Source organism: Chelonia mydas, chromosome 5 (assembly GCF_015237465.2).
Source record: "Chelonia mydas isolate rCheMyd1 chromosome 5, rCheMyd1.pri.v2, whole genome shotgun sequence".
Lineage (NCBI taxonomy): Eukaryota > Metazoa > Chordata > Testudines > Cheloniidae > Chelonia > Chelonia mydas.
This window is the reverse complement of record NC_051245.2, coordinates 13,309,030-13,453,208: the sequence shown is the minus strand read 5'-3', so window position 1 is coordinate 13,453,208 and position 144,179 is coordinate 13,309,030. Positions and strand designations below refer to the sequence as shown.

Sequence of the window (144,179 nt, the reverse complement as noted above, 5' to 3'; positions counted from 1 at the left end):
AGCTGCGGACCCACTAGTAGTCCACAGCGCCCTGCTTCCCGGTCCCTTTACCCTCCCTCAAAATGGCCCTCACAGCCTGGAGGACATGCTGGAAATCAACCCTGTGCTGCAGAGCAAGCTGCACTTTATTCCTGGAACCACGAGTGGCCGGAGAAAGAGGTGCAGCTCTTCTCGCAGCACATCAGGGGCTGGGGTCACAGGAGAACCTGGGCATCCTCCAGTTGGGTCCCCACGACAGCCCCATGGCCTACTGAGACAGGCAAGCAGGGGACAGACCCCCAGCGCAGCGCCCGTTCTGCCAGCACCACACAGCCCGTCTCAGACCCCGGTGCGTGAGGTGGTGGCGGTGGGAAAACAGCAGCCCTTAAGCGATCGGGACTGGGGTACACAAAAGCCGCCTCCTGAGGATCATCTGGTGAGAAGGGAAACGAGATGACCCCGGGGGGACAATGACATGGGAGGTAGAGGGAGAGGAGATGGGGGTGGTATCGGGGATAGGAATGGGACTGGGATCAGGGGCAGAACCGGGGTCGGGGCAGGGTCAAGGTCGGGACCAGGAGCCCCAGCAGCCAAGCCACTGGGGTGCGGCACCTCTCAACTGGGCACAGGGGTCGAGGGAACAGGAAGGGGGCCCTCGGTGATGCCAGGCTCAGGTGCCATAGCAGACTGAGTGCCTGCAGCCACATCATCAGGGAATGAGATGTCAACAGTAGGGCCCCCAACCGGACAGGGAGACAGCTGCCCCGCATCAATAGGGGAAGCTCCCAGTGGCTCAAGGCCCAGCCACTCGGTACCGGCCATCATCGCACTGGGCTCAGCGGCCGTGAGCAAGGTGCCGTCCATGGCCGGGCAGGCGGTTGAGCCCGGGGGCACCCTGGGAGTAAAAGCAGAGGCAGCTGTCAAGGGAAGGGGAGAGAGGGGTGGAGGGGGCAGCGTGAAGGAACCCGCGGCCCAGATCGAGGCTCGCTGGTAGGGGGTCGTCCTCCCCCTGGGTAACCAGGGTCAGACCCAGGGCCTCGATCTCCTCAAAGATGGAGCAAAAATCCCCACCCGCCACCCCGGGATCCTCCCCGCCAGCGACCAAGGCAACACTCGCCTCAGTACCAACAGGGGGTGCAGATGACAAGGGGGTGCGAGGGGCTCCATCCAAGGCTCCAGAGGGAGGGTGGTTCTGCTCCCAATAGCTGCCACACCTTCCCCAGCTGGCTTTGGTGGCTGGGCCTCATCGGGGGCACAGCGGAAGGCTCAGCAACAGCGACCCCGCTCCTGGTCTTACAGGTGGCCTCCTCCCCCACCACATCGAGGGGGGGTTGCTGAGTCAGCACTTTCCCTGCTTTCCCCGCATCACTGGGAAACTCTGTATTAGACTGCATCTTGACAGATAAAGAGGAATTGATCACAGAACTAAAAATTGGTGTTTGTATAGGTACATGTGATCATAACTGGATTACGTTTATGTGCAGACAGAATGAAGTCCAAACCAGTAGTATAGATACTTGGTGCTTTTAAAAGGCCCAATTTCAGAAAGCTGAAAATGATTCTGAATCAAATCAGTTGAGAGAAAGAATTTAAACAGAAAAATCTGAATGATTATTGGGAATTGTTTAGTAACATTTTACTAGATGCCTAGAACACCACAAACTTACAATCAAGAAAGAAGGCTGCATGGTGAAAGAGGGAAAGTAAAAGCAGCGATAAAAATAAAATAACCACATATATAATAAGTGGGGGGGAAAGGGAAAGTTGATAGTAATGAATATAAATCAGAAGCGAGGAATTGTAGAAAATAGATAAGGGAAGCAAAAGGGCACAAGGAAAAACTTATTGTGCTTGATTCTGTTGGCCCAAGAAGGAGTTTTTAAAGTATATTAGAAACAAAAGGAATCCTAACAATGGTACTGGTCCATTACTAGATGGAAATGGTAGAATTATTAATAATAATGCAGAACGGCAAATGTGTTAAAAAATATTTCTGTTCTGTATTTGGGAAAAAGCCAGATGTAGTCATATCAGACGATGATGATGAAATACTTTCCATTGCAACAGTAATTAAGAGGAGCTCTCTAGCTGTTAATGTTGATTTTAAATGTCTTGCAATACTCAGGAACTTTCAGAAGACTGGAAGGAAACCAATGTTGTGCTAGTATTTAAAAAGAGTAAACAGGACAACCCAGGTAATTATAGGCCTGTTAGCTTGATATAGATTTGGGCAAAATAATGGAATGGCTGATATAGGACTCAATTAATAAACAATTAAAAGAGGGTAATATGCCAATCAACACGGGGTTATGGAACTACAGCTTGCCAAACTAACTTGATATCTTTTTTTGAGGCGACAAGAAGTTTGGTTGACAAAGGTAATAGTATAGAAGTAATATACTTAGAACTTCTGTAAGTATTTGACTTGATAATGCATGACATTTTGACTAAGAGACTAGAACAATACAAAATTAACATGAAACATTACATTGATTAAAAAATTAGTTAAACGGTTTCGCTCAAAATGTACTTGTAAATAAGGAACCATCATACAGCACATGTGTTTCTAGTGGGGTCCCACCAGCATCAATTCTTGGCCATATACAATATAACATTTTTATCAATGACTTGGAAGAAAACATAAAACCATCACTGATAAAGTTTTCAGATGACACAAAGATTGTGGGAGTGATAAATAATGAAGATGGCAGGTCATTGATAGAGTAATCTGTGCAAGCAAACAATATGCATTTTAATATAGCTAATTCAAAGTTATACAACTAGAAGCAAAAAATGTGTGCCATACTCCCAAGATAGGGGACATTAACCTGGGAGGCAGTGGCTCTGAAAAGGACTTGGGGGTTGTAACAGATGTTGCAAGCCCATGCAGTATATTTGGAGACCATTGTATTACATTTATAAATGGTTTATGTATGATTGTGTTCTCTTCTATGGGGGAGGGTTACCACAGCTCCTGTGGAAACTAGAAACAGTAGGTGGTGATTACCCCTGGGACTGTAAACAACTGCGGAGAAGCACCACCCCGTGGGGTGTTTGCTTATACTGGTTCAACCTGGGTATTTCAGAGACGAAGAGATAAAGAATTTGGGAGGGTAAATAGGCTCTGGGCCTTCATTCTGGGTGAGCAAATGGACAGGCCATTCTGTCTAAGGGGAAGCTCCAGTCCTGTTGAAGGGTTAGAATGACTTTAGCCTACTAGGGCCCATAAGACTGGTGGGCAATTTCTGGTACGTTTATTAGTCAGTGTGTAGGACCAGTTATTGTTTTTATATGTTTTCTCTATAATGCTTTTGCCCTAAGAATAAATGTACTCTGCTGAGACAGAGCTGCATGGTGACTTGTAACTCGGACAGAAAGCAAAGCACAGGTATTGCCCTTCAGGTAGTCTGGATTGCTAGGGATATCACAGTGTAAGGCAAGGACCCGTGCAACCGTAACACCCCGGATCAGAAAGGAGGGAGACACGGGTCTCTGCCCAAGAGAGTTGATGGCTGGGAGCCTAAAACCTTAAGCAGGTGCTCTTGAGGGATAATGGAGGAGGAAGACAGGTGAAGTTACTCTATAAACTGTGACAGGAGGCCTGGTAGATAATCAGTTGAACATGAGCTTCCAGTGCAACGCTGTGGCTAAAAGGGCTAATGCCATCCTTGGATGTATAAATAGAAAGGAGCATACACTCTGGCAAGTGGAGATTAAAGGTATAATTAGGCAGGCCAAAAAAGAATTTGAAGAATAACTAACAGAAGACAAAAAGTAATTGGAAATGTTTTTAGTACATCAGAAGCAAGAAACCTGCCAAACAATCAGGGAATCTAGACAACTAGACAATCAAGGAAGACAAGGCTGTTGTGGACAAGCTAAATTAATTCTTTGCATTGGTCTTCACTGCAGAAGGTCTGAGGGAGATTCCCAAACCTGAGCTACTTTTTTTAGGCGACAAATCTGAGGAACTGTCCAAGCTTGAGGTGTCAGTGGAGGTGTTTTTGGAACAAATTGATACATTAAACAGTAATAAGTCCCAAGGACCAAATGGTATTCACTAAAGAGTTCTGAAGAAACTCAGGTATGATACTGCAGAATTACTAACTGTGGTATTCGAGTAGCAGCTGTGTTAGTCTGTATCACACAAAAAGAAAAGGAGGACTTGTGGCACCTTAGAGACTAACAAATTTATTTGAGCATAAGCTTTCATGAGCTACAGCTCACTTCATCGGAGGCATGCATCCGATGAAGTGAGCTGTAGCTCACGAAAGCTTATGCTCAAATAAATTTGTTAGTAACTGTGGTATGTAACCTATCACTTAAATTACCCTCTGACTGGAGGATAGCTAATGTAAGGCCAATTTAAAAAAAAATCTCCAGAGGCAATCCTGGGAAATACAGGCCAGTGACGTAACCTCAATGCCAGGCAAACTGGTTGAAATGATAGTGAAGAACAGAATGATCAGACACAAAGATGAACACAATATGTCGAGGAAGAGTCAATGTGGCTTTTGTAAGGAGAAATTGTGCCCCACCAATCCATTAGAATTCTCTGAGGGAGTCAGCAAACATGTGGACAATGGTGAGCCAGTTGGTATAGTGTACTTGCACTTTCTGAAAGCCTTTGACGAGGTCCCTCACCAAAGGTTCTTAAGCAAAGTAAAGTCATGGGATAAGAGGGAAAATCCTCTCATGGATCAGTAACTGGTTAAAAGATAGGAAACAAAGGGTAGGAATAAATGGCCAGTTTTCACAGTAGTGAGGTAAATAGCAGGGTCCCTCAAGGATCTGTATAGGGGACCTGTGCTGTTCAACATGTTTGTAAATGATCTAGAAAAGGGGGTTTACAGGTGCAGATTATTGCAGAGTGAGTCACTGTGCATGTTCTTTCTCTCACAGAAACTATATTTGTTTTTCCTTGCTTCTTGCTTTCCTTCATCTGAAATGAATCAGCTGGACTGAGGAATGCACGTTTTGCTCTTTGTATGTATGTGAAAGCATGACAATTGGGATGTCCTAAATCAGAGTATATTGGGTGCATTTTGACAAGGTATCTTAGAGTTCTTTGATTGATAAAGCTTTTCATCTCCCTGTGATGCTATGTACCTTGGGGAAACACCCAGCACCTCCATGTTCATTTTTATAAAATGATTGTGTGGTATCCAATGCAAAGTTTGTCATGTTGGGTGTCTTCAGAAGGTTCATAATGCACTGAGCATGGTTGTTATAGTTATGTTATAGTAATTGTTACAGTAATGTTATAGTAAGGTTATAGGTTACAATTTCATGTATATAGTTATGAGGCTGAAAATGTATCCTCATGGCTTAAAGCAAGCCCATGCAAAAACTCTCCAAGAACAGGGAGGCAGTTCATGCCTCTTCAGGGCATGGGTGGGACTAACCCAGCCCAGCCTCACAGGAAGAATGGACACTGGCTTAGGCAGCAACAAAAGAATCTGTTAGACCCTGGAGGGAATCACCCCCTTCCTCTGGGCAGTTTGGTACTGCGATGAGGTAATGCTCACCTGACTCTGAAAGGTGCGGGGGGGGGGGGGCAAAGCCAGGAGGAAAAAAGGACATAATAAAAGGGAGAGACATTTTGCCATGCTCTCTCTCTTCCACCTACATCTACAGACACCACCACCACCAAGCGACTGAAGGGAAGAGCCTGGCTGAAGAGCGGCCAGCCTGTGATGAGAAGCATCTAAGTTTGTAAGGACAGTGAAAGCGTTAAGATCAGCTTAGAATGTGTTTTGCTTTTATTTCATTTGACCAAATCTGACTTGTTATGTTTTGATTTATAATCACTTAAATCTACCTTTATAGTTAATAAATCTGTTGGTTTATTCTACCTGAAGCAGTGCACTTGGTTTGCAGTGTGTCAGAAACTCCCCTTGGGAGAACAAGCCCAGTACATACCAATTTCTTTGTTAAATTGACAAACTTATATTAGCTTGCAGCATCCAGTGGGCATAACTGGACACTACAAGATGGAGGTTCCTAGGATTGTTTCTGGGACCGGAGATATTGGCTAGTGTCATTCGCTTGCAAGTGTCTGAGAACAGCTTACATGCCAGAGGCTGTGCGTGAACAGCCCAGGAATGGGGGTTCTCACAGTAGAGCAGGGTAAGGCTCCCAGGATCAAGGATTGGGCAGGCCTAGCAGATCACCGGTCCAGATAACACCAGAGGGAAATGTCACACCACCCTTAAAGATCTTTTCAGGTTTTGTTGTCCCTGTTCGGAAATCCAGTGAGTCATGCACAGACACTTTCAAAGTAACTATGTACCTAAGTACCTGCTCACATGCAGCTGTGATTAATACTTCCATTATAAAAAGCACATTATCTTATCTCAGTACTAACAGGGTTCAATCAGCAAAGGATTTATAATCTGTGGGAGTTTTGCATGAACAAGGGCTAGGTAAGGACTGCAGGATATGACCCAATTAATGGTCCTTTCTTCACAGGCAGGAAGTTAAAAGGCTGCTGGGATTTTTGTACAAGTCAGTGATCAAAATCCACTGGAGCTTATCACTTTTCAAGAAATTACTGCTGGGTCTTTCCAATTTCCAGTTTCCTAATGATTGTCAATTTCTCAATTCAAAATAAGAGCAGGTATCTCAGGAATCCGGATAGCAAGATGCTGGGAAAGCCCAGAGAAGAGTGGGAGCTGCTGTTGAGATTGCACAACCTCTGTTTTACTAAACATTAACAATTGTACACAACCAAACAATACATTAAATAAATGTAAAAATAAATAAAAATACTAAATTAATTTGAAGCTAACAAACCATATATAAAGGACTCAGATTCCACATTTCTTTTAATATCTAGTTTGTTCTCACATTTTATTCATGTGCTTTGTTATACTGCCAAGTGGCCCCCTTTGCTGTTTTTATAATTTCTTTTGATGGCTCATACTTGAAACACGGCTCAGGATTTGCCAGCTTCACTTGGATACTAGAGGACAGTGTCCCATCTAGTCCAGGTTTGTCTGAATGGTGTCTTATTCTTTCAAACAAGACTGAAACTCTTTCCTCTCTTGCATTTGAGTGGGGTAAAACTAAGACAAGTCTGACAACCCTGGACAGTAATAGAAACTTTGAGAAGACCACGAGGGCTTTTGACATTGCTAAGAGATGTCCACACAGTGTCCATCCTGTATTGCACAGAAGTTTTATCTGTATCCGTTTGTAGTGCTCCCTCATCCCATAAACACTGAGGGATAGCTGATTTCTGAATCAACTGGTAATCAACTCCTCTTGCAGATTGTCTATTTCAGGTGGAGAGAGAGATTGAACGTGTGCTGATATCTGCCAACAAAGTACTCAATCTGTTCAAAAGTGCAGTTTTCTCTAATATCAAAGATCCCAAATCCTGCCCTCTTTAATATTTCATCATTCAAAGGTAGCTTCTCACATGCAGACGTGGCTACACTGGTATAGAATGTTCTGGCTGCACAAAAGAGCTTCCATTTTGCAAGAGGACTAATATCCTCTTGCTCTTCCAACTTCTGTACAACCTGTTTCGTGACCAAACCTACAAATACTGTTTGCTGTCTCTTTCAGTGCCTGAGGTAAAAATATTTTAAATCTTTATATATTTACTCAAAATGAGTGAGGTAAGCTTTGGAAGGTGTGTGAGAGTGAGATAGCATGCTAACGAGTGAATCTCACACCCAACAAGTGAGACTTGGCATGTCTGAGAACCTGGTTATAAGAGCATTGCTTTCCGAAGTAGAATCAAACAGTTGGAGTTACTCCTTGACTGAATACCACTATATTACTATAATCTTCTGTAACTTTTACTTTACTGTGTTCATCCATGTAGTTTTGTTTTATTTATGTCTGTCATAAATATAAAGGGAAGGGTAACCACCTTTCTGTATGCAGTGCTATAAAATCCCTCCTGGCCAGAAGAAAAACCCTTTCACCTGTAAATGGGTTAAGAAGCTAAGATAACCTCGCTGGCACCTGACCCAAAATGACGAATGAGGGGACAAGATACTTTCAAATCTGGAGGGGAGGGAACAAAGGGTTTCTCGGTCTGTGGGATGCTTTTGCCATGAACAGATCAGGAATGCAGCCTTACAACTCCTGTTAAGTTAGTCAGTAATCTAGCTAGAAATGTGTTAGATTTCCTTTTCTTTAATGGCTGGTAAAATAAGCTGTGCTGGATGGAATGTATATTCCTGTTTTTGTGTCTTTTTCTAACTTAAGGTTTTGCCTAGAGGGATTCTCTGTGTTTTGAATCTGATTGCCCTATAAGGTATTTACCACCCTGATTTTACAGAGGTGATTCTTTTACCTTTTCTTTAATTAAAATTCTTCTTTTAAGAACCTGATTGATTTTTCATTGTTCTTAAGATCCAAGGGTTTGGGTCTGTGTTCACCTGTACAAATTGGTGAGGATTTTTATCAAACCTTCCCCAGGAAAGGGGGTGTAGGACTTGGGGGGATATTTTGGGGGAAGACATCTCCAAATGGGCTCTTTCCCTGTTCTTTGTTTAACACGCTTGGTGGTGGCAGCATACGGTTCAAGGACAAGGCAAAGTTTGTACCTTGGGGAAGTTTTTAACCTAAGCTGGTAAAAATAAGCTTAGGGGGTCTTTCCTGCAGGTCCCCACATCTGTACCCTAGAGTTCAGAGTGGGTAAGGAAACTTGTCAATAGGTATCATAATTCCTATGGCTGGAGTGCAGCTGGGACTGGACAGCCTCCTCTCCCCAAATGCTGCTGAGGTCCAGCAGCCCAGCATTGCTCCAAGCGGGGGATCGCCTGGTGCGTGAAACAGCATGATCACCTGGAAAGATGTGCTGAGACCACTGCACGCATCACCGAGCAAACAGGAAGGGGACTTTCAAAATTCCCAAGGAATTTAAGGGGTGGGGCTCGCGATTGGTCACCTGAGGGCAGGGCAGTAGAGTTCAAACCGATGACCAGAGAGGCTAGAACAGGCATTGTGGGACACCTCCCGGAGGCCAATTGCAACACTGTAATTGACCAGGGTGTCTACGCGGGCTCCACAGTGCTGTAGCCCCAGCGCAGAAAGCTGTACACCTCTCGTCGGAGTGGGTTTTTTACAGCACTGCAATGCGCAGTTCCTGTGCGCTTAGTGGCTTGGCAGCGTGTGCACCTCAGGAGTTACACCCCAGAAAGCTGCTTTACTGCGCAGAAACTTGCCAGTGTAGACAAGGCCAGAGTTTCACGGAGAAGCTTTAGTGAACAAGTCCTTAGAGTGCTTCCATCATTTAAACAGCAACATGAGATTTGCCCAGAGGCAACATGGTGGGGGGGGGCGATGTGGGGTCATGTGTTCCCCCCGGATTTGCTGCTTGTCTTGTACTGAGCTTATTCACACGGACTGGGCATGCTCAGTAACACGGCTGAAGCAGGCTGCCCTCACTCTGCCCCCTCACTGTCGGCAGACACAAATCGTCTCTTGGTTTGCCCAACATATCTTTCTTGAATTTAAATGATAGGAAGTGTGTTTGCTCAATGCCAGAATACTTGCTGTAAACCAAAGCTTAGTATTTACTAAGATTTCTTTCTCCTGACTGCTCAGCCACAGAACTGAAGTTAAATCCTGTTAGTTAACACATGGGAAAATGTACCTTTTTTCCTAGTGTGGACACGACCTAGGAATCCAGTCCTGCATTCATTACAGACCCAAAAATCCCACCAAATTCAGCTAGCTGTGGGTGTGCATCAAATGCAATACCAGGCCTCTAGGTGGAGTCTAGTTATTACCACATCCTTTCATATAAAGGAATGTGAAGGAAATTGCCCAACAATGGCCTGGCAGGCACATGGTGGCACAGTTGGGCTTGGAGCCTGGTACCTGTATCGCAAGCCAGGCCCTTAGCCCCAGGGCCATCTGCTGTCCCTGTGCACCCTGTCAGGCCCTGGCTGAGGGCATTGGCTGGCCTGGTTCCTGTGGCCTTGCTGGTACTGCTGGCTGGATTAAATCCCGCTGCTGTGGGGCGGGGGGGGGGGAATAGAGAGAGAATTGTGAGTAAAGAAAGTGTGTGATCCACCTCCGTATTTTATTGCTCTTCTATACGAGGCAAAGAGTAATATACCCTATCATAAACACTGATTAGCAGAGGCCAACAAAATCAGCAATCAATCCAGTCACATCTCATAGGATATTCTCATCTCCTCTGTCTGACAAAGTGAAGCCAACCAAAGAGCCGTCTACAACAACAAGGTAATTCAGAAATTTACAGAATTTCCTCGTGTTCTTTTCTAGTTACTAGTTTCCATGGTAAACTGATTTTCCTTTGAAACAAAGGGCCACCAGCCTGATCCTGAGCGGAACCTCTCCAATTAATGTCAATGTTATAGTATGAAAAGAAAAGCTTCTTCAGTATGTGGCTAGCAGACATTGTTCATATTGTGAGTTCAGTCAGAGGGGCAGGTGATCATCAGCTCTCAGGATCAAGCCTTTAGTTCTGCTCTTCTTACTCACATAGGTATTTCCCAAAGGAGTCTAGGGAATTTCTCGTGTGAGTAAGGCAAGCGAGTTCTGGTCCAATGTTTCTTCCTTTAGGTACACACAAACCCCCCCTCCCAGTGAAGCCAATGGGAATAAGTGGTGTGTCTGAGGGAAGAATTAGAAGACCAATCTGGTTAACTGTGCAAATGTGCTTTATGCTTTTCCTGTTCAATCTTTTTTAAAAAAAGGGGGTGGGGCTTTTTTCACTATCTTTCCCATGTTTTGTGGAATCTGGCTCATATCATACACAATATTTCAGTATGAACTGGGTTCTTTATTCCAGGTTTCAAACCTGTTATTGCATTTTATATAAATCTGAGAGAGGGTTGTTGTTTGGAAGTTGTGGTGTTTTTCTCCTGTGGGGTTTTATTTTCCTCAGTCACTTGTTTCTTCATATGCAACCTGTGGCGAATGGATTTTTCACAATAAATCTATTTTAACTTAAGTTTATTGTTGCAGAGAGAATATTATTTAAAGTTCTACTTACATAACATTAGGTATAAGCTCTTCTGATACCTGATGACATACTGCAGTCACTTGATTAACATATTTATTAAATGTTGAAAACACATTCTGTAATTCCACATCTCATTTATATTCTGAATAAGGGGCTGCATATATACTGGATGGAAACCAGTATATTAATAACACAAGGAAAAAGATATGTGTAAGACAGAAGCCCTGGGATCAGTGAATGTGGGGAAAATGGGTCTTTACAGCCAGAGGATTTAATGGAGGATCATACCTGAGTCTGACTTGGGAATTATTTTCTATTAACTCTTAGCTGGTGTTTTGTCAAATGTATTTTCCCAGTAACAAAATGTTATATTTAACCATACTTTGAGAGAGGGAGGGATGCTCCTGCGGGTAAGGCATGGAATTGGGAGCAGGGGATCAGGATTTAGTTCCAGACTCTACCACAGACTCCCAGTATGACCTTGGGCAAATCACTAATAGCTCTGTGCCTCAGTTTCCCCATCTGGAAAACAGGGGTAATAATGGTTCCCTACCTCACAGGGGTACTGTGACAGTAACTTCAATAATGCGTTTGAGCTCGTCATATCTTGGTGAGGGTCATGATAGCAAACAGATTAATTGGAAGAAATGGTATTTTGTTATTTGGGTGCAAAGCAAGAAATTGCACCTTGTATATCACATTATCTCCAATGTCTAATCATTCCCACTTTGAATCTCTCCAATGATGGCTGAGGCCTTGTCTACACTACAGAGTTTTGTCGACAAATGTTATGTTGACACTTCAAAAGCACGATAATAAAAATCGGTATTGCATGTTCACACTTTCCCCCTCTGTCAACAGTGTGTGTCCACACTTGGGGCACTAGCACTGACCATGTGAGCAGTGTACTATGGGTACTATCCCACAGTTCAGGTCGACACCTTCTGCCGCTAGGTCTTGTGGGAAGGTGGAGCAGATTATGGCACATCTTGGGACCAAGCTCGATGTCCCATAATGCATTGCTTTCTGTCCCAGCATTCCATGGGCTTCTGGTTTTCTTTCGTGGCATTTTTCAATGACCCTTGTTTGATGTGCACGCCAGCATCTTTGTGAGAAGAGAGAGATCCCACGCTGCTCTCCTATGCTCTGATAACTGTCATTAAGACATTATGGATGTTAATCTCCAAGTTCCCAACTGAAGAAGACTCCCAGTTCCCTGACATGCTGTGTGATATGGATAGGAGCAACTTTAGATTGCTTTTGGCATTCACAGAACAGCTGCAGAGGGTGGACCATCTCGGGAAACAAGCACTGAATGGTGGGATCATATTGTCATGCAGGCGTGCGATGACGAACAGTGGCTACAGAACTTTTGGATGTGGAAAGCTACCTTCCTGGAGCTGTGTGCGGAGCTCACCCCAGCATTGTGGCACAAGGACACCAGAATGAGAGGTGCCCTATCGGTAGAGAAGCATGTGACAATTGCTGTGTAGAAGCGGTAACTCCAGACTGCTACCAGTCAGTTGCAAATCAATTTAGAGTCAGAAAGTCAACCGTTGGGGCTGCGTTAATTCAAGTGTGCAAGGCAGTTCATCACATCCTGCTACAAAGGACCATAACTCTGGAAAAGGTGCGTGAACTAGTGGATGGCTTTGCAGAAACGGGTTTCCCTAACTATGGAGGGGCAATAGATGGCACACACGTTCCAATTTTGGCACCAGACCACCTTGCAATGGAGTACACCAATAGGAAGGAGTACTTCTCCATGGTGTTGCAGGCACTTGTGGATCACTGTGAGCGTTTCACTGACATCAGCGTGGGGTGATCCAAGAAGGTGCATAGAATCATAGAATATCAGGGTTGGAAGGGACCTCAGGAGGTCATCTAGTCCAAGCCCCTGCTCAAAGCAGGACCAGTCCCCAATTTTTGCCCCACATCCCTAAATGCCCCCCCCCCCCCAAGGATTGAACTCACAACCCTGGGTTTCGCAGGCCAATGCTCAAACCACTGAGCTATCCCGGCCATCCCCCCAGTACTAGCCTTCTTTGTTCCCCACCCAGAAAAGCAGACCCCTTGGAGACACTCAGGATCCAGCACCATGGAGCACCTGCAGCTCCATGCACCTAGGACATGGGTGGACCTCAGTCCTTTGGGGCCTGGGGCCCAGAACCCTGCAGCAGCGCCCAGCCCAGGTTCACCAAAAATTGTGCATGCTTGAGTGCTTGAAAATCCAGCCCTGAACTCTCGCGAGGGGGGTGGGGGGGATCTTGCCCCAAATTACTGCTTGCCCAAGTGCCCCAATCCCAGTGCCCAATATCCAGTGTCCCGTTCTGCACTCCCACGTTTCGACACAAGGGGGAGCCAGCGCTCCTGGGATTGGTGAGCAGGCCAGAGGAATGGGTGAGTGACTGAGAGCAAACCCACAGATGGGCCTGAACAAACCCCCCCAGAGCTAGCCACCCTCTCGCAAAGAGACGGGGTCCCTTGATGCAGCAGCTGCTACAGGGTGGGTGGAACATGCCAGGAAGCAGCTTTGGGTGTCGTAGAGTCGTTGAATGGCCGTGAACATCCCCCGCAATCTGCAGCAGCCTCCCAGCTGCCTTAGCCCTGGGTGGAATTGCTCAAGGCATCTCTGCTCTGCTGGAGAAAAACCTTTGCTTTATAGTGGGGTGGAGCGAACAGCTGGATTCTGCAGCCGCACCACGGCCAGGTCTCACCCCTGTCATTAAACATTTTTTGTCCTGTGTTTGCACAGCGCCTAGCACCACGGGGCCTGGGTCTATGACTAGGGCTCCCAGGTGCTAAGACATGGTCAGTTTAAGGTAGGCTCAAGATTTAGGCTTTTCTCCAAGAGTTGGGGGTAATTTTTACTTGATCTCTTATTATGGAAGAGCCTGGCATGAAGTTTGGGGTGGGGGGTGCAAGCAGCAGGAGAGAATTTAGGCTGCACTGGGAGCTCAGACACAATAGCACAGACCCCAGCACCATTCTTGAAAGGGGATGGGGGGGGGGAAGAAATTGAGGTTCCTCTGAATACCCCCTCTGGAAGGGCTTTTGCCCCTGTGTTTCATGCCATTGCTTGGATGGACGGCTCTGATCTGCCCTGATCCCCCAGCCAGGACCCCCCACCCCGGTACACAGCCACCCCCCACTGGTGGGGTTTGTTACAAGGCGATGGATTCCTCTCTTCCCCCACCCCATCGCGTTCCTCCGAGCTCCCCCAGTTGGTGAGGGGGGTCTGCGAGACTCAACTCCCCAGCCACAGCAGTGTCCTAAACCCTGATGGAGGATTAGCTCTGGGTGGCTCCCTGCGGCCTGTCTGTTGCCATCTGACACCCCCATGCCAGATCCTCTCTCTACGGCCAAGCACAGGGGGCTTGACCCCAGACCGGTGCCGGCTGCAAGAGCGGTGCTCTGAGCCAGACACCTTGGGGGAAGTTCAGCCCCAGTCTCCCATACAATGGTTCCCCCCGCCCCCCGCCTCAGTCTGGCTTTTGCCCCTCAGAGACTAATCTCTGCTGGCAAATTTTAGCTACTGCCAGCTGGAACCTTTACTTGGGTCCCCCCCTGCTTCGCCACGTTCCCAGGCTTGGCTCAAGTCAGCAGCCTCCCGTGGGCTGGCCTGCTGGTAGCTAGACTGGGAGCTCTTTCGGGGCAGGGGCTGGCTGGCTGTGTTTGTACAGCGCCTAGCGCCATGGGGCCCTGGCCTGTCTCCCGCCCTCACAGCCCAGGGGAGGGTCTGTCCCCCTTCCCAAGCAATATATCCACCCACGGGCCCCTTCTCCCATTCAAGAGGCTGAGCCCACTTCCTAGGCACCAAAATGTGTGTGTATGTGTTGGAGGGGGATCAGGCTGGATCAGGGCACCTGGTAGGGACACCTCCACTGGGGGAGGGGGGGCTAGAGGTGATCCTGCTGGACTCCTGCTGGGAGCACCCATGGGCCATTGGCAGCTACAGCTGCTGAGGCAGGGGTGAGCATGGCTGCATATTGCATCACACATCTTGCATATTGCATTGCATCTTCAGGAACACTGGCCTATATAGAAAGCGACAAGCAGGGACCTTCTTTCCAGATCAGAAAATTACAGTGGAGGATGTTGAAATGCCCATAGTGATCCTGGAAGACCCGGCGTACCCCTTATAGCTGTGGCATGAAATCTTACATGGGAAACCTGGACAGCAGTAAGGAGCGGTTCAACAACAAGCTGTGTAGATGCCGGATGACAGTAGAATGTGCCTTTGGCAGATTAAAGGTGCGCTGCCGATGCCTTTATGGGGGGGGGGGGGGGGATTCCAACCAGGGAGGCTTTGAGGCAGCATTTTGAAAATGAGAACCAGTAATGTATATCTCTGTGATTGGCGCTGCAATGTTACATTACGTGTAGTTTTCCTAGGAAGCAATGGTGACATCTGGGGCCTTACGTTCCAGTAAGCTGATGATTAAACTGCCTAGGTATGTATTGGTAGTGCCTGCTATCTCTATTTGTAGGAAACAAATAAACATGAGTTACCATTCAAAAACTTTGCTTTTATTGCACAAGAAACAACTCACACACACACAAAGATGCTTGGTGGGAAAGGAGGCACCTGGGAAGGACAGACTTTCAGAGCTGTGTGTAGGTCCAGCTACCATTTTGAAAGTTGTCCAAGAGGGTGCAGTGAAGGGGAAACCGAGAAGTCCCAGAAAGTGGAAAGACTGTGCAGGCGGAGTTGACGGGGGGCATGGAAAAGAGTTCTGAATGTGCTTCAGGGGAGGGTGGACACACATCTGCTCAGTCTGCAGCGTTATTCAGAACTTCAGCATCTGCGTTTGCTCCTCCATGACCTTAATCATCCACTCAGTAGCGTCCTTAACAAACCCCTGCTTTTCTTTTCTGTCCTGCCTTTTGGCTTCCCTCCACTCCTTGTGTTCCCTTTTCTCTGCATTGGAGAAGTGCAGTACCTCCCAGAACATGTCTTCTTTGCTCTGTCTTGGGCACTTTCTTATGTGGCGGAGACGCTCGGCCGGTGTGTGTGGGGTGTTTCTGAAGGCCACATCTGCCGAAGCACAAGGAACAATGCACAGAAGCATGATTGTTAAATTCACGCACAGCATTGAAACATTTCAGTAAAATACACCTTTCGTAACATAACAATTATTTTCTCATTGACCCTTGGCAACTGCACATCTCTGCGAACACCCAAAGCATGGTGAGTGTTGGCTGGAGGGAGGGGCACTGTACATGGGAAAAGAGCGCTCTGCAAGGGTTGTGGTGCAGCTGACTAGGGAAAAAAATCTAAAATTCTCCCACACTTTTCCATAGGCGGGAGTCATTCTAGCAGACATCTCACTGCTGAGGGTAAGCAGGGAAGCGAGGGTCTAGGCTGGAAAGCGTTTATAACCTGCCATGGTCACCTGGGAAGATGCAATGAGACCTCTCCACCAAGCCAACAGCAAATGGAATTTCAAAAATTCCTGAGGCTTCTAAGGGGGAGGGGCAGATGGTTGTTTATCTGGCTGCTGGGCAGTGGAGTTCAAACTGCTGACCAGAGCAGTCCGGATGGGCATTATGGGACACCTCCTGGAGGCCAAAATCAAGCGTGGTGTCTACACTGGCACTTTGTCGACAAAAATTTTCCACAAAAAGCTTTATGTCTCTCGTCAGGGTGGTTTTATTTTGTTGCCAAAACAGGACTTTTGCCACCAAAAGTCACATTGCAGTGTGTCTACAAAACTTGCCTTTTGTCGACAAAACTTTGTAGTGTAAACAAGCCCTGAGATTGTTAAAGGAGTTAGGCATCAACCACAGGGAAGTTGACGAAAGAGATGGCCCTGTGTTAAGGTGATAGCCTAGGCCTCAAGAGAACACGGTTCAATTCCCTTCTCTACCACAGACTTCCTGTGTGACTGTGGGTAAATCACATAGCCTTTTTGTGCCTCAGTTCCCCATCTGTAAAATGGGGATAGCAATACTTCCCTGTCACACATGGGTGTTATGAGGGTAAATATGTTAAGGCTGGTGGTGTGTCCAGGTGCTATATAATTACCTAGGACAGATGGACTGAATTTCAACAATAGCGCATGGTCTGAATCTCCTGTTTGATTTTGTTTTGCAGCATGGCCAGTGATGGTGACAAGACACTTCATGGCACAATGGTTCTCAAGCATGCAGGTGCCTTACTTCTCTAAGCTGTTCTCATAAGAACTTTCAATTATTATTAAGCATTAGTATTGCTCAAAGGCCCCAGTCACTATTTGTATAATGGGACCACTCGGTGCAACAAAAATAAGTCCACTCAGAGGACTGCAGTCTGGGAATTTGCTGCTTTATTTAACTGCACCACAAAAGAGTGTGTGGCAGGGACACTCCCACTGACTAAAATGGGAAGTAAAGAAGGGGTGAATCATGGCTCCGTCCCATAATACATTGGGTAACCCAGTTAACCCTCTCATGACCACTTTACTACAAGTATCAGGGCTCCATTGAGTTAGATGTTGAACAAACACATAGACAGGCATGGTCTCTGCCCCCAAAGGGCTTGAAACTTAAATAGACAAAAGGGATACAATGTGTGGGCAGAGTAATTGGGGAGACAGGCACTCGGCACCTTAACCCCAGGTCTTTGGGGATTTTTTATGGGATGGGAAGAAGGGATTGTTGGAACGGGAGGAGTGGGGAACAGGATAAGGAAGAAGATAAGGGGCCTGATTCAAAGCCCATTGAAGTAAATGGAAAGACACTCGTTGATTTCAGTGAGCTTTGGATCAGCCCCATGGAAGTTGAAGAGCTATGGTCTGTAGTGGCAGAAGAGGAGCAGGATGAAAGGGGTCCAACAACCAATGGGAATACAGCAAATATGGAGGGAAAGGGGAATTCCAGAGGCCAGTTGTCAGAGCTGAGTGAGTGATGACATCAGGAAGCTGCAACAGCTCTTCCCTGTGGAGAGAAGGGGAGAGGAGGTAACCAGCCCTGTACCCCAGCCCCCAGGCCCAGGAGGAGAGGCTCATGGAGGTGACATATGCTGTGAGACCTCAACCATAGCTGGTGCTGGGTGGCTGCTCCTGGGGAAGGAGCCCCTAGGGCTTGGGCATGCCACCCTCTGCTCACTGCAATTTCCTCCTAGCTGCTGCTGTTGTACAAGGAGAGGCTGCTTGGTCCAGTGGGTTTTTACTTCTCTCAGTGACTAACCATCCTCTAAACAGAAGCACGTTTGGGTCTCTATGGTACCTTTCATACTCACAAAGAAATGAGTTAACAATGAAGGGGGCTGATATTTAGACTGATAATCCAAGGCTGAAATTACCCAGTAATGCACATGTGAAGAGGCCGCCGGTCTAATGGTTAGAATATAATCTGGGGAGCTGGGTTCTACTCCCAGCTCTGCAACTGACTTTCTGTCTGACCCTGGGCAGGTCACTTCACTGCTCTGTGACAACTGTAAAACAGGTATTGAATTACTTATTTCAGTAGTGAAGTGTTAATGCATTAAGCTGTAAAGCACATTGAGATTTCGAATGAAAGGTGGCACAAATTGGCAAAGTATGCTTTTAAATGTCTGCCTTACCCTCTGAAATTATCAGCCCTTCAATCCATGGACTGTAATGTTGTTAAAATCCCAACTCCACAATAAACTAGAGAATTGGCCATTTAAAATAATAAGTAATAATAATAAATTAATAATTAGTAATAAACGTAATCATGCTGGGACCATGACACAAAGGGTCATGCACATTTTAAGGCTTTTGTTTGACTGCAAAACTCATCCATGCTTTTTATACTCTGCAAGGTCCTTCCAATGCAATTTATGAGATCATCATGGTGTCTATCAGTGGAAGTATGTTACTGTTGGCTGTGATTATTATTGCAGTGAAAGTTCTCAGAAAGTAAGTATTACCACTTTAGATGTGTATCCAGTCAGTGTTACTAAGGAAGTTTAAGGAAGCCAGTTAAAGCCAGTTATATCCTGCAGATATAAAATGCAATGCTCCACTATGCGCTGGGCAGAGGCAGGATTTGGGGAGCCCATGCTCAGAGTTTGCCAACACCCTGTAGTCTGTAGAGCATAACTTCATAGAGGCTCCTGTGTCCCCATGCAACAGTGTTTGAACAAACGCTGGTTGAAAAACTTTGTGTGAAAATTTTTCATTAAAATGAAATTTTAATTGTTTTTATTTGTTTTTGTTTTCTCATTTTTGTTGAATTTTGTTCTCGGAAATGTATTGGGTTTTTATTGTTGAATAACAGAAAATTCCAAAAACAATCTTGTTGTATATAGCTGAAAATTTTGGGTGTTTTCAGGGTTTTTTTTAATTTTCCACAGACATGTTCATATATATTTTAAAAGCTGTTTTCTTTCTAGAAAACAAAACGAAACAAAAAATCAAACCTTTAAACCAAAAACTTTGACCATCTTTAGGTTGGACAGGAGAGGGGTGGAGCAGTGGGTCTGTTATTATGCTATGAGGTAGAAAAATATAAGAGAAACAGCATTATTGATGGTCATGTCCAGAATCATATGCAAGCCAGAGATGTCTCAAGATTTCTTCCTTTCCTAAAATGTGTAGTTCACAGTTGCATGTTCTTATTCACTGAAGTTAGAAAATATTATGAATTAGATTGTGGAAGTGTCCAAGCCCATCAAACTCAGACTTATCTGGTAGCTAATGTTTGTTTTGTTCTATTTTTATTGTTCCAGTCAAGGTAAATTTTGCTGTTCTTCCAACGATCCTAGTACAACTGAGGTGGTTCTGGCAAATGTTACAATGAAGCATAATAGTTGTGGCACGATTTCAACAGTGGATTTTACTGGTCCTGCGTGTATAAACTACTTCTCAGAACAGGAAACTCTACCCAAGGAGCTTTCCCAGCTCTGAAAATAAATTGTCCAGTTGAGTGTTACCTTACTCGTCATCCACATCCTCTAGTACACCCCCTGACATCTCGCCAAAGCAATGATGACACCAAGGTTTCTCCCAGCAGCAAAGTTTTCATTTGGAGAGAAAAATGCCAAGAAAGCTCTGGGATATACATGACCAAAGTGAAGTCTGTTCGTTGCTTAACACAGGCCATCTTCATTTCCTTTGTCGTAAGGGGAAAATGGTGGGACATTGGAAAGTGAACCTGCAACATTCCAGGATTGAAGAATTCAGATTCTTTCCAGTGGTGAAGAGTGGGTTCCAACTTTCTTTGTGATATATATGTATGTATGTACAGTATCTCTGTCAATAGCTGTATAAATAAAGTATAAAAATATTATTGAAGGAAACCCAGGGATGGATCATTCCCTCCCCAAATGGAAATGCAAGCTCTCCTTTGCTGAACTGTCCCCCACTTTCTAGAGGTGTCTACTAGGGTTCAACTTGTCAAAGTGCTGCAGAGATTTGGGGGCCTGGCTCCACTTTGTAGTATCAATTCCTGTAGAATTTCTGCACAGAATTCTGGCTTGGAGTTAATACAGTATTCGCTCTAGCTAATTAGCTGCGAGAGCTGCACCTGAGTTGCCACAGAGGGACCCAGCCAACGGCAGCAGGTCTTCTTCAGGACACCAGTACTGCTGGAGGACAGGAAGAGGACAGGAACTATGCAGATGTCTCCTGCACCTTAGATCTTGAAGATCACTTCCCTCTGGTCCCAGTCTGAAGGCCTTAGCTCCAGCTGGCAAATTCTGCCGTAGGGTGACCAGATGTCCCGATTTTTGGGTCTTTTTCTTATATAGGCTCCTATTACCCCCCACCCTCTGTCCTGATTTTTCACTTTTGCTGTCTGGTCACCCTATTCTGCCAAGATCTATTCCCTTCCCCCTTCAGCAAGATATTTCACAGGAAAATATGCAAGGGGAACTTTTCAAAATTTTCCTGCCACTCCCCAAAGGTTTCTCCTTCCTTCTGACTCTCCTGCATTAGTCCCACACTTTTGAGCCACATTCTAAATCTCCTATGTATGGTTTCTCATTGACCATAGCTGGGCCAATCTGTTGTTGTGCTCTCAGGCATCAGCACCTCCATGCATTGCCTTAGTGCAGTCAGGCATTGCCAGACCATCTATTTTTTAAATCTTCTATCTGTCTGTATTTATGATTCTAATGAGATATGCTCTATGAATCTTTAAACTGATCCCTGTGACCTCCAGCGCACAAATGAACTATGCTCCCAATTAATAAAGTTTTGTCTGAGACGGTATGGACACCAGCTTGTTAAGGATGAAATATCCATGAGGTTTTCTCTATCCGGGAGGTAGTTACAAGGAGCTAGATTAATTCCTGAGCTGACACAGAGACTTTTGTGGTCAAGTGGGGCCCTTGGCCCAGGCTAAGGTAGTCCTATTTTGTGTTCCTGCCTCACTGGCTTCTCTGTGTGTCACTGCAGGGGTGCAGAATGCCACAGGCACGCACATCCCTTCCCACTATGGCCTGCTCTGGACTGCCTGCAACATGTACCCTGGGCCTGGGAAAGTGGGATCTTGAGGAGGTGGCACAGAGAACCTCTGCAGAAGTATTCGCACGAAGGGTCTTATCATGCCCAGTGGCTCCGTTGCACGAACACTCCTCAGGACCTTGAAGGCCCACGCATACTCATGGAGAAAAGTATTAATTACTAATTGACAGCAGCTCGCCCTTCGTGTGGCTGTAACCATCAGCGTCAGTGACCATGGCATGCTCCTTTGTCTTTGACCATTTCCTTGGCTCGAATTCAATGTGTAGAACTGGTGACCCAGGGTACATTGCTTTCTCCAAGCTGGAGGCCTCATCCCCAGCATGGTCACCTCATGGAAGAAACTAACAAGACATTTTCAAATTGTGCATTTCCACACATCCCAGCCCCTGTGGAGATCAAGGTGGATAGTAACAAAGCCTAGGATTGGGTTATCTTTCCATGCCTTCATCCCCATGTTGGGAAGCCCCCATTTGGGGGCATTGCTGTGGGCAGCCATTAGCTGGGGAAGCCCTCACAACATGACTCCAGTGGAACCATTCTACCAGGAGGGCACTGGAGACCCAGAACTTGCACACAGGTGTAGGGCTTCCATAGTGAAATCCCCACACATTGTGGGAGATTTACAGGTTTGAGTGCAGACACATTGCCTACCCCTAAAGGGCTAAATCAAACCCTACATTAGATCACTATTGTGTTCCCTTTCTATTTATCCCTAAGAAACTATGACCCAGATCCTCAAAGGTATTTTGGTGCCTAACTCTTATTGATTTCACTCAAAAGGGAGGTGAACTATGTCTGACTTAGTTTCTAAAGAGACTGGGGACATTCCAGCCCAGCAGCATGGCACACATGATGTGGGGGACTCAGACACAGCTTAGGCTGTTTAAAAACTCAGCCATATTGCCCCCACACACAAACATACACTTGAACCCATTCAAAATACTGCTGCTGGGATCATTTTCCGGGGTCATTGCTCTGAGCACATCTCTCCTGTCTTTGCATCTCCACTGCACCACACACAAACTTCTCGTCTTTGCCTTTAAGATCTTTCACATGCACCCAGCTATATCTCTCAGATCTTCTGACTTACTGAGCTGTTCCTTGCCTTTGCTCTGGCAGTGATGGCAGTTTCAATCACCCCACAACTACCATCTGCTTTTCTCCCAAGCGCCTCTGTTCTTTCTCCCAGGCTGCCCACTATGCATGGGAAAAGCTCCCTGCCAAAATTTGTAAAGCCAATTAGGACAGAAATAACAAATGTGATACCTAATCACAAAAGGGACATGATAACGAATTGACGTATATGATAATTGATATACTAACCTATAGGAAAAAGACACTCCAATGTTAGTAAGGTGAGGAAATACAAATAAGGAAAAGGGGGGAAATCCCCTACTGAATATGCATCAAACATAGCAGTGTCAGGATAATATATTATACAAGTGGCATCCCAGCCTAGGGACGGTAGGAGAGAGAGATGTAGTCCTTGGGAGGTGCCAGAATGACGGCCACTGGTGATGATGGGGAAGGTGATGGTGTTGAAGAAATGTTGGCTAACATTTCAGATTGTTCTCTGGGAGATGGTGTGAGTATATGGACGTGCAGATGTACATTCTGTAGTATCTCTATCTATCTTACTAAGTTGGGGTGTTTGTGACTGTGCTAAATGTACTAATAAACTATATTTGTAAATACAAAAGAATTCCTATAGTGTGAGTGTTGCAGCTGTGCACATCGGGGTTTCAACTATATAATAATTTGAATAATACTGGGCCTGATCTTGGGGCAAGAACCTGGCAACCCTCAAAGTGATAACTGGGGGTTCTTAAGTAATCAGTATAATTAATACATAATCTAAAGATCAGGCAACAGAAGGATATATTATTCAACTCTTTCATCCTTGAACCTCCATGTCTACGTGACTTAATTCTTCAGTCATCTTTGATATTTTTCTGTTACGTCTGACTGCACTTTGACCTCTTGTGGTCACCCAGCTATTTTCGTAGCTTTCCCTTGCCAGTTATGCTATTGTGATGCATGTATATTATATACATAACTCATTACAGTATGGTGTAATGAGCAATCTCTTTGTAATGTTACTCAGTGTGCTTTCATAGAATCATAGAATATTAAGATTGGAAGAGATCTCAGGAGGTCATCTCGTCCAATCCCCTGCTCAAAGCAGAACCAACCCCAACTAAATCATCCCAGACAGGGCTTTGTCAAGCTGGGCCTTAAAAACCTCTAAGGATGGAGATTCCACCACTTCCCTAGGTAACCCATTCCAGTGCTTCACCACCCTCCTAGAGAAATAGTTTCTCCTAATATCCAACCTAGACCTCCCACACCGCAACTTGAGACCATTGTTCCTTGTTCTGTCATCTGCCACCACTGAGAACAGCCGAGCTCCATCCTCTTTGAAACCCGGCTTCAGGTAGTTGAAGGCTGCTATCAAATCCCCTCTCACTCTTCTCTTCTGCAGACTAAATAAGCCCAGTTCCCGCAGCCTCTCCTCGTAAGTCATGTGCCCCAGCCCCCTAATAATTTTCATTTTCCTCCCGTGGACTCTCTCCAATTTGTTCACAGCTCTTCTGTAGTGGAGGGATCAAAACTGGACGCAATACTCCAGGTGTGGCCTCACCTGTACCGAAAAGAGGGGAATAATCACTTCCCTCAATCTGCTGGCAATGTTTCTACTAATACAGCCCAATATGCTGCTAGCCTTCTTGGCAACAAGGGGATATTGCTGACTCATATCAAGCTTCTCGTCCACTGTAATCCCCAGGTCCTTTTCTGCAGAACTGCTGCTTAACCACTCGGTCTCCAGCCTGTAGTGTGCATGGGATTCTTCCTTCCTAAGTGCAGGACTCTGCACTTATCCTTGTTGAACCTCATCAGATTTCTTTTGGCCCAATCCTCCAATTTGTCTAGGTCATTCTGGACCCTATCCCTACCCTCCAGCATATCTAACTCTCCCCCCAGCTTAGTGTCATCTGCGAACTTGCTGAGGGTGCAATTAATCCCATCATCCAGATCATTAATAAAGATGTTGAACAAAACCAGCCCCAGAACCAACCCCTGGGGCACTCCGCTTGATACTGGCTGCCAACTGGACATTGAGCCATTGATCACTACCTGTTGAACCCGACAATCTAGGCAGCTTTCTATCCACCTTATAGTCCATTCATCCAATCCATATTTCTTTAACTTGCTGGCAAGAATACTGTGGGAGACCGTATAAAAAGCTTTGCTAAAGTCAAGATATATCACATCCACTGAGCCAGTTATCTCATCATAGAAGGCAATCAGGTTGGTCAGGCATGACTTGACTTTGGTGAATCCATGTTCATAGAATCATAGAATATCAGGGTTGGAATGGACCTTAGGAGATCATCTAGTCCAACACCCTGCTCAAAGCAGAACCAATCCCCAGTTTTTGCCCCAGATCCCTAAATGGCCCCCTCAAGGATTGAGCTCACAACCATGGGTTTAGCAGGCCAATGCTCAAACCACTGAGCTATCCCTTCCCTTGACTGTTCCTGATCGCCTTCCTCTCCTCCTTTAATAGCACTATTTTAAAGCACACTAGGGAAGCTTTAGTGTACACCAACAAGGGTCTCCATGGGCCTATGAATGTGCAATACATTAGCGTGCGTTAGAAATCACACTCCTGTAGTCCACATTACTGCTCTGTGTAACAAGCCTACAGATACAAGTTTCAGAGTAACAGCCGTGTTAGTCTGTATTCGCAAAAAGAAAAGGAGTACTTGTGGCACCTTAGAGACTAACCAATTTATTTGAGCATAAGCTTTCGTCAGCTACAGCTCACTTCATCGGATGCATACTGTGGAAAGTGTAGAAGATCTTTTTATATACACACAAAGCATGAAAAAATACCTCCTCCCACCCCACTCTCCTGTTGGTAATAGCTTATCTAAAGTCTCTAAACTCTCCTTACAATGTGTATGATAATCAAGTTGGGCCATTTCCAGCACAAATCCAGGTTTTCTCACACACACCCCCCCCCCACACACAAACCCACTCTCCTGCTGGTAATAGCTCATCTAAAGTGACCACTCTCCTTACAATGTGTATGATAATCAAGGTGGGCCATTTCCAGCACAAATCCAGGGTTTAACAAGAACGTCTGGGGGGGGGGGTAGGAAAAAACAAGGGGAAATAGGTTACCTTGCATAATGACTTAGCCACTCCCAGTCTCTATTCAAGCCTAAGTTAATTGTATCCAATTTGCAAATGAATTCCAATTCAACAGTTTCTCGCTGGAGTCTGGATTTGAAGTTTTTTTGTTGTAATATGTAATATGTTTTTTCATGTCTGTAATCGCGTGACCAGAGAGATTGAAGTGTTCTCCGACTGGTTCATGAATGTTATAATTCTTGACATCTGATTTGTGTCCATTTATTTTTTTAAGTAGAGACTGTCCAGTGTGACCAATGTACATGGCAGAGGGGCATTGCTGGCACATGATGGCATACATCACATTGGTGATGTGCAGGTGAACGAGCCTCTGATAGTGTGGCTGATGTTATTAGGCCCTGTAATGGTGTTATTACCAGGAGGAGAGTGGTTAGTCTCTAAGGTGCCACAAGTACTCCTTTTCTTTCTACAGATACAAGTAACCATTTCTAGTTCTTTTCCGGTGTTTACTACATAAACAATTTTGTATTGGGGGTGTTTTAACAATGTTTATCAGTTAAAATGTGAAATCAGAAGCCCTAAATGTAATGGACTAAATTCTGATCTCTATTACACTTGTTAACTCCCATTGATTTTAATATCTCACCAGGTGTACTGAACACAAATACTTTAAAGACGCTGATGGGCTCAAATACTACAGTAATGGTGAGGGATTTATAGATACCTATGACTACAGTAATCGAGAAAATAATAGGGCTGTCAATGTGTCTGACATACTCAGTATTAAAATAAAAATAAAGTTTTTTCTACGTGAGGTTTTCTTCATACATACATTTGGCAAAATATTGAAAATTCTGCATATTCCAAAACCCCATTAACTTTCAGTGGGGAAAAGGCTGTGAAACTTTCACAATATGTACTGTATTTTTAACTTTATTACTAATGCAGTCCAATAGGTGTGACTAGCTAAGTGACAATAACAGCTTTAGCTAGTGAAACACAGTTAAGATGTTATCTGCAGTACAAAATGGAACCATGGAACCTGGTTCTTCTCACACATATCCCAATTTAACTCCATTGACTTAAGTGCAGTTACTCCTGATTTATGTTGGTGTCAGTGAGAGGAGAATCAGGCCTCAGGTTTGTAACTGTGGCCCTGATCCTGCACCATACCCTGCATCAGGGCAAAGATCCACTTGCAAGGGTCCGACTGTAGGATCAGATCCCAGGTTAGAGAACAAGCATTTTGGACCAGGTTCCCTGACAGGACCGTACACCTCAGATGACACTTTGCAGGCTGATTAGCTCTGGACTATAGAGTCTCTAAACTTCACTGGCAAAGCAGGTGTGGAAGAATCATGTCCATTAACAAAGTGTAGGTTTAAAGAAACAAAAAAGTGTTGGTTTTTTTAGAGTATCTTTCCATTGACTGAAATGGGCCTTGGATCAGGGCAGAAAAGTTACCACAAATGTGTAATAAATTCAGAGAGTCATAGAAAAATAGAAATGTAGGGCTGGAAGGGATCTCAAAGGGTCATCTAGTTCATCCTCCTGTGCTGAGGAAGGACCAAGTAAATTTAGAACATCCCTGACCGGTGTTTGTCCAACCTGTTCCTAAAAGCCTCTAATAATGGGGATTCCACAACCTCCTTTGGCAGCCTATTGCAGTACTTAACTATCCATACAATTAGAAAAAAATTCCTAATATCTAACCTAGTAGTAGGAGCCTAATAGTAGGAGCATTGCCAGAAGATCGAGGGAAGTGATTATTCCCTTGTATTCGGCACAGGTGAGGCCACATCTGGAGTATGGCATCCAGCTTTGGGCCCCCCACTACAGAAAGGATGTGAACAAATTGGAGAGAGTCCAGGGGAGGGCAACGAAAATTATTTGAGCCCTGGGGCACATGACTTATGAGGAGAGGCTGAGGGAACTGGGCTTATTTAGTCTGCAGAAGAGAAGAGTGAAAGGGGATTTGACAGCAGCCTTCAACTACCTGAAGGGGGATTCCAAAGAGGATAGAGCTCTCTTCCAACCCTAATCTTCTATGATTCTGTGAACATAATTCTCCCATGCTGCAGATTGTGCTGATTATTTCTAGTTCCACCTTCACAGACATGGAGAACAATTGATCACCACCATCTTCTTTATAACATCCTTTAACATTTTTGCATACTGTTATCAGATCTTCTTTAGGTATTATATCACAAATTCCAAACCTTCCCGTATCTCTGAGACAACATTTTTACAAATATTTGCCTTCAAACTTGGTCACTCTTTGTTATACACATATAATGTTCAGAGAAGGTGATTGTCATAAAAGTATTTGAGAAAGAAACAAACTCAAAAAGCTGAGAGCACAAATGGATTAAGAGGCCGATCTCACTTCCAATAAAGTCAACAAAAAGACTTCTTTTGCATTCAGTAGGCTTTGAATCAGGCCGTAGGAGAGGATTAGATAGCACAGGTGTGAGAAGATACTTCTTAAGGAGTAATTAATTCATAAAATGGATGCTATCAAAGGACCCAATCCTGAAAGGTGCTGAATGCCTCCTGAAAGGTGCTAACACCATCAACACCCTCACGCCCAATGCACTGTATTCTGTAAACTTATGACACTACAGAATAACAAATGAACGAGGGCAAAGCTAAAATTATGGGAAAATATCAGGACTTCAAAATACTTCTCCAGCCGGAGTGGTAAGCCTTTGACATTTGTAAAGTAGTCTCAGACTCTCCTTTATGATGATTGACTACACTCTTCAGGTGGTACCACAGAAATCTACTGTGATGAAAGGTAACATTCCCATTGAGTCAAAAATACATTTTCCTCTTTAATGCAAGCAACTCTGTCTGGTTTACTTTTCAACCACAGTAATGTGATGATTCAAAGATAAGACTTGTGTGGTTGTTAAGTTGCCATAATGGATTTTAGAAAGATGAAAATCATATCAAATTTATGCAAGCTTTACAGCAGCTGTTCTGTGGAAATACATCTTAGTTATGGGGTAAAAATATCAAGCCATAACTTGTATTCTTATTTTTAAAAAATCTATTTTTTTAGTACCATACTTCATTGAGGTTAGTATTTATTTATAAGTTGGGTTTCACAGGGATATTGCACAGGAAATGGTTCTTGTTGACAGTGGTTATTAGAAAATACCTGCTTTTTATCTGTATTTCATATTTATCTGTATTTTTTATCTGTTGTTACCAGGACGCTATAAGTTATAGCTGAATACAGAAGGCACTCCCATTCTAGACCACTTTATTCCAGCACCTGTAATTATATGAAAAATAGGAATGACCCTTTTGGCTGAAATTTTTTCTGCCTAAAGTTGATTTTTTTTTTCAAACTGGGAAGATTGGCAAAATTCAGATTGGCTATTTTTTATTTACAGAAGCATGAGAAATGGCTATTTTTCATGCCTAAAAATATTCAGAAACTGTTGTTTTGTATTGGATAACTAAAACTGCTTTGTTTTAAAATTTTAAACTCGCAATTCTAAAAATTCTAGATGAAAAATAAAGAAGTTATATTTAAGGCCTCAGTCCTACAAACTTGCTTATCTTTACTCAATTGAGTAGTCCCATTGACTTCAATGAGATTGTTAATGCATACAATTAAACACATCCAAAAGTGTTTGCAGGAGCAGAGCGGAAATTTGGAAAGATGTTAGGCCATGTGACTGGAAAAACCCATGCTTAAAATTAAGCATGGATTTAAATTCCATTGACTTCAACAGGATTGAAGCACATGCTTAATTGTTTTTCTGAATTGGGATTATTTATGATCCTGGGCTTTAACTGGCAAACATTTGTATTACTGGTTTCTTTCTGCAACCCGTGCCTCGTCCCCCACATTCCTCCCCTACAACTGTGACAAATGTTCCATTGTTAACAAAAAGAATTTACAGAAAGGAAAAATTAATAATATATGATATTCTACACTTTTAGACAAATGCTGATCTCTTTGTTTTCAGTTCCATCTGGCAATCAATTAATATTAAATGAATATCATGATTATTTAAATCCACAAAACTATACCTTGGACTAAAGTGCTGTACCAAAGACTGAGGTGTTTTCAGGAAATAAAGCTGAGGGAACTGATAAATAGCCTTTGTGGCTGGCATACAGCTTGAAAATTCAGTAAGTATCTATTGACCATACCTGTACTGGCTCCATCACCGTAGTAACTGATCACTTCACAACCATTAATGGATGTATCTTCACAATGTATCTGTAAGACAGGGAGGTACTTGCCTCCATTATATAGAGATGCAAGTGACTTGCCCACGATCACATAGAGAATCTATGATGGCGAAAAGATTAGAACCCGTGCTGCCTGAGTCCCAGTCAAATATGTTAAGCACAAAACCACGATAGCTATCAAAGCAAAATGACTATAGCAACTATCAAAATGCAGTGATTATGCAAATCATTGTGCTCTGATTGGGTAATAAAAGCTATCAACCACTCAGACTTAAGGGGTTTGCATACTGTATGATTATTGAGAAATAAAAGTACTGTGATTATGCAAATCAGAACTCCTCAGCCAATAAGACTGAAGGATGCAAGAGAGAAAAATTTGTACATTTACACATCAATAACTATACAGTATCCCTGAGCACCAGTTAATATTATTTTTGTTATTTGTATTACAGTCGTGCCTACAGGCCCCAATCTGTATAATATAAAATATAATTGTTTTATTTTGGAATCTATTAGAAATCTTGACTCCTGCGGACATTATATTTTGGGTAGACAACAATGGGGATCTGAGTTGACTTTTTTATTTCCTATTAGTGCAAACATTTAAATAAACAAAAATTAAAATTAAATAAATAAACCCACAGATATTATGCATCAAATTAAATATAAATAGCATAATTACAATATTTAGCATTTATATAGTGTTTAATATTTTCAAAGGACTTCACTAAAATTAATTGATTAATACATGAACACTAATTAAGGCATTCTTTCTTTAACCAATTTAAGTGCACTCTAAGGCCCATTCTTGCATTCTTTGCACACCCAGAATTGCCACTGGCTACAACAGGATGTAAAAGGAATGCAGAATTTGTCCCCTGCTACCTTTATCCAGGTCTCTAGAACACGAGGCCTCATCAGGATGGTGCTGTGTGTCCAGCTTGCCCACAAGAACATAAGAACAGCCATGCTGGGTCAGACCAAAGGTTATCTAGCCCAGTATCCTGTCTTCCAATAGTGGCCAATATAAAGTGACCAGGCGTCCAGTTTTTGACTGCTACACCTGGTTGAAAAGGGTTCCTGGTGGCTCCGGTCAGCACCGCTGACTGGGCTGTTGACTGTCTAGTTGGTGGCGCTGTGCAGCAGGGCTGGCAGGCTCCCTGCTAGCCTTTGTGTTGCGCGGTTCCCGGGAAGCAGACGGCATGTCCCCCCTCCAGCTCCTACGCATAGGGGCAGTCTGGGGGCGCCGCATGCTGCCGCCACCTGAAGCACTGTCCCCACAGCTGCCATTGGCCAGGAACCTGTGGACAGGGCAGCGCGCAGACCCACCTGGCCGCGCCTTCGTGTAGGAGCCGGAGAGGGGACATGCCGCTGCTTCTGGGAGCTGCTTGAGGTAGCTTCCCTGACCCCCTCCTGGGCCCCAAATCCTGCCCTGATCCCCCTCCTGCCCTCCAAACCCCTCAATCCCAGACTGGAGCACCCTCCTGCACCCCAAACCCCTCATTTCCAGCTCCACCCCAGAGCCCGCACCCCCCAGTCAGAGCCTTCACTCCCCCGCACCGTGCCCCAACCCCCCTCCCCAGCCCAGAGCCCCCTCCCACCCTCTGAATCCCACAGTCCCAGCCCGGAGCACCCTCCTGCACCCCAAATCCCTCATCCCCAGTCCCACCCCAGAGCCCACACCCCAGCCGGAGCCCTCATTACCCGGCCCCCCACACCCCAACCCCCTGCCCCACCAGCCCTCTGAACCCCTCAGTCCCAGCCCAGAGCACCCTCCTGCACCCCAAATCCCTCAGCTCCAGCCCCACCCCACAGACTGCATCCCCAGCCAGAGCCCTCACACAGCCCTATGCCCCAACCTCCTGCGCCAGCCCTGATTCCCCTCCTGCACTCCAAACCCCTCAGCCCCAGCCTGGAGCCCCCTTCTGCACCCCAAATCCCTCATCCCTGCCCCCCCCCCGATGGAGCCCTCATCCCCTCCCGCAACCCAACCCCCTGAGCCAGCCCGGTGAAAATGAGTGAGTGAGGGTGGGGAGAGCGAGTGACAGAGGGAGGAGGGGATGGGATGAGTGGGGCCCGGGCCACAGAGGAGGGATGGGGAGGGTCAGGAGGCGGGGCAAGGGTGTTTGGTTTTGTGCCAGTGGAAAGTTGGCAACCCTAGGCCAATGCCAGGTGCTTCAGAAGGAATGCTTCAAAGAAGTGTCCCCTGGGCTGCTTGCGGCCCAATCAGCACGCAACCATGGGTAGCGCATGAACCGCTGGCTGCGGGAAGCTAGCCCCCCAGCCCTGCCCCAGCCACCTGAGGCCCCGCCCCTTCAGCCTGAGGACCTGCCGGAGCCCAGCTTCCCCCCCACACCAGAGCTGTCCCCCCCACCGTGGCCACAGGCCCAGTCCTGCAGCTAGCCCCGCAGACCCAAAGGAGTGCCAGAAAGGCGTGCGGCTTGCGGTCCCAGCCTCCCCAGCCCAGCGGGCAGAGGAGGCGGGAAGGCAGGCAGCGTGCGACCCCAGCCTCTCCAGCTCCGGAGCGCAGGTTGCAGCGCAGGAGGCTGCCGCTGGACTCGGAGCTGGCAGAACTCCTGGGAGCTGCAGCCACATGCAGGGAGTGTCATGGCAGGGGGCGGGGTCCCCTGGCTGTTTGGGGAGACAATGCCTCCCCCTGCTTATGCCACCCACCGCCTATGCACACAACTGTAGCCCATGTGACATCCTCAGGGCCAGTCAGGTAGTATATATATTTTGTGGATGCGGTCCACAAAACACACGCAGAGCTCCATATGAGGCACACAATGGTAACTAGACTGAGAACCACTGCTTCTGAGTATGGTTTTGCATCCCCCCCATCCCAGCTAATAGACACTGACAGACCTATGCTCCATGAATTTACATAGTTTTTTTTTAAACCCTGTTATAGTCTTGGCCTTTACATCATCTGGCAAGGAGTTCCACAGGTTGACTGTGTGTTGTGTGCGGAAATACTTCCCTTTGTTTGTTTTAAACCTGCTGCTTATTAATTTCTTTTGGTGACCCCTAGTTCTTGTGTTATGAGAAGGAGTAAATAACACTTCCTTATTTACTTTCTCCACACCAGTCATGATTATATAGATCTCTGTCATATCCCCCCTTAGTCGTCTCTTTTCCAAGCTGGAAAGTCCCAGTCTTACTAATCTCGCCTCATATGGAAGCTGTTCCATACCCCTAATAATTTTTGTTGCCCTTTTCTGATCCTTTTCCAGTTCCGATATACCGTTTTTGAGATGGGGCGACCAGACATGCACACAGTATTCAAGATGTGGGTGTACTATGGATTTATATAGAAGCAATATATTATTTTCTGTCTTATTATCTATCCCTTTCTTAATGATTCCCAACATTCTGTTAGCACATTCGAGATTTTTAAGAGCAGGTTAGACAAACACCTGTCAGGGATGGTCTAGATAATACTTAGTCCTGCCATGCATGCAGTGGACTGAACTAGATGACCTCTCGAGGTCCTTCAAGTCCTATGATTCTATGTCACAATGTTGGTATGTTGGTTAAATATATCTACTTACAGTGTATGTGAATCCTATATATGTAGCATGTGTTTTAATATTAAAATTATGAGAATTACTGAGCATAACAGCTAAAAATGGCATATTTGTATGTAGTCTTTGCAGAATTTGATTTTTAAAGACTTTCAACAGATATTGACGTTTATTTTTAAGCTTTTTATTTTATCAATTTAAATGTTCACAGTTGTGCAAAATTATAGGTTTTAAGTTTTGTTAAAATGTTTATCCATTTAAATTTTCACAGTTATGGAGGGATGTCAGACAATGGCCGGGGGGGGGGGGTGTTAGAAAATAATTATTTAATGATAGTGGATGTTGAGATTCAAAACGTTAAAGCTTTAAAACCTTAAAACACAAACTGTCAACATCGCACATCAAAGTATACAAAGTAAATAGCCTTAAAACACGCGCGAACACGTTCTCAGACAGCATTTTTCTTACTTTGCCAAGCTGTAAATTTTGATTATTATGGGTGGAAACATTTTTTCATGGGTTTGTGTCTGCGGTGAAATTGACAGTCACCGACCCTGACCAAAATTTCTATGGACACTTGGGGAGAAAAGTAGGGGGGGCTGCACCTTTTCATCCCACTGAAACAAGAGAGCTTTTAGCAGGGGAAGAATGGGATTTGCTGGGACACAGGGGCGGTCCCCCCTGAAAGGGGTCTGCGGGCAGGTACGGTGCCGGCGGGGTACCGGAGCATTCCCATTGCAGTGGGCTACACCAGGGCGCCCCACGGGCTTCGCTGGGGTCACAGCGCGGGGAGCCCGACCGACCCAAGCCGGGACCCCACCCTGTGTGAAGGCGAGGAAAAGCCGCCCTGACAGACAGACTCGGCAAATCGCTGCCTCCCTGCGAGGAGGCCCGCCAGGCTCGGTTCGTCCCTCCTCAAGCATAGCGGGGCCTCTCCCCGGGAGCAACGTGGGTTTCTCCTGCCCCTCAGGCGGCGGCTCCCGCCCCTCAGCCCGGGGCGGGCCGGCCGGCGGCTCCCGCCCCCCGCGCGCTCCCCGCCCAGCCCTGCCACGTCCCGGCCCCGCCCCGGCGGCGGGCTGAGCGCGCGGGGAGGCCGCGGCGGGGGCGGCGGCGGCGGCCATGGCCTTCACCCTGTACTCGCTGCTGCAGGCCGCGCTGCTTGTCGTCAACGCCATCGCCGTGCTGCACGAGGAGCGCTTCCTCCGCAACGGTGAGGGGCCCGCACCCCGGCTCGCGGAGAAACCCCCCCCTCACCCGCCCCTCGGGGCGTGCGGTCAGAGCCGCCGCCCGTGTGGGGTCGCTGCCTGCCCCCGGTGCCGGCGGGCGCCTCCCTTGGGTTGCCCCTGGGGACCGCGCCCAGGCCCGGGCTGCACGGGTGGTCGGGGATCATTCCCTCCCCCAGCGGGCGCTCGGGCATCTCCGGGCCCTTCCGCCCCTACCAGCAGCGCCGGGCCGGGCCTTCTCCGGCCGTTGTTTAAGCGGGGTGAGGTGGCCGGACCGGTCCCGCCGGAGCTGGCGGTTCCCTTTCCCCGGGTCCTGCTGCCGGCGTCGGCCCGCCCTGCCCGCTCGCCGGGCGGGCCCGTCGGAGAGCGGGAAGGCGTGGGCCTGCTTGGAGGGGAGGGCACCGCACGGCACTGGGGCTCACCTGCGGGCGTGTCCGGGCTGGGAAATGCTGGTGTGGGTTACAGCGTGCAGGGCAGGTGTCGCTCTGCCGGTGCCAGCCTCCGCATAGGAGAGAGACACGGGGGTGGTGGTGGTGATCTCTCGTATTGGGCCGCTCTTACTGGATTGCAGAATTACGGCTACGATCGTGGACTTCCAGAGACCTCCCTGACACTGGGGCACTGCAGCAGCCCAGCCACCGCCGGCAGCGGGGGACCCTCCCTAACGGAAAGCCCGCATCTGACCCACCACTGCTGCCAGCGCGGCCCCCCAAGCTGCCGTGGGTGGCAGGGCACCCTGGAACTCTCCGGCCGCCAGCGGTGGCGGTTGGATCCGGAGCTCTCCAGCCGCCGCGGATGGTGGGAGAGCCCTGCCCCTCGCCCCGGGTCCCCGCGACAGGGGGACCCAGGGATCTCCAGCCGCCATGGATGGCTGAGGGATGCTGGAGCTCCCCAGCTCCCACGGGTGGTGGGGCCCCTGCAGCTCCCAGCCCTGCAGGTGGTGGGGGATCTCCCCCCAGCTCCCACCAGTGGCGTCAGAGGGACCTGGAGCTTGCCACCAGTGGCGGTGGGGGGACCCTGGCAGCTACTTAGGGGGATCTCCCTCCAGCTGTTCAGCCACTGGGCTGGGGTGGGGGCCACAGCTCCCCACCACTGGGGCAGGGGGCTGGATCCTCCTCCCTCTCCATTTTGTCAGGGATGCTTTTAGTAAAAGTCACAGACAGGTCACGGCTTCCATGAATTTTTATTTATTGCCCGTGACCTGTCCATGACTTTTATTAAAAATATCCGTGACAAAATCGTAGCTTTATGTATAATGCATTATAATATGTGTTAACTAGTGCTGTGTCAGACTGGATCTAGCTCCCGGCACGTGTCTAGACTAAGAAAATAGGTCATATTTAAAAGCATATTAGTTACCATGCTCTGAATCATTAGTGTAGACAGGGTTTAACACCTTTAAAAATGTTAACTGGTCATGGTCAACTTTAGGGAGGGAATAACAGGTTTTTAACAGGATCTGTTGCCGTACTCTAGATGGGGCCATGATGTAAACACGGCCTGCTGTGTTTAAAGTTGTCAGATGGTATACCTGTGACCAGCTAATACAATTTTAAACACAGCAGACCTTGTCTACACTGGATGCTAAATTACATATAAACCAGTGTTTTAAAAAAATAAGCCCTAGTTGTAAATCATGCTAAGGAAACCTCTAGTACAAATGGAAAACCAAGACTGTAGTCCTCCTGGTTAAGGGATTTTATGCCCCCACACTTCCCAGTACTCAGTCTCCCTTGTTGAACAAAATATTACTGATAAATATTTTGATATCCTGTAACGTGTCACAGATTGAAGTGTCATTAGAGGAGGTTTTGGAATTAATTGATAAACTTAAGAGTAACAAGTCAACGGGACCGGACGGCATTCACCCAAGAGTTCTGAAAGAACTCAAATGTGAAATAGCGGAACTATTAACTATGGTTTGTAACCTGTCCTTTAAATCAGCTACTGTACCCAATGACTGGAAGATAGCTAATGTAATGCCAATATTTAAAAAGGGCTCTAGAGGTGATCCCGGCAATTACAGACGGGTAAGTCTAACGTCAGTACCAGGCAAATTAGTTGAAACAATAGAAAATAATAAAATTGTCAGTCACATAGAAGAACGTAAATTGTTGGGCAAAAGCCAACATGGTTTCTGTAAAAGGAAATCATGTCTTACTAATCTATTAGAGTTCTTTGAAGGGGTCAACAAACATGTGAACAAGGGGGATCCAGTGGACATAGTGTACTTAGATTTCCAGAAAGCCTTTGACAAGGTCCCTCACCAAAGGCTCTTACATAAATTAAGTTGTCATGGGATAAGAGGGAGGATCCTTTCATGGATTGAGAACTCGTTAAAAGACAGGGAACAAATTGTAGGAATAAATAGTAAATTTTCAGAATGGAGAGGGGTAACTAGTGGTGTTCCCCAAGGGTCAGTCCTAGGACCAATCCTATTCAATTTATTCATAAATGATCTGGAGAAAGGGGTAAACAGTGAGGTGGCAAAGTTTGCAGATGATACTAAACTGTTTAAGATAGTTAAGACCAAAGCAAACTGAAGAACTTCAAAAAGATCTCACAAAACTAAGTGATTGGGCAACAAAATGGCAAATGAAATTTAATGTGGATAAATGTAAAGTAATGCACATTGGGAAAAAATAACCCCAACTATACATACAATATGATGGGGGCTAATTTAGCTACAGCTAATCAGGAAAGAGATCTTGGAGTCATCGTGGATAGTTCTCTGAAGACATCCACGCAGTGTGCAGCGGCAGTCAGAAAAGCAAACAGGATGTTAGGAATCATTAAAAAAGGGATAGAGAATAAGATGGAGAATATCTTATTGCCCTTATATAAATCCATGGTACGCCCACATCTTGAGTACTGTGTACAGATGTGGTCTCCTCATCTCAAAAAAGATATACTGGCATTAGAAAAGGTTCAGAGAAGGGCAACTAAAATGATTAGGGGTTTTGAGCAGGTCCCATATGAGGAGAGATTAAAGAGGCTAGGACTTTTCAGCTTGGAAAAGAGGAGACTAAGGGGGGATATGATAGAGGGATATAAAATCATGAGTGGTGTGGAGAAAGTGAATAAGGAAAAGTTATTTACTTGTTCCCATAATATAAGAACTAGGGGCCACCAAATGAAATTAATGGGCCGCAGGTTTAAAACAAGTAAAAGGAAGTTCTTCTTCACACAGCGCACAGTCAACCTGTGGAACTCCTTGCCTGAGGAGGTTGTGAAGGCTAGGACTATAACAGGGTTTAAAAGAGAGCTAGATAAATTCATGGAGGTTAAGTCCATTAATGGCTATTAGCCAGGATGGGTAAGGAATGGTGTCCCTAGCCTCTGTTTGTCAGAGGGTGGAGATGGATGGCAGGAGAGAGATCACTTGATCATTACCTGTTAGGTTCACTCCCTCTGGGGCATCTGGCATTGGCCACTGTCGGCAGACAGGATACTGGGCTGGATGGACCTTTGGTCTGACCCAGTATGGCCATTCTTATGTTCTTAATGTGAAAGCTTCAAATTATTCAAATTAAGGCACACAAGCCATAAAACCATCATGATACCTTTTATAGATATTAAAGGGATTTAATATGAAAGGTCTGGGAGGCATCATGAATCTACGCAACTTCAGATATATCACTACTTTGCATTTGGTCGTGTGATTGCCTCACATCATGCTCTTGTCTGAGTGATGGAGAGTGGAATGTGTGCAGGAGTCTTTTAGCCATGTATGATTATGAGTTGGTTTCTTCTATTAAATGGTCAGTAATATTGAAGTATCCAGCAAACTAGGTAGTTTTGTTCGACTCCAGGAATTATTTGAAATTAAATGGTGTATTTCTCTTAGATAAATTCTGAGATTCCTGAGGTGCTGGAATGTTGTGTGCAATAAACTTAGTTTATTTGATCTTCCAATTTCTCACCCAATCCAAAGGCCAGAGCATCCATTCCTGCTATAGGTGGAATTCCTATTGAAATCTGTGTGAGTTCTCTGTACAGGGGATTTATAGGATTGACACAATCCCTTGTAAGTATCTGGCAGCATTACAGGTTCTGTAAATAATATGAAATGTAGCCTTTGTACTTTCAAACCGTTCATGTATCCAAGCATGTGTTTCTTATCATGTATTTGGGATAATAAAAGTATGTAACCATTAGGAAGAATCCATTGTAAGTAGTTCCCAACCTTGGTGTGTTGGAGATGCACCTGGCGCACACTTTGTGTTTGATAGCATTGCTGTTTTTGTCGATTCCTTCTCCATCCCTCTTGTCTGTTCTCTCTGTTTCTTCTTGTCTCTCTTTTTGCAATTTTTTGTTCATTTTTATTTTTGTTCCTAGTATCTTGCTCCCAGATCTCTCCTCAATTTCTCTGCCTCGTTCTCTCCTTTGCCTCTCTGTAAAACCCAAGTCTCTAAATTGCAACTTAGATTTGTACTGTACTAGACAAAAGAGCAACCATCCCAAGCTTTGAACACCCTTGACAAACTTTTACCATACATCTCATAAAATAAATAGACTCCAGGAATTTGTTGGGTATAGGATTTCTCTGTGATGGGCCAAACTGGGATTGTTGGTAAGTATGCTGGTGGCTTCCCTTCTCTGCTCTTCCCCAGTGGATTCATGCGGGGGACACAATTGGTTTGGGCCACTTTGTGCTGTGCTGGGATCAGGGAATAAGCATTCTGAGTAGGTTCTTGCTCAAAGAGAAGAATCCAGGCATAGCAATTTCCAGACTGGATCAGACCAGTTGTCTGTCTAGTTCAGTATCCTGACTGTGACAGTGAACCGACCAGATTTGTGACCCTTCTTATAAAGGAAGCCTCTTGTGGATAATTATGTAATAACCAGCCCCTAAAGGGAAAGTTTCTTCCAAACCCCCATCAGTGTTTGGTTTAGATCCTGAAGCATAAGGGGATTCCTTAGTAAGAAAAAAATCCTGTCCTTTCTAATTTAACTGTGGATCTTCTCATCTATATAGCTGTTTAATCCTTAAAAATAAATGAATAACTCTTGCTAAAACCTTGACCTTAAGGTTTTCTTGTGGCAATGGGTTCCACAGGCTGTGATGTGTATTTTTAAATCCTTTTATAAGTTTTAAATTCGTTGCCTGTTAATTGTATTCAGTCACCCCTTGTTTTTGTATTGCAACCAGTTTACTTTCTTTTTGCAGTTGATTGTTTTGTGTACTTCGGAGGTGCCTCCTTTTATTTGTCTCCTCTCCAAACTAAAGAGATGCATTCTTTTCAAACTTTGTTCATATGGAAGTATTTCATACCTCAGTCATATGTCACGTCTCTAAACCCTCTCTGTTTCTGCTGTATCTTTTTTCTTTGTGAGTGACTGATTCCAGGTCAGGGTATACCATTTATTTATATAATAGTGTTGTTATAGTTTCATTATTTTTTTCTGTTGCATTCTTTATATGTTCTAACACCTTCTTTGTTTTTTAAATACTACTGCATGTTGAGCAGGGGTTTTTATGATGCTATCCCCAATGATACACAGAACTTTTTCCTGAGTGGCTAGTTCATTTAGAATCCAGCAATATATAAGAGCAGTTCAAATTATTCCTTCCAATGGGCGCTGCCTTGCATTTGTCAACACTTAATTTAATCTGTCATTGTGCTATGCATATGTCTAACTCTTTTGAGTCCCTCATGGACATTTGTAGTCCTGACTAACTTAGCCTTGTCCTCTGAAAATTTGGCTGTCTCGCTCTTCACTCTTTTCTCCAGTTCATTAATAAATATATTAAAAAACACCTTGGGGTACAAATATTCCTCCTCTTTGTTTTCTGTCTCCTAGCCAGTTGAGTCCTTAATAGGACTTCATCACTCACCCCATGATTACTCAGTTTCCTCAATAGTCTCTTGTGAGGTTTGTCAAAGGGTTGTGTTTTTTTTTTGAAGTCCAAATACATTGTCAATCAGTTCTCCTTTATCCACTTCTGACACGCTCTGTGAATTGACATAGGTTAAATAGGCACACTTTTCCTCTACTATTATGTTCATTTAGGTGTTTTATCATTCTCTCTTCACTCATTTCAACTGATTTACCTGGTCCCAAAGTAAGGCTTACTGGTCTGAAATCTGATTTCATCATCATGTTAGGACTTTACTAGTGGCTGAAAGTAATCTTTTTGCAAGATAGATCAATTTCTAAATTTGCTAATAATATAAGTGTGTGATTTTTTTCAATATGGTTTAACAATCTTTGTGTTATACAGTTGGCTGGGGAACAGAGCAAGGGATTGGCGGATTCGGAGAAGAACCAGGAATTAAAGCACAGCTAATGAACCTTATTCGATCTGTGCGAACAGTCATGAGGGGTAAGATGAAAAGAACAGTTTAGTTAGGTACTTACTGTGTGTTTTTAATGAACCAGGCCAAGGCACCTGAATGAGGACTTTTGCCTCCTTAATACAGGCTTCATTTGACCCTTTTTCCATATTTACCATCAGACCCCCCGGCTATCGTTTTTACTCATTATTTTCAATCAGTTCTCTCCGATCCTCTCCCTAAGCTGCTTGGTGAAAAATGCATGGATTATCCTTCTGATTGACTCTTAAGAGGGAAGGTGCAGGTCACATGATTAATGGCCATGTGCAGCACCAAAGGCTTGATACAGCAGAAAATACCCACTGCCTTCCACGCCACGCAGGCTTGTAATGTTGGCTCTGCAGCAGGCCATTCTAACCATATGTGTGCTCAGCCTATCATAAAAGCAATTTTCCCCCCTTTCCTGTACCCCAAAACACAAAAAATCCTACAGTTCTGTAATGGAAAGCTGTGCAACTGCCTCAGGGAAAGAAGAGTTTATGTAATTTTTTTACCTTCCATACTTCATAAACTGTGACCATCCAACCACCCTTCATTGTGATAGCTAGAATTATTGTATCTCCATCCCCTGTATAAAATTAAACCTTAAAAAAGGGGTGTGGTAGGAGGAGCCCCAATTACTCACCGACTGCAAGAGCTGATCCCACCATGAGTTGGACTCTTCATTTCCTCCTTTTCCTCCCCTCTCTCCAATTCTCTTCTCACCTTCCTCAGATCTGCTTTGGAAATGGGGCTTTGGGAGTCAGGGGACCAATAGGCAACAAAAAGGGCTGTGTGACTGATTTAAACTCTTTCAATGACTTTTCAGTCATCAGGAAAACAAGCTGCCTGGCTGTTAGTGTCATGAGTTTTGCCTAAACAACGTATTTGGCAACAAGATGACATCAGCTAGTTCCTAGAAAAAGGGCCTTTGTAGAATTCTGGGCTAGTAAGGAGATACTTACTTCTCCAGATAGAAAGTAATCTATATCACTAGACAACAAAAGCCCTGGAAACATTTTATAGGCCAGCATCCACCGAGATTGTGTTCTGCATGATCGCACAGGAATCTTGATATTCCAAAATAGTAGCAGTGAGAATTAGCAATTCATCACTGACCTGGCTCTCAATTCTTACTTAAAGCATCATAATTCAGTTGATTCACATACAAAGTGTGAGTGGTGAGTGAAATCACAATAATTCCTAGCAGTCTTAAATGTAAGTGGGGCCTGGATGGTTCAGGAGAATGTTCAGTGAAAATACAGGGCTCCTTCACTTCTAGTTTACTGATACATGTCCAATCCATGTTGATAGTAGCTAGAGGCTATCATCTGATGGCTGTTAGACAGCATACGTTAAATACAGCTTGTACTTCTGCTTCCTATTTTGTTCTTTGTATCTTGGCTTGTTGGCCCCAGAACATTTCACAGACTCTCAGTTTGCATAACCAAATTAAATTTGAAAAAAGCAGTAACTAACTCCCTGTTTAATGGGTATTTTCCAGGCTCTCTGATTATATGCCATTCTGTGCCTGTCCAGTGTAAAAAGAGAATGTCCATAATTTTTTTTTCTTTTTTCACAGTGCCATTAATAGCCGTGAACTCGATTACAATTGTGTTGCTCTTGCTATTTGGTTGAAGACCATCTGTTGAAAATGAGTTTTAGGACATCTGAAGTGGAGAGGCCGCCCACCACCACTATGGGTTTATTGGATCCAACATGGCTTAGCTGTCAAACTTGACATTCAATTTAAAATAATAAAGACACAATTTCTATTTATCTTATTTCTTAATGTTCACTTGCAGTTTCATTACACAAGATAACGTGATCAATGCAACAGTGCTGTAAATACATTGGACTGCAAAAAGTTTTACTGGTGATGGTTAATAGCGCCAACTGTTACAGTGTTGTAACTTATTGTAATGATTACAAAACAAATGTCTTGTGACTCAGGGTGAATTTCCTTCCAGTACACTTAGGTTTATTTTTATTTAAAAAATAAGTTGTAGAGTTTTCAGTTTCATAGTTATTAACACAGTATTATTAGAAAGCCACTTAATTTGACTATTAAGATGTTACAATTTCGGGAACAGATATTTTTTATTTTTTGGTGGATGGAGGCGGGTTAAATCCTTGCTCTGTCGAAGACAAGAAGAGTTTGTCAAGGCCAGGATTTCACTCATGGTATATATTTTCTCAAACCAATGACATTTAAGCTAATGGCAAACAAAGTGTTTTGAAAATATGTGCAATAGCTATGCAAAATCTAAACTGTATGTACCTAAGGCAAGGAAATGGAGTAACTGAGTGTTAAAATTTAGATTAGCAAGTAAAGTGCTAACTAGTATTTGTCACTGTTTTGTCAAGGACCTCTTAAAGTATTTGCTAACCATACGTGTAGTAAGTAGTATGTCTGCAGTGGTGATCTGTAGCAGTGTTTGTATTCTAAACGATTTTGGATAATATTGGAGGAAAATACTGCACCCTTTTTTTCAAGTGCAGTTTAGTTTAAAAAAAACAACAACAAAACCCACACAACAGCAACAAACTTCAGACTCAGTTATGTTACATCTGGGTTGGTTTTTTTTTGTAAATTCTGTCTTATTCAAAGTGAAACACTGCAGTCCTTACTCAGGCAAAATTCCTAATTCAGTATAGATCTTGCCTGGATTAAGACTGCAGAATCAGGCCCATTGTTATGTAGTAAGTTTGAATTCAAGAAGACTGATTCTTGTGTACCTTTTTAGAGAAGCCAAACTTCTGTTTAGCTTTTCCCATTTGCTAGCGTGTGACCCAAACTCTTTTAGCTTATTTTTAAACTGGGGAAGAAAAGAAGACTGGAAAAACCTGGCAATTATATTATTGTTTTAGAACTGTTTATTTTTAGTTTACCACCTCTTCTTCTGTCATTGACTCAAGATAAAATGTTTTTGTACAAGGATAAATCTGCAAAACAGCATGTGAATGAGTTTGGTGATCTTCAGTTGCAGGATCTTACAGAAGCGGAGTTTATTTAGGAGAAAAAGATTTTTTTTTTTTTTTTTTTGGTTTTTAGTGAACATTTGTAAATAAATTTGAATTTCTAAACTTAAGCACTCTCTCTTTCATAACTCACTCTCCATAAAGTGGAAGGATCTCAAACCAACCTGTAGCCTGTTCTGGATACTGGAAAAATATATATATATATGCACTTGCTTCTACCACCATTGAAATACAGTTTCCTCTGTGTAAGGGCAGTAGTCAATCCAATGCCAGCCTGGTGCACGATGGTAGGGGAATATAATGTTTGGCCAGAGTGGGATCAGTTCTTCCTGGAGTACCTTGGAAATTGCAGAATAGGGAGAATATCATTTTAAAGAGATCACCTGAGACTTTAAAAAAAATTACACAAATGTATCAAGATTTTTTGATTATTACACTAATTTTATACAAATATCTTCCTTCACTAATGTAAACTGGATGACACAGGTGGATGACAACAATGCAAGTCCCCTTACACAGCACTACCGCTCTGTCAGTTGTGGCTACTGCTTTTGCTGACCATAACAGGGAGCTCATGCAGAGTTGGTTAATTGAAATGTATATTTGGATCTTAATGTAGAGGTAAGTCATATTTTGGCCCTAAGCAGGTTCCAAGTGTCACCTGCATATCACCATATATATGCTCTTTATTGACTCAGATTGTTACAGCATGCTAGTTTTAATTAAAAGCAAAAAAAAAATGACAAGCTGCAGCAGTATTTAAGGTGAGGAGAAAGGAACTGCTTCCCCCACCCCCCTAAAAAGTTCTTAATGCCTCTCACTCAAGGCATAGTTTCAAGTATGAGAGTAAACATTAACCTCAAAGTAGGTGATTAGATATCCTACAAGGAAAAAAACACAAAAGCAAGTGTGGCTACTTAAGAATGAAGTAAACTTCCTGTTATGTGGCTGAACTTGTGCCAACTTTTGAAGTCAATCAAAAGACTCCCGTTGATTTCAGTGGAGCTGAATGAGGCTCTTTGATCTTGGATTTTTTTTTAAAAATAGAGCATTTCCTCCTTCCTCTTTAGTTTCCTGATAAGAAATTGATCTTCCTGAAGTTTCATATGCATTATCTTATCCCACAATAGAGCTTTTCTGAAAAGTTAGGGAGTTTTGAAAATTCTGTTTACAAAGAGCAATGTTTAAGTTGACATACACATTTATAAACACAGACCTGCTGCTGAGTACAGCTGGATGTTATAGCAACTGTTGGATTGAGCCAGAAATGGGGGTTCATTTTGGGGCTATGAAAGAAGAAAATTATTTAAGATAGGAAGATATAGATTCATAGATACTAAGGTCAGAAGGGACCATTATGATCATCTAGTCTGACCTGCACAACGCAGGCCACAGAATCTCACTCCCCCATCCACTCCTGCGATAAACCTCTCACTGATTTCTGAGCTATTGAAGACCTCAAATCGTGGTTTAAAGACTTCAAGGAGCAGAGATCCTCCAGCAAGTGACCCGTGCCCCATGCTACAGAGGAAGGTGAAAAACCTCCAGGGCCTCTTCCAATCTGCCCTGGAGGAAAATTCCTTCCTGTCCCCAAATATGGTGATCAGCTAAACTCTGAGCATATGGGCAAGATTCACCAGCCAGTTACCTGGGAAAGAATTTTCTGTAGTAACTCAGATCCCACCCCATCTAACATCCCATCACAGGCCATTGGGCCTATTTACCATGAATAGTTAACATGATTTTGGTAATTAATTGATCTTTATCCCATCATACCATCTCCTCCATAAACTTATCGAGTTTAATCTTAAAGCCAGATAGGTCTCTTGCCCCCACTGCTTCCCTTGGAAGGCTATTCCAAAACTTCACTCCTCTGATGGTTAGAAACCTTCATCTAATTTAAAGTCTAAACTTCCCAATGACCAGTTTATATCCATTTGCTCTTGTGTCCACATTGGTACTGAGCTTAAATAATTCCTCTCCCTCTCTGGTATTTATCCCTCTGATATATTTATAGAGAGCAATCATATCTCCCCTAAACCTTCTTTTGGTTAGGCTAAACAAGCCAAGCTCCTTGAGTCTCCTTTCATAAGACAGGTTTTCCATTCCTCGGATCATCCTAGTAGCCCTTCTCTGTACCTGTTCCAGTTTGAATTCATCTTTCTTAAACATGGGAGACCAGAACTGCACCCAGCATTCCAGGTGAGGTCTCACCAGTGCCTTGTATAACGGTACTAACACCTCCTTATCTCTACTGGAAATACCTCGCCTGATGCATCCCAAGACCGCATTAGCCTTTTTCACGGCTATATCACATTCTATGGTCATCCTATGATCAACCAATACTCCAAGGTCCTTCTCCTCCTCTGTTACTTCTAATGGATGCGTCCCCAGCTTATAACTAAAATTAATAACTATTAATCCCTAAATGCATAACCTTACACTTCTCACTATTAAATTTCATCCTGTTACTATTACTCCAGTTTACAAGGTCATCCAAATCTTCCTGTATGATTTCCCGGTCCTTCTCTAAATTGGAAATACCTCCCAGCTTTGTATCAACCACAAACTTTATTAGCACACTCCCGCTTTTTGTGCCGAGGTCAGTAATAAAAAGATTAAATAAGATTGGTCCCAAAACTGATCCCTGAGGAACTCCACTGGTAACCTCCCTCCAGCCTGACAGTTCACCTTTCAGTAGGACCCGCTGTAGTCTCCCTTTTAACCAATCCCTTATCCACCTTTCAATTTTCATATTGATCCCCATCTTTTCCAATTTAAGTAATAATTCCCTATGTGGCACGGTACCAAACGCCTTACTGAAATCTAGGTAAATTAGATCCACTGCGTTTCCTTTGTCTAAAAAATCTGTTACTTTCTCAAAGAAGGAGATCAGGTTGGTTTGGCATGATCTACCTTTTGTAAAACCATGTTGTATTTTGTCCCATTTACCATTGACCTCAATGTCCTTAACTACTTTCTCCTTCAAAATTTTTTCCAAGACCTTGCATACTACAGATAAACTAACAGGCCTGTAGTTACCCGGATCACTTTTTTTCCCTTTCTTAAAAATAGGAACTATGTTAGCAATTCTCCAATCATACGGTACAACCCCTGAGTTTACAGATTCATTAAAAATTCTTGCCAACGGGCTTGCAATTTCATGTGCCAATTCCTTTAATATTCTTGGATGAAGATTATCTGGGCCCCCCGATTTAGTCCCATTAAGCTGTTGGAGTTTCGCTTCTACCTCAGATATGGTAATATCTACCTCCATATCCTCATTCCCATTTGTCATGATTCCATTATCCCTAAGATCCTCTTTAGCCTTATTAAAGACTGAGGCAAAGTATTTGTTTAGATATTGGGTCATGCCTACATTATCCTTGACCTCCACTCCATCCTCAGTGTTTAGCGGTCCCACTTCTTTCTTTGTTTTCTTCTTATTTATATGGCTATAGAACCTTTTACTATTGGTTTTAATTCCCTTTGCAAGGTCCAACTCTACTTGACTTTTAGCCTGTCTCACTTTATCCCTACATGTTCTGACCTCAATAAGGTCACTTACCTTGCTGATCCCTCCCATCATCCCTCCCTCTATGCTTTCTGCTTTTTTTTAATCACCTCTCTGAGATGCTTGCTCATCCAGCTTGGCCTACAACTTCTGCCTATGAATTTTTTCCCCTTTCTTGGGATGCAGGCTTCCGATAGCTTCTGCAGCTTTGATTTAAAGTAATCCGAGGCCTCCTCTGCCTTTAGATCCATAAATTCTTCAGTCCAATCCTCTTCCCTAACTAATTTCCTTAATTTTTGAAAGTCAGCCCTTTTGAAATTAAAAACCCTAGTTGCAGATTTATTTTTGTTAATCCTTCCGTTCAGTTTGAACTGAATTAGCTCATGATCACTTGAACCAAGATTGTCCCCTACAACCATTTCTTCTATGAGGTCCTCATGACTCACCAAAACCAAATCTAAAATGGCATCCCCTCTAGTCGGTTCAGCAACTACTTGATGAAGGAATCTGTCAGCTGTCGCATCTAGGAAAATCTGAGCCCTATTATTATTACTAGCACTCGTCCTCCAATCTATATCTGGGAAGTTAAAGTCTCCCATGATCACGCAGTTTCCATTAGTATTTACTTCATTAAAAACATTAAAAAGAGCTCTATCCATATCCAAATTAGATCCCAGCGGTCTATAGCACACCCCAAGCACTATCCCAGGGGAGGCTCTAGTAGTTTTCTTCCCCAATATAATTTTTGCCCAGACAGACTGTCTTATCCATTTCATCGCTTCTTATTTCTTTACATTCTACCTCATCATTGATATACAATGCTACTCCGCCACCTTTACCTTTATTTCTGTCTTTCCTAAACAGCACATACCCTTCAATACCTGTAGTCCAGTCATGACTGACTATTCCACCATGTTTCTGTTATCCCTATAATATCTGGTTTCACTTCCTGCACCAGTAGCTCTAGTTCCTCCATTTTGTTACCTAGGCTCCTCGCATTGGTGTACAAACATCTTAATTTTTGCTGTTTGGCCTCAATCACATTCTGCACCCTATTAGGCACGGTCATTCAACAGCCAGTATCACCTATTAGACTGGTATCCACACTGCCCTTCCTCCTTATATACATTCTCCTACCCACGGCTGTATCCTTTCTTACTTCGTTTTCTTCCCTCACAATGCTAAAATCCGGCGTGGAGATTACCTGGACATCTCCCAACCATCTCCCCCAAATTCCTAGTTTAAAGCTCTCTTAATCAGTTGTGCCAGCCTCCATCCTAGAAGTCTATTTCCTTCCCTACTCAGATGAAGTCCATCCCGAGAGAACTGTCCTTTGTCCATGAATGCCTCCCAGTGGCCATACATCCCAAAGTCCTCCTTATAGCACCACTGTCTAAGCCATCTGTTGATAGTCATAATCTTGTCACACCTTTGTTGCCCTTCTCTAGGAACAGGCAGAATCCCACTAAAGATCACCTGAGCCTCGATTTCCTTAAGCGTCTTCCCCAGCCTAGCATAGTCTCCCTTAATACTTTCCAGGGAGAATCTAGCTGTATCATTTGTACCCACATGAAGGATAATTAGGGGATTTCTTTCTTTAGGATCCTTTTCAACCTCAGGTCTACATCCCATATCTTAGCACCTGGAAGACAGCACACCCTTCTATTCTCTGGATCAGCTCTGGTTACAGGCCTGTCTATTCTTCTCAGTAAAGAGTCCCTGATCACATAGACCTGCCTTTTCCTGGTGACGGTGCTATTCTCCAGTCTATCCCCTGTTCCCTCTGGCTGCAAGTTCTTTCCATTCCTATTCTCCCTTGTAATCCTCTTTACCCCATCGTGTATCCTCCTAGGGCTCATATTTGGTGTAGTCTCCATTGACTCTTCCCCTTTTCCTATAGGACTAGCTGCTCTTCTCTTATAGATGAACGGGTGGTGGGTTGGGAGGGATATAGACTTGGGTGCACATGAGGCCCAGTCTGAACTGAGGGGCTTTGGGGGAGGAAGGAGAAGGGAGGTTGTGGTGCAGACAAACAAGGTGGTATTGGAGGAAGTTGTAGTGTACTAAGTATATAAAAGGGGGCGGCAGGGTACTGGGAGGGATAAGGAATTATGGAAATAAGACATGGAAGGGTGTTCAAAAGAGTGGGGGTGGTTTGGCTGGGGTGTGTTGGGAGCCAGGGTGAGACATGATGGAGGTATACATCAGGTATAACTATACTATGCACAACCACAAGGCTGCGGTGGTTTTGGCCATGTCATCAGGCTACTCAGTGGCAGAGGCACAAGGTATGGCTTGGATTGGGTTCCACCTGCAGGGAAGAGAAAGCACAGAGGACAAAGAATGACGAACTGCGGGATGATTGAAAAGGATGCTGCCATCATGGAAACAACTTACAACAGAATCAAACAAGACAGCAATGGGAAAATGGGTTGCCTCCTGTGTCACTAGGCACAGAATATTTTAAGTACAGTATACAGATTTGAGCAACTCTACAGGAGGCCCGCTTTGATAGGCCTCGTAAGATCTATTGATGCAAAGATCCCCACTTGCGGATTTTACAGGCCAACCCAATTTAAACTTCTGATGCTTATTCAAAAACCAAACCAAACCACCAGGAGAATTGCTAAACTAAATACTTTGTTGAAGAGAATGCGGAAACTGTGTTTTAGAGGAGTTCAGCTAGCCCTGAAAAATAACCATATGTAATATGGAACAGATTGTTATAATGGGGACAGTGCTTAATTGTTCTCCATGTCCACTGAGGGTAGGACAAGAAGCAATCAGTTTAGTTTGCAGCAAGGAAGAATTAGGTTAGATATTATGAAAATCTAACTATACAGGTAGTTAAGCACTGGAACAGGTTATACAGGGAAACTGTGGAAGCCTTTAGAGTAACAGCCGTGTTAGTCTGTACTCGCAAAAAGAAAAGGAGTACTTGTGGCACCTTAGAGACTAACCAATTTATTTGAGGATAAGCTTTCGTGAGCTACAGCTCACTTCATCGGATGTACTCCTTTTCTTTTTGTGGAAGCCTTGTTACTGAAGGTTTTTAAGAACAGATTAGACAAACATGCATCAGGCATGGTCTAGGTATACTTACCCTGTCTCAGTGTGGGGGACCAGACTCAATGACCTCTTGAGGTCCCTTCCAGCCCTACATTTCTATGACTAAAGTGCCCATGAAAATGGAGACTGCTATTTCCTGGGCAGACCCATTGAACATGTGAAAGCACAACAATCAACAGACAGCCAGGCCTGATGGAACCTGCTGCTCATATGGGCTTCACCATCATATGAGACTGCTCCTGGGCTGGCACAGCAGCCCTCCAAGGTGGGGCCTGTTGTCTCTTCACAATGCTATAGGAGAGTGCTCTAAAGGGTACAGCATGACCAGCTGTGACCTGTCATATTTGCAGACTGCCCTTAGCAATGCAGCCTGGCCTGCTGTCCTGTCTGTGGATTGCACCGCCTCTGGTGATGCAGACCATGCAGGGACCCATACCCTCCATAGGTTGCCCCCCACCTGAGACTGGCATTGGCAGAGCAGCACGCCAGCCTCGGAACCAGGCTGCCCTTGGCCAGGCTGCCCTTCTGTATTCTGGGACGTGAGGCTGTCTCTCAAAGTGCCTGTCTGTAATACCAAATTCCATCGGGGGAGGCTGCATTTTTTTATGCAGAAATATCACTCACGGAGTCACAAAACTGCAAGTTGCGAAAATATCTCCCACAGCTTTGGTCTTTGAAAAAACACAGGCGTTTGGGAAGGGCAGCCGCTCAGAGCCCGCGAGGACCCCATAGCGCAGGGACAGGTAGGTCCCGGGTACAGCACGGTTCGTTCTCCCCTCCCACTGGTGGGCGGGTGCTCGGCTGGAGTCAGGTGAGTTGGGCAGTTGTGTGGGAAGGGGGCTAAAATGGGGATACCCTGCCCTCCCCCACTCCCGAGAATGGACCGGTCCAAATCCCGCTGTCTCTACGGAGAAGGCGGGACCAACTGCATGAGAAAGGGTGAGGAAGAGAGAGCCCCAGTCGCACCTCACACTCTCTGTGTGTCACCCCTGGCGGGAGAATGGACCCTCTGCGGTGAGAGGACGGTACCATTTCCATGGCGAGGAGGGGAGTCCCCAGTCCTCGCTCTGCCACATTTCACTTGGTGCATATGGGAGAGTCTGAGTCTCCATTGCTCTCCTGCCTTTCCTACTATCAGGGGTGTCAGGCCTGAGAGCGGGGCACTGAGGGGGGTGGGGTTTGTCAGCGCCCACCCTCTCGGGGGCGGGGCGTAACCACAGGCCCCGCCCAGGCTTCCTAGGGGTGACCTTGTCTCCTCCTATATAGAGCTTTCCGGAAGGCTTGATTTCCCACAATGCATGGGTGAGCTCTGTTGGGGGCCCTTTGGTAACACACCCTATGAGAGCTGCCTCTTGGGCACAGACCCATAGCCTATCCAGCCTGTGACAGGTCCCGTAGTGGACAGTTATGGATTAACCTGCCCATAGCAGCACTTCCTTCCTCACCCCAGGTGGAGAGTGGGTGGCTCGTGCCCTGGAGCATGAGGATTCACAACACACTTCCTCTTCCTGGGTTTTGTCTTCTGTAATGTAACCATTGTCCACATAAGTTGACCTATGTGATCAGTGGTGACCCCCTGCAATTCCAGGAGAGAAAGGACATGCGGTGGGTGAAATAAATGCAGCTTAGAGTTTATTGCGCCATATGGTGTTTTAATTGCAGTACAAGATCATAGCTAGTATAATATACACTGGTATCAGAGGGTATTGTACTTTGCATAATCATTGCTGAAATATATGGGATAAAGTAGCTCATGTATTGACGTGATGCAGAACACTAGGGATCAAGTAAGGGACATCTTTTCAAATAAGGGGTATGTAATCAAACTAATGATATATTGTTTTAATCATCTGCTTTATTTATGGCACTATACCATACATGTGTATCACAATGTACACTCCCTTGTATGGTTATTACAAAATGTGGGTAGGAGAGCCCAGCTTACAGTATATTGATACACAATGTGGGATGTTAGGTAGCAAATAATGGAGAGTGGTCAGCCCAAAATGATAGTTATGAATCACCCTAGAACTGTAGCTGACACTGTACAATATATTGAGTTCCTCATTGACAGTATGCTGCAGTGATTGTTTGCAGGTTTCATCCCCCTACTCTCTGAAATAAGATTGTCTTTAGAGAGGCAGAACATGAATAAGGTTCACAGAGTGGATGCTGAAAAGGGAGAGGGAAGGATGTCTCTCTCTACTGTTCTCCAGTCTATTACATTAAGCCACTTGCTGTATAAGTAAGTGAGCATTGATGCCTGGATTTCAAAGTACCATAGGATTGACTGGATTTATTCTTAAATCGCTCCACTTTTCAGCTACATTGAAAGGAGTTCTGTATATGACCAAGTTTGTTAATTATGGGGAAAGCTTGCTCTCTGAGAACAGCCTGAGTAAATGGGCTGCATACAGAGGAGTCAATAGGTATAGCAGTGAGGGGGTAAGGTATTCCCTCCCACCCATCAGGCCTTGGAGAGGCAGCATAGTCACTGTCTCAGCTGCTGCAGCTGTTCATATGAACACTACATGCTTGCTATGCCGGCATGAGGTTTGGCTGGTGAATTCATGAAAGCAGGACTGGCTGATCTGCTTTTGTGTCCCCCCATATCCCTTAAAACTGGGGTTCTCAAACTGGGGGTTGGGACCCCTCAGGAGGTCATGACTTTATTACATGGGGGGTCATGAGCTGTCAGCCTTCACCCCAAACTCTGCTTTGCATCCAGCATTTATAATGGTGTTAAATATATTAAAAAGTGTTTTTAATGTATGGGGGGGGGGGAGTCACACTCAGGGGCTTGCTGCATGAAAGGGGTCACTAGTACAAAAGTCTGAGAACCACTGCCTTAAAACTCCTGTGCTAGGGTTGAAAGGCCTCATGGAAAACAGCTCTGTGGCATTTAGGTAGTGTGAAGCCATGCTGGTTCCATTGCATTCAGGTACATTGGTGGCCTTAATCTGGGCCAGAAGATTTGACTCTTGGAGAAGGTGTTGAATTACCACCAGATGCCCTCTTTATAATGAAATTGCCAAATATCCCTCACTAGCTCTGCCAATATAGTCATTTATCAGCTTTTTATCATAGAAGTTCAGCCTTGGCCTTCATAGTATCAGACTAATTTTTAAGATATGCTTAAACTTCCTTGATACCATCTACCAGTATGAGGTGTAGAATTTCCCTAGTACCTTAGATATCAGGTTCATGATGGATTTGATTTCAGTTAAACATAAATGATCCTTCATATGAATTGATAACAATGTTCTGATAAAAGATTTAAAATCTACTAAGGCAGGTACTCGTCACCTGGTTCAATACTCTGCCAAATTTCTTATGTACTGTGATCAAAACAGATCAACAGAAAATACTGATTAAAATCTAGAGACAGCAGACTGTGCCATTAGGCAATTGGGGACAACTGACTGAGCAAAGTTGTTCAAGGAGCAGCAGACACAGTTCAAAAGGGTATCAGAACTAGGGATATTTTAATGACTAGTACTAGTTTCTGCAGATGATTCTTCTTCCGCCACATCTGACTTGCCGACAGGCCTGAAAAACAGAATCCTTGTTCCTCCACCCTTCTGTGTACCCCTGGAATGCTGCTTTCTATTTTAGGCCGAGCGTTCTGCACTTGTTTGTATGGCACAGAAGTGTTCTGATCTAAGATTTTGACTGTTGCCTCACAAAATGAGGGTCCTGACCCTGCTGGGTGCTGAGTACCCTCAGGTCTCATTGACTTCCCGATTGGCACGCTGTTTTTTGCCAGCTATCTTGGGACCCAGTCCTGTCAGGCTTCACTTGCTTTGTGGCTTGGCATGCGAGACAGGGTTTGGGACTAGGAGTTAGGCAACCTGGATTCTATTGTTGGCTCAGTCACTGATACACTGTCTGACCTTAGGCAAATCCCTTAGCCTGTTTGTGCTTGTGTTTCTCCATCTGCAAAATGGGAATAATACCCCTTTTTGTAAAACAGTTTGAGCGCTATAGAGTTGAAAGTGTTACATAATTGCTGAGTACTGTGTATTTTCATGTGAGTAATGCACTAAAGTCGGTGGGACTACTTAAATGAGCAAAGATTTGCAAGATGAGGCCTCCATCCAGCAATATCATACCTAAATATCTCCTTCCCTATGGTCTTAGTTGCTTAGAAAATTTTTAGTCGCTCAGATAAAAGCCCTTAAAAAAAAAAAAGCACCTGATTTCCATATATAGCGTCTTTAAGAAAATACCAACCCATCAATTATGTATTTTTTTTAAACACTGCTGTTCATTTCTCTATCTAAAGGGGCCCATTTAATACTATGAGTAATGTTCTGAGGAATACCAGGCTTGGCACAAATGAGACGCTTAACAGAGTTCCTCATTTTTATCGTCCATTGTCTCCTAACCAGTTTTTTGTTTCATTTATTTCTTTTCCCTGGGGAATGAAGGATGGCAGCTCGGCGCGTGCTGAAAGCAGTCTTGGTGGATCTCAGTGGCACACTTCACATTGAGGACTCAGCTGTGCCGGGCTCACAGGAAGCTCTTAAAAGGCAAGTTATCCCTCCCATGTTCCTCTGAAAGACAAAAATGCATGTAAGTGCTGTTTTTATACAGATACCTCATTAGCTGAATGGCTTTCCTGGAGCTGGTGCCTCATTCTCCTGATGTACATAAGCAAATATACACGTCGCCCTATTCCACTCTCAGTTACATTGGACTGACTCCATAGTAACTTCACTGAAGCCACTGGAGTTACAGTGGTATAAATTTAGAGTAACTGGGGGAAGATTTTGGCTCATAGGGTATTCTTTGGGGAGCCTACATTTAATTTGGCCTTTCTGCTTAGTTTTTGCTTCATTTTATTAACTCTCTTTTTTTTAAAACTTGTTCCGCGAGGCAAAAAGCCCAACTTTAGAGCACATTAATTTACCATGCTATGGAAATGTTCGATAATATAGCCCCTCTTTTCTGAGAATGTCAGAATGTTAATTAATCCTCCCAGCACTCCTAGTAGGTTGTGTCATTATCCCCAAGCACTCAGATGAGTGAGATATAAATACCTCTCTGTAAAATTGCACTGTTCTTATAGCCATGTTGGTCCTAGGATATTAAAGAGACAAGATGGGTGAAGTAATATCTTTTATTGAACCAACTTCTGTTGGTGAAAGAGACAAGCTTGTGAGCAACACAGAGCTCTTCTTCAGGTCCTCTATTCAGGTGTATGCTCTCTATTCCTACATCAATGACCTGGAGGTAGGAAAGGAACCCAGGGGTCTTGTTGCCATCTGCTAACTGCTAGAGAATGCTTCCTCCTGGAAAACAGATCCTTTTCTTAACTTTGGTGGATTCTCCCCATATTTTATAGGATCAAATTGATTAAGAGATGACACCTTAAATGATGCAGAAGTAGTGACCTGAGTAGGGGGAAGACGTAAGGCCCTGATTCTGCAAGGACTTACACATATGCTTAACTTTATGCATAACTTTGTGAATAGTCCCATTGTTTTCAGTAGGATTACTTTTAAAGTGTAAGGTTAAGCACGGGTCTTTGCAGGGTCAGGGCCTATATATGTAACTGTGGTTTCCAAATTAGACACTTGTAGTGCTAAACCACTAGTTGGAGGGAAAACTCACATAGGGATCAGGAAACGCCTGAGTTTCTTTCTACTAACACTGGTGGAGACAGTTGCCTCCTAAACCTGTAGAATGAAAAAGGAGTGAGAACCACTAATCCCCTGGAAATCCTGTGGCAACATGGGTCCTGGTTGGCCACTGCTCCATGCTGCATCTGTGCTCAGGGAAAACCTGTGGAAGATGATATCAAGGGGGTCAGTATTATCTTCCATGGGGAAATCCCTATAGATTGGAAGGGGGTGGGGGGTGCCATAGAGATCATCTAGGCTCCTCCCAGGTTCAGTGTACACCTCCAGATCTTCAATCCCTGAGAGGGAGAGTGTTGAAAGGGCTCGTGTGGGATAAGGAGATGGAGAGCTATTTTACCACACAGCCACTGCTTCTCTCCTACTTTCTGTACCATCTCCACCTGGTTTCTACTGGGATTTGCTCAGCCAGGTACTGTACTGGCCTGGGTCAGTGTGAGAAAGGGGGAGGTGGGAGGGGAAGATGTATTGCACCTATAAATCATATTCTAGTGCATGCCCTGCCTGTACTTGGGATAGCAGCCCTGTAAAGAAGGCCAGTCATTTTCACTGCAAAGAACAGCCAGATTTTTTTACTTGAGACTTAAAGAAATATCCCCAGGTAATTGCTCTTTCCAAAAGAAGCTGTAGCAATTGGAACGTGGCTCATTCTGTGAACAAGTGAGTAGATTCTGCTTGTCAGGATTACATCTTAGCACTGCAGGTGACATAGCAAAAACTCAGTTTCAGCTTCAGCAGTAACTGTTGGACAAAACGGTGACCTCTCTAGCAGCCTATCACTGAATAAAATGTCGGCACATCCTTTGAGAGAGCAGGGCAGGTGAAATGGATCAGCAGCAGGCACCAGCAAATCTCCAGCATTGACAAACTTTGTTCTTGTTTTCGCTGTGCTATATTGATGCCTGTGTTTGTTTCTGTAGCAACAAATGCGTAAAGGGATGGTGGGGGAGTAATTAAAAGAAAAATAAACGAAACCCCATTAAAGCTGTCTCTTGGAATTATGTGATCATTCAGGAGCATGCACAGCCCTAACTCTGTGGTGATTGGTGTTTTTCAGTTGGGAAAAAAGGCAGCAGAAGCTAACATAAAACTGCCAAACAGATAACACAGCTTCACCTAGCATGTATGGTGATGCACAATGCTCCAGCTGCCATGAAATTTGCTAGACATGTTGAGTTCAATATAGTAATTTAGCCACAAGGTGGTAAATGTTTTTAGTTAAGAATGCTGTTGTGTAGCTGATCCAAAATAAAGACTTTAAGTTTAAATAAAAGGGTTTTGAAGAACCTAAATACAGCGTGATCAGATGCAACCTTATACAAGTTATTCTTTTGTAGCTGCAAGGAGACTGAGTCTGAAATCACTGAATTTTCTCCTCCATTTTTATAGGTAGCGGGGGGCAGGGAAGAGGTGACCCCCCATTGAAGTGGCTACAGGTTCTCTGGCCAGCAGATCACCCCTTCAGGGGTACTTGACTCTTTTTTTTTGAGGTGGGGATGGGGACCACAGAAGCAAATGCTAATGCAGCAGTAACTTGCGCCAGGATGGGTGGGGTAGTGTGAGAACTATGCCAAGATTCCTTCCTCATGCATATGTTGCCCCCTCCTCCCCCCAATGCACAGACTCCCCAGTCCAGAGCTGCAGTTTAAGATTCTGTAAGTTTGGAGTGGGAAGGGGCACAAATTGTGGAGCTGGCACTTCCCTCTTCTTCATCCCTGACCCAATCTGCTGGGTTCTGCTCCCCTCTACTCTTGGTAACGTTGGCTCATAGAAACATTTTTTTTATTAAGTTAAATAAAACGTGAACTGAAAATATTTCTCTTATTTGGGTTTTTAATGTTTCCTTGTATTGTTTGCAACACAGATGCTGTCAAGCTTTCTGGAGTGTCTCACAACTGTGAGTGCCAACCTCAGGGCAGACTGTTAAAAAGCAGGGCACAAACCCCAAATTTTGTTGTGAGTTCTATGCTTAGATTTCACCAACCAAGTATCAAGTGTGAACTCCTGTAGCACTAAAAAGAAAAGGAGTACTTGTGGCACCTTAGAGACTAACCAGTTTATTTGAGCATGAGCTTTCGTGAGCTACAGCTCACTTCATCGGATGCATAGCATATCGTGGAAACTGCAGAAGACATTATATACACACAGAGACCATGAAACAAAACTTCCTCCCACCTCACTCCCCCGCTGGCAACAGCTTATCTAAAGTGATCCTCAAGTAGAGCCATTTCCAGCACAAATCCAGGTTTTCTCACTGTAGCACTATAACACCTAACCATGGAGTCACAGGCAATCCCTGTCGCCGTTCTGAGCTACGTTGCCACCTAGGCAAGCCTGCCTTTGTGTTAGATGGTCCCTTACACCAAAAATATTTAGGTCACTTCCAGTCCCAAAGGAGTAGTCACTTATCCCAGGTCAGTTGTACCTCAGATCTCAAACCAAAGGCAATGCTTGTAGCCAATCCTATAGTAAACTAACTGAAGATGTATTAACTAAGAAAAAGAAATGAGTTATTTACAACGTTAAAACAGGTAAACATGCACACACTACTCCTGGGGGAATTCTGCGCCAAAAAATTAAAAATTCTGCACAATATTTTAAAATTCTGCATATTTTATTTGTCAAAATAACACACTATAATTATGCCAGTTTCATTTATTTTGATAATTTATTTCAAGTATGTCTGCAACAATACAGACCAAAAAAGAAGATTCAGGAAATGATTTTTTGATAAATAGATTCCTTACTAGGCATATTCATACAGAATTTTGAGTAATAATTCATTTAAACTACGATACGGAAATGTATTTCCTGCATTCCTCAAAAGACATGCAAAGGCTTGGGGGAATCAGGCATAACAGAGGAGCTGAGGGAGAGGGAAGTAATTGCTGGGAAGAAGACTGGGTGTGAACCTGGAGGGTTGTTGAGTGTGGGTGGGAGAAGTATGGCGCATGTTTTTTGGAAGGGAGACTGTTAGGCAGTCGGAAAGCCCCCCTCTCATGCAGACCCTGGCTGACTCCTAGCCTCTCTCATTCAGTCAGGCACATCTGTCCCTGTTCCCCTATGTGTCCTTGCACCCCCCACTCAGCCACCTTCCCTCCCCCTCCCCCTGTCCCCATGTATCCCTGGACCCCTATGTGCACCCCCACTCAGCTCCCTCCCCCTCCTTCTGACCCCATGTAGCCCTGCCCCCTCTCTCAGCCACCCCATCACCCATACCTATGTGGCCGGGCACCCCTACTCAGCCATCCTCTCCCTCCGTCCCCATGTGTCCCTGCCCCCTCGCTCAGCCACCCCTGCTCCCCTATCCCTATGTGTCTCTGCACCCCTCCCCTCGTCCCCATGTGTCCCTGCACCCCCACTCCCATTCAGTTTCTGTCCTAGTCTTCCCCCCCCCACTAGCTCTTTTGAATCCCAGTCTGTGATCCCCCAGCAGCCCCATGTGCCCCATGCTGTCCGTCGCTTGCATCTCCCCTCCGCCCCCCCCCCCCCCCCCCCCCCGGCCCCACTTGTCTGCCAGCGTCACAGATGCAATACTCTGGCCATGTGTAACGTTCCACTTTAGTGGCTGCTCCACATAGAGAATACTGTTGCTACTGGCACATTACTCCTTTAGCTCCAGTGGAAGAGGTTCTCTTCCTACTGAGGACCCTGACTGCTTTTGTTGGACAATGGGCCTTAAGTCTGATTATTGACCCAACTGATTGAAAAACAAAAAATAAACAAGCTAAATGGTCAGGATTTCATCAGCTGTTTACAGTTCTTTTTGGCATCTGTAATCTAAGGTGCAGCAAGGGAAGGGGATTGTCTTTTCAGAGGTTGCTTATATACCGAGTGTCCCTTTAAAATAGAAAGAAAATGAGTGAAAGTCGCATTAAAAATGTATGTTGTATGTAGAAAATTCTCTAGTCAACTCAGATTTGCTTTCCCTGGATTAGATTACGCAATGCTCCAGTTGCCATTAGATTTGTGACCAACACAACCAAAGAGAGCAAGAGAGACCTTCTGGAGAGGCTGAAGACACTGGAATTTGACATTGCAGAAGATGAGATCTTCACATCTCTGACTGCGGCCAGAAACCTCCTGGAGCAAAAGCAGGTCCGGCCCCTGCTCCTGGTGGATGACAATGCTTTGCAAGATTTCAGAGGTAAGGTGGTGATCAGCTGAACTTGGGAGCAGCATTGGTGAGCCTTATTGAAATAGTATTAGCTGATGGAACTTTTACAATCATCTGTCCCATGTAAATAGGTGAGATCCCATCCCTGTCATTTAAAATGTGAAGCTGAGATTCTCAGTTATTAAAGAGCCCCCAGCACTTATCAGAGGAGTAATTATCTCCAGTGTTAATTTGACCACCTGTCTATTTGGGTAAGTGCATTCCGCCTACTTAAACTCATCTATAGATTATTGTATCCCATTGATTTGCTTCTTGTTCTGTAGTGTTGCTGAGCCCTTAAAACAGTTGTTGTGTCCCCTCCAGAGTGCCCATTCCTTCTCGATTCAGATACATGACCATCTTTGTGCAGTGCTGTAAATTGACTGAATGGTACTTTCATGTGTCATTTGTGTCTGTTCACCTTGAGATGTCATCAGCCTCCGCTACCAGAGGCAGACTAGTATGGGTTTTTGTTTCAGAGCTGTTAAGGATTGGGGACAGTGTAGGATATGTGGGGTGGTAGTGGGAGAGGTGGTATGGTAAGTCCTACATAGGGTGAAGGGCTGCTGTGCAATGTTCCCTTGCACAAATTCATGTCCAAGATTGGACCTTTGGCCCCTATTGCATCCCGCTGTCTTCTGCCAAAAGGACAGGTGTGACCATACAGGGCCTGTAAGTAGTGCAGAGATTAAAATGAAAATAAGGATCACAGGTACCGACTTTCAGTTTCCCCCGGGGGTGCTCCACCCCTTTCCCCATGGCCCCACCCTTGTTCCGCCTCTTCCAGCCCATGCTCCGCCCCTCCCCTGAGGCTCCGCCCATTCCCCACCTGTTCCCGCTCCCTCCCCCAAGTATGTCCCACCCTCGCTCCGCCTCTTCTCACCTCCGCTACTCCCCCTCCCCCGCAGTGCCTCCCGCCTGCCACCGAAGAGGTGATTGGCAGCGGATGGGAGGCACTGGGGAGGGGCGGAGAGAGGAGCTGATTGGCGGGTGGCTTGTGGATGCTGAGCACCCACTATTATTTTTCCGTGGATGCTGCAGCCCTGGAACACTCACGGAGTCAGCGCCTGTGATAAGGATGCAGGATTGTTAGTGCTCCAAGAAGTGTTCAGAGGACCCCACCTCTGGGGAATAAACTGACTAGTTTTATGAATTACTATAGGTACCCAGCTACAGTGTTGTAATGTGATTTTTGCCGATTTTAATTAAACCTCAGCGCCATGAATGGTGCTATATTCTGCATGCGTAATGGCCTGTTCGTGTAGGTTAGCAAAATCATCACAATTCATAAGCTACAACAATGATGAATGCTTGAGACCTGGACTGCTGTACAGTCATCAGTAGGTGTGTGTTTCTTTACTTTAAAGAAAGTTAATTTTCAGAAACCTCCTGAAGTCAGAGTCTTTTGTTCATCTACAGATAAACTCTGATTATCTGTGTGTCTTGGGGGGGATGGGACAGCCAAAACCTTTGGATAAGCTGATAAAATGCCATTCCTCTATGCATTTCAGATTTGGAGGACAGTTAAACTAATTGGATCTGAAATTTGGATCATTGGGGTGTACTCTAGCTGTAAATGCCAACATGTTTTATCAAATGTGTGTACCAAAGTGTAGGGAAACTGAAGTTTCCTTGTAAGATTTTATAGGGACCTTGTCTATTCTGAGAATACTGATAGCAGTTCTCCCCGTTCTTGGTCTGATGCTGGTACAGTGCATTTTTTTACCACTGTATGTGGCCCTGCTTTGAGCAAGGTTAGACAACATAGTAGAATACATGGATGCTAATAGTTAAACTGTATTCTTAAATGTATTCACCTACCTTTGGGTTATTGCTGATTATGTACTCTATGTATCAGATGCCTTTTTAAAAACAAACTCTGGGTTTGTGGATAATCTAAGCACTGTACCCAGATGTACAGACACTTCTCTCAACCTGTGTATTACATAATTTTTTTAACATTAGCTTTAATAAAAAAATTTAAATCTGTTTCAAAAAATGTCCTGCATGCATTTCTAGACCAGTGGTGGGAAGAACTGTTGAAAATTTTCAATGTAGACTCAACCAGAAAGCTACTGCAATGGATTTGATATCACGTATCAGCTTTGTGATTATCAAATGTAAAAACCTAAGGCATTTTACTGTCATTTATCATGAATTAATAAACATTTATTGGGTTACCATTAAGTCTTTATATTGAGAAAAATGAAAATATCCAGATTCTAAATTTACCAGATTTGCAAACAATCAGAATGTTAATATCCCTTCATTTTAACTCCAAGGGTGACAAAGTTGTGGATCATTTGGTATTGTTTCCTCTCCCGCCCCCCTCCAAACACACATGCCAAAAATTTAAGTCCTAACAGGTTTATGATTTCAGTAGGTTCTTATCCTTTCATGCTAGGAGCTGGGAATTTTCTATCTAAATTTCATCCAACATTCTATTCAGTATTCTTCAGAAAAGTCTCAGTGGGCTATGGGCAGTGAAACTGTAATCTATTCTTTCTTTTTTTTTAAATCAGATCCCTGTTGCTGGGGACAGCTTCTGTATCCACGCTCTCAACAATCCTTATCTAGGCCAGTATCTGCCGTTTGTTTCTAAATCAGTTTAGTCAAATCAGTGCCATTTCTGTGCATTGATTAGGCTTAACATGGACTGCACTGGTTATCTTGGGGTCTTTTCCATATGCAGAGTCACTCATGTATACTCTCAGTAGCATTCCTGAAACAATTAAGTAAAATGGAGAATGTTTTAAATTCCTGTTAGTAACTGCTGTTGGATTGTTCTTGGATAATTTTCCCCACATAAGATTGGTCACAGATGGATGAGTGTAATCCATTCTTTAGTTAATGGACCCTGATGATTTCAGAGAGTGTCTTAAATCTACATGGTGTCTCTGAATGCTACATTTTGTATTTGGCTCTCTGGGTTTGCTGAAAGATGTGCAGTATGAGACACAGGACCATAATCTGTTTCACTCCAGACCTGTTGAGGCACAGAAGTGCTAGTTATTCCAGCAAGGGTAGCAGTGCAAAAACGCCAGCATGTGCATGATGCTGCTGCCTGCCTCACTCTTGTGCTTCTGTCCCTACACTGGCTCCAACTCTACTTCCACTGCTGGTTCTGTGACTTGATCCTGTTGTGCAAAGGTATTAGTGGGCCACGTCCTAGCTGCGTTAGAGATGACATCACAATCTGAGAACTGCCAAAAAAGTTGTGCTCTAGAACAATGTGGGACAAAGCATGTGAGAACTGGAGATAAGGTATTCTCAAGGGCACCTGGCTGTGTAACGAACTTGCAGAAGAGACTAAACCAAAGTGTGATGGCTTGTAGGTCCTGCTGCAAAGCCTTCCTCTCTGGATAGAGCTTTTCCATCATAACCAGAATGACATTTACAACAACAGCAATCATGCCTGCCAAAAAGAAATCTCACCCCAAGCAGAACTTCCAGTAAACCAGAGGACAGCAAAACACTCACTGAAATTTATTATCCCAGTCTAATTAACATGCAAAGCACCTGAAAACTAACCGTGTAAATTAAGTATTCAGAGATTTCTATTTCAGATGATGGCGATAAAAGTGAAGAATTTGTATGCTCTGTCCCTACACTAGTTAAATCTTTTAATATGTGTGGCTGGGTGGATCTGTCATCACAATTACTTATCTGGAGTTACATGCCTTGTGGAGAACAGCAGATTCCTGACATATCAACTCCTTTATCTGTTGTCAGCGCTGAAAGACATACATTAATCCATTTTATGTGCATGTACTTACGGATCTGAGGACTGAACTAAAAGTGTGTGTCAGGAAATGCTGACTTCTGTTGTCCAATGGCTAACTGTACTCACAGTCTACTTTTAAAATGAAAGGGCGTCAGTGTGTTTAAACCAAAGACGATAACACTTCTTGTGAAAACCAAAAATTAATGCTTGCCTCCATGTTCAACAGGAAAGTGTTAACTCCGAGTGTATCAACTAATGAATCCAATCTTATCTACCTCTGGGATCTTCCATCAGTTGCTACTGATCTGATTGCCCACTTTCCTCCTTACAGTGGTCTTTGTGGATTGTAATCAGCAAGGATCATGGAAGTTAGAACTGCTCCATGTTTCAGAGGGTTATAATTTCCTGTTCAGATTTCCTAGTTTGTGCATTTGTGCCGGAAGAGAGAAGCCATTCATTTTTTCATGCCTCTTCTTCTACAGGGCACTGGGAACAGTGCAATCTTTTTACCTTTTATTCATAGTGGTCACCATTAAAATGCCGCATGTGTCCCTACAGGTTCTACAAAGGACTGCTTCCTGGGATGCTGTAGTTTTCCCTTTATTCTTAGAATGGAAACTGTCAGTGGTAACTGGTCAATGTTGACTCTTTATTTAATGGCTTCTGCCGTATGTAGATTAAGTATGGGCCAGATGGCCAGTCCCCCGCCTCAGCTTCTAGAAGTCCTGGCACAGTGGAACTATTGTTGTGCTGCTGGGTGAAGGGATAAGGTGAGAAGTAGCTGCATGCTAGGACTGCATACTCCCTGCAGTCATGCTGTGGTAAGTCTCTCTGGAGCACCTTGGAGGGAAGGAGGTTGTGGTTGCATTGGAGACACAGTTACCATATGGATCCAGAAGTTTCTGATTCCCCTATTTAGGGAGCCTCTGTGGATCTTGTCTGCTAATACAGCCCTGGGCTGTAGAAGTGGAGTGTCCAGGCAGCCTCTCCACAAGCTATAGGGGTTGTAGGCAATGATTCCATTTCCCCTGCCAGTTCTTCTTAGCTGCCCTGCACAAAGCCCTTCTATCCTGACTTTGTATAGGAGGTCCAGGGAGGCATTTAACCACATGGAAGGCTGAACTTTTTTTGTTAGGTATAAACTAATTCGCTCACTGGTCATAAGACAAAAATTGTTGTTTACAAATGTTTTTTAGAGTAAGTAAATCTGAGGGGTTGTGTTTTGGTTTTAATTTTCCAGGGATACCTACAAATGATCCCAATGCTGTGGTGGTAGGACTAGCTCCTGAGCACTTTAACTATCAGATGATGAATAAAGCATTTCGGTAAGTCGTGAGAAGATAAGAGCTACCTTACTGGCTCAGACCATGGTCCATCTTGCCCAGTATCCTGTCTCCAACAGTGGCCTATACGAGAGCGTCAGGGGGAGTGTACAGAACAGGGCAGTTATGGAGTGATCCAACCTTGTCTTCCACTCCTGTCTTCAGATAACCAGAGGTTTAAAGTATTATGCATTATTTGTATTGTAGTAGCACCCAATACCCCAATCAGGATCTAACTGGTGCTTGGCTCTGTACAAACATATAAAAGACAGGCCCTGCCCTGAAGAGGTTACAGTCTAATTTACAACTAGACACAACCAGTGTGAGAAGTAATAGGCAGGAGGGGGAATAAGAGGTAACAGCAAGAACACTCGGTTACTTCGGTAAGGCTCAAAGTGTCTTTTTCCAGTGCCATAGGTGTAATGGGCTTGCTGGATCTGGAGGCTTAACTGCATATTTATCTTAAGGTGGTTTAACATGGCATTAAATGGGTTTCACAACCTGGAATTAAACTGTAGAACTATTGCCGCAGGATGTTGTAGCGGACAAGAAGTGAGCAAGATTCCAAAAGGGATTGGCCATTTGTTACAGGAATATCCAGAATTAATACATTTTGGAATCTTGAGATTCAGGATTTAAAACAACCTCTAATATTGTTAGGGATTGGGAGACCTAATGTTGGTGGCAGATTTCCCCCCTCCAGCCCTCTTGCATCTGCCTAATGTGGGATTTCTTGCATCTTCCTCTGAAACATCTGCTGCTAGCCACAGGTGAAGACAGAATACTGGAAAAGCTGAGTCCTTGTGTCTGATCCAGTCTGGTTGTTCCTGTGCTCCACTGAGAAACAGTATTTAGTCTCTTTTGTCTCTAGGTTGCTGAAATGATAACATGGTTAAAACAAGTGACTGCATTTGTGCCCGTTTCTCAGTGGCTTGTGCGGTGCCATTTTACCTACCTTTGTGCAATGCATTCAGCCACACACTGCTCTTCTACTAGTTTGGAGGCTTAGGATCCATTTAACTTGGACTTGTTGTTGGTATTATTAGAAAACTGCTTGAGCTGTAAGAGACTGAACATGAGTCTTTTGCTCTCCCTACCCCTCAGTCACTGTGGGCTCCTGTCCTGCCCTGCTATGAGGAACACAGAGGAGCACTGAAGAGTAAAATACATCGTAAATCCTGTGCTCCGAGAGGATGGGGATGTGCCCTGAATGACTGGCTCAATACTGAGGAAAACTTTGAGCAAACTTCATTCAGCTGTTGAGGGTTTTGTTTGTTTCTAAAGAAAGTGTGTAAATAATGGTTTCATTCTCTCTCTTGTACTGGCACCCATCAGCACAGTATCTGAGTGCCTTCTCTTAATGAGAGAGTTTGGGATTCACAGTGCTTATAACAACATACTGAGGACCACATAACCCAGGAGGTGGGATGCAAGGTTGGTGGGGCTAGATACTGCATTCCCTATACACCAAAAGCTCCATCTGAAGAGATTGAACTTGTAAATACTTTTTTTTTTTAAATACATGTAGTTCTGAACTACCATCTAGAACAGAGGTGGGCAAATTACGGCCTGCGGGACCCTCCTGCCCGGCCCCTGAGCTCCTGGCCTGGGAGGCTAGACCCCGGCCCCTTCCCTACTGTTCCCCCTCGCCCACAGTCTCAGCTCACTGCGCCGCCAGCGCGATGCCCGGGTGGCGGGGCTGCGGGCCGCAGCCTGACCCGGTGCTCTGTGCTGCGTGGTGGCGTGGCTGGTTCCAGCCGGGCATTGCAGCTGCCTGTCCTGGTGCTCTGGGCGGCGTGGATGTAGCTCTGCCAGCCACCGGGGCTCCAGGCAGTGCGGTAAGGGGGCAGGGAGTAGCGGGGGTTGGATAGAGGGCAGAGGAGTTCGTGGTGGTGGTCATGGGGTGGGGGTGTGGATAGGGGGCGGGTTGGTCAGAGGGTGGGGAACAGGGGGGTTGAATGGGGGCAGGGGTTCCGGGGGACCAATCAGGAAGGAGAGGGGGGGTTGGATGGAGCGGCGGGGGCAGGGATCTGGGGGCAGGGATCCAGGGGCGGTCAGGAGACAGGGAGGGGCAGATGGGGCAGGGGTCCCGGTGGGGCAGTCAGGAATGAGAGGAGGGGTTGGATGGAGCAGCGGGGGCAGTGGGGGGCTGGGATCCAGGGGCGGTCAGGGGATGAGGGGGGTGGATGGGGCAGGGGTCCTGGGGGCACGTTGGGGGACGAGAAGCAGGGGGGGTCAGATGGGGGCGGGGGCCAGGGTATGCCTGGCTGTTTGGGGAGGAACAGCCTTCCCTAATCGACCTTCCATACAATTTCAGAAACCCGATGTGGCCCTCAGGCCAAAAAGTGCTATCTGATGACCTGATATGTCTGGAGGAATCAGTTGTTTGCTAGTTATTCGTTACTGTGGGTAAAATGTGCACAGTAAGATATTTTTTCCCTAAAGTTTCTCAGATTCCCCCCCCCCCAGAATACATTCCGGGGCGTGCCCCCAGTTTGAGAACCTCGGCTATAGGATGAGATTCTTCCACCTAACTATTGAATGTAAGTATCTTTGTGCTTCTGCAATATTAAATTCTTCCGTATCCCAATTGTCTGCTCCCACTGTGTGCAGATCTGGCTATAGCAGAGGTTTGCAGATCCACGTCTGAAAGACATGGTCAGGTGAATACATCTGAAAACCTTGGTAAAGCTAATTGCACATATTGTTAAAGGTGTCTCATTCTCCATGTGCTCCCTAATAATGACTGTCTACCCATGTGCCAGTGGCTAGAATTCCAAAATAAATAGGTAGATGTGAATTTACGTGGTTTAAACATGAGTTAAAACTGTGGATCTTCAATTGAGTTTCTGCCCCAAACAAGCTTCACGTCAGATTTCAGTGATGCATATCTGAGAAAGTAACACACGATTTTTACCCATAATGAGCAGACCAGTGATGAGTGCTTTGTTCTTGTTGAATCTGTTTTGGATTAAATTGATTCAGTGTAAGTTTTTTTTAGTTTTTTTTACTTGTGCTAATGAAATGGAGTGAAATGTTATCGTTTTTATAATACTGCAGGTGCCTGTGGCGCTTTGCAAACGCATATGAAGAGAGACTTGCTCCAGGAGGCATCTGCCTAACCTAGACCAGGATGGACTGATTTGAATCAAAGCGATTTAAATCGCCAATTTAATCATGATTTAAATCAGCAAGCAGAAAACCTTGATTTAAAGCATCGATTTGACTTGTGTTTTTCATTTGTACTTTTTAGTTATTTTCCTAAAGAAAGGTTTGTTTTTCACTGATAGGTAATCATTAAAACCTTTACACTGAATTTGGGGTTTTTTTGTTTGGTTGCTAATCAGGAGGATACACATTTTTAAGCAGTTGCGTAGCTTAATGTACATTTGTTCAGATTCTTAATTTTTACATTTTTATTATGTTAGCAAATGGTGAATGGTGCATTTCTTATTTACTAGATTTTTACTTGTGACTTGTGTCAAGCTCTGTGTGGAAGTTCAAATTCAATTTAAAATGCACAAAAACAGCATTTACATTTTATTAAATAAAGCCACTTCCAATGTGCTGGATACCTAACCTTTTTGATAAACATTTTTTTCTTATCAAAATATGTTTTGCATTTAAAACAAACTGATTTATTAAACCAAGGAAGAATGATCTGTAGTTAGTGAATTGAATAGTTTCTGGTCACCATGTCCTTCCAGATTTAAAATTAGTAGATCTCCTCTCGAACCTAATTTTTATTCATAGACTGGAAAAGGAAACAAGTTTTCCTGCTTTTTCAATGCCCCATAGTTGGGTTTTTTCCCCACACTTTGAATGATCTAGTCACTTGTTGAATAAACTGAAATGAAGAAAATATTGGAACTGCTGGCAAAAGTTGGTTTAGCACTTCAACAGACTGGTTCTTGGTGCCTAGCCAGTGACCCAAACTAGTAGAACTTACTTTAAAACTTGGCAGCAAACATGTACTGCTTGTATTATATTTTGTATTTAATTTAAATGATTTTAATTGATTATAATTTTAGGACTTAACAGGTCAACAATTTTAAATTTAATTTTAAATCTTTATTTTAAATAAGCCTGTATTTCATTTTAAATCGCATTTAAATAAAAAAAATCCAATTTTAAATTTAAAAAATCATTGCTATTTATTCACCCTGATTTAGAAAGATCCAGTTCTTTGGGTAGAGTTACAGCAGAGTGTCAGACAGAGATTAGTGTTGAAAGAATGTGAAGGGTCAATAGGAGGTTGCTCTGCACTCTGGATTTTTCTGGAAGGCTTCTATGCAAGATAAATGGGACTAAAAAGACAAAAAGTTCTCCTTTCCCAGTCCAAGGAAACCGTCAAAGGGTCCCCATTGATTGTTTTCCACTGTACTGGTCACATTTCTACCCCTTGTGATAAAGACTTGGAATTGGCTGTGGTATGTGAAGAGTTTGCTGTCCAATCAAACAGGAAGCACTCAATGATCATTACCTCAGCTTTTATAGATACAATCTACAGGGCTTTTATTGCAATGAAACTAAGACTTGTAAGAGGATTGTAACACCTGAGCAGTGCTTGATAGTACCAGGACCCTTCCTTCAGCTAAGCAATTAAGCAGGTTTTCCAGTGCTACTGATTATGCTTTCAGTGTTTATGGAGCTGCTGTGTCCATTGTAGAGAAGAACTATGATATAGGTGATGGCAAAATGTAAACAAAGAATCTGATTGTGAGGGGGCGGAGCTCCCTTAACTTCTAGGACAGTCACACCCAATATTAGTTTAAGGAAACCTTCTTAACCACTGACTCCCCAAATTACAAACATTCATGTTTAATTTATTATTATTTTGTGTTGCACTGATTCCTAGAGCTCCCCATGGGGGCCCTGTTGTGGTAGGCATTGTACACACACCAAAAAAGGACAGATGGTCCCTGCTCCAGGGAGCTTACACGTATGAGACAACAGGTGGATACAAAAAGCATGTGCTGGAGCACAAGGTAACCGTGAGATTATGATGATTGCTGTAGTAAGCAGTAGTATTCAAAATACTATTCCATTCATGTTTATCTGGATCTTTCCAGACAATGCTGTGCTAGTGGGAGCTTTCTTCTAGGCTTCTGAGGGTTGTTTTGGCAGGAATAATGAAAAACTCCTTTCATTCTTGCTTGCAGAAACCCCAGGTAGAGTTTTAAATTTTACACTGATCCTACAGCATGTGTTGCTGGAGAATCGGAATAATAAAAATGGAGCTAAGGAAATGTGAGAACAGCCTAAATTTGTGGGGGGAGGAAATAGCTCCTGCTCTCCCAAAACATTTCTACATCCACTTTCTGAAGCCCCCAGCAGCTGTGGACAGCTGAGAGCTTCAGTGGAAGGATTTCCACTCATTAGTCTCCCATTATTCTAATCGGTGGTGTTAAGCATGTGTTGATCAGACATTTTGACTAATCCTCCATTCTGAATTTTTCTCTTCCTATAACAAGGAGAGTGTATACAACTTTGTTCCTAAAATGTAACTTCTGATAGCAGCAGCGGTGTCAAGAATCAAACAGCTACTTCAGTGTTCAGTAGTGTGTGTATGTATGTGTGTGATGTGTAGGCCTGTGGACATGCTGATCTTTCATTGTAACTAGTGCATGTCTTTATATTTTAACATGCTTTTTTTTCTTACATCCATTTTGGATGTTTTGTGCCTGGAGTTCGTCCTGGCCCCCACTGAAACTTGGGCATGCTGGAATTGGAATGTGGGAGTTGAATTGTGCAGACAGACATTGTGTGTAGTTGGAAGATGTACAGGCAGTACCAAGATTTGCTCTGCTGAGTAATCTGTATTGCAGAATTCCTATGCAGAGTAATTTTGGAAGCACTGAAATATTAATCCACCCAGCGAAGGCCTTGGAAGATTAGCAGGAAATTAAATGTGTGCAGCCATCAAAATCACAAGCACTATCTACAGTTAATATCTAATAAAATATTTACAAGGATAAATCAAATGAGTTCTTATTTCAGCCATAGACAAGGGAAAGTGACTTTGAGGTTCTGTTAGATAAAGGAATTAATTCCATCACTGAGTGAATAGAAATATATACCTATCTTTTGAAAAAATCTTCTGTGGCTCTTGCAGTCCTTTTAAGACAGTGGCTTCATTAGGTTTTTTTATTAGCTGGTTCTGATGACTGGAAGGAGAAGGGAAGTAACTTTATTTATGTAACTCGCTCAGTAAAACACTAGTTTAATTCTAAACCCCGCTACAGTTTGGAGCTCAATCCTGTTTCCATTAAAGCTAATGGGAGTTTTTGGCATTTACATCACTGGAAGCAGGATCAGGCCCATAGTAGCACATATCAGTGAATCCAAGGCAAAACATGTTTTTTTCCCCCTCTTCCCTTGGCTCTCTAGGTTGATCCTGGATGGTGCCCCTCTTATAGCTATACACAAAGCTAGATATTATAAGAGGAAAGATGGCTTAGCTCTGGGCCCTGGACCGTTCGTAACTGGACTGGAATATGCTACAGATACCAAAGCAACAGTGGTGGGGAAACCAGAGACAACCTTCTTTCTAGAAGCCTTATCGGGGACTGGCTGCAAGCCGGAGGAGACCGTAATGATTGGCGATGTAAGTGTAACGGCTGAGTAAGCGCATTATCATCTACCTACCTAGGTGGCCCCCATCTCCATGGTATGTGAGCACTTTGAGGAGTATATCCTTCCAGCACCCTTGTGAGATAAGAAAATGTTGGAATCATAGAAATGTAGGGCTGGAAAGGACCTCAAAGTCATCAAGTTCATCCCCCTGTGCTGAGGCAGGACCAAGTAAACCCAGACCATCCCTGACAGGTGTTTGTCCAACATGTTCTTAAAAATCTCCAATGATGAGGATTCCACAAAGTCCCTTAAGCCTAGTCCAGAGCTTAACTACCCTTTAAGTTTTTCCTAATATCTAACTTAAATCTCCCTTGCTGCCCATTATTTCTTGTCCTACCTTCAGTGGACATGGAGAACAACTGATCACCATCCTCTTTATAACAACACTTAACATAGCTGAAGACTGTTATCAGATACCCCCATTGTCAACCCCATTTTAGAGATGAGAGAACTGAGACACAGAAACACTTAAGGCCTAATCCAAAACCCATTTAATCAATCCCATAACCTCACTGAGCTTGCACAAGCTCATACAGAGTCTGTAGCCAGGAACAGAAACCACCCCTCCTGAGTTCCAGCTCAGTGCCTTAACTATAGGACCATTCTTCCTCTGTACAGCTATGCCACAGATTGCCAGCTCCAAATAAGCATTTCCATGATCCTGCACCTATCTCAGATAACTAATTTAAAAAAAAGTTAAAATATTTACCCAAAGCAAGGAAAATAGTAGCCCTTTTAAAGGGACACTGCCAACTTACTCACTTATTATGAGGCAACAAGTTTCCTCAGCTCTGTTACTAAGACCAGGTAATTACAACAACAAATTTTTAAAATCCCAAAGCTTGTTCTTACAAAATATACACTTGGGCCAGATTGGAGTTGAGTCCCTTTAAAGACCATCACTCTTGAATGTTTGGCTCCTGAATACTCTACTAAAGGTGAGGTTGAAACATTCCACATTTAGAAAAGTAATTACCTTAAGTTTGTTACAGAGCTGTAGTAACCAAACATTGCATATTGTCAGGAGAAAACTGGGGCCTGATCCTGCAAATAACTGCCCACGGGAACTCTACCTCCAGCCCAGAATGCCGTTGAGTTCAGCAGGTCTCTCTGCAGGAATAAGGGTCTGTGAATAATGGATCCTTCTTCAGGATCAGACCTTTATGTTGTAATAGATGTTAATTCAGAGTGATTAATTAATGTTTCAAAATGGCTTTCATCTTGCATTATGTTATGGGCAGGGCTGGTAGCACCACCTGTTAAGGTTGTCTGACACTTCCCATTAAAAGACCCTGTTTTCAATTGCTTATAACTTTGCCAAGACTGGGCTAGAATTTTCCATGCTAGGTGTTGCCTCAGGCTGATTTTTTGGGGGAAAACTTGAGCTAAAACGGTTGAGCTGTTTCTGAGAATGACATAGGGAAAATACATGGCTTTCCCCCAAGTTAAAAAATTCTGGCGACCTTTTCTTTGAACCGTGCTAGCACCCCATCCTTTGGAGCAGGAACTTGAAATTTGGCAGATGGGTGGCCTCTGAGTCGAGTATGCCTTTTGCTGTCCCTGTAAAAATCTGCCCAAATTTGGGGGACAGTTATTAAGATTCTGTCCGCTCTGAGGAGGCTCAAGCCTTTCACAGCTGCTAGCACTGACAAGATTTTTTATGTGCCATCCCCCCCGCATGACTGAGCATGTTCCCTCCAGCGGAAAAGCCAGACTTTCCCTGTAATGGCTGTTCCCAGCTCCTCTGGGCCTGGGTGGGCTAAGGCACCAGAACTGAGAGTAGTGAGCCTGTCTCTCTTTTGCTTTCAATGATTTGTTGCTGGCGCCAAGGCTGCATGGAGGAGGAAGCCACATGATTTGAATACAGAGGGGATTAAAGCCAGACCACAGAGTGGATTGGGACAAGGAGTCAGATGAGATGCAGGTGTGGGGAGAAACTGGGACTGGCTGGGTAAGGAGACTAGGAATGGAATTGGGACAAGAAGCCTGAGTGCAGAGTGGGAGAAAGAAACAGGCATGGGGAAGTGGCAGGACTGAGCCAAAGACAGACTGGAATGGACAGAGCAGCAGGGGTCAAGGCTGGGAGAAACTGGCAGAAGAATCTGTGCCCACTAGAGCACACTCCCTTCCAGAGCCTGAACAGAACCCAAGATTTCCATGTGAACGTTCTTCTGTCAGCAAACGTCTGTGACACCCACTGGCAAAGTATGTCTCATCCCCCCTCTAGTGCGGGTCCACGTAGAGGATAACAACCCGTTCTCTGTTAGATCAAGTGGCAGAGGTCTGTGCGGCGAATCTAAAGGTTCCAACTCTGCTGATGACCCATGTGGGTGTCAATATGATGCTACATGATGGAATTTGGATTTTTTCAGTTTCTTTTTTTAAAAAGCTAAGTACATTAGAAGAACAGTATTAACATTGCAAAGTCAAGCACTCCGGCAGCCCGAATTCTGGCATTTCCTACGTTTTGAGTGCACCTGAAGATGCAGAAAGGCACACAGGCATCTAGTGGGACTTCCAAAAGTGCCTAACTCCCACTGATCTTGATGTTTCAGAAACCCCACTAGGCAACGCTCTGCATCTTTAGGTGCATAAATACTTTTTAAAAGCTGGTCCTTAATGTTTAGAGTATTTAAACCATATTAGTTTTAGCTTAAATCTTGCAGTTCTGTCTCAAGCAAATCTCCCACATGGGCAAAATTCTCACTGAAGTTACCTAGTTGCTTATTTCAGGATATGGCCCATTATTGTTTTGATTAGACTGGGTCGTCGCATGGTGGTGAACACCACAGAATGCCCATAAATAAATTGTTTCTGTAACTCTAGATTAACCTTGTTTCCTCTTCTGTCTGCCAGGATTGCAGGGATGATGTCGGTGGGGCCCAGAATGCTGGCATGCTAGGTATTTTAGTAAAGACTGGTAAGTACTGTATGGATTTTGACATCTAGTGATACATTTGTTCACTGCAATAGAGCTGTGTTGGAACAACAACTCCAGCACAAATCTGAACAAATGCAAAACTGGGTCTGGATTTTGGTCAAACTGCCCCGGAGAGGAATCTCAATTGAGTCTTAAATGAATCTCAGCCTAACGCTGTGAAGACCATCTGTGATGCATTAGGTCAAGGAGAATGCCAAGTGGGTATCCCTTTTACGGTGCCTTGTTGTTCGTGAAGTACAAGTGATAGGAGCATCAGATAAAATCTCTCCTAGCTACAGGGAAGACTTCAGGCTGGCAAGGCAGCTAAAGCAGTTTTTAAAAAGCACCTTTTTGTTCTTTTATTTCAGGTAAATATCGAGCAGCAGATGAAGACAAAATTAATCCAGCTCCTTACCTAACCTGTGAGAGCTTCCCACAAGCAGTAGACCATATCCTACAGCATCTACTATGAGAGAAGCATTTAGTTTGGAGAAACTTGATTCTGTTTTGACATTGTTGCCTCCCTTTCTCCTCACAAAATAAAACTCAGCGCACAGTGTGTGCATCACACCTGCAATGAACACGTCTCACTGCAGAGCACTGAAAGGAAATGATACTGATGTGCAACCCAGTGGCAAATCATTGGTAAACTCTCTTACTTAGCTGAAGATGGAACACACAAAGTGGAAAAGTAGGTCTCCCAAGTATTCATCAGGTCAGGTGGCAGGTGGAGGGAAACCAACCAACAGATGAAACAATTTGCTTTCTTGTATTATGTAGGGAAAGGAGGGAAGTTCACACAGAGTCTTTGTTTTTGACTGTTTAGGAAGTAACTGTTTAAAAAGCCCATCTGAAATGTGCCAAGTTAGTTAAACTATAAAACCCATGAGAAATGTGCCAAGATAATAAACATCAACAAAGCATAACAGCCATTTTTAGCCTAAATGATAACAGCTTTGTTGGTTCTTATATGCTTGTTTTAGTTATCACGTGTCTTCTCTCTGCTCTGATCTGACTAATTTAAATGTAGAGATGGTACACATTAGGAATATCTTACAACTTAAGATATTACCATTACTAATAGCAGTGACTGAACAGACGGAGAGAAATCACCAAACATGTAACAATTGTTTTTTCAAGTTTTATGTAAAATTCAAACAATCCATATTTTACAGATGTTTTAATTAGATGCTGTTATTAACAGGAATGGTGCAGAAACAAAAATCTGGTCCTTAATGGCTTTATAGGCCATGAATTTTTGAAGTTAGACTTCAGCAGGGTCCTATTAACTCTACAGTTGCAAGATTTTTTTTTTTTTTTTTCTTTCTAATGCTATGCGAAAAATCCTTCAAAACCCATGGGACCGATTCAGGCTTTTAAGCACTTGGATAATACAGCTGTAAAATGAAATCTCACTCTGTAGCATGCATTTTTCTTCCTGCATGTGTTAAATCCACCAAAATGAACCAACTTTGTAATGATGGTAAATGGCTTTCCTGGTCCATTTGCAAGCTGTAATAATCAAGTCCTTTCCAGTTGTTTTACAGTGCTCCTGAGTGTTAAGTTATTAGACTGTAATTGTACATCATTGTAGTACTCACCTTATTGAAAATATAGCTTTGTGTTAATAAGCCACACTGCTTCTTGTTAAGAAAAAATAGAATGAATATGTAGCAGGCGCTATCTAAAGGAAAGAAGGTTTATCTGTAATCTCTGTGGATGGTTACATTTCACATGGAGCAAATTTCTGCAAATGACAGAAGGGGAAGCATGAATGTATGTGTGGGCTGTGCAAGCTGTGTATGGGGCATGCAAGAAATAATGGAAGCTCTTTGGCTTTGAGGCTGTCTGTTTGGTCTGTGTTTGGCAAGGCCCAGCAAAATGGGATCCTGGTCCATGAGTGGGCTCCTATGTGCTACTGCTATACAAATAAGCAACAATAAGTGAATGTCCAGTGCTTAAAAAAATACAGTGCACAACCTTCCTCTGTCCCTCCCCACCAGGACTTGAGGATTTGAAATTACTCTTGCAAACGTGGTTGAATTTAGTAACTCCAACCTAACCTCCCCCATCCTCTTTCCAAAATCCTGTGAAAGTCAAAAGCTATGTAAGATAATGGAGCCCTTCCTTGGGCAACATGAAGGAGCTACCTCCCTTACCCAGCTAACTAATACACAGAGTGCTGAGTAAATTCCCTCAGCCAACCAATCCCTGTATAGCACTGGGACAAATATAAGCCAACAGACGCTCAAGGATGTTATGTGCCATGTAAGTGTGATCCAAATACAGAGGTGGTGTGAGGAGGAGGACAGACAATAGTGAGCAGAAGGAAAGAAAATGCTGTATTTGGGAGATTTTCTAAGCGAGTATTTGGAAGATATACCTGAGGCAGGAGTAAGGCGGGATTGTTCGCCTGAGAAGGAAGTAGGTGTGGGTATGTTGTAGCAGATCATGGGACATTTATACGTATGGGCAACTACACCTGAGACCCCAAAAGGGGCATCTGGAAAAGATTAACAGGGAAGAGGGATCTACTGCTAGTAAAGCAGTGAGGTTTAGAGGAGGGATATAAAAGGACTGAGACCTTTAAGAAGTAGTTCATTAGAAAAATATGGTTCCTAAAAGGGAATGCAGTCATTTAAAAGGCACAGGGCAGTGGTTTAGCTCCAAGTTACTTTCCCATTTTCAGAATAGGAGGAAAGGTCTCCACATTCAGATCTTGGATTTCATACCCTACTCCAATACAAAGACCTGTTTAGCTCCCACTTTGGCTGTGCAATAGTAGTTAGCTACTCAAACAGCATTTCAAGGCTGTGCTCATGAATGACACTGCAGTTCCACATCTCCAAACTCCTGTCCTTTACCTTTCCCACTCAAAGACCTTGACCAGCTCACACTCACTATTGCCACTTGCATGTCTGTGCCCTTCCTGATGTTTGCCTAGTCCCTCCTCCAAACCATCCAGGACTCTGCAGCAAAAATCATCTGTCATCCAGTGCTGTTGCCTCCTGGATCAAATTCAAGCCCCTTGTTTTGACTTTCAAGGCCCTTTTGGCCCCTTATCTCCTTTTCCTCTTCACTGGCCTCTTTGCTTAGTCCAAGTCCCTCCCTCCTTGACTGTACTCTGTGTCCTTTCTCCCCCATGCTGCCGTGCCTTCGTTCATGCAATCCCCTGTGACCAGAGTCCTGTTTGCCAAACCTTCACTGTCATTAAATCTGTGCAAAACTTGTTTCTATGGTCCTGGACAGATTATTTTTTAAAAACATAGTCAATAGGTCCACCTCTGAAGACATGTGCTGTAGCATCTCTGGCAATCACATAATCCTTTCATCTTCACCCTCATCCTCCTCTTCCTGTGGTGGCATCCCCTTCTGTTGTGACTTAACTTGGACTCTGGGTAGTTACTCCATTAGGCTCTGGGCCCCCAAATGGGTACATGTGAAGGCTACAAAGGCAGCATTATTTTGTGGCCATATTAGCCATAAACTCTCCTCGGGGGTCAGGGGCAGGAGTAGCATGCATAGGGGTGGGTACCTTATGGCTAAGAACTGATTGGGTTATATATGTGGTGGGGGGAGGGGGCTGGCTGTGCTAAGATATGCAGGCCATGCTCCCTAGTCTCACATGGAGAACCTGCGGAAGGGGAACTCCATGGGTTGGAACTCGCTATCTAATTGTGGCTTTTCATAGAATCATAGGACTGGAAGGGACATTGGGAGGTCATCTAATCCAGACCCCTGCACTCAAGGCAGGACTAAGTATTATCTAGACCATCCCTGACAGGTGTTTGTCTAACCTGCTCTTAAAAATTTCCAGTGATGGAGATTCCACAACCTCTCTAAGCCATTTATTCCAGTGCTTAACCACCCTGACAGGCAGTTTTTCCTAATGTCCAACCTAAACTGCCCTTGCTGCAATTTAAGCCCATTGCTTCTTGTCCTAGCCTCAGAGGTTACGAAGACCAATTCTTCTCCCTCCTCCTTGTAGCAACCTTTTATATACTTGAAAACTGTTATGTCCCCTCTCAGTCTTCTCTTTTCCAGACTAAACATACCCAATTTTTTCAGTCTTCCCTCACAGGTCATATTTTCTAGACCTCTAATAATTTTTGTAGCTCTTCTCTGGAATTTCTCCAATTTGACCACATCTTTCCTGAAATGTGGTGCCCAAAACTGGACACAATACTCCAAGTTAAGGCCTAATCAGCGCAGAGTACAGCAGAAGAATTACTTCTCGTGTCTTGCTTTCAACACTCCTCCTAATACATCCCAGAATGTTTGCTTTTTTTGCAACGGTGGTACGCTGTTGACTCATATTTAGCTTGTGGTCCACTATGACCCCCCCAGATACCTTTCTACAGTACTCCTTCCTAGGCAGTCATTTCCTATTTTGTGTATGTGCAACTGATTGTTCCTTCCGAAGTGGAGTACTTTGCATTTGTCCTTATAGAATTTCATCCTATTTACTTCAGACCATTTCTGCAGTTTGTCCAGATCATTTTGAATTTTAATCCTATCCTCCAAAGGACTTGCAACACCTCCCAGCTTGGTATCATCTGCAAACTTTATCAGTGTACTCTGTACACTAGGGATTGGCGACCTGTGGCTCCAGAGTCGCATGCGGCTCTTTGGCTGCCCCCTTGCGGGCAGCTGTGTTTTGAGGGGGTATGAGGTGTAGGGTCTGGCCAGGAGGCACTTACCACAGGCGGCTCCCGGCTGGTGGTGCAGCAGGTTTCAGGCTGGCTGCTTGCCTTCCCTGGCCCCATGCTGCTCCTGGAAGCGGCTGGCTGCTGGCACATCTTTGCACGCCCCTTGGGGGGAGAGGGGTCTCCATGTGCTGCCCGCGTCCACAAGCACCGCCCCTGCAGCTCCCGGCTAATGGAAGCTGTGAGGATGGTGCTGGGGGTGGGAGCAGTGTGCGGAGCTGCCTCCTCCCTGCCAGGGGCATGCAGAGACATACAGCAGCCAGCCACTTCTGGCGTGGGGCCAGGGCAGGCAGGCAGCCTGAGCCCTGCTGCGCTGCCGGCTGGGAGCCGTCTGCGGTAAGTGCCTCCCGGCCAGAGCCTGCACCTCACACCCCCTCCCATACCCCAACTCTCTGCCCCAGGTCAGAACCCCGTCCTGCACCCAAACTTCCTCCCAGACCCCGTACCCTCTCCTGCACCCCAATCTGCTGCCCCAGCCCAGAGCCCCTTCCTGTTTATATTCAAATGGCTCATTACCAAGGCAACTATTGTCTACCAATAAAACTCTTGGAATTTCTTGTGAAAAGGAAGCGGCTGTGCTCTGTCTTTATTAGTATGTTCTAATCGCCAACAGTTTGAAAAAGTCTGAAGTCAGAAAACCTTCAATCAAAAAGAGAAAGATAGAAGACGAACATCAAGAATTTCAAAATGATTGGACTGAGTCTTACCTTTTTATAGCGAGTTCAGCCAGACTCCCGTTGTGCTATCCAACAATCTATCCAACTATCCAAACAATCTATCCAAACTATCCAGCAATAAGAAATCAAACCTAGAAAGACATTTTGAAAAGAAACCTTGGACGTTTGCTGAACCCTATCCAGCTGGTGATAAAAAGCAGTAGAGGCTCTCCGACGCAAAGAAGAGCAAACAAGATGTACGTTTGCTATATGGATGAAGGCGCCAAGCGGAACCGCTACTGCTAGTTTCGTGGCAGCTCAAGAAATCGTCAAACGAGGGAAGCCATTCACAGAGGGAGAATAGATGAAAGAATGTTTCATTAAAACATCTGAGCACGACTTCGACTATTTTAAAAACAAAGATGAAATAGTTTAGAAAATTTGAGAAATGCCATTATCTGCAAAGACTGTAAAGGACAGAACTATTAAGATGGCCACAGACGTAACCAGCCAGCAGATTAGTGATGTTAGATCAGCACCAGATTTTTCTATTGCCTGCGATGAGACATGCGACGTGGATGACGTTGCTCAGGTTGCCTTACTTGGCAAATACATTAATGATCAAGGTCCTCAAGAGTTGATTGTGTTATTGTCGCTCAAAGGACAAACTCGGGGCGAAGATATTGCATCTGCTGTCACTGAATGTCTGAAACAAAAATATACTGACATCAACAGAATAATTTCTATTGCCACAGATGGAGCACCGAGCATGAAGGGGACACACAAAGGTTTTGTTACTTTACTTAAAAAAAGTATGGAGCATGACGTAATTTCATTTCACTGCAAAATCCACCAGGAGGTGCTGTGTGCACAAACTTTTCCAGAGGAAATCTCAAAAGGACTGGGAATGGTCATGCAGATTGTTAAAATAATGGCAAGCGCTCTCAATTATTGGCAGTTTTGCGAGCTTCTTCGAGAAGTTAACAGCCAATATTCTGATTTTCTTGCGTATAACAAGGTAAGATGGCTTTCCAGAGGTGCAGTCCTGGTGAGGTTTGCGTCATGTCTTGAGGAAATTAGGGTGTTCCTCCAAAAAAAGGGCCTTAAATATACAGCGCTAACGGATCCTCACTGGCTGCAGAAATTCAGTTTTATGGTGGATTTAACTTCTCACTTAAACATGTTGAATCGGAAGCTACAGGGAAAAGGAAATACTGCAATTTTGCTTTTGGAAGAAGTTCTTTCATTTGAACGAAAGCTGTCTTTGTAAGGGACATTGAGATGGGCATGTTAGTGCATTTCCCAATAGTGAAGCAATACAAACAACCAAATGACTGTGATATTGATATTAGGTTCCTTGCAGAAACAGTCATCAAAATGCAAGCTGCATTTGCTGACCAATTTCACGAGTTCAGCCATGAAACCAATTTCACGAGTTCAGAGTTTGTCATTTCTGTTGAAACCGCTTGAAGCTGACAGTTCTGCATTGCATTTTTCAGCATTTGCGGGAATCAATTGAGTGTAATTTGAACTTGAATTAGTGGACTCGCAAGATAAGGATTTATGGAATTCAAAATTGAAAGATCTTGTCACTGAATGCAAGCTGCATTTGCTGACCAATTTCACGAGTTCAGCCGTGAAACCAATTTCACGAGTTCAGAGTTTGTCATTTCTGTTGAAACCGCTTGAAGCTGACAGTTCTGCATTGAATTTTTCAGCATTTGCGGGAATCGATTGAGTGTAATTTGAACTTGAATTAGTGGACTCGCAAGGAATTCAAAATTGAAAGATCTTGTCACTGAATTTGAAAATCTGGAAGGCAGAAATCCACCCTGAGACTACAACACAAGTGGTCTGAAATGGATGACCTAAAACGGCAAGACCAGATTATATTCGACGTTTGGAATTGTCTACTGGATATGTACAGTCAGCTGAAGAAATACGCATTTGGGCTTCTCTCAATCTTTGGTTCAACGTACTTCTGTGAACAAGTGTTCTCCAACGTGAATTTCATCAAAAACAAACTGAGGAGCCAACTGCAAGATGTTAATCTTGACTCCTGTTTGAAAATGAAAATCACGCCATATTCACCGAACATTGAGCAACTCTCTAAAGATGTCCAACAGCAGAAGTCGCATTAAAAGTATTGATGAGTAGTAATAACTTTAATATGTTCAATTATTATTAGTTGATAAATTCTAACTCTACAAGTCGCTTTGCATGTGATGCAGCTCTCAAAATATTTTGGTCAAAGACAAAAACAAAAAAATGGCTCCTCTTCTTTGGAAGGTTGCCGACCCCTGCTCTATACCATTATCTAAACCATTGATGAAGATATTGAACAGAACCGGACCCAGAACTGATCCCTGCAGGACCTCACTCGTTATACCCTTCCAGCATGACTGTGAACCACTGATAATTACTCTCTGGGAATGGTTTTCCAACAAGTTTTGCACCCACCTTATAGTAGCTTTGTGATGAAAGAATTTTGCCTCAGTTGCCTAGGATGCCTTATTAAGCTTTAAACTGAAAATCTAATAAATAAGAAGCAACAGACCATAAAATTCTTCACCCTCCTTATAAAAGTGGTGCTAGCTTCACAAATATTCCTAACCCCGTACATCACCTCAGCTGTCATCCACTTACACTTCCTCTTCAGCATGTGCATCTTGTGCAACACCTAAAAAATCCTGGCTTCTAAAGATACCAGTTAGCAGTTTATGATCATCAAAAAACAAAGAAAAGGAAGGATGAAAGGCTATTAGAACAGAATAAATGCTTTGTTTCACTGGAGCTCGGCTACTTATGTGCTAATAAGTAAGTAATAAGTAATTTAAATTAGGCTCTGATTCCTCAACAAGTAACATACTGATGAGCACTACAGCACCCTATTAAAAGCAAATGACATTGATGCTAGTTGGGTAAAAACTAACCCAAAACCAAATTGAATGGGATGGATAAAACACATCAAGACATCGATACATGAACAAATTATATCCCAGACCAAAACTTTACCAAGTTGACCATGACTACCAGGCAATAATAAGATGCTGAATTTAATCCCAGATGGGGATTAAAAAAAAGTCACATATGCTTCATTGGCAATCACACAAGTCCTTCCTAGTAAATGCCAGACTGGTTGTGATCCACTAGTTTGAGTACCATGAGCCACTAATCTTATTCCTGACGTAAGCTTTCTACTCTTGCTCCTCTCCCCCTAAGAAGTGAAAATCATTTGTAATGAATGAAGATTGTGCAAGACTGGTCAATTTATAAGGTTTTATGCATAAAATTAGTGGTAGAATCTTCATTGCATATTCACTGTAGACATTAATTTTCCATAAAGAATACCAATTTCTAATTGTCATTGAACATGGTAAATTAAAAATGCAGATTTTGAAGTACAGATTCTCTTATTCAGTTTTCTGAAGAAAAAAAATTAATAATTCCTTTTTCATCATAGTTCAGTCCCTCTATCTGTAGCTGAACCCCAATCACAGATGCCGTTTTGGATAGTGGGTATCTTTGATTTCAAAGTCTAAAGCTATTTCAAACAGATTCAAAATCTCTCTGCCAGGCTGTGTACTTCTGACTTAAATTCTTTGCTGAGGGCTTGGTGTGAGCGATCACATCCAGGAAATCTGCTGTGGTGACCGTGTCCAGTCGGAGTTCGGGTAAATTACTGCTACCTGGAGAGAGAAAATTGACCAAATGCTGAAAGTGAATGAGATGCTGATCTGTGCTAAGAGATGCTCTCTTTAAGCCAGTGCATAATGCAACATACTTAACGGTTAATACACTAAACAGAAGATTGGACATAGCAGGAGAGAAAATGGTTCTTATTGTGTTCAGTGCACAGCAAATGACAGCTTCAAGAGATGACCTGAGTTTTGGAAATGTTGGCTTAATTAGGTTTTTACAAACATACAGTTTAAAACTTTTCTAAGCAAATAAGAGAGCTCCACCTACTGGTACGTGAATATATAATGCCTAGTGTTACAACGACAGATCAGCATTTCTCACATAGGATTCTCTATGAGAGCTATTGTACCTGGCTGATGATTTTCAAGAGCATTGAAGATTTTCCTCACTGGCCGCATAGCTGCTTCCTTGCAGACCAATTTAACGTCAGAGCCAGAGTATCCTTCTGTCTCCTAATACAAGATCGCAATTCACAGGATTATGAATTATTGCATGTGATGGATGTATATACTCTCATGTTACTTCATTGTTGGTTTGAATGCAGAGTTGCTGTATGCAGGTGTTAGCAAATCAGGCATTTGTTTTTTCAAGGACAGTTTTCTGCAGGTAAAATAAAATCTTCATCTCTCTGTGTCTGTTTCCCACCCTGTCTGTCTTATCTATTTTGATTGTAAACTCATTATGGACCTAATCCAAAGCCCACTGCAGTCAATGGGAGTCTTTTCACTGGCTTTAATGGGCTCTAGATTATGCTCTATGTTTCTGTCCAGTGCCTAGTACAATGCGCCTCTAGGCACTACTGTGATACAAGCACTACCAATGGGACTGATTTTCAACATTAGGGCTGCTCTGCAAAAAACCTGCGCCCAAATAACTGTTTTGCTTTCCATCTTTTGCAAATCTGAATGTGGATACTCTTATTTTGGGTTAAGAGCATCTTAATCTGAAATAAAGAGTGTCCACACACAAAAATAACAAGTGTGAAATAAAAGGAATTTTGGTGCCAGTTTGTATGTAGACAAGTCTTTAGGCATGCACAACCGCACACCTCCTTCAGTGCACGTCTACTTTCCACACACACATATACATTGTAAAAGCACACATCTGATATTTGTGTGCACCCTATGCACTCAACTGGCAAAGCATGTGCCCAAATAACCAATTGGCACAGGCATAAAGGAACGGATGTATACAAATGTGTGTTAGCAAATGCTTGCCATTAACTTAAAAATCCTGGCCCTGTGTAATCATCTTTAAATGAAAACCCAACCATCCTGAGAGCATAACATGGCAGAGCTTGTACCAAGCTGTACATAATGAGGTTCTAGTTCCAGCCAGTGATTCAGCTGATAATCATGCCACATTTGGATAAGAACGGGGCTAGCTGTAACACAGGTAGCACTGTTCTGTCCAGCGTGGACAGGGCCAAAGGCTCACAAGAATCGACAGCTGGTTCTACAACCTTATGTTTGCAGTTCTAGTGCATTGTATTTGTTAAATATTAAGCATTATGTTTCAATTTCATAGAATGTTTTTGAAATAGAAACTGAAATATGCTGTATGTCTCTATGAACAGAACTAAACCGTGGTCAGCTGAGCAAGTATTAGCTATTCTCAGCAGAGTTTATGGGTGACGACAGCCTGAATTCAGGCTCTGTAAGAAAAATATCTGAGCTCTTGGAGATTGATGCCCTGGTGAGCCTTTTCACTTTATTGATGCTCCTTCATACTGCACTAGATCCATGACAAATTCTTCCTGCTCAGCAGAGTGCTGTACCATGCTCATCTCTGATATAAACCGAAAGACCCTACTGTGGTGTTAGAAAGGGCCGGAGGTATACAGTTATTGTAATTTTTTTCTGTGTTTACATCTGAAACAGTGAAAAGTTGACCCAATACTGGCATCAAAATACATCTCTGACTTCCAAGTTGAGTCATGCGAAACTGGTGATTTCACCTACTGAGACAAGTTCAATACCTCCAGCTCTCACTGATGTCCCCTTGTAGGAAGAGTCCCTAAGCCTCCCATCATTCACCTTCATAATTTGAGCTTTATTCCCTTTCACCCGGCTACCATGTTTATAGATGCTACTTGTAGCATGTATAGTTCACATCTGTTTCAATGAGAGCAGAATCAGGCTCACCACATTCCCACAGTTCCCTTGCTGAAAGACTTCAGGAGTCTGAGTTACCAGTGGTGAATTGCACGCACTTCGCTGTCTTCTCACCTGACCTAGCAAGCTGTACTCCAGCTCCGTTCTCAGCTCCACTCCTCTACTGTTGCTGACAGGGGGCAGCCAGTGCTGAATCATAGCCTGTCGTGCCTCTTTATTTGGGAGATCAACCAAAATCCTCTTCTCCAGCCGTCGCAACATGGCATAATCTAATTCCCTAAAGAAGAAGAAAATGGGGCTAAGTCTTCTCAGCAAGGTTGTGTGTTTGTACAGATGCTGGACTTTTGAAAACTAAGCTGCTTGTTGTGGGAAGCCACTTTGCATTTTCAAAGCTACTGGTGATCCTTTCAACCTGGTTATAAAATAGTAATTCATCATCACCACCCTATATTGTTGCCAGTTAACTCTATCTGTGTGGTTCCTGACTCTTGATCTAGGGACCTGGAATATGGAGTCAAGAGTTGTAGGTTCTTTTCCTGGTTCTGCTACTAGTTCTCTGTCTGGCCTTGAGCAAGTCACTTCACCTCTCTATGCCTTGGTTCACCTGTTTTGTAAAACGGGGACACTACAACTCATCTCTCAGGCATGTTGTGAGGATTAATTAATTGCTCAGAGATCTTCAAATGAAAGGTGCAATAAATGCAAAAACTAGATTATAAACCCTTTGGGGCACATGCCATTTTTTTTAATGTATTTGCACCTAGCACAAAAAGGTCCTGGTTCATGACTAGGGCTCCTAGGTGCTATGGGAATACAAATAAATAGTAATAATATTCCCCACAGGGCTGAGCATCCTTAGTAAAAGCTGCAGAGAATAGGCAAACCATTGAAAGAGAAAGGTGCCAAGGTGCTGAAAACACTAGTAGTCTCAGATTATTAAAGATGATTTGCAAAGAAAAAGACAAAAATTGATATGTGCCCCATATTTGTATTTTTGCTTCTTTGTGATGCATGAAGGCGGCCTGAAAGAGTTTTTTACTCTTAAAATATTTTATTTTCTTTCTGCTTCTTTTTTCCTAAAAAATATTAATACTGTCAAGTCTTGGTTATCCTGGAGGATTCCTTGGAAGTCTCATGTATCCTGTGTGTGAGGTTTTCTCAGCCCTTAAGCCAAAGGCTGGGGGTGTTAATCTATTTTAAAAGACCTCTTTTCTCCTAACTGTTTTTCAAGCTTTTGAGCTTAAGTATTAACAAAAATAACCTGTCTAAATAAAAATCAATTCACATCTCAGTTAATCAGGTGTCATGTGCATATAATAATAAACCTACAAGTTCTCCAATCTTCTACTGCGTACTCCATTCCTGTAGAATTCAGGTGTTCATTTTAAAACATTTTCTAGTCCTTATGATTGCAACGAAAACCTTTTAAGTGTGAAATTGACTTAGAGGTACCTTGTTCAGTGCAAACAGCCAGACAGACTGAGTGAAACAAAAGCACTGTGAATAACTGCACATTCCTGACTCTGAACCCTAATTATAGCAACCTATATCACCACACCATATCATGCTTATCATTTTAGCAGAGACAGCAAGCTATTCCAGGATATTGGTGGAATTTGGGATTGTAGGCAGGGCTTAAACAAAGCACCATGAGTTTGCTCTTCCCTTTCTGACTCCTAGGGTGAAATCATTGTCCCATGGAAGTAATAAGAATTTTGCCATTGACTTCAATGGAACCAGGGTCCCTTCACTGCATGTAAGATTAATACATTCATGCTAATAGCAGAATTTGGCCCTTGGTGAGCAGTGTAAATGGGATGCTATGGAATTTTGCACTGATGTCTAAGGCACTATGTATGGAAAACACCCAGTTAAGTTACTGTGAGTTCAAAATGCTTATCTACAACAGACTTTTGACCTAACAGTGAATCCTACTTCTATCACTGTTGGAGATTGCTCATGTAATTTGTTTAATAATAAATAGCATTTCCCACTGATAAATATTTTTTAAGGCTGTCAAGCAATTAAAAAAATTAATCGCAATTAATTGCTCTATTAAAAATAGAGTACCATTTATTTTAATATTTTTGGATGTTTTCTACATTTTCAAATATATTGATTTCAATTACAACACATTGTAAATAAGAAGCAGGCAGCATTATGTCCCATAAATGTAAACAAACTTGTTTGTCTTAGCGATTGGCGGAACAAGAAGTAGGACTGAGTGTACTTATAGGCTCTAAAGTTTAACATTGTTACATAACTGCACTCAAAAACAAAACAAATCTACTTTTATAAGTTGTACTTTCACGATAAAGAGATTGCACTACAGTACTTGTATGAGGTGAACTGAAAAAATACTATTTCTTTTGTATATCATTTTTACAGTGCAAATATTTGTAATCAAAAATAATATGAAGTGAGCAGTGTACACTTTGTATTCTGTGTTGTAATTGAAATAAATATATTTGAAAATGTAGAAAAATATCCAAAAATATTTAATAAATTTCAATTGGTATTCTATTGTTTAACAGTGCGATTAAAACTGCGATTAATTTTTTAAAATTGCGATTAGTTTTTTTGAGTTAATTGCGTGAGTTAACTGCAATTAATCAACAGTCCTAATTTTTTTTTAAACAGGTGCCTAAATTAAGCTCCTATATCTACATTTAAGTGCTTTAACAAGTGTTCAAAAATACTTAGCACTCAACAGCTCCCACTGAAGTCACCGGGAGCAGTAGTACTCAGCACCTTAGAAAGAACCGATCAGGTTCACGAGTGTTGTTAGATGTGCTTGCAGGCAAAGACTGAGTAAACACAGATTGAAAAAAAAATACCCAGCCAATTCAGATCTTAAAGAAGAGCTGGGAAATTCATTCAAATACACTGGAGCACCTCTTCTCGAGGCCTGATAAATAAATAAGAGAACTTTAAAATCAATGCATATTTTTATTGAGACTTGTTGCCAATTTGAGTTATATTTATTGTATATGACTAACAGTGAGCCAACAGATTACTAGGCTTTAAGTGGTGCCTAGGCCTTGCATATTTCTTTTGCTCAAGGGTGAATTTCACCCACCACAAGGACTTTTTTGGAACAGACACCAAAGCCGAAAGAGAAATCTTGTGTCTCCTCCCCACCCGCCCATACCAATGCATTGCCTCACAAGGGATGTACTTGGCTAGGAATTTAAAATGGATTTCTATGCAATCTCACATTTAATTCTCTCTTACTCGGACATGTCTGTCTGACCAGCATAAGGGGTTTACGTCACCTACCTCAAGCTGAGTTTATCTGAGAAATGTTTATGAAACAAAGAAAGGAGCCACATATGCTGGGATGCCTCTTTAGCCGGGTGCTTTCTCATGTTGTGACTTAGTTTTGGAAAGTCATCTAGCCTGAGGAAGCAGAGCTGTGGACGCTAGAAATCCTGTTGGTGCAGATCCTCAGCTGGTGTAAGTTTTCATAGCTCTACTGAATACAATTTACACCAGGGGGGGATCCGCCCCTTGACCTGCAATGACAGTCCTTTAGCCTGGCTACATCTAGGTTCTCAAGTAAATGCCTAGAGTCCAAGCCTGCATTTAGGATAAGTCTTCACTGCAGAATTAACTCAGGTTCTTATTTGGGTGTTGCTCCTAACCCCTCTCCACACGGGCAAATCTCTCAGCTGTGTGAGGTGGTGCTTTCACCCATGCTAGCTGGCCCAGCAAGCTAAAGCCCGATTGCCACTTTCACTTTGGACTGGTAACATTTTGTGGTGGGGCAGATATCCCCTGCCCAGTCAACAAGAGGTTAAAGAACTCCTGGGGTCACAATCAGCCCCAACCCCTGCTGCACCTGTGCAGCTTGTCAGGCCTGGGGGAGGGCCTTTCAAAGGGAGGAACTCAGGCCAGTGCAGGAGGCAGTCTGAAAGAAGCAGACCTAGAGCACTGCCAGCCTGAGCCCTCTGAGATCAGACACGCTGGCATATGCCCTCATGTTTGAAATCCACATAGGGACCATCCCTCAAAGAAGAACGATCTTTCTTCATGTTTGGAATGTGTTATGTCCCCTGGATTGGGTGGAATTGCTAAGAGAGCCAGCCAGAGGGCCAGCCCCAGAGCCAGACCAGGGGCCTGCTGTTGCCTAGGGAACGATGTATGAGGTCAGTAAGGTGCCTGCGTTCATCCCCAGGGGGTGATGTTCAGACATAACCTTTGACATGCCCACTTTGCAGTGAGGATGCAGGCCAAACCACCGGACTGCCAATGGTCCTATAATTTCCCCTGTGTGTCCCGAAGAAAAGACAAGTTCTGAATTCTCCCACAATTCAGTGGGAAAGAATCGTAAAGCGCCTCAGCTTACTGCATCACAGAGAACCATGGGATATGCCCCCAGACGTCCCAGTGACACACATTGAGGGCATGGGTTGCAGCACCAAGCAGGGCACAGTAACTCAGGTATGGCTGGTCTCACCTGGACTAGGCTAACCTGGGTGTTCGGACCAGGTTGCTGATCACCAGTTACTTCTGCAGAGAAGCCACACCCACAGAGTCTGTGCAGAACAGTTGGCTGACAGCAGAACATCTAGCCACAGCATTTCCAACTAGACTCAGGGTATGTCTACACTATGAATTTAGGTTGAATTTATAGAAGTCGATTTTTTAGAAAGCAATTTTATACAGTCGATAGTGCATTAGTGTGGACACACACACAAAGTGCATTAAGTTGGCGGAGTGCGTCCACAGTACCGAGGCTAGTGTCGACTTTCGGAGCGTTGCACTGTGGGTAGCTATCCCACAGTTCCCGCAGTCTCCGCCACCCATTGGAATTCTGGGTTAAGCTCCCAATGCCTGATGGGGCAAAAACATTGCTGCGGGTGGTTTTGGGTACACGTCATCAGTTGCCCCTCCCTCCGTGAAAGCAATGGCATACAATCATTTTGTGCCCTTTTTCCGTGCGGGCGCCATACTGCTTTCAGCAGCAGGTGCGGTAGGTCTGCAAACCATTGTCATTATCCACTGCTTCCGCTGCAACTCTGCTCTCATGCTCTCCTGATGCTATGAATCCACCTCGCAGGTCCTCTATATGACCGTCATCATCTACCGCTTTTGCTGGCACTCTGCTCTCCTGGTGGTCTCGCAGGGCCGCTTCCGCTGCAACTCTGCTCAGCTCTTCGTCTCGCCATACCACGGCAAGCGTGCAGCCCGCTCAGCTGTTGTTGCACCTGGCAGCAGATGGTGCAGTAGGTCTGCAAAACTGGTCATCCAACCACCGCTTCCCCTGCAACTCTGCTCTCCTGCAGACGCCATACCATGGCAAGCATGGAGCCCGCTCAGATCACCGTGGCAGTTATGAGCATTGTAAACACCTCGCACCTTATCATGCAGTATATGCAGAACCAGAACCTGCAGGTGAGGAGGCAATGGCAGCACGGTGACGAGAGTGATGAGGACATGGACACAGACTTCTCTGAAAGCACAGGCCCTGGCAATTTGGCCATCCTGGTGGCAATGGGGCAGGCTCGTACTGTGGAACGCCGATTCTGGGCCTGTGAAACAAGCAGTGACTGGTGGGACCTCATAGTGTTGCGGGTCTGGGATGATTCCCAGTGGCTGTGAAACTTTCGCATGCGTAAGGGCACTTTCATGGAACCTGGTGACTTGCTTTCCCCTGCCCTGAAGTGCAAGAATACCAATATGAGAGCAGCCCTCACAGTTCACAAGCGAGTGGCAATAGCCCTCTGGAAGCTTGCAATGCCAGACAGCTACCGGTCAGTCGGGAATCAATTTGGAGTGGGCAAATCTACTGTGGGGGCTGCTGTGATCCAAGTAGCCAACGCAATCACTGAGGTACTGCTATCAAAGGTAGTGACTCTGGGAAATGTGCAGGTCATAGTGGATGGCTTTGCTGCAATGGGATTCTCTAACTGTGGTGGGGCGATAGATGGAACGCATATCCTTATCTTGGGACTGGACCACCCTGGCAGCCAGTACATAAACCAAAAGGGGTACTTTTCAATGGTGCTGCAGGCACTGGTGGATCACAAGGGATGTTTCACCAACATCAATGTGGGATGGCCAGGAAAGGTACATGACGCTTGCATCTTCAGGAACTCTGGTCTGTATGAACAGCTGCAGCACGGGACTTACTTTCCAGACCAGAAAATAACTGTTGGGGATGTTGAAATGCCTATAGTTATCCTTGGGGACCCAGCCTACCCCTTAATGCCATGGCTCATGAAGCCATACACAGGCACCCTGGACAGTAGTCAGAAGCCGTTCAACTATAGGCTGAGCAAGTGCAGAATGGTGGTAGAATGTGCATTTGGACATCTAAAAGTGCACTGGTGCAGTTTACTGACTCGGTTAGACCTCAGTGAAACCAATATTCCCACTGTTATTACTGCTCTACAATATCTGTGAGAGTAAGGGGGAAAACATTTATGGTGGGGTGGGAAGTTGAGGCAAATCGCCTGGCCACTGATTACGCGCAGCCAGACATCAGGGCAGTTAGAAAAGCACAGCAGGGCGTGCTGTACATCAGAGGAGCTTTGAAAACCAGTTTCATGGCTGACCAGGCTACGGTGCGACAGTTCTGTTTGTTTCTCCTTGATGAAAACCCGGCCACTTGGTTCACTCTACTTCCCTGTAAGCCAACCGCCCTCCCTTCCCCCCTTCAATCACCGCTTGCAGAGGCAATAAAGTCATTGTTATTTCAAATTAATGCATTCTTTATTAATTCGTCACACAAACAGGGGGATAACTACCAAGGCAGCCCAAAAGGGGTGGGGAAGGAGGGAAGGACAAGGCCACACTGCACTTCAAAACTTATTGAATGCCAGCCTTCTGTTGCTTGGGCAGTCCTCTGGTGGGGAGTGGCTGGGTTCCCCCTGCGTTCTTGGGCATCTGGGTGAGGAGGCTATGGAACTTGGGGAGGAGGGCGGTTGGTTACACAGGGGCTGCAGTGGCAGTCTGTGCCTTTCCTACATCTCAACCATACGCCGGAGCATATCAGTTTGATCCTCCAGTAGCCTCAGCATTGCATCCTGCCTCCTCTCATCGTGCTGCCACCACCTTTCCTCTTCATCCTGCCACCTCTCCTGTTGCTCCCGCCACCTGTCCTTGCGTTCATTTTGTGCTTTCCTGGACTCTCCCATTGTCTGCCTTCACTCATTCTGCTGGGCTCTTTCAGTTTGGGTGGACTGCATGAGCTCAGAGAACATTTCATCATGAGTGCGTTTTTTTCGCCTTCTTATCTGCGCTAGCCTCTGGGACAGAGATGCTGGTAGCAGCATTGAAACATTTGCAGCTGCGGGAGGAAGAAAAGGGAGAGTAAAAGGCCGTTTAAAAGGAAGGGCTGATGTTTTCAGGTTAACATGCAGCACAATCCCAACTAACCCCCCCCCCCGCAATTCTCTGCGATGATTGCTTCACCCCCCCCACCACCACCACATGGCTAACAGCGGGGATGATTTCTTGTCAGCCACAGGCAAACAGCCCAGCAGGAATGGCCACTTCTGAATGTCCCCTTAATAAAATTCCCCTATTTCAACCACGTGACCATGAATGATATCACTCTCCTGAGGATAACACAGAGAGATAAAGAAAAGATGTTGCTTGAATGCCAGCAAACACTGGGACCACACGCTGCCATGCTTTCTTATGCAATGATTCTAGACCACGTGCTACTGGTCTGCCGTGGTAGTGTCCTACCATGGAGGACGCAATAAGGCTGCCCTCCCCAGAAACCTTTTGCGAAGACTTTGGGAGTACCTCCAGGAGAGCTTCACTGAGATGTCCCTGGAGGATTTCCGCTCCATCGCCAGACATGTTAACAGACTTTTCCAGTAGCTGTAGTGGCCGCGAATGCATCCCAAGTCTTCAGGGCAAATCATTAAACACGCTTGCTTTTAAACCATGTATTATATCTATAAAGGTACACTCACCAAAGGTGCCTTCTTTGCCTTCAAGGTCCGGGAGCCCGGGTTGGGAGGGTGCTCTCTCCAAGGTGACAAACAGTTCCTGGCCGTCAGGGAGAATGGTGTCTCTGCTTGCCTGGTGTGCTCTATCATCTTCCTTGTCCCTAAAATCCGCATCCCTGTTGCGTGAGACTCCGTTGCTGGAGTCCACGTACAGGTGTGGGGTAGTTGTAGGGGCACCCCCTAGAATTGCGTGCAGCTCATCATAGAAGCGGCATTTCTGGGGCTCTGACCCCGAGTTGGCGTTTGCCTCTTGGGTTTTTTGGTAGGCTTGCCTGAGCTCCTTAAGTTTCACACGGCACTGCTGTGGGTCCCTGTGACAGCCTCTGTCCTTCATACCCTTGTAGATTTTTTTCAAATATTTTGGCATTTCGTCTTTTGCAACGGAGTTCTGATAGCACGGATTCATCTCCCCATAAAACGATCAGATCCGGTACCTCCCATTTGGTCCATGCTGGAGCTCTTTTGCGATTCTGGGACTCCATGGTCTTCTCTGCTGATGAGCTCTGCGTGGTCACGCCACGGTGGCCAAACAGGAAATGAAATTCAAAAGTTTCCGGGGCTTTTCCTGTCTACCTGGCCAGTGCATCTGAGTTGAGAGTGCTGTCCAGAGTGGTCACAATGGAGCACTGTCAGATAGCTCCTGGAGGCCAATACCATCGAATTGCGTCCACACTAACCCAAATTTGACCTGGCAATGTCGATTTCAGTGCTAATCTCCCTCATCGGGGAGTACAGAAATCGATTTTAAGAGCCCATTAAGTCAACAAAAATGGCTTCGTTGTGTGGATGGGTGCAGGGTTAAATCAATCTAACGCTGCTAAATTCGACCTAAACTTATAGCGTAGACCAGGGCTTAGTGATATTCCCATACTTGACAAGATTTAAGGATAACAAGGAGCAACCCCTAAAGTGACATTGCAGGGGCTGAATTGCTTGTAACATATCCAGACTCAGAATCAAACTATAAAACACTAGGCAAACATCCACATGGCCTCAGAACTCTATGTGTTGCCTCCTTTTCAGATGTGAAAAATACCACATACCCTTCTCATATCAAGGCTGATATTCAACTGGCGGGTTTCACTCGAGCTGACCTGCTTTTTAAATGCAGCAGGATACTGAGAAGGGAACAAGCCAGTGCCATCCACTGCAAAATTTTTGTCTGGTTTGGAATGTTTCTTAGTAAGAAGGAAGCCAGGTGCTGGAAACCCAGGTGCTTACATTTTCGGTGGGTACCAAGTAAAGTCAGTTACATTCAATGACTCTAAGCCTTCCCCTTTTCTGTTTACTGCTACCTCCATGTTCTCTCCCCAACCCTTCCATGCCCAGAATTCAAATGAAGTGTCCTCAGCTTTTTGAATACAATATGTATAGATATCCTAAGCCATTGCTCTTGCAGCCAAGGGGCAGCCAGATTCTCTGCAAATCCTTGGGGATCTACTAAGTTTAGAAGCTGTGTTTGTATTTCCCTTGAGATAATTCTGAGCAACAAATTTAACCTTAATTGTAAGATCAACTGTGAGAAAGCTTATCAAGTGTCACAATAACCAATGACAAATCTTTATGGGAAAAGATGCAGAAGAGAGACAGAGACACAGTTCAAACAAAAGGCATACTGATATAACTCAAGGATTATGTTAAGATCATGCCTGGTAAATGAGACGTATGGGACCAGAAATCAATGGACCAGAACTGGTGTTAGAAATTAGGCCTAATTGATGGACTAAATAATGATGGGATGGGCTATTCTGCCCATCACTCCCCTTTTCAGGTCCTCAGAAAGAGACTTTGGAGGGGAAAGGCTGGCTGTGATGCTGGCTGACTGAAAGATGGAGAAAGAGCAAGCTGCTGCTACCACCACCACCACCTCCTAAGACCTCAGGCCTTCATCATCCTAATCTGAGAGATGGCCTGATCAGACCCAGCCAGAGAGAGGGTGCCATATGACACTGCAACCTCTGCATCCTCTGGCTAAATCCCAGTTACCAGGGGGGATGTAAGTTTGTCACATCCCTCTCCATGTGTGTTTTCTTCCTTCCCCACCTTATATCTCTTTCTTATCACTTGCCTTTTTCCTTCTCTCTAATGAGAGTGCAGCTGAGCTGGCCAAAACCATGTATTTTGCAACACTGCTGTAAGCCTGTGACCAGAAAGGGGAGGCTAAATGCAACGCCTAAAAAAACCTGATGTTGCTACAAGTTTGCCAGATCTCAGAGTGGCTGATCAGACTGTGTGCTGTGCCTGTGTTTCTCAGCAGTGAGTTTGCAAATGAGAATCAACACCAGAGACAGAAGCTACATTTTCTTTCTTCTTCTGCACGTGTCTCTTTTGCCTTCTAGGAAATGGGACCAGGATTTAACAACTGCTCTAGCCCCCTCAACAAAATTCTTCTCTTTACCCCAAACAGGACATTTATGACCATCTACAAGACTGGTAAACATCTTGGTTTCCTTCTACAAATTCTCTTCAGCTAAAAGGCACAGGAGATGTTTTTGAAATGAAAGCCTGACAATCATTTACATTTTAAGTACTTCAACTGTTTTTCCTTTTCTGTATCTCTAATCTTACATATTGCATCTTTAACAAAAGGTTTTAAAGCATTTTTAATGGTGTGGTTGCAAGCTGAGGTCTCTGTATACCAACCCTCCCCCTCCCCACACCCACAAAACTTGTTATACAACTGTTTAAAGTTGGACAGAGTTGTATTAACACCTTTGACTCAGTGGGGCCTTTATTCCATCTAAATACATACAACGCTTCTTATTGAGGAGAGCACGAGCTGGGGATTGCTTGAGGGAAAAACAGAACCCTCTGCCCATAGTTTTTTCCCCTCACAGGAGGATATGATATGGTGCTTGGTTAATAATAGTAATGTCGCAAAAGCAGTACTCTGTGGAGTACTAGCTCCTACTGCGCTTACTGGTAGTATTCCCACTGGTTTGGGAAGGGAACAACAAAGAGTAAGGGTTCTCCGTCCTGCCCAAACACAGTTCCAGGGCTGTGAAGTCCTGACCATGCGCGGCTGGCTTGAGGTGTTTCTGGGGAGAGACAGCACCTGCTTTGTTGGTGCGGCACACCCATATCTGCACCCGTATCTTTTCTGCCTGGTTTGACTTTTATTTGCTTCCATCTATCTCTTAGAGCAGAAAAGGAGCGTAGGGCCCTGCAATCTACTGAAGGCAAGGACCTTATTAGCAGAGGGTAATTCTGGGCCTGACTTAGATTCTGTGGTCTAGCTGTCCTTGACCCCATCTTTGTCAGCACACTTATGGAAGAGAAAGTACTTCTCAATGTACCATTAGTACTTTGACTTCTTCCCTCAGAGCTGTTTGTTAATCAATGCTATGTCCCCGCACCTACATTTTGACCATTGCCTGGGTGGGAAGGGCAAATAATCCTATTCTATGCTAGTAAATTAAACTAATCAATGAGTTAGGAAAGACTTCAAAAGGTACTGGGGGGAAAACAGCATAGTTAAGGATCACTTTATCTTTTAGTTAACAAAGCCTTAATTTTATTTAATTATGTTTAATCATTTCAACAAGTAACTTGTCAATAAACCACACTGCTTTGTGATGAGTAACAGGAAGCCAGGCTGGGCAGCAAGGAGGGATTGCTGAATGGAATGGAAAGATCAATAAGCTTTATAACAAATACTGCAATGTAGATAAGAGTGCATAAAGCGCTTTGTTTTGACTTCTTTTCCATTCAACTAAGAGCATCTTGGTATTAATTTTTCATCGGATCAACAACCATCCAAAATAAACAAATCTTTTAAAATCTAGTTCAGTACAAGGCTGAAAAAGTGGGGAATAAAAAAATATTTAAAATAACACTTAGGGCTGTATCCTAATTTTTGTGAGACACACAATATAACTTGGTATTAGCCAGGTATCTCCTGCACTACAAATCCCAAGAGCAAATTAGGACAAGAGCTCAGGATACTGTCCCAAAGGGAAGAGCTGCTGCTGAATTAAACTCCTCCCCTCAACAGAGACAACCGTGGTCTACTAGGCTGAGCATGGGGCTGCGACTCAGGAAACCTAGCTTCTACTCCTAACTCTGCAATTGACTCTGTATGACCTTGGGCAAGTAACAATCTTTCTGTGCTTCAGTCACCTCCAGCTGTAAAGTGGGAGATAAGGGTAACTCCCTCTTCCAAAGCCATTCTACCCACCTTTGTGATCAACAGCTCACCAAACAGCACTACAAAAGTACAAATCATTGTCATCAGCCTTCTTCACCACCACCAAATCTGGTACATATATGTAGGTCAAATATATGAAATAAATACAACTCACTAAATGCACTGCTGGGTAATACATTCTTTAATTATATAACTAAGGGAAAACAACGGACATACAAGAGCTAATGAATAATACTTGACACTTATATAATGCTTTAACTCTTCAAGGCCTTCTCCACACCTCAACTAGTTTACCGTGTGTATGTGTGCAGCATCACCTGTTTAACATGTGATGTGGCTAGTATTATCAATAGATTTGTTGGGGGGGCAGGGAAGGGAAGGGGGCACAGGGATGTGCTGATTGACTTCCCAAAGTTACAGAAGAAGTCAATATGATAATTGGGATTAGTACTCGGCCATTCCTGGTTCCACAAACCTTCCCCCTCAGGGTATAAAAATAAATATGAATCCAAAGAAAATGAGTAAGAACAATGCTCCAATTCCTTCCGAATATACTACTTCCTGTTTGCCCTATTGTACTACTTTGTTCCCATTATTTCCACTTCATCTCCCTTCTACACTCCACTACCTCCCCGGGCCAAAAGCCCAATTCACATGCAAAACTATTCGTATATAAATTCAGCCCTGTGGTCTTACACTAGGACTGAACATAGCCCAACGAGTATTTAAGAAAAATAAAAAAAGACCAGTATACACTGTGTGGGTGTGAGCAGGTAACATGGATTTCAATGGAGTTTCACCTACTTAAAGCAGGTTTCTAAATTAAATCTATTCATATTTTCAGAAGTCTCCATCTAGTGCTCTAGGCCCAGTTCTTCCCTCCTTTGTACCCATGCAAGCCAGTGAGATTACACCCAGGTTGCTTGGGTGTAATGGAGGGTAAAATCTGACCAGTATTTAGAGGTGTTTAAAAATTCTGAAATGAAATTCTAAAACTTCAAAAGGCAAGACTTTCAAAACTGGGGGACAGATTCTGAGAAAACATCAGCTCCCAAAATAAGTTGCCAAGTTTTCACAAGATTTCAGTCCTCTGATTGCTGAGTGCTTTTGCAGACCTGGCTGCGAAGGGTCTCGCTGGCAACTGCTGGGTGCTGAGATTTTTTGAAAATCTGGCCCTGGTGCCTAGAGTTATAGGGTGAAATCCTGGCCCCACTAAAGTCAGTGAGAACTTTGCCACTGACTTCAATGGAACCAGATTTCACACAGACTTTTAAAATCCTTATTTATGTCCCAGTCCTCCAAACATCTATACATGAGTAACTTGACACACAAGTAGTCCCACTGAAAATGTCTTGGTATTTTATTTAATCTTTTAGAATAGTGTAATTTCTTGAAATTTCAGGGTTTTCTGCTTGAAATTAGGACTATTTCAGATGAAAGTGCCTGTAGTCTTTTTTTAATATATACTGAAAAATTCAAATATTTCCAATTCCAAGTTTCTAAATCTACTTTGAACGTACACTAATTTTGGAATCAAAATGGGCAATTTTGAATTGTATGTTTTTAAATGTGAAAGTGGTCACTTGTACAAACTTTGTATCATTTCTGGATTGTGAAGTGGTCCAAAACTAAATGCTGAAATAGTCAAAACTGTATTGTCACTTTAGCATAGCTATTCTCATAACGAGATTATAAATCACATACAAAGATCAGATGCATATGATGATCTTTTTGTCTAGAAAACACACTGAGGGAGGTCAGTCTCACGGTTGCCTCAACAGAGGCCTGTAAAGTCCAGATCTTCAGGCATCCTGCTGTCTCTAGACTCCATCTTACAGCTGTGATGGGTTCGGCCGCAGCGATCACCTTGGGACTGTCACCTGATGTGCTGAAATTACCTTTGAGGCAGTTTTCCCTGCCAGTTTGGGACTCCAGAACCCTGCCTTGTTGAGCCAGACATGCCAGCCTGCTGCAACAGACCCAGGGTCTGGGCCATGCTCCCAAAGTTGCAGACTTAACTAAAAACAGCTCAGCAGATTACCTGTCTCCAGCACCCAGACCCCAATGGGATCCAAACCCTAAATAAATCCGTTTTACTCCGTATAAAGCTTATACAGGGTAAATTTGTAAATTGTTCGCCCTCTATAACACTGATAGAGAGATATGCACAGCTGTTTGCTCCCCCAGGTATTAATAACTTTCTCTGGGTTTGTTAATAAACAAAAGTGATTTTATAAAGTATAAAAAGTAGGATTTAAGTGGTTTCAAGTAATAACAGCCAGAACAAAGTAAGTCACAAAGCAAAATAAAACAAAAACGCGCAAGTCTAAGCCTAGTAAATTAAGAAGCTGATTACAGGTAATATCTCACCCTCAAAGATGCTCCAATAAGCTTCTTTCACAGTCTAGACTCCTTCCTAGTCTGGGCCCAATCCTTTCCCCTGGTCCAGTCTTTGTTAAATCCAGCAGACACCTCAGATGGTAAGCAGAGATTCTGTCATGACTGGCAGCCCTCTTTGTCCAGCTCCACCCCGTTTTATAGCTTTGGCATAAGGCGGGAATCTTCTGTCTGTGCTTGTCCCCACCCCCACCTCATCAATGGAAAAGTACAAAGATTAAGCTGGATTCCAATATCATGTGACATGGTCACATGTCACTGTAAGACCCCTAGTCTCCATTCTTCCTGGGTTGGCCCACATGCACACAGGAAGGCTTGCAGGTAAATAAACCATTTACAACCAATTGTCCTAGACAATGGGAGCCATCAAGATTCTAAACCACCATTAATGGCCCACACTTTGCATAATTGCAATAGGACCTCTGAGTTATAGTTCATATTTCTAGCTTCAGATACAAGAATGTTACATGCGTACAAATAGGAGGAATATATTCAGTAGTTTATAACCTGTTACGATACTTTACAAGAGGCCTTTTGCATAAAGCAATTCCAGTTACATCATATTCACACTCATAAGCATATTTCCATAAAACAGATGGTGTGCAACGTCATAACTGCTTCTGACAGTCTCAAATAGTGTGCATAGGCATGAAGACTTGACTTTTCTAAAGAGACTGAACAGCCTTTAATATTGTACGGCTGCATCAAGCTTAGCTACCTCAAGGACTACTTCAGCAATTGAGCATGAAAAGGAATTATGGGTTGTTCAAGGCTTTTTTTTTTTTTTAAAGGGTAGTGATGCTGTAATAAATTACCATTTTTATAGTGCATTACTTATGAACCACATAGGGAGAAATGGGCTATTAATATATTAACCATTCACCTCAAAAGATAATTATTTGCATGTGCAATAGCCACTTATCGAAGTATTTTCTTAAAAAATTGGATATTAGTGGTTTTAGACTGGAATTAATCCTGTTCTGATCTATTTTTCTTGTATGTATTGTAATACAAAACAGGCCAGATTCTGCACTGATTTAAATCTACAGGATTGCCCAAACAGTAAGTCAGCACAGAATGTGCCATAATAAGTATTGCAATTAAATGCATAAAAGGCAGATGATGGTTTTGATTTTGATTTTTATTGTGCATGTAACCACAGAATCACCAACCATTACATATAAGGATGAAAAGAGAATGCAGAGACCTTTGTGTTAATTGATTTGTTCGTTTTATCATTTAACGCTCACAGAAGGTGCTGTTATGAGGTTGAAGTTGTCTATTTATTCCACAGCAGGTAAAACATGCAGGATAAAATCTTCAAGAGCACTTAAGTGACTTAAATTCCTAAGTCCCACTGAGTTTCAATCAGATTTAAGCTTCTAAGTGCCTGTGTCACTTATGAAAACTGGACAGGCACGTAAGTAATTTAGGTGCATTTGAAAACTCTACCTGCCTCAATCCTGACTTGGAGAAACCTCATAGATTAAGAGGGGAGTTCATTCTCGGTGGCCACTGTGTCCTTGGCCTTTCTGATGAAAGTGCCTACAAAGGGATCAATTAGTTCCAACTCTGGTGGGGAATAAAGTATTAGTGAAAACTTTCCAAGAGGATATAAAATGGGTCATGATAGAGATGATGTAAAACACAGATTTGTACAAGTGAATTAAATTATGCATTGTAATTTAAGGCTTTTTCACATTCATTTGAATGAAAGCAGTTGTAGATACATTGACCGCAGTTGTTCAGACAAACCGTATGCTGCAGTATAAATGACAACTCACCAGTCATAGACTAAGGATCTCCAGTCACAGAATGAGGCTCTTCCAACAAATGCCCCTAGGGTGTCCTTGTGAAAATCAGTCAGAGAACCACCAATCAAAATACAAAACCCAGCAACAAAACATGTGGTTCTTGTGGGTGTGGAGCCCTCACTCATCTTGAGCCACTTTCAGACAGCATCGTTATGTGGTTGTCACAATGCATAGCTAAGTAAGTGCTACAGAAATGGATGTGCTTGTCAGTCAGATTTTGTGCGCTGCCACTGTTATGTAAAACTGATGAGTCATTGATTAACAGAGACTTTTCTGTGAACATCTGTTGAGTAGAAACAGAAGCTTTTTGTTTGGCCGAGGGGTCCTCAACTTTTTCGTACTGTGCGCTATAGTTTAATACAGATTGTCTTGCCCTTCCCTTTCATTCATGACCCCATGGATCACCTCTCCTTCAATTCATGATCACATATCAACTACAGCACTTGCTCAAAGGGGAAAGTAATGCTAGGGAAGTATTCAATATATCTGCCATCTTTTAAATTCATTTTAGTAGTAGGAAATAAAGGAGAAACCAACACCATGTGATCTGCCAGCTCTCTGAAAACCTCCAGCAAGTGCTTCACAGACCACAATTTGAGAACCACTGGTCTAGTGCATGGCTACAACAGCTTTCTCCCTCCATCCACTTCTATCATTAGACTTGGCATATAAAGCAATACAGATAAACTAACTTCTGCAGGAAAACTATATTGGTATTCACAACTACGAAAAATATTGTACTGAACTGGGTAGGATGTACATGTGCTGAGTAGAATCACAACAGTTCAACTATACATCATCTCTTTCTCTTTGGCTGAGGCCAGATCAGTCCTCTTCTGCTTATATGACCTGAAGCAACCCAATTCAGGCTAAATGCATTAGGGGGCACAGGACTGGGGAAAATACTACCTCTGCTTCCATTTTCTGCATGTCTTCACTAGGAAGCTACAAAAGAGACCTTATATAGGTGCACCACAGAAATTGGGATCATGATGTCTGGGTTCAGGAAGATGTATGGAGTTAGGAATCAGCCACTTTCTGTGGCACTGTTCCCCAGCTTGTCCCGAATGTATCCCATTAGGAATTGATGCTGCTTCCTAGACCATAGATGCTATGGTGATGGGCACAATATAAGAACAGAGACACACTCCTGCATTGGCAGCTACTGCACAACTGCAGAGGACTTAGCAAAGGGCATCACATTTCCCCTGCTGAAGTCATGCTGCTAGGAGAAAGCAGCACCCTCCTTAGCTATTTCCTGTCGCCATGCATCTCTTCCCTGCTGAATCCCACTCTATTCCCCACAAGGGCTTTCCCAGCTGCATGGATGATTTCTTAAAAAATCCATCTTGCTGAGTTTCCTACCCTCTACCCTCGTATCACAGGTTTTTCTGAAAGAAAGGATCTTCTAGCTCCATAGCATTTCATTTATACTCTCCCTCTGCTATTCCTTCTGAACTCTAGATGTTTTAGGATACATTTTGTATGAAAGACACTAAATGATGCTATATTGTATTTTCCATTAACTGACCATTTATTCTTCTAGATCTAAATGAAATTAAAGAAACTGAAGGGTTTTATCCCCCAACTTTTAAAAGTCACATATTAATACCAATAAAATCCAACCTATTTATAGAGTATCTTTCTAAGCACTGGATGTTTTAAGCACCTTACAGTTCTATGCTGAAGCCCTTCTTAGCTTAAACATAGTAAATAACTTGGGTATAAAGTCAAATACTCCATTTTAAATATTAGCAGCTGGTCACACCAGCATATGTCCACTTGATTATGGATTATTCTCATGTGGCACAAATAGCAAGAATTGTAGAATTTAAAAGTGAAAGCTCCAAATTAATCTTTAAATGCTTTAACCAAATATCAAGGCTTTTTCTGCAAGAGTCTAAATAAAATCTTTATCTGTGCTTAGAGGCTCATGCAAATGTATTCAAAATGTACTCTCTGGATCTCTTACCATGGCAGATTGGAAGCTGCTAAAACAAATACAAGATCATCTGATCGGGCCAAGCCATCCATCTGCACCAATAATTCTGTTTTCATCCGCCGACTTCCTTCGTGTTCACCGCTATCAAGATTCAGAGAAATGTTGTTTGCTCAGTGCTTTAATGCAATCACCTTTATTAAGACACAGCAGCTGACCCGTAGTCACAGTTTTGTCCCAGTGCAAAGCATGATTAAGTACTCTTAGCTAACATCCAAGCATTAAGTCAGGCTTCCTGATGATTACTTAAAAGTACTCATTTCAGTGCATTACCCTGGAGTAAATCCACTATTAATGGAGTAAAAGAAAAACATATATTTTGTTTTATCTTTGCATAAAGATTAATACAAAATAATGAGTAAATACCAGAGTAGGTATTTAGAGGGAAATGTTGCTAAGCCTTGGGTTAGCATTATGTAGGAGAACTTATAGAGAGGTAAAGGTTGCAGTTAACATACTAACATTGTTGATGTATTCAGTGCAACTAGTATAAAGCGGAAGAGTTTGTGAGAGAATTTAAATGGGCACAGAAAGACATTTACTACTGAATTTAATACACTTCATGTCTTTTTTGTTTGCTCCCAAGAAAACAGACCATGAAGAACTGAAAGAGTAAAAGCCAAACATTCTTCTTTCTTTGAGACAGAGGATTAGGAATCCCACCTAAGAAAAGATGAGGTTTAAGGGCTTGTTCCTGCAATGTGCTAAGAACTCTGGCCTCAATACAGTCAAACATTTTAGCAAGTGCTTAAGTGCTTTGCTGGATTGAGGCCTCTGATCCAAAGTGCTCAGCACCTTGCAAGATCAAGCCCTAAGAAAGCCTAGCGTGTATGCTCTGCAGTTCAGGTCTTATTTCTGTAAAGTGTCATCTTGACATATTGTGCTGTATCAATATTTAATAAAATAACCTCATTCTTGGATATGTATCCCACTTCGATCTATCCCTCACTGGAGTCAGGGAGAGTTATAAAAAAGTATGAGTGCAAAAGCTGGCCTATACTTTATAGCCACTAATTGGCAGTGATTTTACAAGTTGCATCTTTATACTACAGTGTACTGTATACATTCTTTATGAGCACATATAAACACCTGGACATGGTATGCAAAGCATCTAGAAACCTCTGTAAAGGGCACCCTATGCATATGCTGTAATAAAAACAACATCTATAAATCGTTTTTGCCCCCAATCCCATCAGTTTTCTCAAACTTTAACTGTGTGTATTGTCACGGATGGCAGTATTAATGTTGCTTCATTTTTGCTGCTACAAACCCCGTCCATGCCTTAGTAATTTCTTTACACAGTGATGTAACTGCCTCCTCTCTGTCCTTACTGTCTCTCACCCTGTCACCCCCAACTAGTCCATCCAAAAGGTTGCAGTCAAAGGTCATCTTCTCATTCTCCTCTGTGAATCCTTTCACTGTTTCATCCAGTCCAAGCTTCTTATTTTAAAAGACACTCATAACTGTATTCTTGTACCCCTATCCCACTCATATTCTTCCTGGGCCAACATATCCCAGTTAATCCCACTCTGCTCATCATGCGTTCTTCTGTACCATCCCTTATTCGGATATCTATGGATTTATAGTGGATTATTGTTGGAATTATTCAGGCATGAGCCTTGCAGGTTAAAAATGGGCTTAAAGAAAATTATTTTTAAAAAATTAAATCTAAAACAAAATGATTACAGTTAAAATACAACTCAAAATAGTTATTCTGTCAATAGGATCTAAATTATAGGTCTTTCTATGGGCCCAATCATGCTTCTATTGAAGTTCACAGAGTAGGTGCAGGCCTTATTTGAACTAATGGTAACAGGCTCAATGCACTAGTAAGTGTTGATTTTTAAAAGAACTATTTTGAAGCTATCGCCAGCTAAATCGTCAATTACCCAGGATGATTGCCTCTCTGACTCATTACCGACTCCAGCTCGTCCAAGAAAATTGTGGAGGGAGCATGATATCGGGCAAGTTCGAATAACACCTGTTCAAAGAAAAGAATCCACAAAACAGAATTAACAACTGCGGCAAGCAAAAAGGTGATAAGGGCCATTGATACAAAAGCTAAATAATTATACAAATTAGTGCACACCCCCCCAAAAAAGGTTTTTGTGATAAGAATGGAATAAATGTTCTGACTTGGTAGAGGATCCCAGAGTCCTTCCTTAATTCTGAAAGGTTTATAAAAGGAGAGATCAAGAACACACACACACACAATCCTGTCTTTACATTTAAATCTTTCCGTGTACTTGGCTAGGATTTAGAGGGAGAATAATGGGATATAAGAAAAGGATTCCATCCAAGGATTCTGGGGAAATCCTAAATTGTTACCAGAAATTAAATATTTTTCTTCTTTTATTGCTGCTCCATTTGTTCTTCCCCCCTCAAATCCTTATTTTAAAAAAACAAATAAAAAAAATTCCAGTGACGAAAAAAAACAATATTCTCTTAATCAGAATAAATTCTTTTATTTTTCCTGAGGAGAACATTATTCTAATCAACAGAATGTTGTTGGTTTCTTTCACTGGAATTTTTGTGATTTTTTTTAAAAATAAGAATTTGAGAAAAAACAAATGGAGCAACAATAAAAGAAGAAAAATATGTGCCTGTCCCTAATGCTCAATTTCTTGTCGGAATCCTAAATTGCTGTAATTAATCTGCCTCTGCATTTCCTGTTTTTGTTACCCCATGACTGTGTTAGGTCTACTGGCAAATAAAAGTCCCTACAATCTTTAGCCTAAATTAAAGTGCCACAAGCAACTGTAGTGATGGCTGTGATACTTCCCAGGGGTACCCAGGGTTGTAAAGGCACCTAGTTACGATATGCCCTTAGCATGAGGAAGTTTTGTCTGTGCCTGCTATGGATCAGCACGACTCCATCATCCTCTGGAAACACGAGCACTATCTTTCAGGCCTCCCTCTCCACATGCAGGTTAGCAAAAGGCACACACAAACTGCCCCTAGTCCTCCGAGCATCCCTCTGGAGTCACCAGTCCCTGATCTACTGAACAGTCACTAAAGTCTGAGATTCTCTATTCCCAAAGAAACAGCACACCAGCTTATTAGATTCCTCGAAGGATCACCACTCTGTTTAACATACAGTATTTAGATATATATATATTTATAGTGAAAACAAGAATAAGTTTATCATCAAAGAACAGAGATTCAAGTGATAGAGTGAGAATATTGGAAACAAATGGTTACATATAAAACATAAGAACGGTCACACTGGGTCAGACGAATGGTCCATCTAGCCAGTATCCTGTCTTCCGACAGTGGACAATGCAGATGCTTCAGAGGGAATGAACAGAACAGGTAATCATCAAGTGATCCATCCCCTGTTGCCCGTTCCCACCTTCTGGCAAACAGAGGCTGACAAAATCATAACATTCTTCTAGAGCATAAACTAAACTCACAAGACATTCCTCAGTCTCCTATAGAATAACTTACCCCAGTCCTTTTCCTAGCATTATCAGACAGGAAGGCTGAGATCCCCCTTTCATAAGATCAAGACTGCTGGCAGATTGTCTTCACAGTCTGAAGCGTGCTAAGGCACCTCTCTGCACCCCCAGATAGACCATACCAGACCTGGGGTTCCAAAGAGGATGGATCTAGACTGTTCTCAGATGACAGAACAAGGAGTAATGGTCTCAAGTTGCAATGGGGGAGGTTTAGGTTGGATATTAGGAAAAACTTTCACTAGGAGGGTGAAAAGAAAAGGAGTACTTGTGGCACCTTAGAGACTAACCAGTTTATCTGAGCATGAGCTTTCGTGAGCTACGGCTCACTTCATCGGATGCATAGCATATCGTGGAAACTGCAGAAGACATTATATACACACAGAGACCATGAGACAAAACTTCCTCCCATGGTCTCTGTGTGTATATAATGTCTTCTGCAGTTTCCACGATATGCTATGCATCCGATGAAGTGAGCCGTAGCTCACGAAAGCTCATGCTCAAATAAACTGGTTAGTCTCTAAGGTGCCACAAGTACTCCTTTTCTTTTTACGAATACAGACTAACACGGCTGTTACTCTGAAACTAGGAGGGTGGTGAAGCACTGGAATGGGTTACCTAGAGAGGTGGTGGAATCACCTTCCTTAGAGGTTTTCAAGGTCAAGCTTGACAAAGCCCTGGCTGGGATGATTTAAGTTGGGGATTGGTCCTGCTTGAGCAGGGGATTGGACTAGATGACCCCCTGAGGTCCCTCCCAACCCTGATATTTTATGAAAACAGGTTGTCCCCCATTCCTGTGGTTTACCTCTTCCTGTTAGTTTCCTTCTGAAGCCTCCACAAGCTCTTTGTTAGCATTTGACTCAATATGCTAATAGACTTCTATTTTAAGATACACAATAAGCCGTGGTCCACCAGGGAGATAAGTGTGTCTCACCTCCTGTCAGAAGTTTTTCTCAAGGCATGCTACCTTAGAGCAGTGGCTCTCAACTTTTCCAGACTACTGTACCCTTTTCAAGAGTCTGATTTGTCTCGTGTACCCCAAGTTTCACCTTACTTAAAAGCTTACAAAATCAGATATAAAAATACAAAAAAGTGTCACAGCACACTATTACTGAAAAATTGCTTACTTTCTCAATTATAAAATACATCAAATTGGAATATAAATATTGTACCTACATTTCATTATATAGTATACAGAGCAATATAAATAAATCACTTTCTATTAAATTTTACTTTGTACTGACTTCGCTAGTGCTTTTTATTAGGGCTGTCGATTAATCACAGTTAACTCACGTGATTAACTCCAAAAACTTAAACACAATTAATCGCAGTTTTAATTGCGCTGTTAAACAATAGAATACCAATTGAAATTTATTAAATATTTAGTATGTTTTTCTACATTTTCAAATATTTGATTTCAATTTACAACACAATACAAAGTGCACAGTGCTCACTTTATATTATTTTTATTACAAATATTAGCAATGTAAAAATGATAAACAAAAGAAATAGTATCAGAGAGGTAGCTGTGTTAGTCTGGATCTGTAGAAGTGGGTATTCACATATGAAAACTTATGCTCCAATACCTCTGTTAGTCGATAAAGGTGCCACAGGACTCTTTGCTGCTTTTACAAAAGAAATAGTATTTTTCAATTTACCTCATACAAATACTATAGTGCAATCTCTTTCGTGAAAGTGCAACTTACAAATGTAGATTTTTTTTTGTTACATAACTGCACTCAAAAACAAAACAATGTTAAAAACTTTAGTGCCTACAAGTCCACTCAGTCCTACTTCTTGTTCAGCCAATCACTAAGACAAACAAGTTTGTTTACATTTACAGGAGATAATGCTGCCTGCTTCTTATTTACTGTGATGGGTTGGACCCCTTGGGAAGTCACCTGATGTGCTGAGATACCACTGAGTCTACCTGTTCTTCCAGCATGGACCCCTTTAACCTGTCTTGCTGAGCCAGGCTCTTAAAACCTCCTCCAACACACACACAGGCAGGGCCACACCCAGCTGCAGATCAGCTCTGGGAAGATTCAGTTTAAGGGACTTGCTCCAGCACTCAGACGTCCACCTCCTTTGGAGTGCAGCCCCAAAGATATATTATGAAATTTGCTTCTTCCCTCAATGTGGAGGAGGGTGTACACAACTTCTCGCCCCCACCCCCCAGTTAGAAATCACATAAACTGGGTTATATTGTAAACCAGAAATAAATTTATTAACTATAACAGGTGTATTTTAAGTAGTTAAGGAGGTAGCAGACAGAACAAGGCAGATTACTTAGAAAATAAAAAGAGCATGCAAACTAAGCTCAATACACTGAAGAAACGGGTTACATGCAAGTTCTCACCTAAATGTGGTTCTAACAATCTTCACAGGCCAGACGCCCTTCCAGCCTGGGTTCAGTTCTTTTCCCCCAGTTCAGGCTTAGATGTTTCCAGCAGTCATCTTGGGTGGAATAGCAGGGGAGAACTGATGACCTGGATTGCCCCATTCCCCACCCTTTAATAGGATTTGCATAAAGCAGGAGTCTTATGTTTCCTAGTTTGACCCCCCTTAGCTTCTTGTGGAAAAGAATTCAAGATGGGTTCCAGTCTCAGGTGACATGGTTACATGCCTCTGTAGGGCCCTTGTAGCCATTCTTCACAGGCTGACCCACATGTTCACAGGAAGACTAAGCTCTTTTACAGTCCATTGTCATTGTTGATGGGCCATCCACCCTGTCTGGCTTTTCCATTGTGGTACCTGAAGTGTTAGCAGTGGGCGTCACCCAAAGTAGCATAGTTGAACACAGATACATAGATAATATTCCGAATTTCAGATACAGAAGTTATACATACACACATACAAAGAAGAACATAAGCACGGCCATACTGGGTCAGACCAAAGGTCCATCACGCCCAGTATCCTGTCCTCTGACAGTGGCCAATAGCAGGTACCCCAAAGGGAATGAACAGACAGGTTATCATCAAGTGATCCATGCCCTGTCACCCAATCCCAACTTCTGGCAAACAGAGGCTAGAGACACCATTCCTGCCTATCCTGGCTAATCACCATTGATGGAGCTATTTTCCATGAATCTATCTACTCCCTTTTGAACCCTGTTATAGTATTGGCCTTTACAACACCCTCTGGCAAGGAGTTCCAGAGGTTGATAGTGCATTGCGTGAAAAAATACTTTGTGTTTATTTTAAACCTGCTACTTATTAATTTCATTTGGTGGCCCCTTGTTCTTGTATTATGAGAAGGAGTAAATAACAGTAAATAGGATAATCGCATTCAGTAAATCATAACCTTTCCAATGATATCTCACATGATCCATTTGCATGAAGTATATCTCATTTATGTCATATTCATATCATAAGCATATTTTCATAAAGAATATGGAATGACACGTCACAACAATGTCACCTGAAAATGAGAACATGTGTTCACATGGCACTGTTGTAGCTGGCACTACAAGGTATTTACGTGCCAGATATGCTAAACATTCATATGTGCCTTCATGCTTTGGACACCGTTCCAGAGGACATGCTTCTATACCAATGACGCTCGTTAAAAAAATAATGTATTAATTAAATTTGTGGTTGAACTCCTTGCGGGAGAATTGTATGTCTCCTGCTCTGTTTTAACTGCATTCTGCCATACATTTCGTGTTATGGCAATGGCGGATGATGACCCAGCACATGTTGTTTGTTTTAAGAACACTTTCAAAGTAGATTTGACAAAATGCAAAGAAGGTACCAATGTGATATTTCTAAAGATAGTATAGCACTCGACCCCAGGTTTAAGAATCTGAAGTGTCCTCCAAAATCGGAGCGGGACAAGGTGTGGAGCATGTTTTCAGAAGTCTTAAAAGAGCACCACTCCGATGCAGAAACTACAGAACCTGAATCACCAGAAAAGAAAATGAACCTTTTGTTGGTGAAATCTGACTCAGATGATGAAAATGAACGTGCGTCAGTCTGCACTGCTTTGGATCGTTGTCCAGCAGAACCCATCATCGGCATGGAAGCATGTATTTTGGAATGGTGGGTGAAGCATGAAGGTACATATGAATCTTTACTGCACCTGGCACGTAAATATCTTGCAACGCTAGCTACAACAGTGCCATGCGAACACCTGTTCTCCCTTGTTTGTCTGAGAGATTGGCTGAACAAGAAGTAGGACTGAGTGGACTTGTAGGCTGTAAAGTTTTACACTGTTTTATTTTTGAGTGCAGTTATTTTTTACACATAATTCTACATTTGTAAGTTCAACTTCTATGATAAAGAGATTGCACTACAATACTTGTATTAGGTTTATGGAAAAATACTATTTCTTTTTTACAGTGCAAATATTTGTAATAAAAAATAAATATAAAATGAGCACTGTACACTTTGTACACTGAAATCAATACACTTGAAAATGTAGAAAACATCCAAAAATATTTAATTAAATGGTATTCTATTATTGTTTAAGAGCGACAAATCGTGATTAAATTTTTTTCATTGCGCAATTAATTGCAATTAATTTTTTAAATTGTTTGACAGCCCTACTTTTTATGTAGCCTTTTGTAAAATTAGGCAAATATCTAGATGAGTTGATGTTCCCCCGAAAGACCTCTGTGTACCCCCAAGGGTACACGTAGCCCTGACTGAGAACCACTGCCTTAGAATGACCTGCCTTTAACTATAAGGTCTAGAGAACATATTTTTCAGCATATACACAACTCCTCACATATTTTCTTTACATACAACTCACCATGAGTATGATGACCAGTGTGACACAGGCTTTCAGTACATACCTTACATGACCCCTTTTGATGAACCCAGGGTACCTCTGTGCCCTATGCCAGCTGGCATCAAGAGGTCTTTGGGTCACAGTGGCAGAGTCTGGAACAGACCATGACAGCTGCCATTCCCAGAGGGAGCTCCTCATCTGATCGCAATCAGAAAGGAATTGAAACCCAAACATTGTAGAGGTGGGGCGCATTGAGGACTTACTGTCAGTAGATCTCAAAATTTAGTATGCCTGCCTGGGATCCAATATGTCAAAAATCTTTGAGTGGTAGGGGATTACGTTACAGAGCTGAAATGCACCCACAAATCCAGTCAATACAATAACTTCATAAAAGTAATATTATTCCCATTTGACAGAAGGGGAAATTGGAGCACAAAATGAAATCACTTGCCCAAGATTTCAGAGGGTATCAATATCAGACGAACCACTCAACATTTCCTGGTTCCCAGTTCAGTGCTCAATCCACTAAAAAACACCTGTTCTCCAGTTAGTCACATGACAGCTATTAGAGTACAATGTAAATGAAGATAACGATTCTTACCCGGACAAGTTTTTCTGAATCACCCCTCCATTTGCTGACAATAGTGGATGCTGAAATGTTGAAGAAAGTTGTATTGCATTCAGTAGCAACAGCCTTAGCAAGCAGAGTCTTTCCAGTACCTATCAGCAACAGGGATGAGGAAATTCACTCTGACTAAATAAAATGTAAATATAGGAATAACTCCCTTCATCATCTTACTAGTCAGAAAATGAACACTGACAGGACGAGTGGAAATGCAATTAGAACTATTTGCAGAAAAGCAGGTAATACAGGACTTCAAGTCACAGCACCACTGACAAATACATTCAAACCGTTTCTGAGGTACTATATTGAAATGATCAGAGCACCTCAATGGGCTCTACTGAGGCAAATAAATAAAACAACATACAAGACCAGACCGAATGTTATTTCACTGGGGGCAGGTAGCAGCTTGTCTAACACACTAATAGTTCTACAGACTCGGCAGATGCTATCATGTTATGTCTACACTAAAAACACTATAGTGTAGACACTTGCTACAGCAATGGGAGGAGTTCTCCTGTCACTGTAGTTAATTCATCTCCCTGAGAGACGATAGTTCTAGAAAGAATTTTTCCATAGACCTAGCTATCTATACCAGGGGTTAGGTCAGCATAACTGTCTCTCTCAGGGCTGTGGATTTTGCATGCTGATGAAAGTTTTCAGTGTAGACCAGCCATCAGTGTCTAGGCAACTTTCCAGTGGTGCCTTGGAGGGTGACAAAGATAGCGTGGAGAGCAGTCTAGACAATGAGAGCATTTGGAGAGACTGCAGAAGTGTTAGTGTGTGGGACAGCCTCCATCTTTGCTAGGAGACCAACACCATTTTCAAAATTAAGTCCTAAATGAAGAAGAGGGGGAGCTGGTACATTTTTCCAGGAAGGGATAGTCCAAGCCAAATGTATCTCTCTTTGAAGGTCAGTCCCAGCCAAATTTGTACTACTGGCAACTATGGCAAACGGAGCAACAATATGGAATTGACATGCCCTCTGAAGCACATGACTGCTCTGATTACACTTGGAGTCAAGAATGTTGGTTGGAGGGAAGATTTAGGTGTAGAAATATCCTAGAGTTGTGGGAACTCTGGATGTGGCAAGAGGTACTGTAGATTGAAGGGCTAATCTCCATGACACCAAGTAAATTTGTTAGATTCGTATATTGGAGCAAATCAGCATGAAGCTCTTAAAATGCATTTTTAATTAATCTGTTTGGATATGAACAAAAATAGCAATATATGTAGCTACACCTATATTTATAGTATAAACTTGTACCTACCTGGAGGTCCATATAATAATAATCCTTTCCAAGGGGAGAGAATCCCGGTAAACAGCTGTGGATACTGTAGAAACAAAAGAGCAATTCATGGATTAAAAATATAAAGTCTGAGTCAAAATGCTGGTTTTTTGCAACAATCTTGTACATGGAGGAAATCTAGCAAACTAGAAGAGAGGAAAAATAAAAGAATTACATAATAGATTTTACCATACAACATGCTACATTTAACCACATGAAATCTATTTTAAATGTATTTTTCATGTTTTTATTTTGTATAAATGGATATAGGTTGCTATTCTCTTCAGTAACTCATTTTCCTATAGCATGATGTGTCTGGCAGCTTTTCTTTAGGCAAAATTCCCACACTAAGCACTAACAGAGTGGGCTTTTTCTATCCAGCATACTGCGGAGCATTTGTATATGAAAAGTTACATGGCATTGTCAACTTAAATTCCATTTGCTGACTAGGAACTACGTTCAGAAAAGGACAGATACAGTCAGAACGATGGGTCAGCACTCTACAAGAAAAATTTTAACTAGCTGATGATATTCTGACCATGATAATGTATAGAAATGGTGTCCAATATTGGTTTTCTCAAAGCTATTTAGAGCCTTACCCTTATAGGATACACCACTGCTTCCTTGACTAACCGCTTGGCTGCATCAAGTCCAATAATGTCATCCCACTTTATGTTTGGATTATGAAGATAAATGTCCTGTAATGCACATTTGATCTTTTTTAGAAAAAAAAAATAAAGTTTTCGTGTACAAATATAATAAACTCTCAAGTAGCAAAACAGCCTTCTTATTCCAGGATGTGAAGTAATAGTGATATAGGTTTCAGAGTAGCAGCTGTGTTAGTCTGTATCCACAAAAAGAACAGGAGTACCTGTGGCACCTTAGAGACTAACAAATTTATAAGAGCATAAGCTTTCGTGGGCTACAGCAAAGTGATGCAAACTGTTTAATTTACAGTATAGGCTCGTAACTGTTAGCTCACAAAAGGGAAGCACTGGACACACACAATAATAATTCCCAGAAAAACCACTATTTATGGCTGGCTCTCATTGAAGCCAATGGAGGTTAGACATTGGCTTTAAGGGGAGCACAGTAACGGCCATAGTGGATGAGACCAATGATCCATCTCCTCAACAGTGACTGGTATCAGATAATTCACAGCAAGGTGCAATATACTCCTTAGTGGATAATTGTGGAATAATCTACCCGGGGAGAACATTCTATATAATAATTAGTCTATGCCCTGAAGAATTCATTCAGATAATTTCATTCAGTTTGTCAAATTATCTAATCCATTTAAATCCTACTAAGATCTTGGCCTCAATAATATTTTGTGGCAGTACGTTCCACAGATGAATTTTTGCATAGAAAGAAAAATCACATCCTTAATATAATTTGTTGGGGATTTAATTGGGACCACATTGCTGAATCAGGGTCTTAATCTAGGTCACTGACTTCTTCAGCCATCTTGGTAATATATTAAAGGTTTTCCTAACAGCTGACTAGTGTACAGTTTTGAAAGTAAGGACATAGGGAAACGCAATGCTGGTCTTGTCAGTACAGCTCCAACAGCATGGAGTAGTCAGTATATCCCCTAGCCCCATAAGGAAGAGTGTTCTAAATTATTTGTGTGTGTTCAAGGCCAGGAAAAAATATCTTTTCTAATGTCATTACATGCAAGAAAGGGAAAACACATTGGGTCTAATTTATCATTGATGTAATTTTAATGGAGATACACCAGGAAAAAAAAACTGGCCTGGTACCTTCAAGAATTAGCATTATCCTTACCAACAAAAAGAAACCAATAGCATTCTCAGACACCTACAGTAACCATACTCTCTAAATGACTGAAATGAAGATCCAATCTTACTCTGCTTACAACCGTTGCAAGTTCTCTCATCTCACCACTCATGCCAATAAAAGCACTCAGAGGTTTCAACAATCGTTCCTAAAAAGACAGCAGTAAGTGGGTGTCAACAATTTATTTCAGTAAATTTTTAATACAAATTATAAAGCAGTTTCAAAACAGTAACACATTCAGGTAAAATGGTAAAGGTACAAATAACAACAATTACATTGAAATAAGACATATTTGAGATGCCCCCATAGCTCTTCACTATAAGGGCAAGCCATTATAGGAGATCTCCCTAAGTCCTAATGGGTGAACTTATGACTCAGGGCTGGATTCTGCCAACCATACTCACAGCAAGTAGCTTCCTTACTCCTCAAATAGTTCTATTTATCTCAGCATAAGGATGGCAGAACCTGACCCACAGGGATTAAGGCCCTTCAGGAATATAAGCGACTGTTATCACACCTTCTCATGTGCTGTTTTAAAGGATGATGTTCCTTTCAAGTATAACAGGCAGCCCCATACAGTTTAGCACTGGGTGAGAAGGGGTGATTTTGCTGGTGGCTTTGGCTTGTAGTAGGCAGCGGTGGCCTTGACCGAAAACCTCCACCCCAAAGATTTTAGCATCCTGGGGAAAGGCTAAAATACAGTGACTTCAGTATCTTGACATAAATTTGGAGACAGAAGAAACTGCTGGCTGAAACTTGAACACACAGGGAAATAGTCTGTCCCTACTGAAGTCAGGGGCAAGGATTTCACCCAGATCTGTTTTGTGGAGCTCTGAAAATTGTGCTACATTTGTGAATTATAAAATGTGATTTGTATTTGCCAGAAACATCCCTGTTCGGGGAGTACATAAATGTCAACAGATTAGACTAGTGTTAGTGTCCATTCATTGCTTTTTCAGCAAGGACATAAGCAACTCCAGAAGTTCAAACCATTGGGACCATGTCAATTATGGTATTTTATTTTACTGTTCCCCGTTGCATAGTTCAGTGCATAGTTACTTCTAAAGTTAATTTTGTTAGATGGAAATAATAATCCCTTACTGAAGGATCTGGATCACAGTTAAGGCTGTTTGAGGCTATTTCATTTGATGCTCCTTTGATAGCATCTTGGATCATCCCACGGAAGTCAATTATTTGGCCCTGAAGGGGGGGAAAAAAAAAAAGAGTGATGCAATAGGCTTTATCTGAGTCTACATTAGATAGATCTTTAGATAGATCTAAAGTATCTGAGTCTACATTTAAAACTTCATGAATTACAGAGTACAAAGCAAGCTTAACAGGATGACAGCTCTCCAACGACAAAAGGCAACAGGCCAAATTCTGCCCAAGAAGTCAATGGAAGCAGTGGGGGAAGAACCCAGGTGTCTTAACTCTCAGTGTTGTGCTTTAACTACAAAACCATCTGTCTACCACTTTCAAGCAGCAGAAAAAAAATTATACATTCAGTTTCTGTTTTTACCATTAGGAGTTGGACTTTTCTATCCTATTTCTACATTGTTCCTTAGTTCTATGCAGAGTACACTAACTATGCCAAATAATGGGCTAACGATAAAAGTCCACCAGCAGATACTTAGGAGCCCTCAGACAGCCACACAGAAGAAGTATTTTATGTAAACGTACAGAAGAGTCATATCAAACCTTCGTGTACAACTTCTCTGCTTTTCTTCATATACATTCCCATAATGTAGACGTGTTTTGTGCATAGAAAGTTTCTACTGACCCTTCTTGGGTGAGTGCTTTCTCCTCCACCACCTCTGTTGATTGCGGACACATTTAAACCAAAATCAGCTCGCTCCCGAGTAACTGTATTGTCATTCTCCTAAAGAAAAATCAGTTTTAGAAAAAACAATTCTTTCCAACCAGATGAGTGTTAGACTTCACTGTAGTTCTTCACACATGCCCAGATGGTAAGATTTTTCAGCTGAACTTTTATATTCCACTGAACTCATACCAATAATGCCTGATGTTAGTATGTAACATTATTATGTGCGCCTTTAGGTCTCAATCTGGCTAGCTGCTGAAAGCAATTCAGAGCCACAACTCTAGCACTCAGCGTTCATTTGTTTCCTCTGCAGAGAGTTTTCTATATAGTATAGAGAAATCGGCATAGTGCTCAGTAATGAGGAGAAACCTCTATGAGCACCATGAATGGAGCACTAGGGTACAGAAGGGATAACAGATATGACTGGAAGAGGAGGTAGAGAATGAGCAATGCATCTGTTTAAATGCAAATGATGGGCCATTTTAGGATTTTAAGTTACTTCAACATCTATCCATGATTAGTGGCTGCTGCTGTGTACTAAATTGCTGCACTTACAAAAAAGTGACAGCAGGGTCAGGCATGAGATCAAGCCCCTAACACAGAAACGTGTCCAAGGATTTTAAGAAAACAATCTCCGGCACCTACTCAATGCCTCAAGAATCATGCTAGGCTAGCTCACCTCGGCTTACTTCACCTTAACACAGAGTTAATTGCAAAGCATCATGTTCAGCAGCCCTGCCAGAATTACATTTACAAACTCAAATGTGTTAGACTGAGTTGTGTGAATGTGTTTATGACTGAGACTGGACATCTTATTTGATCTTCTACGGTCTGTAATCTTCCTCATCTCTAGCACTATGGGACTAATCCTTAAGCCCACAGAAATTAATGGAAAGATACCTGTCAACTTCGTTTGCTGATGGATTAGGTCCCATGTGAGATGTTCTTTTCCTCCATTTCCAGCCTGTGCCTTTTTCCCCACTACCATCTTACACAGATAGCATCTCCCACTGGACTCCTGTGTTGTTATAGTTACATAAGTAGTAATGCTCTTTACTCACAAACCTCTAAATGTTTTCTCAGCCTCTTATTGACTATATCATAAGAACGGCCATACTGGGTCAGATCAAAGGTCCATCTAGCCCAGTATCCTGTCTTCCGACAGTGGCCAATGCCAGGTGCCCCAGAGGGAATGAACAGAACAGGTAATCATCAAGTGATCCATCTCCTGTCACCCATTCCCAACTTCTGGCAAACAGAGGCTAGGGACACCATCCCTGCCCATCCTGGATAATAGCCATTGATGGATCTATCCTCCATGAATTTGTCTAGTTCTTTTTTGAAACCTGTTATAGTCTTGGCTTCACAACATTCTCTGGAGAGTTCCACAGGTTGACTGTCCATTGTGTGAAAAAATACTTCCTTTTGTTTGTTTTAAACCTGCTGCCTATTAATTTCATTTGGTGACCCCTAGTTTTTGTGTTATGAGAAGGAGTAAATAAGGGCCTGTCTACACTTACCGAGGGATCAATGCGCGGTGATCGATGCATTGGTGGTCGATTTAGCGGGTCTAGTGAAGACCTGCTAAATCGACAGCAGAGCAATCTGAACGAGAAGCGCAAGGGGAGTCGATGAGAGAGCGTCTCCCATGGACATAGCGTTGTGTGAACCCCGCGGTAAGTAGATCTAAGTATGTCGACTTCAGCTACGTTATTCATGTAGCTGAAGTTGCTTAACATAGATCGATCTCCCCCTGTACCGTAGACTAAGCCTAACATTTCCTTATTTACTTTCACCACACCAGTCATGATTTTAATGACCTCTATCCTATTCCCCCTTAGTAGTCTCTTTCCCAGGATGAAAAGTCCCAGTCTTTTTAATCTCTCCTCATACGGCAGCCGTTCCATATGCCTAATCATTTTTGTTGCCCTTTTCTGAACCTTTCCCAAGTCCAATATATATTTTTTGAGATGAGGCGACCACATGTGCACACAGTATTCAAGATGTGGGCGTACCATGGATTTATATCGAGTCAATATACTATTTTCGGTCTTATTATCTATCCCTTTCTTAATGATTCCCAACATTCTATTCATTTTTTTGACTGCCGCTGCACATTGAGTGGATGTTTTCAGAGAACTATCCACAGTGACTCCAAGATCTCTTTCTTGAGTGGTAACCGCTAATTTAGACCCCATCATGGTCCAAAATAAAATAAATTCCAATTGCAATGTAACATGGTCAACACATTTGAACCTGTTTGGGGCTGTCCTTGCTAGATGGTTTAGGCTCTGTTGTCGTCCCAGATGAGGTTTTTGATAATGGCCGCTGCATAGTTTGATGCTGGTTGATCCTAGGAAGATTATGAGAAGAGCTACTTGCCGTCCTAGGATACAAAAAGCCTTTCAGGATGTAATTTAACGTCTCATTTTGTTTCCAGCATACCTCACAATACAGAAGGATTAATGGTGGGATTTTCCAGAAAGTACAGTGTTGGTCTAACTTTAGTCCCACTGAAGTCAATGAATTGAGGTCAATGCTGAATGCTTTTAAAAATCCACCCTAACCCTTTATATGTGATAATGGAGGGGATATTTCAGAGACTTTAGCAATCTATGAATCAGGTTGAAAAATTAAAAAAGTCTTACCTAAAATTTTAGGTAGCTTTTTAAAAGAAAATGAAATTCCACCATTTAGTTTCCAGCGTGCTCACTGGTATGTTAGTTTAGCACCTCCAAGGTATCAGAGCATTTGTGTAACAGTACCATGTTTTACTCTTAAGGGGAAATCTTCTGTCCAGTGCCCAGCCCAAACGACTTTTCCCTTACCTTCTTGGTTTTCCTCCATTTCTTGGTTGCTGTTTATTTTCTGCTGCAGCAAAAATAAATATTGAAATTAGAAATAAATAAGAGTGGGATGCCATGGTCAAGGAAGAAAGAAAATTTCATCCTATTTTTTCTTTTAAAAACATTTTTGAGTGAATCTTGTGCTTGTGAAAGTTGTGAGGTTATGAAGCTCAGAAACTAAAGTCACCTTATAAAGCAGGTACAACATTGGCAGTAACAGAGTAAACCTGCCAAAGTGCCTCAATCCTGATATGACTAGTGGAGAAAGTAGTTCAGGCTTATTAAGTCTTGAGTTCCATTCAGTCTTTGGACTCTCTCCTGAGACTACAAACAAGGTGCCAAATCAACACTGGCTACTGTGATATGGACCTTTCTTTACTAGGAACTGGATTGAGCCCTCTAAACTCATTTAACATACAGCATGGAATAGCCATTGGACAATAATAACTTTTACCCATTGTCAAAGTAGGACAGATTTAAGGTCGCAATCAGTAACACTTAAGAGTCCATCCTTAGGACTAAGGTGCTGTCTCACACCATTTTAATCACTGCCTTAAAGCTGCCATCCTGCAACATGCCATCACAACACAAATGTCACAACCTGATGATGTGCTATCAACCTACAAGCTATTTCAGGCACTCTTAGAAAATAAGATTTACACACACACACACACACACACACCCAGAACGTGAGGTCACTCAAAAGCCTAAATTAGAACCAGTGACCCAGAGATGAAAGGTTCTGTACCCCATTAGCAATCTCCTCACTGTTCTGAGGCCCTTCTCCTCCTAGTATCTATAGATAGAATATTCTGAGGGACAGATTCTGATACTCCTCAAGGCACTGATTTGGGGACTGAGGCATTACTCAGTCTGAGTAAGGGAATCACAATCTGGCTGTAAATATGATCTAACAAATGCTCTGCAATAGGACCCATTATCCTTGATTTGCAATTAATTCCATCATTTATACATTGTAGGACTGACCTTTTTAAAACGGATTCCAAACACTAGACCCTGTTTGTAAATCTTTCTCACATGCACACACTTCTTGCTTCCAGCCACTCCTGATCTTTTACATAATTGTGAATGTCAGTATGACTGGTGGGTTTTAAAAGCAAAGCATTATTATTTTTATATGCTTCAGTAGTGTCCCATTTACCTGGGATCTTCAAACTTCCTAATAAGCTTTTGAAGCAACTGAAACTGCTTGGAGATATTCTCTACTCACTCATCCCCTTCTCTAACAATCAAAACTCTCCATAACTTTGCCTCTGCTTGTATTGTTGTTGCCTTCTGTAACCCACTTACTCCTTACGTTGAACACAAGTTCAAGAACACTCAAGATCTCATGGTCCGATCTCAATATGTCTGTTCTGGGTTGCCTCATACAGTATTGCCTTTGCTTGTGCCTCTAGAGTACACGTCTTTTGGAGCAAGGACCTGTTATTTGCTTGGTACATACCATTTAGTGTAAAGCATTGTGCTACTTTAAATTTAATAATAAATAATAATAATGGTGGGAATAAACTTTGAAGAATGGTCTTAGATGACCTCTAGGCTACAATCTTCCCCTTTAGTTATTCATTTTGTATTTGAAAATAAAATCAGAAGTAGAGCATTTTTAATATTGTTACCCAAAGAGGAAAAAATGAGAAAATATCTATATAATATTTTGCACTTAGATATTATTTTTTTACCTGTAGATCTCAAAATTGTTTTAAAAAGATGGATAAACAGCATCATACCCATTCACACAGATAGGAAAAGTGAAGCACACAGAAGTGAGAAACAGAGAAGGAAACAGACCCCAGGTCTCCCGAATCCCAATCCCACGTTCTAACCACTAGACCTTTAGCGCTATAATTATTTGGGGACAGAGGAAATAACATTAAATAAGGATAAGTCTGAGAAGTGTCGGGTATTTTAGTGCACACATATTTTTAAAATGCTGAGAAACAGAAGTTGGAAAGCTTTCTTTTTGGAACACAGTCACGTACCAGTGTCTAGGGCCTTTTTGGTAATTTTAGGGTATTTCTGGAATTTTACATAGTAATAGCTTTCATATTCCATCAAAATAGTCTCAAGATCAACGTTGTCACAAACTTCAAAGCGGCGTAAAGCTAATTTGGTTTCTTGTTCCAAAGCATTTGCAGCATCAACATACCTGGTCATTTCAAAAGAGCAAAGAACATAAAACTGAATGTCATTATTTTATAAAATTCTTTAAGAGAAATAGCATACAAGGAAACATGTTATAGTACAAACTGTGGCAACCCTACATAACTAATAACCAGTAACAATTATAAGCACTTTTCATTCACAGGCCTCAAAGTGCTTCCCAAAAGTTCAATATAAGATCACATTGCAAGTTAGTAACAGAGCTGTGACTAGAACCCAATTCTGTTGACATCCAGAATTGAATCCTATCCACCTATCCATCCTGCCTCATTATTATTAGTTTATATCAATTAATTAAAAAAAAAAAAAAGAATAACCAGTGTAGTACATTTGGCCCTTTATCTTCAAACCATTGTGCAAATATTAACCAATTAATCCTCATAATGCCTCTGAGAGACTTGTCTGCATTTTACTGATGGGGAAACAGAGAGAGGACCAGATTCTGATCTCAGTTACATCAGTGTAAACCTAGAATAACATTATTTGAATAAATTCCTAGCTATATAAGATTCACACTGTTGTAACTGAGATCAGAATCAGGCCTGCAGAGATGAAGGGGTAAATATTCAAAACAGCTGTGTCCCAGGCTGGCAAATTTGTACCTTCCTTTTTGCACCCATAAAATCAAATCCAGGTGCAAATCGTACAACCTATACTTATTACCTCATTTCAATGCAAATCATAGAATTAGAAGCTGAAGAACCAAGATTTCCACCTTAAATTCAAATACAAATGTAAAAATGCAGGGGGGCAATTTTTTGCAACTGCAAATTATACCAGAAAAAGGAAGGCCAGCGCTTTTGAAAATTTTACTCAGTTGCTTGTTCAAAGTCATACAATAAATTGATGAAAGTCAGGATAATCCTGATTCTCAGTCCCAAATTTACTCCATTAATATAATTACACTTTCATACAAAATATATTTATACGCTTTTAAAACTATATATGTACGTCCTTCTGTGTTACTGTACCTTCCATTAAAAGTAATGGAAATTGTGCCCGTGCGCAACAAGTCACACGCTACAAACCAACTACAGAATTTGGCAGCTCAATGCTGATATACCTGATGTAAGCCCACCCTCAGCTTCCTCTGTTGTCCTTGTCCACTAAGCAAAATAACCAGACATTTTTACTTCCTCAAATAGCATTTTTATTTGCCCCAGATTTCTGTGAAATAGGATTATTTTGGTCTTGGACTGTTTAAAACTCTCTTATTTTTGTTTACACATATTTAAGTCCAGCGTCTTATGAACATTTGGGAGAAAAGATGTCTTGGTTAAAAATTCAGTTAAGATGTGAAAGTTCACAATTCCCATTTCCTGAGCCCACAAGAAACTCTCCAGCAAAACCAAAAGACCTAACTTGATATTCCTAGTATTAATAGTAAACGCAAGGAGGAAGCTTTTTTTAAAACCTTTCAGATCTTTGTTACACACCATAAAGGGCACAACCCCAATTTAAAAAAAAAAAAAAACAAAAAAAAACAACCTTTACAGATGATTGCAAAAAATTTCTAAGTAGCACCAGATACAAGCTTTTTATTTTTATTCCATACATTGAAATAAAATGAATTTAAAAGTAAAATATTCATGTTATATGCTAGTATTAGACACACTGCAGAGCAATTTAATTAGCAGAGCAGGCCTTCCATTGCATCCACTATAGGGCAGAAGTGAACATCATCATGAAAGGCCAGAAACACACCCAAATATACAACTGTAGTATATTTTTGTTTAGATAACATACCCTTCCTCTGTTAAATAATGCAAAATTAGAATGAGAAGATTTTTTCTACGAGCTTCTGTCCGCATCTCGTCCTGTGAAGGAAGATAGAATTCTAGATCAAATGTAATGATCAGATTCTATTTATAGCTACAAACAGCATCAAAATGTAGTCTGTCCAAATAAATCCAATTAAATAAAGACAACAGTATGTAAGAACTATAAAACAGTTTGCAGTCAAAAAACAGAAGTAAAATGGTTTTCCACTGTAATTTTTTTAACACCATCAGGTATCCGGGATGGATAAAAGCTTTTTCATAGAAACAATTAGTTTGAATTAGAAATTCCTTTTACTGTTTGTATTTTTGTGAAATTCTGGGGTTTATCTGGGCCAGTACAGGGATTGGTTACCATCTGGTAACCTTGGGTGTCTTGTGATTGTGCAACTTTCATCCAGAGCTCTAACCCTAACAGATTACCCCCAGCACACAAGCCTCAACCTGGCTTTGCCCAACCTGGTTACTCCTTGAAGGCTGACTTTGGTATGATTCCAGCCCCGAATTCATCCCAAACTCATCCTACAGCAGGGACCAGCCCCTCTCACTGGACCCTCACAGAATAAATGTTAGGTTCACTACCTTTACAGAGACAGTCAACCACTCCAACCTGTTAGCTTCCTAGAAGGACACACTTCTCTGAACTTTTATAGCACTGATGATTTATAATGAAAGCAAAACAAGTTTATTAGTAAAAGAACATGGATTAAGTGATACCAAGTAAAGGGGATAAAAGGTAGAAATGGTTAAAAGCAAATAAAAGTGAAAACACGCATCCAAAAGACTAAAAAAAAAAAAAAAAAAAAAAATATCTAGCATGATACAGCCTTTGTTCAAGATGGTTTCTCTCACCCACTGCAGGGCTGGAAACTAGGACCACAGGTGTTTGGGACTGCCGATGCCTCCACATCACCACTGGAGGTTAAGGCTGGGCTCCCATGGGAGGATCATGAAACTCTGGAAATACCACCCAGCAGGACCTGAGTGGCAGCCCCTCACAGCCCACCGATTGGTTGGTACCAGTGCTTAAACCAGGAGGCCATGAAGGGGAGCCATCTGAGCAACAGCATAGACTGCATGCCTGTTTCTGCTCCAGACCCTGCTTGCGATAGACCCTAGATTCCAGCTTTTGACCCTGATTTGACCTCAACTTTGCTCTTCAATTGCTGTCCGTAACCTGGTGCCTGGCCCCAATTTTCTGGTAACCTGACCCTGTCACCTGACACTTGATTCTCAGTTTGCTGTCTGACCTGCCTTGAACTTTGACCTCCCAGTAACCTGACCTTGCCTGCCTACTGACGCCTGAACCTTGGTCTGTCCTCTGGCCTGTCTTAGACTCTGACCTCTCTGTACATGACTTGGCCTGACTCCTGTTCTGACCAATAAGTTTGTCCTTGTTGTGTCAGTTTGCTCAGACTACCTTTGGTCCCCCCCCAAAGCCATCCAACCCCTCCACAGATGATGGAGGGGACAAGCCGCCTTCCAACCAACAGCACCCTGATGGCCTGGGACCCATATGACCAAGCCACCTGTCTGCAGCCCCATGCTACACAGCATGCACTTGAACCACAACTCAGTGCAAATAACTAACCCGGTCGCAGGCTCCCGTGGCGCTGCTCACTGCTGAAGCACAGACCCTGCGTGAGCAGCTCGTATGCTCCCAGGGAGAAGCAGTGACACTACATGTCCAAACAGACCATGCATCACCTGAACCAGCCCCTATGGTGCTACTGCCCAAACGGTTGAACAAGAATCGTCAGAAATACTGGGATTTCCTGAACCAACGCAGGCTGTTTTTCCTGCTCTGCCCGAGCACACCCCACAGAGCAAACTAAGGTGGGGCTAGTAGTTAGCCCGCTCTCTGGCGAAACGCTCGAGACGCTGTCACCAGTTGGAGCAGACCAACCCTGTGCTCTCCGACTGGGATGCCTTCCTGTAAGCCTTTGCAACCATCTCTGAAGGCCCGCATCACATCCACTCTGCAAAGGCTGCCCTCCGGAAGCTTCTTGAATGGCAATGGCCAGTCACCACCTCCATCACCCACTTCCAAAAGCTTGTGGTAGATGTTGAATGGAATGAGGCAGCCTAACCTTACCAGTTCTAATTAGGGCTCAATGATGAGGTCAAAGATGAGTCCTGAACCCATGCAGGTCAACCTGGGTTACTGACATCTGACCCCAGAGTAGAGAGAGCATCGATGACAGCTGAACCTTTGTTTTTACTGTGGGGGACTAGGACATGCTCTTGCCTCCTGCCCAGCTCGGAAGAACTCAGGAATGGATCAGCCCAGGGCCAGCTGAGGGGGTGAAGCCTGGGCACCACTAGAGTTCAATGCTACAGAAACATGCCCCTGCCCTCAAGTAGAACCTGACCTGGAAACCATGGTGTCGCCCCACATTTCCAATTCCTACTGCAGTTGCATGTCTTGTGGCATGTGCAGCAGATTCCCTCCCCACCCCCAAAACTAGCAATGACAGACTCTAGGGCTGCTGCAACTTTATAGATTTTGAGGCAGCCAAATCCTCCAGATTCCCCCTTCAGCTGAAACCCACACAATACCTGGTGGAGAGGATTGATGGATCGCCCCTATCTTTGGGACTGGGGACTCAAGAGACCATCGCATTGGAGGTCGTAATGGAAGAACACTAAGAAACAATGTGCTTTGATGTGACCAGCTCTCCATTCTTCCTGATAATTCTTGGCATTCCTTGGTTGAATTGGCAGGACCCATGTATGTCTGGGTGGTGGTGGAACATTAGCTTCCCTTCTGAATACTGTCAGAAAGCACGCTTCCAATGAAGCAACTTACCCCCACCTGAACTGCACCCAGGGCCCCAGAACAGGAGGAGACCATCAGAAGTGAAACCCTGGAAAGTGGGGGCTAGCCAGACAGGAGCGGCTCCAGGCCAGAACCTCAGCCTCCCTGACAAGTACTGCGACTTCCTGGATGTGTTTGAGAAGAAAAATGCAGACTCACTAATCCCATACAGACCACCAGCCCTGGGCAAAGGTGCCCTACGAATGAATATACTCCATGTCTGAACCAGAGCTGGAAGCGCTACATGGGTATACCCAGGAAAAGCTCGCCAAGGGCTTCATTGGCGATCCAACACTCCAGTGGGGCACCAGTCCTCTTTGTGAAGGAGGACAACAGGTCACTACACCTCTACGTGGACTATTGTGCATTGAACAGAGTGATTATTCATAACCAATACCCATTGCTCCTCATTCTGGAACTTCTGGACTGCCTGAGAACTGCCAGGATATTCATGAAACTAGATCTTCAGGAAGCATAAAATTTAGTGTGCATAAGGCCTGAGGATGAATGGAAGACCGTTTTTCATACCCAATATGGGCACCTGGAATACTTGGTGATGCCATTTGGCTTAACTAGAGCTTCTGCAACATTTCATAAGTGATGTGTTTAGGGATATCCTGGATCGGTACATGATCATCTACTTCGACAATATTCTGGTGTTTTTCAAGAACTTGCAGAGCTACCACCATGTTCCGTCTGTTCTGGGAACATTAGCAATGAAGAACAAAGCCCCCTGGTTTGTACGCCAAACTGGAAAAGCACACCTTTGACCGGCCCATCATTGAATTTTTGGAGTACATCATTTCCCCAGAGTGAATCCTGATGGATCCACAGACTTTACTGTGGAACTCCCAGCATCTGATGGCCAAACATTTGTGGACTTCCTGATCCAAATGGCCCACTTCATACCCTGCAACCGGCTATGCTCTGCTGAGACTACCACCCACCTCCTACTGCAAAATGTGGTATGGCTCCATGGGTTTACTGACAGCATAATTTCTGACCAAAGCTCACAGTTCACCTCTTGTTTCTGGCATGAAGGATTTAGGCCAGAGGTGGGCAAACTACAACCTGTGGGCTGCGTCCACCCCGTCAGACCTTTCAATCTGGCCCTCAAGCTTCCACCTGGGAGTGAGCTCAGGGGCTTGCCCTGCTCAACCCACCCAGCGCTCCAGCTGGGGAGTGGGGTTGAGGGCTTAGAATCATAGAATATCAGGGTTGGAAGGGACCTCAGGAGGTCATCAAAGCAGGACCAATCCCCAACTAAATCATCCCAGTCAGGGCTTTTTCAAGCCTGACCTTAAAAATATCTAAGGAAGGAGATTCCACCACGTCCCTAGGTAATGCATTCCAGTGTTTCACCACCCTCCTAGTGAAAAAGTTTTTCCTAATATCCAACCTAAACCTCCCCCACTGCAACTGAGACCATTACTCCTTTTTCTGTCATCTGCTACCACTGAGAACAGTCTAGAGCCATCCTCTTTGGAACCCCCTTTCAGGTAGTTGAAAGCAGCTATCAGATCCCCCCTCATTCTTCTCTTCCGTAGACTAAACAATCCCAGTTCCCCCAGCATCTCCTCGTAAGTCATGTGTTCCAGTCCCCTAATCATTTTTGTTGCCCTCCGCTGGACTCTTTCCAATTTTTCCACATCCTTCTTGTAGTGTGGGGCCCAAAATTGGACACAGTACTCCAGATGAGGCCTCACCAACGTTGAACAGAGGGGAACGATCACGTCCCTCGCTCTGCTGGCAATGCCCCTACTTATACATCCCAAAATGCCATTGGCCTTCTTGGCAACAAGGGCACACTGTTGACTCATATCCAGCTTCTCGTCCACTATAACCCCTAGTCCTTTTCTGCAGAACTGCTGCCGAGCCATTTGGTCCCTAGTCTGTAGCGGTGCGTGGGATTCTTCCGTCCTAAGTGCAGGACTCTGCACTTGTCCTTGTTGAACCTCATCAGATTTCTTTTGGCCCAATCCTTTAATTTGTCTAGGGCCCTCTGTATCCTATCCCTATCCTCCAGCGTATCTACCTCTCTTCCCAGTTTAGTGTCATCTGCAAACTTGCTGAGGGTGCAATCCACAGCATCCTCCAGATCATTTATGAAGATATTGAACAAAACCGGCCCCAGGACCGACCCTTGGGGCACTCCACTTGATACTGGCTGCCAACTAGATATGGAGCCATTGATCACTACCCGTTGAACCTGACAATCTAGCCAATTTTCTATCCACCTTATAGTCCATTTATCCAGCCCATACTTCTTTAACTTGCTGACAAGAATACTGTGGGAGACCGTGTCAAAAGCTTTGCTAAAGTCAAGGAACAACATGTCCACTGCTTTCCCCTCATCCACAGAGCCAGCTATCTCGCCATAGAAGGCAATTAGATTAGTCAGGCACGACTTGCCCTGCTCCACCCACCCAGTGCTCCCCCAACCCCCAACTCACAATTCCTGGATGAGCACCATCTTCCCACATGCAGAGTCACACTGCACAGGTGCGACCAGCACCGCTTATCCAGACTTCACGGAGTTGTTTCTGGAATCGGAACCCCACCCCTCCGCGCCCAATCCCCAAAGCGCCAGCCTCCTCGCACCAACCTCTGCCCAAAACTGGCCAATGATCAAGGCCAGCCACATTGCAGGATACTGCCCCTAAACAAGTCCAATTAGGAACCACAATCTCCTTCATTGACCAATCCCTGAGGCATTGCTCCTCCGGGAGACTCGCCTCATTCCTCATCAGCCAATCACCGCGGCCCGGACCTTCCCAGTCTCCTACAGCCGCATCCTCAAGACTCTCGAAACCACCCATCCCAGCTAGGGTGCCTCCGCTTGCGGCAGTGCCTGGTACAGCCACTTTGGTGTCACTGCTGGCAGAGCCCCTAGGAGTCCCCGGTACCGTTCCTGTAGAGCCCTTCCCCCGTGCCACACCCCTCCCCGCACCTCCGTAATTTCATGAGCATTCATGGCCTGCCATACAAATTTCCATACCCAGATATGGCCCTCAGGCCAAAAAGTTTGCCCACCCCAATTTAGGCTATGGACATCCACACATCCACCTGCACTGCATACCACCCCCAAACGCATGGACAAACTGAACGGGTGAACCAAGTACAGGAGCAGTATTTGAAATGCTTTATAAATTAAGATCAAGATAACTGGTCCATGATCCTGCCATATCCAAATTTTTCTTACAGCACCAGCAACCATGCCTCCACAGGTCAGAGCCCCTTCTTTGCTAATTATGGATTCTACCTCCCTTTCCAGCTGCTGCTACCGACTGGGACCAATAGATTCACCTCATTGAGGAGGAGCTCCAAAACCACTTAAATTAAGAAGTGAAGGCCTATAAGAGGCATGTGACCATCACCAACAACAAGCTCCAGTATTTACTGTATGCCAGGTGTGGCTCGCCGCCAAATACCTCCAGACCAGGTGACCCTCCCACAAATTGGACCACCAGTTCCTTGGACCCTTCCCAATATGACAGCAGATTAACCTGGTGTCATGTTCCAGGATGCAATCCAGACCAGTGAGGGGTTGTGTCACCTCCTGCCCCTCAACCTTGGGTTTCTCACAATGCTTTGCTGTTGTAGCGCTAAATCTGGACCTCTCACAAACAGCCTACCAGCATTCCCTGAGTGTCTGTGTATAGCTACAGCTCTAGTCCAGCAACTCTGACCCCACCAGGCTCTCAGCAACACATCAGCCACACTCTGGCTTCCAGCAGCCTTAGTTACTACCTGCAGGGTGAGCCCAACACACTCCGAATCCCAAATTTCCCCCCAAACCTGTCTTCTGCACTGTCCAGGATGTCCATGGCCCCTGTAAGGGGTCAATATGCAACAATCTGCTACCTTAATTGGAGTTACCAAACTGTTCAGTTTAAACACAACACTGGATTACTTTTGATTACAAAATAAAACAAGTTTATTTAACTACAAACAGATTTTAAATGAATACAAGTATCAGAAAAGGTTACAAGAGACATAAAGATAAAGTATTTCTAGAAGCTAAAAGTTAAACTAGACTTGGTTCAAGGTAAAATCCTTACCACATGCTCCCAAAAACATTGCTGACCAAATTCTGTGATCATGTCCCCGCCCAAAGTCAAAAGGTTGGTTCCTTTGTCATCTTAGATGAAAGAAAGAGAGGAAGGGAGAGAAAGAAAAGATAGATAAAAATAACCTAGGGTGTTTTTGACCCTCACTTTTATAGTCCAGTTACCCTTTGACATGCATTCTCCTAAGGATTACCCCTAGATAAAGTTCCTTCCCACTGTGAGGGTGGAGACATGAAGTCTTGTGGTGAAAGAAATTTCATGCTGTTATTTGCTAAAGTGCAGATCAATCTGTTCCTACCAACCCCCACCCCCCCTCCCCCCGCTTTGTTGCCAAAGAATTGCCACTTGACAGATGATGGCCAATCAACTATGACACCTGACTAGAGGTGTTAGCTTGTCCTTTGTCTCTGAGGAACCAGTTTACTCCCTCTTGCTGTCCCGAGGATCCTGATTACCTCAGTTTACATATAAGTAGTAAACACAAATTTCTGTGTTTAAGATAGACCTATTTAACAACTTCTGCCTAGTTGGGGCTACATGGGTTTAAACGTGCTATCATCATACAAGGGCATTCAGAACTTTACATATAATGTTGCTACATACATTTCACCATTATAGTATTGACTAGTGAGTTATTAATTTTCAAATAATATCTCACAAGGCATATTTTGTACAAAGATTATTACAATAATGGGTAGGGTGTGAATACAGGAGTACATTCAGTCACAGCTGGTCACCTTCAGACTCTAGCTTCCCCAGTCTCTCAAAATACACTCAGTTTTCCTTCTGAAATCCTACACTGAGCACACCTTCCCTAACTGAACTACACCGCTGCCTCCATCAGTTGAAATCCAGGTCACAAGGAATACCAAATACATGTCATCCTTGATTCCTGACAGACACATGGCCGTTTGTACAATCTGGTGGACTGGGAAGGCTACAGCTGCAAAGAGCACACTTGGGAGTTTGTCTCCCATGACCACATCCCTGACCTGGTGGAAGAATTCCATAAGGCTCACCCAGACAAGCCTTCGGCACCAGCCCAAAAGGGGGGATGATGAAAGAACCTGCAGGGCTGGACCCTGGGACAAAAGGGGTTCTGGGCTGCTGATACCTCTGCATCACCACTGAAGGTTTAGGGTGAGCTCCCATGGGAGGACCCTGTGAGATTAGGCTCAGCAGGAAGTACTGCCCAGCATGACCAAAGTGGTGGCTCCTCACAGCCCACTGATTGGTCAGTACCAGTACTTAAACCAGGAAGCCACGAACAACACAGAATGCTTGCCTGGCTCTGCTCAAGACCCTGCTTCCAACAGACCCTAGATTCCAGCTTCTGACCCTGGTTTGTCCTCAGCTTTGCTCTTCAATTGCCATCTGTAACTAACTTCATGCCTGACCCTGCCCACCTCCTGATACCTGGCTCTCAGATTGCCATCTGGCCTGTATCGGACTCTGTAACCTCCCAGTAACCTGACCCTGCCTCCCTCTTAATGCCTGAACCTCTGTCTGCCCTCTGTCTGACTCTGACCTCTAGGTGCCTGACTCCCAACTTCTGCTCTGACCACTAGGTATGACCACCCTTGTTCTGGCTGTAACACAGTCTTCTTTCCAGCTTTTACTGGCCAGTCTGGCCAGGACTCATCATGAAGATCAACTCAGTTGGTTCCTTTGTCTCCTAAGATGAAAGATAAAGATGGGAGTCATATCACCAAAGGGCGGTCTTTGTCTTACAAAACACAAAGGCCTTCTGGGGATTCAGTCTCCTGCATCTCTCTGGGGTGCAGGAGTCATGTTAACTCTGTCCCTTGAGTTCAGGATCAGGATAACCCCAGCTGCTTTAGGTCAAAGCTTTTGTTTACTCCTAATATGTAAACTGAGGTAAACTCACATTCCTTTGTCTAGGACAGACCTGTTTATGACCTTTACCTGGGCCAGGCTCTGTGGTCTTAAACATGTTCTAGTAACATCATACATAGGGAATTCGTAACTTCACCTATAATGTTAACACATGCATTTTACAAGGATATTAATAAAGTGTATTAGCTTTTATGTGATACCTCACAAGACATATTTTGTATAATTATTGCAGCAGTGAGAATACAAAGGTGCCTAGGGTCACAACTTTGTATTGGAAGGACTAGCTTAATCGGTCATGCAAGAAATTGCTTCTTAAGAAAATTAACCATTTTGAACCACTGCAAGACCAGACAACTCTTAAAGCAGAGTGACCAAAGTAAGGTTTCCCCTTAATTCGGGCAGGAAGTCAGTTCCATATTTACATATGTTCCTCAGCACAGATTCATATGAAAGGCCTGAATAGTATTAATACTTCACAATAAATATTTAAATGGTCCTGCTTATCCTAAAGTGCATTACAAAATATTTACATACATAATCACTCACTTGCAGCTACTTCTGTGTGAAGGAGCACTACACAGCATATTGTATAATGCACACTAGCAAGAGGGGAAAGTTCGGCAAAGACACTCACGTTTTCCTTCTGATGAGATGTGTCAGAAGGTCTTCAGTGCCCACACAGACCAAATATGCCCTCAGTTTTTAAGATCTTACTGGAAAAAAATATAAACTGTAGGGAATGTATCTTAGAAAGAAGAGGTTGGCCAATCTATCTGGGATTTGAACCTGGAGCTACAGGAAGATCAGATATTTCTAAACCCAGACTTAGGCAACTAAGTTAGTAGCACCAGTTTCCACTAAAGTTTGGAAGGCATCTAAATGTGAACAGTATAACTCTGGCTCCCATTTGGTTAAAAAATAAATGTTATATTTATTTAACATCAATATATAATATGTTGAACAAGTGATCCTACTTAGTATATTTTGAATGCAGTGAAATCTGTCCTAAAGGATCACCCAAGGGCTTGCTTGTCTAATAGAGTCTGATCTTTAAGGACTTAATTTTCAAAGATGGGACTTCCTGCTGTGTGTAAACAATTGCATGTGTCTGATCTGCATGTGCAAATGCCACTTATGCACATACAAAACTGGTGTGAATAGCTAGACAAATGAATAGCTAGATTCTTAACTGGACATTGTGTGAACTGAAGTGGTATTTACTAGGGCTGTCGATTAATCGCTCTTAACTCACGCAATTCAAAAAAATTAATCATGATTAATCACACTGTTAAACAATAGAATGCCAATTGAAATTCATTAAATATTTTTGGATGTTTTTCTACATTTTCAAATATATACATTTAGATTTCAATTACACAGACTACAAAGTGTGCAATGCTTGATTTATATTAATTTTTATTACAAATATTTTCACTGTAAAATGATAAACAAAAAGAAATAGTATTTTTCAATTCACCTCATACTAGTACTGTAGTACAATCTTTTTACCATTAAAGTGCAACTTACAAATGTAGTTTTTGTGTTACATAACTGCACTCAAAAACAAAACAATGTAAAACTTTTGAGCCTACAAGTCCACTCAGTCCTACTTCTTGTTCAGCCAATTGCTCAAACAAGGTTGTTTACATTTGCAGGAGAGAACGCTGCCCACTTTTTGTTTACAATATCACCTGAAAGTGAGAACAGGCGTTCGCATGGCACTGTTGTAGCCGGTGTCGCAAGATATTTATGTGCCAGATTTGCTGAAGATTCATATGCCTCTTCATGCTTTGGCCACCGTTCCAGAGGACATGCTTCCATGCTGATGATGCTTGTTAAAAAAATATTGCGTTAATTAAATTTGTGACTGAACTCCTCGGTGGAGAATTGCATGTCTCCTGCTCTGTTTTACCCGCATTCTGCCATATATTTCATGTTATAGCAGTCTCGGATGATGACCCAGCACAGGTTGTTCGTTTTAAGAACACTTTCACTGCAAATTTGACAAAACGCAAAGATACCAATGTGAAATTTCTAAAGATAGCTACAGCACTCGACCCAAGATTTAAGAATCTGAAGTGCCTTCCAAAATCTGAGAGGGATGAGGTGTAGAGCATGCTTTCAGAAGTCTTAAAAGAGCAACATTCGGATGCAGAAACTACAGAACCCGAACCACCAAAAAAGAAAATCAACCTTCTGTTGGTGGCATTTGACTCAGCTGATTAAAATGAACATGCGTTGGTCTGCACTGCTTTGGATCATTATCGAGCAGAACTCGTCAGCATGGATGCATGTCCTCTGGAATGGTGGTTGAAGCATGAAGGTACATATGAATCTTTAGCACATCTGGCACGTAAATACCTTGGGATGCTGGCTACAACAGTACTATAGAAATGCCTGTTCTCACTTTCAGGTGACATTGAAAACAAAGTGGGCAGCATTATCTCCTGCAAATGTAAACAAACTTGTTTGTCTGAGCGATTGGCTGAACAAGGAGGAGTGAGTGGACTTGCAGGCTCTAAAGTTTTACATTGTTTTATTTTTGAATGCAGGTTTTTTTTGGTACATAATTCTACATTTGTAAGTTCAACTTTCATGATAAAGAGATTGCATTACAGTACTTGTATTTGGTGAATTGAAAAATACTATTTCTTTTGTTTTTTACAGTGCAAATATTTGTAATAAAAATAAATAAAAGTAAGCACTGTACACTTCGTATTCTGTGTTGTAATTGAAATCAATATCTTTGAAAATGTAGAAAACATCCAAAAATATTTAAATAAGTGGTATTCAATTATTGTTTAACAGTGTGATTAATCGCAATTAATTTTTTTTATAAATCGCTTGACAGCCCTAGTAGTTCCACATGGAAATTAGGTTTGTGTAAATGTTAATCTTTGATATCAGGTACAAAATTTGAACCAACTGTATACAAAACCTGGGGATATGTGGAAGTATTCACTTAAGATGGGGCTGTATTTACTATTAGAGGTGATTCTCAATGCAGGTTTCACTGTATAACATTTACTATAAATAAAATACCAGTGCTACAATGCCTTAGGGACCAATCCTCCCCCTTGTTCCTTAAAAGGCAAAAGGACACGATAAAACCATGACTTCTAGCACATTGCCACATTGTTCCCCCAGGAGGTGGGCCCTGTGGCAGAATGGATCTGGAAGAGGAAGTATCCAGCCAAAGTGGTAGAGAATAAATCTGCAGGAGATAAACCCACAAATCCTTGACCTATCCACGCTAGAACCTGCCCCCATGTGTCCTTTAGTGCCAAAGCACTAATTCCTGCTGCATCCGTCCATCTGGAGTTCACAGACAAGCCACAGAGTTACCACTGTTCATAACAACTACTTATGATTTATCATTTAACGTCCTAATAGACATCAAAAAGGAATATGTATGTAGAAGGATAGTTCCCCTTTGTCTCCTGGAACTGTGCACTATCATAGCAACAACAGAAAGAAGAAAGGTACCAAAATGTGGTTTTGGGTGGTGTAACATAGTGCATAGCCAGCCTTCCTCTTCTTGGTCAGATTAGAACTATTCCGCTCCCCTCTACACTCTGCAGCATGGAGGGTACCATATGCCTGTAGCAGGAAGAGAGCCTGAGACATAAGCCCTTTTATCTGGGCTAAAGTAGTGGTCAAAGCTTTGCTAATATAAAGCAAAGTCAGCAAGGTTGTAAAAGCAGGAGTCATGCTCTGCCTGTGTACATGCTCACAGAGCCTGGCAAGAACAGGACTGGTATTGCAAAAACACGCACATTCCTAAGAAAGGCAAGGCACAGCAAACTCACGCAAACACATTCCAGAAGGATGGTACAAGAACATCCCATACCAGGTATGTTATAAACACGCCCCCCCAAAAATAAAAGGAACACACTCTTAAAGATGAGGTCAGGAAGACAATATAATGGATAGAGATGTTTTGATCGAACCAGCATGTACAAGGTAACGAGTGGTAACAATCCACATCAGGGGGCAGTAACTAACCACGTCAGAGGGGCAATACATAACTTGTTTGTATTGGTCTATAAAATGGAGTCTCAGAGGGAATGTCTTTGGTCAGCCGATGGGGAATGGAAAGTCCCGCCATTCACTGAGCTGTGTCCATTGTCATGGGCATACATGTGCTAGTGTAACTCTAGACATTGATCCGGGGAGCTAAGACCATGCTTTGTCGACAATAAACCTGGCTGGGTGCCTTTGTACCTTAACGGACACTGTGGTCATTGAGCAGTTCGCTCGAGGTCTGCTGTGTCAGCTACCTGCAGAGAGCTGGGATGCCACACAAAGAGAGAACACACATGCAGCCAAACATCTAACAACAATGCCATTCACCTTCTGACTTATGTATTTGAGATAATATGGCAGTTACTTTATTTTAAAGCTGGTGACTATCCCTCTGTTTGTTCCAGAAGGCTTTTATTAATCTGTAGAAAAACTGGGAGGCAAGGGAGGGGGTCATCACAGCTATCATATATTTTCCCTTGGAAGTTTGATTTAAGTGCAGAGCCATCTAGTGGAAAAGAGGGAAACATTTTTACATGAAATTTTCCCAGGATTTGAAAATTGTTTCTCATTTTACTTAAGTCATGGTGTATAAGCTTAATTTCAGATTTCTAAAGGGAGAAAGATGAGGCAGTTCAAGAAAGAGGCATTAAATTACAATCCAAGCTCTAACACTCCCTACTTCTGTTGCCTTGGGAAAGTTACAACTCCCTCTGCCTTAGTTTTCCTGTCCTTATTACAAGTACAATAATACTTTCCTATCTCCAAGTGGCAGTGTGAAGATTAATATTTTATAAAGCACTCTGAGGATGAAAAGGGCAGATTATTATTATTAAGTTCTAGTCTGGGATAATTTGCTTGTACAATCACAAGTGCATTGGCAGGGATGCTGAAAGAAGACTGATTAACTTTGTGGCATGTTCTCAGCAAATAAAAACAAACTTTGGCACAGGTGGGATGAGGGATTCTCTCACAGATAGTGTTTTGAAAATAATCTTAAAATCGGGGCCCTTTTACAATTCATCCTAGAAGACTTGTCTTTCTGTAATTACAGTTTGAGGGGTGGGAAAGGGGTTGGAGTTATTACTACTGGAGATGCCGGGGGTGGGATGGATTGTGGTGCCCTCCACCCCCTTATATCCATTAGCCCAATGGTAGAGCACTTACCCAGGCTGTAGGAGACTCAGGTTCAAATCTCCACTCTATCTGACCCTAGGGCTCCCACCTCCCAGGAGAGTGCATTAACCACAGAGCTGTAGGGTATTCTGGGGGGATTTGTCTCAATCTCTCCTGCTGAAGTGATAGAAACTTGATAGAAACATTTAAATATTCACTGAGCCAGAGACAGCATGAATGACTCTACAACCTAGTGGTTAGCACATTCACATTGGAGACCTAAGTTCACTTCCCATTCCCGTGATGGCACCACCTTCTCCGCTGTGTCTTGTGCGGACCGCGATCTGGTAGGCATGCTCTAAGGCTGTTTACAGTACTGTTGCTCCCACTGTTGATAGCGATGGTAGGCCTTTTTGCCAAAAATTTCCCCATGAAGAAGCCTCCTAAAAATGAAAGGGTAGTTTAGTCTCCATGGCCCATTCATTGTTTGTCTTCTGGTGAAACTGACACTAAGAGTGCGACCTGTGATGGTTAATTTTGTGGTGTAGAAACCTGTCCACTGAGAAATCAGCTAAGGGCTTGTCTACACAAACAATTAATTTTTCAAGCTGGGTTGTGCATCTACCCAGCACTAGCCTGCTGTGGAGCAACTGTCCATGTGGACCCTCCTGAAGCACATTAACAGTCCATTAATGTTCTCTGACCTAGTCCCATTTCAACGAGGACTAGATCAAAGCGCATTAATGAACTATTAATGCATGTCAGCAGGGTCCTCACAGACAATCCACAACAGTGAAGTGAGGCATAGATTCACCCCGCCCCAGCTTTCCACAAAACTAAATGTTTGTGTAACAAGCCCTACGACTACCGAATCATCTCACACAGGCCACCAATGAGCCAATCAGATGATAGCAACTTTCATTCACGATCAACCGAGGTTGGATCGGAACCAAAAATATAGAGATGTAAGCCTCTGATCCCAATCCTGTGACATGCTGATGAGCCCCACTGAAGTCAAGAGGAGTTGGAGCCATTGAAAACCTTACAGGATGGATCTTCTATTGCATAACAAATCTAATGAACCGCTGAGTCACCCCACCCGGTATATTCCATACTAGCAGACAGCCTGAAAGCAAACTTTGACAAACTATCATCACACAAAGGACTTCAGCTCTGGTTAGCAAGGAAGTGGTAAAATCTAATACATATGTGAAAGAAAAGGAGCACTTACAAGTAAAAAGTTATTTAAAATTCAGTTTAGCTTCTCAGTGATTTAGCCTTGCTGTTTAATTAGTATTTAGAATGGCATGTTGTTTATAGTCATTGGTATTTCAATAGATGTTTAAGTGTTTAAAGTTTAATAAGCTCCTATTCTTATAAGAACAAAAAATGTGCGTAATTACATTTTCAATTACTATAGAGAATTTTTTGGGTCCATGCAATTAATAAAAGCTTAAGGCACTTAAACATGATCTTGTTTTAAAAGCTAAATAGTTGAGCACTTCGCTAATTAGCTCCAACACTTAGTGTTTTTTTCTAAATTAACAAAATAAAAATGTCATGTATTCGTTTCTTTGTAGCTGTTAAAGACACATGAGTTTGTAAACCAGTTTAATTTTAAAACTGAACTGTTCCCATATTTAATTCCAAATCTTTTTTTTTTTTTTTTTTTTTTTTTAAAAAAGGTACAGGTTATGGGTCAAATTAGTTTCTGGTGTAGCTCCACTGATTTGAGGGACTTCAGTGTAACTCCACATACACCAGGGATTAATTTAACTATAATTCTTCGTTATTATTTGATCCTAATTTTCTACATTATAACGTATATTACATATAAAAAATTAGAAGTACTTGTTGCAAAGTACTTCACTCAAAAGACAGAAAATCCCAGATATACACTTGCCCTTGACACTTTAATTCTGTGTCTGTGTGCATCCAACCTATGCACGGGTCTGGTGGATAAGGCACGGGTCTGGTGAAAAAAATAGTATGTGATCTTGTAATTAAAGATTGTATCATAATGCATATACACAAAGGACCTGAATTAAAGTCGCATGGACAACCATAAACCTGACATTTCATAATTTTCTAGTCCTTGACTTTCTAAATAAGACAAATAACTTTATTGTACCAGTCTATTTGTATAATGGTATAATTTCCAGCTCAGGTAGAGGTACACATGCTAGTTTTGATCATGCTAGAGCACTAAAAATGGCAGCGTTGCTGTGGACAAGCTGCCTGATTATTTACCGAGGAAGAGACTGTACCTGGCTGGCTATCCCATGCCACCACCTATACTACCGCAGCTATACTGCTATTTTTAGCACTCTACTTTGATCAAAGCTAGCTCATGTACATCTATCAGAGATGGAAATTACACCTCCAGATGCAGGGTACCTTTCATTAGCTACTAGCAGGACAAAGCTGTTATCCCAGAGGCAGGACAGGCCACTGAGGACATACGCTGGGTCCACAGGGTGGAGCTAATCCTTGCCTGGCTCCTTTTCTGTTCTCTCCCCAGAGGGGTAGGGGGATCCTATCCCATATAGTGTCTCAAGAGCAGGGGAGGAAGAGAGGGGGAAGCTTGGCCCAGTTCTCTCCTTGACCTGACAGGTACGAATGAGGCTGTAGCATAGAAGTTGAATCAAATATTCAATTGATTAAAAAATTATATTAAAGCTAATGTTAAATATATATATGTAATACATAGGCTGGGAAAAGAGTGTCTGTACATCTGGGTATAATGCTTAGATTATCCACAAATATAGTTTTTAAAAGTCATATAATACATAAAGAACATGATCAGCAACAACCCAAATTTAGTTGAATAGATTTAACAATACTGTTTAGATATTAGAATCAGATTACTCGGGTACATCACTCATGAAAAGCTGTACAGAGATTTGGTTGTGGAAAGCAAAATATATCAATGAGTGGAGATTGTCTCTCAGTAATTGAGAATTGTTGGTTGTCCATTTAGAAAATACAATCCATGAGGAAAGTATCTGATACTTTCTTGACTGCGCTTCCTATCAGCGCTCCAGCTCATTGTATCAAATATTCGATTGATAAGAACAGATTTAAAAAATTTATTTTAGCCAGCAGGTGGAGCTAAAGGGACAGGTTAAGGAATACAGTCTACTGAACTAGCTCTTACTGCGCAGTCAAGAGCAAAGAGAGAAGAAGGATGTCAAATATGCTGGACCACCTCAATGCAAGGCTTTAAAGTAAGTAAAGTCTTTAAAATAAAAAAAAATTGTATGTTTTGGTCAATATTTTAAGGTAGTTGTGATTTTAATTATTTTATAGAATTGCAAACATTCGCCATTGATTTTTTTTTTAATGCCATTCCTAGGGATGCAAGAAACCACAAAAATCTGCAGAGGAAGATAAATGGAAAGAATTGCAGGCCAGAAATCTGAGCACAGGAGTGGGAAACAGGAACTCAGGACTGCTCTAAGTGTTCTGCAATTTTTTGCTGCCCAGGATGGAGAACATTTTCAGCACAAACACACACACACACAGGATGATTAAAAAAACAACAACAACTGGGCCAAATAAATAAATAAATAAATACCCCAACCAACACTGCCCAAGCAAAACAAAAATAAAACCCCCAAACCGGCCCGGTGCAGAGGAAACAAGCAAAACCCAAAAGAAAAGGATGGTGAAGCACCCCAGAAGTTGGCACCCAAAGCAATCATCCTGCCCGCCGACCCCTAAGGCTGGTCCTGTAGGAACACCTTTGGTCAAGTCTCTGAGAGACAGATTTTCAAAGGTATTTAGACACCTTAAATTAATTCAGAATTAAAATTCAAAATAAAATGATCTGGACAAACTGGAGAAATGGTCTGAAGTAAATCGGATGGAATTTAATAAGGACAAATGCAAAGTACTCCACTTAGGAAGGAATAATCACCTGCACGCATACAAAATGGGAAATGACTGTCTAGGCAGGAGTACTGCAGAAAGGGATCTGGGGGTCCTACTTGATCACAAGCTAAATATGAGTCAACAGTGTAACGCTGCTGCAGCAAAAAAAAGCAAACATCCTTCTGGGATATTTTAGCAGGAGCGTTGTAAGCAAGACACAAGAAGTAATTCTTCCGCTCTACTCCGCACTGATTAGGCCTCAACTGGGGTATTGTGTCTAGTTCTGGGTGCCACATTTCAGAAAAGATGGGGACAAATTGGAGAAATTCCAGAGAAAAGCAACAAAAACGATTAAAGGTCTAGAAAATGTGACCTATGAGGGAAGATTGAAAAAATTGGGTTTGTTTAGTCTGGAGAAGAACACACTGAGAAGGGACACCATAACAGTTTTCAAGTACATAAAAGGTTGTTACAAGGAGGAGGGAGAAAAATTGTTCTCAAACGTTAAGGACAGGACAAGAAGCAACAGGCTTAAATTGCAGCAAGGGCGGTTTAGGTTGGACATTAGGAAAAGCTTCCTAACTGTCAGGGTGGTTAAGCACAGGAATAAATTGCCTAGGGACAGGTTATGGACTCTCCATCATTGGGGATTTTTAAGAGCAGGTTGGACAAACACCTGCCAGGGAGGGTCTAGATAATTCTTAGCGCTGCTGTGAGCGCAGGGGACTGGACTAGGTGACCTCTCCAGGTCCCTTCCAGTCCTGTGAGTCTAAAGATAGAGAGAGGTGCCTCGTGGAATAATTTTCAAAAGCTCCTAGAAAAGGACAACCAGCAGCAAGAAGCGCAGACCGCCCAGCGCCTGCGCACTGACTGAACCCTCCCTCTCCGCGGAGCCCTCCTCCTGCCGGCAGGGTGGTCCCTCTTGCCCATGCGCAGTAATGGCGCCCGCAGCCGCCCGGTCTCCATAGTAACGGAGAAGCGCGGCGGCCTCTCTCCAGCACTCACCGCCTCCTTGGCCTGGTAGGCGGTCTTCAGCGTCTGGTAGGAAAGCTCCATGGGTGCGGGCTTTGCGGGGGAAGACCCACCTCGCTCACCGCACCGGCGGGAGGGTATAACCGGCTCGGAGACGTGGGGCAGGCACCCCACAGCGTCTCATCCACCCACCACACAGGGGGAGGGGCTGTCTGAGGAACTAGCCAATCAGCGGGCTCTGTCCGCAGCCCTAAGCCATCAGAGCCCCGGGAGGTGGAGACTGTCTATCTAAGTGTCCAATCAAAAGACCGGGCTGCTTAACGAACTGCCCAATCGCCATATAGGGAGCAGGGCCCGCCTGTGAAACTGTCCAATCACCACATAGGGCAGTGGCGAGGCCCCCCCCTTTTTTTTTTAAACTCCTGAGCCAGTAAGCACGTGGTGGCGTGCTGAGAGCGTGGGGCGCGCCCCCTGCAGTTCCTGCCCCCGCTCCTGAGGCGAGCCCTACCCCCCACCGTTAGCTCCTCGGCCCAGGCCCACTGTGAGCAGTAGAAGACACTCGTCGATACGTACCCACTCTGCCATTAGCTTCCCTCTCCTTGCCAAGGCATATTGTGACCGGCCCAGAACAACTGTCTATACATGCCCACCCTGCCATGAGTTCACCTTTGCCC

General features: G+C 43.2%; 3 protein-coding genes across 12 annotated transcripts; 2 read left to right on the top strand and 1 right to left on the bottom strand.

Annotated features, from left to right (window-relative positions):
- The first annotated feature begins 34,290 nt into the window (after positions 1 to 34,290).
- Positions 34,291 to 42,569, top strand: IER3IP1 (immediate early response 3 interacting protein 1). The gene is made up of 3 exons (XM_037902479.2): positions 34,291 to 34,455; positions 40,695 to 40,796; positions 42,368 to 42,569. The coding sequence occupies exons 1-3, from the start codon at positions 34,365 to 34,367 to the stop codon at positions 42,421 to 42,423; spliced, it is 249 nt and encodes an 82-aa protein (XP_037758407.1). The 5' UTR covers positions 34,291 to 34,364; the 3' UTR covers positions 42,424 to 42,569.
- Positions 42,570 to 51,043: 8,474 nt separating this feature from the next.
- On the top strand, positions 51,044 to 76,383 carry HDHD2 (haloacid dehalogenase like hydrolase domain containing 2). Of its 5 annotated transcripts, none has more exons than XM_007055166.4 (7): positions 51,044 to 51,161; positions 54,781 to 54,882; positions 59,931 to 60,139; positions 65,113 to 65,197; positions 71,585 to 71,801; positions 74,687 to 74,750; positions 75,119 to 76,383. In XM_007055166.4, exons 2-7 carry the CDS (start codon positions 54,782 to 54,784, stop codon positions 75,220 to 75,222), a joined length of 780 nt encoding a protein of 259 aa, XP_007055228.1. In that variant the 5' UTR covers positions 51,044 to 51,161; position 54,781; the 3' UTR covers positions 75,223 to 76,383. The 5 variants fall into 5 exon arrangements, with proteins under 5 accessions (XP_007055228.1, XP_027673346.1, XP_043402300.1 ...); XM_027817545.3 differs by having other exon boundaries at positions 51,054 to 51,093; XM_043546365.1 differs by lacking the exon at positions 51,044 to 51,161 and adding an exon at positions 51,224 to 51,364.
- A 7,192-nt stretch (positions 76,384 to 83,575) lies between these two features.
- Positions 83,576 to 143,813, bottom strand: KATNAL2 (katanin catalytic subunit A1 like 2). Of its 6 annotated transcripts, none has more exons than XM_007055167.4 (16): positions 143,539 to 143,813; positions 124,745 to 124,815; positions 122,818 to 122,984; positions 120,800 to 120,842; positions 120,228 to 120,357; positions 117,930 to 118,028; positions 117,251 to 117,349; positions 116,220 to 116,297; positions 114,949 to 115,047; positions 114,332 to 114,395; positions 113,040 to 113,158; positions 106,142 to 106,233; positions 104,226 to 104,336; positions 86,043 to 86,205; positions 84,164 to 84,266; positions 83,576 to 83,801 (listed from the first exon to the last, which is right to left on the bottom strand). In XM_007055167.4, exons 1-16 carry the CDS (start codon positions 143,587 to 143,589, stop codon positions 83,662 to 83,664), a joined length of 1,629 nt encoding a protein of 542 aa, XP_007055229.2. In that variant the 5' UTR covers positions 143,590 to 143,813; the 3' UTR covers positions 83,576 to 83,661. The 6 variants fall into 6 exon arrangements, with proteins under 6 accessions (XP_007055229.2, XP_043402298.1, XP_043402297.1 ...); XM_043546363.1 differs by having other exon boundaries at positions 120,228 to 120,324; positions 120,800 to 120,839; positions 143,539 to 143,757; XM_043546362.1 differs by having other exon boundaries at positions 120,228 to 120,324; positions 143,539 to 143,756.
- Positions 143,814 to 144,179: the final 366 nt, after the last annotated feature.

What these genes read in the sequence shown, in the direction of transcription:
- IER3IP1 (XM_037902479.2), top strand. Translation starts at nt 34,365, where the DNA reads ATGGCCTTCACCCTGTACTCGCTGCTGCAGGCCGCGCTGCTTGTCGTC. An exon ending in GGAGCGCTTCCTCCGCAACG is followed by an intron (nt 34,456 to 40,694) that starts GTGAGGGGCCCG and finishes TGTGTTATACAG; the next exon opens with TTGGCTGGGGAACAGAGCAA. An exon ending in TGTGCGAACAGTCATGAGGG is followed by an intron (nt 40,797 to 42,367) that starts GTAAGATGAAAA and finishes CTTTTTTCACAG; the next exon opens with TGCCATTAATAGCCGTGAAC.
- HDHD2 (XM_043546365.1), top strand. An exon ending in TCACAGGAAGCTCTTAAAAG is followed by an intron (nt 54,883 to 59,930) that starts GCAAGTTATCCC and finishes TCCCTGGATTAG; the next exon opens with ATTACGCAATGCTCCAGTTG. An exon ending in AGACCGTAATGATTGGCGAT is followed by an intron (nt 71,802 to 74,686) that starts GTAAGTGTAACG and finishes TCTGTCTGCCAG; the next exon opens with GATTGCAGGGATGATGTCGG.
- KATNAL2 (XM_007055167.4), bottom strand. Translation starts at nt 143,589, where the DNA reads ATGGAGCTTTCCTACCAGACGCTGAAGACCGCCTACCAGGCCAAGGAG. An exon ending in CAAAAAGGCCCTAGACACTG is followed by an intron (nt 120,843 to 122,817) that starts GTACGTGACTGT and finishes TTTTTGCTGCAG; the next exon opens with CAGAAAATAAACAGCAACCA. An exon ending in AAAGCACTCACCCAAGAAGG is followed by an intron (nt 117,350 to 117,929) that starts GTCAGTAGAAAC and finishes CCCCCCCTTCAG; the next exon opens with GGCCAAATAATTGACTTCCG.